The 144,179-nt window shown below is 31.1% G+C and overlaps 4 protein-coding genes across 4 annotated transcripts in view; 1 reads left to right on the forward strand and 3 right to left on the reverse strand.

The window, feature by feature from the left end:
- Positions 1-579: 579 nt before the first annotated feature.
- LOC129949368 (maltase A3-like) lies at positions 580-5,744 on the reverse strand. The gene is made up of 6 exons (XM_056060773.1): positions 5,140-5,744; positions 2,948-3,408; positions 2,636-2,889; positions 2,373-2,571; positions 1,033-1,484; positions 580-974 (listed from the first exon to the last, which is right to left on the reverse strand). Exons 1-6 carry the CDS (start codon positions 5,369-5,371, stop codon positions 710-712), a joined length of 1,863 nt encoding a protein of 620 aa, XP_055916748.1. The 5' UTR covers positions 5,372-5,744; the 3' UTR covers positions 580-709.
- Positions 5,745-12,836: 7,092 nt separating this feature from the next.
- LOC129949367 (metabotropic glutamate receptor 2) lies at positions 12,837-73,520 on the reverse strand. The gene is made up of 17 exons (XM_056060772.1): positions 72,216-73,520; positions 56,597-56,739; positions 53,591-53,761; positions 50,593-50,737; positions 42,835-42,977; positions 41,199-41,307; positions 40,961-41,132; positions 40,766-40,872; positions 35,546-35,695; positions 30,571-30,704; positions 30,291-30,481; positions 29,992-30,126; positions 28,531-28,693; positions 23,108-23,321; positions 22,813-22,964; positions 18,336-18,516; positions 12,837-17,406 (listed from the first exon to the last, which is right to left on the reverse strand). The coding sequence occupies exons 1-17, from the start codon at positions 73,369-73,371 to the stop codon at positions 17,009-17,011; spliced, it is 3,864 nt and encodes a 1,287-aa protein (XP_055916747.1). The 5' UTR covers positions 73,372-73,520; the 3' UTR covers positions 12,837-17,008.
- A 54,277-nt stretch (positions 73,521-127,797) lies between these two features.
- Positions 127,798-130,554, forward strand: LOC129950624 (GATA zinc finger domain-containing protein 14-like; the record flags this gene model as incomplete). The annotated part of the gene is made up of 2 exons (XM_056062553.1): positions 127,798-129,228; positions 130,081-130,554. Coding segments are annotated over 2 exons (1,905 nt in total), but the record flags the coding sequence as incomplete, so codon positions are not given.
- An 8,099-nt stretch (positions 130,555-138,653) lies between these two features.
- Positions 138,654-144,179, reverse strand: part of LOC129950625 (uncharacterized) — a 19,869-nt gene continuing 14,343 nt past the window's right edge. Inside the window, exon 2 of the mRNA XM_056062554.1 lies at positions 138,654-138,698. Coding sequence (XP_055918529.1) covers positions 138,654-138,698 — 45 coding nt within the window. The remainder of the gene's footprint in view (positions 138,699-144,179) is intronic.

Raw genomic sequence — 144,179 nt, forward strand, 5'->3', positions numbered from 1 at the left:
CTTTTCAATTCTCAGTTGTTGGATTCTTCACATCATTAACTTGTTTCGACATTTTCAAATTTTCATTGCTTTATGACGACGTCCAAAAATGTATATGTATATATATTTGTGTAATGAATACTTGTGAAAAAATGACAGCTTGAAGAGTGACAGCTGCCCAAATAAAGAGCTATTTAAATTGAAACTTCTTATCACGAACTGCAAGCGTTACTTTTGTTGTACTGGCTTGTACATCATTGCAATGCACGCTTAGTCGAAAAATATTGCTGCATCCAGTGGAAATGTTGCTGATGATCCTACACAGAATGACATAAACGATTTACTCCGAGATTATGCGTTTTGGAACCTTTAATTTATTTTGCGGGCTTACATAAAGTGTGAAAAAGGGGTTAAAAATATGTACCTATAAGTTAAAGTAAAAAAAAGGGTGCTAAATATTTCGCGATCACTTATTACACTTTTCAATAGCAAGTTTCAATAAGAGCTAACTTTCCTTAATTTTTTGGATTTCTACCGATGGGCAATGCGGTTGCCACGATATGATCCATCTTTTTTAAGAAATACAAAAAGTTTGCCAAATGAGTTCAAAACAAATATTTATTTATAAAACATTATCATTAAATATAAAGTAAGTGTTACTGTAGACCAGAGCAAACATATATTAATCTGATGGCCTGAAATTCTATCCCCGTTTTTTTAATCTGTTCTTTTATTTGTTACTTAATAACTCATAAATAAAATAATTATCTGGAGATTCTAATTTATTGGTTGTTCTTAATAAAACACCTTCTTTTGGCAGTAAAATTATTTCATCAGTAAATGTTTTATCCCCTTTTTTGCGAAAAGAGTTTTGATTTACTACGACATATTCAAGATAATTAGATAAATTATCAAAGATTGCATTCAAATTAATAGTTTCCACATCATCCATTATGTTTAGCAACGCAATATAAGTGTACTCATTGATGAGTGATCTGAAAATAATATTGATTTGTTGAAACTTAGTTAAGATGTAATATAAACGGAATTCACCTTTTAATTGCTAAAACGTTATCGCTTATCGCTTTGATCTCAACCTGTCCATTAGTAAAAACTTTTTCTGAACGTAAAGCCTGTAATTCTTTGTAAACATTCAAGTGGCTGTATGGAATTTCGTGCTGCCGTTTAACATTTACAAGGGGATATAGATCAGAAACTGGTAACCATGTCTTATTGCCACTTGAGAATCCAGCATTTTTATCACTATTCCATTGGAAAGGAGTTCGACATGGATCTCGAGACATTTTTTCATAAACAGAGGGATTTGAATTACACGCTTGAGGGTCGACAGTGTCCTTCCAAGAGATCCATACATCAGTCATGCCTATTTCTTCACCCTGATATGTTATACTGCAACCGGGCAGACATTTTATCAGCATATTTAACATGTCTATTCGATCTGCGCCCATTCGCGATCCAACGCGGTTTTTATCATGATTTCCAAGCTAATATAATGAAATAAAATAAAACTGATATAGTAATGTAAATTTATACTAGGTAGGTACAGTTCAGATTACGCAAGAACGTTTAGATTCGCCAAAAGATGCTTATTTTCAAGAGTTGTTATTACAGTTCCTTGTCATATTGTATGACATAAGAAAAAACAATAAAATTTAAACAGATTCAAAAATTAAAATTGTTGGTGTTCTACAATTCTCAATTTGTTTTTAAATTTTAATTTAAATCTTAATGTTTAAAGCTTTCACTAAACACTAAACTTCAAATTTCGAGTGTGAAGGCTAGATTATGAGGTTTATTCTTTAATAAATTATATTATTTTATATTGTGTCTGTCTGTACATAAATCACCAAATAAAAGAAAAAACTCTTAATGATGGGCAAATATGATGAGTCTCGTAATTACCTTTACACAAAAAATCATATCATAATATTGCTTTGTTGCGACGTGAAATATAGACAACAAATAAACTGAATTTAATTTTCTTGGATTGTTTTTACCTGACATCCTAGGCCCCCAAATTTGAGGGTCTGACAAATCGAAGTTCCATCTCAGACTGAGATCTTAACAAGAGTTCTTACGATGCAGAACTTGATAAAAAACGGAGTTAGAACTCAATTGAGTTCTAATATTTCAACAAACCTAGTTTTAGAGAAAACTTTGTCAAGAAATTGGCCGTTAGAGTAACCTTTTTCGAAAAAATGGGCACAATTTGGAATCCTTTTACTAGAGCTACTACTTTAAAAAAAACCTCAAGGAAAAGAGTAAGGTAGTTAACAAATTGACTAAACTATATCCGGCACTATATGAGGATTGAAAAACCACTACAACCACATTTCAACTCTGCAATTGAAATAGGTATTTTATTCACTTACTACCCAATTTGGTGTTCGACCATTTGGCATTTTGTTCATCCAAGTGTTAATTACTTCTGCATAGTCATAAGCATTCGATTCATTTGTGAGAGAGCTTATTATCAAGAAATTAAATGGAATTTGTGCACCATCTGCCGTGGCGTTGCCATAATATTCCATTACTATTTCAACAGCAGACCAGCTTTCAATCATAAGAATTCTGGAAAACGCAGAAAAAATGTTCATTATTTTTAAGACAGCGAAAAACTTCCTTAAGTATAAACCTTTCTTCGCCACCATTTTCAGCTCTGTAGTCATCGAGTACTTTGCGCCATTCATAAACTAACTGAACGGTTTCTGGTTGATTTGTTGTGTATATATGATCAACATACCCGTAGTCATCAGGATCGGTAACCCAGTCATTACGAGGTTCATCAGGGTAATTTCCATCAGCATCAGCAGCAATTTCAAAAACATGAGGTACAGCATCGACTCGAAACCCTGAAACCCCTTTTTTTAACCAAAATCGCAGCACTTCCTTTTGTATGAAATAAAGATTCTTAATTTTCGTGAACAAATACAAAATTTCAACTTACATTCATGTATCTTTTAACTTTTGGATTACGGTAGTTTAAATCAGGTTGCTTGTCTACGAACTGATGCAAGTAATATTCTGAACGTTTTTCATTCCATTTCCATGCGCTGCCACGAAAAACACTTACCCAATTTGTGGGTGGTTGGCGGACACCATCAACAATTCTACCTGGATGCCATATATAAAAGTCTTTAAATTCAGGATCACGATCAATTGACTTTTTGAACCATTCACATTCGTCACTTGAGTGATTTGGTACAAAATCCAAAATTATTTTCACACCAAGTTCTTTAGATTCTTTAATAAGTGCATCAAAGTCATCCATGGAACCAAATATTGGGTCAATTGCAGTAAAATTTGCAACATCATATCCAAAGTCAGCCATTGGTGATTTGAAAATAGGCGAAAGCCATGTTGCAGTAATTCCGATTTCCTTCAAGTAGGGTAGTTTTTCTCGTATTCCTAAAAGAACGAAATTTTTTGTATGGGTTTGGTTGTTGGATCATAAGTTCTTGATTTAATATATAATGTTTGTTTGATTGGGCTTTAATGATCAATATTCTTGATGCAATTAATAAAAAACTAATTCATCTTCTGTTACCCGACGTTTTGCTGGCTATTTTTCAGCTTCTTCAAAATAGTATTATCAAAATTGTGAAATTACGGTTGTCGTATTGACTAATGCGGTAGTCAAACACAAACAGTAAGGAAGTAGGGGCCCATTTCACCTGTTTAAGCAGGAAGGGCAATTTAAAAAAATACCTAAAAAAGGAAATTAACCTTCTTGTCTCAATTAAACCTACTAGGCTTTTGGCGCACATTAATTTGCTACAAATATTTGTTCCCCAAATCTTATTTTTTAAATTTTTACATTTTTTGTCAAAATGGATTTGATAGGTAAAATTACCAAGAGCGAATTGTTCGGTTATGACATTTTATTGTTTAAATTACATTTTCGCAATAAACACAAATATTGACTTTTGATTTCTCAAGTCTCCAGTTACAGAGCCTTGTTTGAAGTGTTTCAAGTTAATGTATGATTAATAAAGACGATGCATGCTTGGAGAAAAAAAATTACATATTTTTTACTTATTATTTATTCAAATTTCTCTACTGTACGTGTAAAATTAAATCGATTTAAACTTTTAAATTCGTTTGTTACATTAGAATAAATTTGGGCAAATTATCCGACAATTTGGATCCAATTGAATACAATTTTCGATCGAAACCTCAACTTAAAGTCAATAGTCTGTAACTTTTGAACGGTAAATGCTACAAAAAAGTTTTTAATTAGACCTTAAGGATTACTTGTCAACGTTTTGTTCTATGAGCACCTCAGGTAATAACTTTAAAACTATTGATTCTATCAGATCGCAATATGAACTCCTTTCTGTTAATTGCATAGGAATTTTGCCACTCATTTGAAAAATATTAATGTTTGTCAGATTTGGTCGCAATTAAAAAAAAGGGTTTGTTTTGTTTTCTGTTAAATGTTACAAAATATTCGAAAGCAAAAGTTATTAAAATATCTTCCTTTTAAAAATAAATTAATTGTATTTCAAATTACCAGCAACTTATAAAAACATGATCATTTAAAAACCTTTAATTTATAATTGTTAACTTCAAAAAATCTAGAATCACATAAAGTATAGACAAATTATGCCATCCTGAAAGCAACTGTAGTGATAAAATTTTAAAATATGTTGAGACTATAAACTCATATTTACACATGCCATATTATTTTAGCATTCAACAATGTTGAAATAGATGAATGAAAATACCAATTGACATTTTAGAGTTAAAATGACAAAAATTGATTTTTTAGAGAAAAAAAAATCATATCTTGAAAAAATAATCCTGAAATGAAAAATGTATGTTTTGTGATAGGCAAATGCAAAAGCTTAGTTATTACCTGGAGGTCACGCAAAATTATCATATTTGTTACTCTTAATAATAATACATACGTATATCAGCAGCTCACCTTCAATCAATCCATTCATACAATTCTAAACTCAGGTGCTAAGTGATTTGGCCGGCCCGGCGGCCGGCCGCCGGCGTAGCACATCATCAACTTGTACAAGATGAATTGCTTTCAAAAACAATTTGTTTTCGAAAACAAATATTTGTTTTAAACTTTATTATATGAATTACTAACTATTCTATATACCACAGATAAACTATGTTTGAAGTTACCATTTAAATCACCAACGCCGTCGCCATCGCTATCCTTGAATGACCTTGGATAAATTTGATAAAATGATGCTGTTTTCCACCAGTCGTTCGAATCATTTGGTTGGCTTGTTTTTTCCTCTCTGATAAATTTATATTCGTAGTATGTTGTTGAATGAGAATGTGGAAAAACACCAGCAGAAGCAAATGCTATTAGAAAAACTATTTTTATATAAACACTCTCGAACATCATCATGATCTTTTAAACCGATATTTTCTTAATGAAACGTCCATTAATTCTCTACAAAACTGTATGCCATTGATTTATTATTAATGCAAAAGCAAAAACTATTTTAAAGCATTTAAACATAAACAAAACCTTATTTCTTCTGGAATGTCCACCGAAATCAAGTAATTACGAATTTCTCAATTTGACTTGATAAATCGACTTTACTTTTAAGAATGAAAAAAGAAAATTGTTTGGTCCACAAATAAAATTATTATCTTTTTTGTTGTAGTTATTTCACTTGCATATAAATAGGTTTGAAAGCAAAATCAATTTGTTTGGAGAGCGTCAAACTGATTGAAGTAGCGAAAACGAAATCAAAGCACAGAATGCTTGCAGATGAAACTTTTCTCACTGCTGAATCATTTAATAATCTGTTTTTATTTTGTTGGTGACAGACTATCAGAGCGCTAATCTGTAGAGAAATACTCTTGGATAAAGGAACCTTATTGGTGACATATTAATAAAAATGTATGGTGTTGTATAAAGAAATATTTCGGTGAGTGGTGATGGTGGGCAAGGGTGCACAGCACATATACCAGTTTAGTATCAAATTAAAAATGACATTAGACTTGCAACACGAATCAAATAAAGGTCATTTGAAATCCGAGATATTGAGCTCAAATTAAGTTATTGAGCAAGAATATGATACACCTTATTGACCACAAACAGTAGAAAAATAAAATGAAAACAAAAAAATTTACTTCTACATTATATTATTTGTATTGAAATCGAATGTATTTAGAACAACTGTGGTCCATTATCAGCAATACACTTATTTGGTAAAGAAAAACAAATACAAAATAAAAGGAATTGAAGCAATTTAAATATATTCAAACTTAAACAAAGGCTACATAATACATATTTCTATCATCACCATCATATGCATTATTGCTGAAACACATTCTTTTTTTGTCAAGAATGTAAAAAAAGGAAACTACTTTATGAAGGCAAGGAATTAGTGATAATTAATAAATAGCGATAAAGATCAAAGATTCAGTATTTTGACCACTTACTGGAAAAGAGATAAATAAGGTTATTGACATTTCTAAATGAAATGTTCTGAGTCTCTAAGACAGAATACTAAAATACAAAATGAAAAATAAAATGTTCATGTTCGTGGACAAGATGTTGCCGAAGGTCTTGATGTTGTTGTCACTCACAAATGGCTTCATGTTTCAAAATTTGATGCTTCTACATCTGCGGAATGTTTATCAAGATATGTTGCTGGGAAAATAGTTGTCGATGTATCCTCCATAAAATGCTTAAAACTTTTTAAAAAAGATGCTATGAGTTTGAAATTTATAAACTTTAAAGTTGGAATTCTAGCTAATAACTTTAAGTTAGTATTGATTGGTTCAAATTGCCCGAAGAATAATGTCGTCAGGGATTTCATTCCTAGAGACGGACCAAAAACGAAGAACTTGTGAAAATTCCAGGACAGTGGGAAGTAGATCAGGGGCAAGGACTGAATGCATTAATTTAAACAACAATGAATTTTCAATGTATTACCAAAACATGGGCGGAATAAGAGGAAAACTCAAAGACCTCTCTGCTCTTGTTGATTCGTCCGAATATGATATTTTTGCGTTTGTGGAAACATGGTTATTTAACGAAATAAGTAACGAGGAGATATTGGATGCATCGGAATTTTCATTATTTCGTCGAGATCGTCATGATTTTAGATGTAGACCGCTCTTCGGAGACCGCTGGTGGCATATTTTATTTATCCAAACAGTTCATCTCCAGAGGAGAATATCATTAAACATATATGTATTTTTATTGAAGGAGATTCTGGAAGTAAATTGTTGATTTGTTTGTGTTATATTCCCCCTAATTCTCCATCATCTTTATATTATTCTCATTTATTAAATATTGAAATCATTATTTCTAATTTTTCTGAGAGTAATATTAATACATCTACTTATGTAATTGGAGATTTTTATTTGAAATTAAGTCGCAACTCTTTATATAGAATGCTAGACCTTGTCTTCATTAATGAGGATAATGCATCCATTGTTACATCCCTTTGTTTTCAAATTCCATCCACCATGTTGCCCTGTCAATTTGTATCAAAACTATTTGCTATAATAATTTTAATGCTTTATAACTTTTAAATATAAATTTAATTTAATTAATTTAAATAATTTGAATGAAAGGTTTCGTAATTTAAATTGGCAATTAAACTCTAACCGTAGCTTAAAAAGTAATTTTAAATTATTTTTAGATATTTTTGGAAGAGAATTGGCTTCTTCTGTTCTGCGATCTCTAACTAGAATGAACTCGCATCCTCCGTGGTCTAATGTAAGGTTGCGTAAGTTAAGTAAGGAATGCTTAAAGTAATGCTTTTAAAAAGTATCAATTATCTAAAAACCCAAATATATTTCATTATATATTCTCGCCTTAGGAAAAAGTATGTATTCCTGTTTTGCTATAGTAGTTATTGATTTAAGGCACTGCTTTGAAACTTTGGGCTCACCGCTTCAATTTATCTATAATCAATCTCTTTCTTGTGGTGTTTTCTTATATGAGTGAAACATTTCCACTATCAATCGTATTTTTAAGTCTGGTGATAATAGGATAATAAACTATCGTCCAATAAGCAAACTAGCTATTGTTCCAAAAATTTTAGATACTCGTAAACTTGTAAAAGTAAAATTATTAAAAATCATATTTCTAATTCATAACTTGGATTCTTCAGTGGCCGATCAACCTCCACAAATTTGGCTTGCTTTTCTAAGAAATGTGTTTAACTAAAAAAGCGATGAAAAATGGATGTGGTGTATACGAATTTTGTAAAATCTTTCAGTAGAGTAAATCACCTAATTTAAATTAAAAATACAACTATATCTTATATGAAAAATTAACATGAAAAAGCTTCTCAGTAAAAGTAAAAAGTATATATTTTCATTGAAGAACATCAGTTCTTGAGTGTGCACACAAAGTCTGAGAAGAACAACAGAAACTTGCATATTTTAATGTTTAAAAAAATCTAAATTGTCCTACTAAAAATATGAACGAGAAAGTTCGTATAGGTGTTAGTTAATCTTCAGCGAAAAAAGTACTGAATGGATCTTATTGAAACTTTTCAAGAATAAAGCTTCTACATCAGAATTACACATAGGTTATACTTCATTAAGATATTATGTACATTTCCCAAAATAAACAATAAGTATCAAGTAAGGAGGAACTGTAGTACCCGTGGTATAATAGTTAGTTCGTTGGACTAGGAAGACATAGAAGGCCTGCAGTTCCTGTTACTCCTTTACAGTCCCTGGCAATTTTATAAGACGCACTTTATATTTTATGCAAAATCTTAAGTGCCGGCTAATTTAATCAGGTTTTCTAATATTGTAAAGCATTTAAATAATTTTGTATGCAGAATATAAACTAGTCATATTTCCTAGAAATAAAGCAACAGATTTAAAGACTTTTTTTTAAATTAATATTTTCAGTTTCTTTCTTGTTATTTTTGTAATTTTTTCTATTGCTTTAATAGGAGCCTCAATTCTGCGCGGCATACTGTCAATCCTTGATCTGACTGTCTCCTGCATTTGTGAATTACTCTTTCAATAAGTGGTCGCATCTTTAGCTACTTCCCTTTTCATCACCTCAATTGTGTTCATATTATGGGTATTTCCCGGCCAGTTCAATATAAGGATGTTTTTTCCCACAAATAAGTTTTTATAACCTGGGCTGTGTGGCATGGAGCTCCATCTTGCATACAAATGTAACCATACATCCATTCTTGAACGTTAAAAACATTGCGTATAATCTAATAATTATAAAAATTCTGCAGTGCGTCTAATAGTTATTATAATAAAGCCAGGGACTGTAGGTATAGTTCTACATGGCTTGCTCATGCGTTTCTAAATTTTAAAACCAGCATGTTTATGCTGAATGGCAAAATTATAAAGGATCAAACAGATCAAATTTTTTAATATATCCCCGTTTCCAATGTCTTACATCTGAAAGACAATTTTTTATAGCTGCAATCCGCCTTTGGAATTCACTCACACCTCATCTGCGAGAAATAAACAACGCGCGTCGATTTCAAAATAGAGATTTCTTTATTATTCAAAGCAACTTACTTCTAATTTTTCTCCTCTTTTCTCCTCTATCTTTTCTGTCACTATTAACCTCTTTTCCCCTTTTTTTCATCCTAACTCATAAATTCCCGTTCTATTTTTCTTGTTTGTATTCTTTTTTTTTTGAATTCATTAAAATTATATTTAGATATTTAAAAATCATCAAAGTTAAATTTTGCTCTTTTTTTTAAATAATTAAACTTGAACAATGTACATAATAGATATAAACTTTCACGAATTTATAAGATTAATCTTACCGTGTTAGCATATACATCATGAAATAAATAAAATAAATAAAAAATAAAATATATTGCAATAGCTAGGTACTTATTATTCTGTAAATAAATCATCAGAAATACATAAATGGTTTCAATTTTAGATACTTCAAATTATATATACAACAAAGGTATCTCAAGTATCTTTGGTTTGTTTTGTTTAAATTTAATTGTTCCAATGTTTGGTGCAAAATATCTCGATACGATTATCTTTATTAATGGCTTAAAGTTGAAATGCGGAGTCTAGTCCGGAATTTTGTCCGAGTCTTTTTATATCTTTATTGGGCTACCCGACTTTGCAAAATATTCGAATTGGAATCAAACAAAAAAAGAATAATGGATATTTTCATCAACACCTAGGGGACTGTTAAGGCAATTAGTTCGGTTACATCATCCTCTAGTAAAACAGAGAACTCTTTTTTATTTCGAAGGTAAGGGAAATGAAGAACTATCTAACATAAACGGGGAATTTTCATGGCTCGTCTTAGTGATAACAAAAGAAGATTCGAAAAAGATTTATTTTATATACATAAACTTGAGGACTACAGATACTGTTCTGTGGAATATAATAGAGAACATATTATGTAAAGGTGTATTTAAAGCTTAACAATCTATTGTGTTAGCAATATCCACATTTTGTATGATTCGATTTTGACGACAAGGTAATTATAATTTAAAAAAATATCGAAAAACTATTAAGGAGCCGAAGCTTTGTAATTAATATATTAATTGTCTCAAAATAAAAAGCAAATTATTAAAATTTCAAAAAGTATTTAAATAATTTAAATCTTGTCATTGTTTTAAAAAGTTAAAGTATTGAAACGTTAATTCTTAAAAGATATTTCACTAGAATTCCGTTCAAAAATAGAAAAATATCTTCCAATTGGTTTTAATACCATACATTTTAATTTATTGAGCATTTTAATGTATATAATGAGCAAAATAAAAGCTTGACCAATAAACTAGTTTACTACTTAAGCTCTTTAAAGAAACATCTCAATGTTTTTAAATTCTGTAAAATTTGTAAGAATTATATTTATCTCCATAGGCGCAACGAAAAAGATAATTTTTGACTTGTTAGTTTAATACTTACGCTTCTTAAAGAAATAACTCAAGGTTTTTTGAGTTTTTTAAAAATGATAATTTTTGAATTACCTACAGTGCTCCCCTCCAAAAAATAAAGCTAATTAAATCAAAACCATATTCTTTTGGCAATGACCTAAAGGTCCTTAAAATTAGGAACTTTAAAAATAGGTAGTACGTACGTTAAAAAAAACACCTATGGCACTCCCACCAAAATAATTTCTTGTCCGAAATCACTCGAACCAATTTGATTCAAGAATTAATTCAAAATTGTTAAAAAATAAAGATCTAAAGCACATATGGAAATCAATGGTGGAACAATTTTTCCGGGGCTCTTCTTAATTGTTACAGAGATTGGTTACCTAGAATTGATTTAAAGTATGAAAAGTGTTCAAAAAATGTTTCCGAATTTTGATCATAGGGTTCCAAAAATTGGGAACATTGTTAGAAAGAACTATAAACAATATCGGGATATAAAACCTGTCTTTTTGGGTATTAAAAAAAACTTGGAACAGCGGGGAACAAACCGGGAACAACACTCAAAATCTTCAACATCCAGTTTAACCTTCATATTGTTGGTTGATTCGATTCGAATACAGTAAACTTGGATAAGAGGTTCTCGCTTAAGTGTCTCGAACCTCCAAAGTTACCTGTAGCAGCAAAATTCCAATGATTTTACCTTCAGCTAATTTACCTTTACAGTAAGATGCCTTTTATTTTGTCAATAAAAAACACAAAACACATACGAAAAAGTGCCTTTCAAAACGTTTAATTTAACATCATGCTTTTATGAACATTTAACTGTACTGTATAAGCTTTACCAGTTTTCTTTCCCATCCTTAATCCTTCGCCTTCTAACTAGAAAGTGTCATGAGGCATCAATAAATAAAAGACATTTGTAATTCCTTTTTATTTGTTATTATTTATTTTATTTTTAACATTTACAGAAACATTCTTTGGGCTTGAATGAAATTGGTATCATTTTAATTTGCATTATTATTATATTATTATTATTATTATTATTATTATTATTATTATTATTATTATTATTATTATTATTATTATTATTATTATTATTATTATTATTATTATTATTATTATTATTATTATTATTATTATTATTATTATTATTATTATTATTATTATTATTATTATTATTATTATTATTATTATTATTATTATTATTATTATTATTATTATTATTATTATTATTATTATTATTATTATTATTATTATTATTATTATTATTATTATTATTATTATTATTATTATTATTATTATTATTATTATTATTATTATTATTATTATTATTATTATTATTATTATTATTATTATTATAATTATTATTATTATTATTACTATTATTATTATTATTATTATTATTATTATTATTATTATTATTATTATTATTATTATTATTATTATTATTATTATTATTATTATTATTATTATTATTATTATTATTATTATTATTATTATTATTATTATTATTATTATTATTATTATTATTATTATTATTATTATTATTATTATTATTATTATTATTATTATTATTATTATTATTATTATTATTATTATTATTATTATTATTATTATTATTATTATTATTATTATTATCATTTTTATTATTATTATTATTATTATTATTATTATTATTATTATTATTATTATTATTATTATTATTATTATTATTATTATTATTATTATTATTATTATTATTATTATTATTATTATTATTATTATTATTATTATCATTTTTATTATTATTATTATTATTATTATTATTATTATTATTATTATTATTATTATTATTATTATTATTATTATTATTATTATTATTATTATTATTATTATTATTATTATTATTATTATTATTATTATTATTATTATTATTATTATTATTATTATTATTATTATTATTATTATTATTATTATTATTATTATTATTATTATTATTATTATTATTATTATTATTATTATTATTATTATGTTTATTATTATAAACTACAGTTTACATTTAAGTAATGATATATTAGACACGATAATCACGAATTTGAGTCATATGTATCTGTGCTAAGTTTGCGTTCAGTGTCATAGCAACTTAGTTGCTTTTATAATTTGTACTTTTATTAAAAACAACCTTACAACATAAAATTAATATTCGATTAATAAAGAAGACTTGTTTGCAATGCAGTTAATAATATTCTCAAATTTAAGTGCATTGTATTCTATTTTCTTTTGTTTACATAAAATGAGTTTTTCTTAATTAGTAATTAATTAGATTTAGTACATATTTATAACAAACACAAAATAAAACAGTTATTTTTTAGATATAGGTTTTTCGGAATTTTCATTTGTGGGTTCTGGGCTCTGGGAACACAAAATGAACACCTTCCAAATTTAATCACCATTTGTTAATCAACACAAATCACAAATGTTCGTGTTGAGAATAATAATTGAAGTTACAGAAGGGATATCCACAAAACGAATGTTAAAAAAAAATTCATAAAACTAAGGCTTGTAGAATACTAATTGCGAACCCAATTTTAATCAATTTATCCCTTTTGAAACTTTATTATTAGACGTATTTGATTTTGAAACTTATATTTAAACTCAAAACACTGTTGAAGTTTCGACAATGTAATTGCATTTATTTAGTAACTAACTAATCTTAGTTTCTATTTTCTTATTTTTAGATTAACCCAGTAAAAATTGATTTAAATGGCTAGTAAAGTTTGTTACATTATTAAATTGTATTAAACTATTCGAAAAAATCAAGGAATATCACATTTTATTCTTTTAATACATATAAGCATTTTGTAAACTATCATATATAGCCAATTTTTGTATGTATAGATAATATATATAAGCTAAGAACATCTATGCCACAAGCATTATCTATAAGTCATATTTTTTAATTATTTTAACATTGAAAATTTAAAGCTCTGCAGGCTAACGCATTTATTTATTATAAATTATTAAAATTAACAACATTAGAAAATAAATTGTAAAATTTTACTAATCTGATTACTGCAATTAAAATTGAAGTACATATGAATGAAGTTGCATTGAACTAGATCACTTTTGAAGTCGAACTGATTATTTGGTTAGAATTTTGTTCTGGGAAACTGTTAAACAATACTATTAATAACGATCGAAGTAAAGCAAACACAATGTAAAAAAAATTAAACCTTTTTCCACCTTAATATCTCGAATAAGTGTGCAAGTAAGGCCACATATTCCTCTTTAATGTTGGTGATGGAATACCAACATTTCATCGGTCCTTTCGCGGTGCACAGATTAATAATTCCTCTATATGTCATTATAGACGCTCCGCAACTATTGCCAAAGACTATGTATGTATATCTAAATTAAAAGTCTCATCGTCTCCGGAGCCTTTATATTTATACTTCTATATGGAGACCGAATGCGTATAGAAAGCGTCTAAACACACTGAAAGAACTCTTACAAAAGTACTTAAACAAGCTCACTAATAAATTGGGTAAAAGCCTGTATTACGTATTGGTCATAAATTGTGGCAGCAAACCGCGTCTACCTGAAATAATGAGTCATTTTTATTATGCAAAGCGAATCACTTTTATGCGGAATCTAACACAAACTTCATGGGTGAAGAGGAGGTGGAGGAGGAGAAATAGTTCCTCACTTTCAAATCTGTTCTAACGGCCACACAGTGTCTAATAATTTCAGTGATGTGAGAAATCTCGTCATTTATTGTCTCGAAATTATCTTTTCGAGTAGTGAAGATCCTTTATCGATGTGATATCACAACAGAACCAGCTGTTGGTCTAAGTTTGTTGGCTTTTTCAGACAGCAGATACTTTAACCTTCTCATAAGTATCTTAAGGTAAATGTAAAGCAATGGAAGCTATTGCAAATAATTTGTCTATTATTTGACAGTCACAATTATGTGTTAGCTCCAAACGATGATATAGACATCTGTTGACTTGATTGAATAAGTTTTCAATAGATGAAGCTGTGTAAAACTTCCAAACGTTTCATATAAGCTACAATTTAATAGAATAACCCCTATGAATCCAACGGGATTATGCAAGATTTAAACGGCAGTGATAAACTTTTTGGTGGTGCTCTCTTACTTTCGTCAAGTGATTTACAGAAGACCTTACCGGATATACATCGCTCTACTTCCGCGGATAAAATGGCGAAATGTTGAAACGCTTCGATTGGCCATAAGCTTGCGCGTACTATTGTAAAATGATCCGTCACAACAAATATTTTCTGAACAATTACTAGATATCGGGAACGATAATATAGAACTGCAACCAAATACGCAATGCATTAAACTGCCACACAATTTCTGCAATGTTTTTCAGGAAAAAACATCAATTGATTCAGATTATTACTTCAATTACAACTGGACTATTTTGGCATCCAAAAATGTGGATGTTGACGAAATTAACTTTCAGATACAACAGTTGTTACCGGGCTATCTTTTAAATCAATCGATACTATTGTTAATGAAAATGATTGATAAATGATTTTAAAAAAAAATCAGTCAAGGTGGGCATGTTTTTTTTTACAAATGTCATGTATGTTAAAAATGATGGCGGTGCCCATGTCTGATGTTCTTCTACCTTTATATTTTTTAATTCCTTAATAAAAGCTAACATTTCTTGTGTTGTTTTCACATATGAACGCAAATCAGCGAAAAATGTTGCAATGCTGGAAAAAGTTTTAAATATTGCCTCTTATACTCAGAGAATTGCAAAATAATTTGAATCGAATTTTTCATGCAGAAAAAACATTTTAGATACATTTGATAATTAAGTTAAGGGGATTTACATGCATAACTCTCTAAATAATGTTGGGGACTATTTTAGACAGCAATATATCTGTTATTACATTTTGTTTTTCAAATTTTATTTCGTAGTTTTGACAAATTAATCATTATTACTTAAATGGCATTTGACACTTAAAGTCCGAAAGCAATTTAGAAGCAATATGAAAATAATAATACAAAATTAAAAGTAATCATTGGTAAAAACAAATCATTTTATAAAAAAAATAAAAATTAATAAATCAGATGACGCGACAGTCCTTAAAGGTCTAGTGACTTAAAACTCTCAACTATTACTTTGTACGAGTCATGTCAGGGAACAAAATTTTTAGGTGGCACAGGAAAGGATTGAAAATAAGACCTTTCACATGACAGTCTACGCACTTAATACCAATCCACGGGTATCGATTGTTTGTTTGAATAATTAAAAAAATGGATTTGATTTTTAAAAGCACATCATTTCTAAGTAAGAAAGTCGTGAAATCTTCATGGAACATGATTTAAAAGTAATCTGAGATATTAAGCCTTAAGTCGGCGTCAAAATGTCTGCAGTTCATAGAGCAAAGACGTGGTTTTATTAAATTAAATTGTTTAACACATGACCCTGTACATTCCTATTTTGTGCAATGACGTTATTAATTACGGCCGCAGATATTTAAATGTAGGGTTGTTATAATGATCGGTCCCTGCGGATTTGATCCACTGCTTTTTGGTGCCAAAATAGCATATTGTAGTTTTTTTTTCAAAACTGAATTAGGTAATCTATAATAATGTTTGCAACTACATACTTATGTATCGAGAACGCTTTTCGCTTAAAAATAAGAAAACATATTTTTTAAACTTGTGCTCACAAAGCAGTTCCGAAATTACAAAGAAAGCCATTTGGCTAAGAAATAATAAATAGGCCTACCAGAAACTTAATTAGCATGTAACGGTACAAAATTAATATCAATTATAATTTTTACAATATTTAAACTTTTGGAAGAATATATGTATTTACATTTTTACAATTGCTTTTTCTTCTTTATAGCTTTGGATACCTTTCACTTATGTTATGTACATATGGTGATGGTATTCAGCTTAACATATGTTATTTGTTCACATTTTTCATATAAAAACAACGTTCTAGTGTAAATTGTCTTAAAGTCCTCTAACTCATTAAAAATATGTTACATGTTACATTTTGTTCCTCTATCTTGTTTACTTAACAACATAACTAAAGTTTCTATACGGGAATTGCATGCCGCTTGGCGTTCTCAGAACAACCGTTGTCGTCAGCTTTATTTAGCTCACAATCTTGTTTTCCTTCCGCTTCTGCATTGCTAGTTCTGTTGATATCGCCTTGCTATAAGCTTGTTGCTATTACATTATTTTCACTAATTGTTGTTGTTGCTGATATCGTGTGAGTTGGGTTTGTTTGGTCTTTTGACGCATGGTTTTGATTCACTTTTGACTCTACACCATCTTCAATGGGTGAAGACTTTATAGGTTGATTTTGATTGCAACGGTTGTTGCCGTTACCGTTACTGTTAGTGTTACTTTTTATTTTATTATTATTTATCACCTCGTGTTCTATGTAGTTATTGCGATTTAACAGAACTTCATTCAGGTTTGGCACAATTTGATCAACAAAAGGAATATTTTGGTAGGTGTTCGTCAATGTTGCGTTTGTAAATATGTTTGATAGAGCGATAGTTTGTGTTGCCATTTCGCAGAGTTTCACAGATGTTAGTTTAGTTTCGTCTGAAAATATTAATATCAGAATATGTATATTAAAGTTGTGATAATTTTTAAATGTTTGATTAAATAAATTAGGTGGCGCTACAGTACGTCGAGAACTAGGGCCTAGGGCTTACAACTCTCAACCATTCCTGTGTTCGAGTAATGCTGTGAGGAATAGAGGGGACCTACAGTTTTAAGCCGAATCCGAACGGCTAATTTGAGAAAGTACTTTTCATTATAAAATTACTCTTGGAGGATTTGTCAATTCCTCGCAAGAAGCAGTACCATTGAAAGAAAACTTAAGATGGCACAGAAGAATCGAACCCAAGACATCTGGCATGATAGTCTTACACACTTGCCATCACGCCATCCACGGGTACTGATAATTTTTAAAAATGTCATTCGGTTCGGTTTTATGGTTTTTGCAATTTTTGTTGTACTTATGCTATAAAATTGAAATTAATTGAAGCGGACGTATTTATTATTTATTAACCTTTATTTATTTTATTGCATTTTTCAAGTTAATAATGCCATCAAATAGTTCGACTTCCAGTATTTTGAAAGGAAGGTTTTAAAATATAGAAACTATGTACCTTAAAGTGACGTAACGCATTTATTAAGAAAAAGTTTGATGTTTGAGATGCCCTATCAACAACGACCTGTTGGTATGTTAAAGGAAAAAACATATTTCAGTAAAAAAACTTTTGGATCGAATTAAAATAAAACATTCGGAAACCTAATAAGTATACATAAACATTAAAGAGCTTAAGAAACAAAATTAAAAAAAGCGTAATTAAACTTGTTAACTAAAGAAGATATAAACGCAACATAAGATTGAACTACAGTAAGGTATTGTGATATTTTTCTATGCACCATAAGATCTTGTTTGCGAAATTTGTTAGACTTGTTAAAAATTTGTATTCGTAGGTATTTTGTTTTTGTAATCTTACCTATAGTTGTGGGTGTTATATGTTTTTGAATATTTTCCTCTTGGGCACATGTTGCAGCTGTTACTACAGCAGCTGCCATCATTGAAGAAGGACCTGTTCCAGTACCACGATGCATTCCATACCGTGGGGTCATCATGCTTTGACGCACATTTCGTTCTGGTCGGACAAGTATAATATACAACTGAAAAAGAAGACAATTTATATAGATTAATGTAATTTCATTTTATTAAAAAAGTTCTGTAAATAGGAACGTAATGAAGTCCGGAGTATGCATCAATATTCCAATATCTTAATTTTTTGCAAAATAATCTAGTAGAAAATTAATTTGGAGCAATTTAAGTAAGTCATTTTTGTAGGTTGTTATTTCTTTGCAAACAAATCTGTCAAATGGATCTCTTTTCCGTATAAGAGATCAGACATTTTTGTGAAGGTAATGTTATTATTTGGTCGTAAAAAATTGCTGTGATAAATATTGTGTCAGTTTTTTTAATTTAAAAAATCGTTGATTAAATTGATTCGATACTTATATTGTATCGTAGATATTTGGGATCAATCAATTTGTTCACTTATTTTTAAACTACTAGTATTTCTTTTATAAATTTCATTAGAAGTCCTTCTTGTATCTTTTGATGTTATTTATTGTAAAAGAAAGGTTGTATCTTTGGATATAGCCGAGGAAACAAAATATTCCGAACCTTTGAACGTACGTGCTTACACACACATACAAAATCTTTGATTTACATCCTAGGAACTGTCAAGAAATGACAAAATTTTCAAAAGAATGAATTGGAACGATTACCATAATTTCGTATAGAAATGTGAACAATTTGTTATACCTACATTTCTTTTTTTACTTTTTGAATTTTTTTTAATTCATATTGCATTTTAATGGGGACGTGATCTCTATTAGCTTTGTGACATTGGTTGGCGAAAAAAGATTACAACAAAAACATTAATCTAGAAAAAGGATTAAAGATGTATACAAGAAACCTAAGTTATAAGTCTACCACAAAAGTAATAAAATAAAATATCAAAATACGACAAGTTCTAAACTGAAAAGTTTCTTTATGAAATTTCTATAAAATTTTCATAAAGATTTTTTTGAAAATAACTTTTAAATGGTTGAGAAGGGGTCGCATTTTTAAGGAATTCCATCTTTATCAGGAGCCTTGTTGATTTTTGCTTTGTTTCTTATATTTGGTCAGCGATTAAAGGATCCGCAGTGAAAGTTGTAAAGCTGCAATTGATATAGGGAAGAAGCTTAAAGTGAGTGGCAATGGTTTCTATAGAAATAACCGCACCTATTTTATAGTTAGTTCCGTTAATTTCTTTCGCAATTTCCCAGAAGTCTTTTGGGTTTTTTGTTAGTCCTAGTTCAGCTGTTTTTTTATTATCATAAGCATATTTTGGTTCATACATAACATTTTATAACTTGCGTTCACTTCCAGATACCATCAGCTTCTTAATTAAAGATCTTTTGATGACGGCAGTGCTTTCAGAAGTGCAAACGATTTTTTCCAAGCTTTGTAGCAGTCATAGTCAAACCATTTTTGCTTAAATTTTAAGTTGGGTGAAAGTAATTTGTTATGCGTTGAATTTTGTATGTATTCAGCCAACTTACTAGTGAGAACTTCCAGCAGTTCTGATGAAGCGTTACTGTTTAAAAGAAACTCATCCAATGAATGTTGGTATAGGGTAGATGATTCATTTTTCCAGCAAAGTCGAGGTAATAGATTCAGATGGGTTTCTGTCGTTTGTGAAGTGTTCGCGATTTCTACTTTAATAGGCATATGATCAGAATACTGCTTGCACTGAACTTTAAAGTGTTTAAGCCGGTCAATTCAGTCATTATTGGCAGTGCAAAGATCGATGACAGATTTGCCTTGTCTTCCATTGAACGTGTAATGTCCATCCATACCACCTTGTGTGCAACCATTAAGTATTTATAGGTCATATAATTGTAATAGTTGTAACGTATCGAGTCCATTCTTGTTACATGTATATGACACATATTGACTTTTGTCTGTTTATTTCTATATAAAATCACTGGGTTGGTCATGTTATTTGTTGTTGTAATTTTAAAATTCCCAGTTCTTGCATTGAAATCTCTAATCAATACTACACCTTCTGCTGGTTAGTGATTGCAAAATATCATACAATTTTTCAAAGTCATTGCTCCACTTGTTACAATTAATATAGTACGTGATTTACTAGAGTTTAAAATGAATTTATTTTTTCACAAGGTTACATCGAAGCCCTTTTTTAATAATAGTGATAACGGTTTCTAAGTGATTACTAGCTTAAACTAGATGGATTTACTTACCAAGTTTTAGAATACTAAAAAGCAGATAACACATAATTATCCGTCCTTATAAAAAAATTGCTTTGATAATCGAAAAATAAATTCATGGTAAAACTAAGTAAATTTAGAAATAGTTGAATTTTTAGAACTCATTAGTTTAGGCGGTAGACTTATTACTAAGGTTTTTTGTATACACCAAAACTTAGCTCTTTTTTCAATTTGTTGGTGATTTCGCTGCGTTTTGTAAAGTAATATTTGCCTGATGAACAATTTAAAATTAAAAATAAAACTTTTTTTCGATATACTAATGCTCTACTAATTACTTAATTTAGTTTTCACTTTCCTTAACTCATAAAGGATTCCATAGCTGAATTGTAAAGTTTCCTCTTTGGCTTTTTTGTTATCATCTACATCCCACACAATCTTTTAAATTATTCCTATAGACAAAACTTAGACTTACATCTATATTTCTGCAAAGCATAAGAGTCACACCAATTTGTATAACAATGGTTCTCTCTTATCCTGTCATAATAGAATAATCTTCTTGGTTTTTCCCAAATCTCCAATCAAATGCTAACCACAATTTCTTGATTTTTTCCCTTCTTCCACAACATCAGCTAACTCTGTGAGAAATTTCTGTGATATCGGGAAGTGTTTTTATATTTTTTTTTTATTTTATTTTCTTCATTCAGTCAATTTAGGTTTTTTTGGGATTTTGCGCTTTTTAAAGTGCTGCATCTCGGAATCTCTTTTGTCTTCGGAACTGAAATTTGGTAAGACGCATATGATTGATAGTAAGATAGGGATTATTAACCGATTGAGATTGTTCCTGCAAATATGTATAGTAGTGCTAGTACTTGATCGGACACTTCCCTGCCCTTTGATCATATAGGATTCAAAAAGAATTCTGTAGATATTGAAAAACAGGAACAAAAACCAGAAAAAATAATACAATAAAGTTCAGCAGATACTATAACAAGTGATGTTCGCCGAGTGTTAACCCATTGGGTAGGTAATTAAAAATAGGTGTACAGTTAAACCGAAACAAGTGTTACCTTAAATGACTGTTTTGAAAGGCTCATGTGCTTATTGACACTTATCTCTATATTTGACACTTGTCAGTATTTTTAAATGAAAAATAAAAATAAAAATTGTTATTAAATCTTAACCAGTATCGTCAATAAACAAAGATTCATATTTTGATAACTTTTATTTAAGTAGCAAACTAATATCAACAAGTATTTCTAAAAAAAATAAAATCATAAACTGTAACGAAATCAATTTATTTTAAATTATTTTAAAAATATTTAAAACTGGGTTTATATTAGTTAAATGTAGTCTTAATGTATGTACAGCATCAAATATATATATATTTTTTAAATTTATATTTATTTATTTTAATACTCAAGAACAAATTTATCAACAGTCTAATTTCTGGTTTCCAATCATAAAAAAGGAAAAAACGCAGGAAAAAAAATGGTGTCATACCAATATAGTTTGTATTCCTTTAAAAAATATTTAAAGCAGAATGTTTCTTAAAATACATTTTATATCCCATGTCTTAATTGTGTACAGCAAGACAATTATTGAAACGTTACATAACCCTTGTGTTTACCCGAAAATGATATATTCAAGATACTTCCCCATCACTAATAAAAACACACAAAATTAACATACCAGAATCGTACCACGACAAAAGAGGAAGTAGCGTCCCGGCATTGACTTTGAAAGGTAGTTTTGAACTCAACAGTTCAACACGCAATATTCATTGATTTTTTAAAGGAGTGATAGGCGGGAATTTGTTACGAGGGATTTGGATATGCTGGGTTCCAGTTTGCAGGGTTTTGTTACGCGGCAACTTCTCATGTGGAACCTCCCAGCCAACTCGAATAAAATAATTCAAAACAAAATGTTTGTTTGCGTGTCAAATAATTTAAAGCCAAAAGCTCTATTGCTTTACATTCTTGTATAATCCCAAGAACTTCAGATAACTTGACTTTAATTTCCTAGCATTTACTTAAAGAAAACGTCAACAGAATCAAAAATCCTTAAAAATGATTGGAATTTATTTTAATTTCCGACCTTTTGCCAAGGGTGGCATCAAAAAGCAAAACAAAAATTTGTTAAAAAAAATGATTTATTACCTACTTTTCTATTTATATCATAGGAACTTACCTTTGGTGTAAATAAACACGCAATAGTCACACTCGCTGACAAACTTATCGTGACTGACATCGATGTTATCCTCAGGGGGACGTGATTTGCTGTTCCAAAATACAAAGGTACAAATGCTAACCAAATGACACATGTCGTATACATCGTGAAGCCTGAAAAGGAATCATATACATACATCATCAGCAGTCATTCGGTTTAATATAATATATTTATAAAGAAGACGAGGAAATCACTGTCATTGAATCACTAATGGAAACCAGCTAAGACGCAAATTACTAGTAGGTACTATACTTACCAATATGTTTAGATTCGTTAAAGGCTTCTGGTATTTTTCTAGTTAGCACTGCATAAACAGTGCAAATGACAATTAGAATAATTGGATAGAAGAATGCTATCATGTAAGAAGCATCTATATACGAATCACAGACGAGAAGATTGTCCTCTCTTGTCGGGTAATGGTACATAGCGTGCGATGGTGCAATTATCATCCAAACTCCATTTATTAGAATCTGTAAATACGAAAAAGGAATCCTAGTATTTTAAGGAGATATTTAAGCTCAAAATATGAAAATTCTTATTGCATATTAAATTGTTTTAAGTTTGGTTTTTTCGCCCAAAACCATTTAGCCGAAATTTAAAATGTCAGACAAAACAATTTTATTAAAATTTTGATGTTGTACGATTAAGGCAAAATTACGGAAATTTCAAATAAAAAAGAGTTCGGTTTTACTGCCCAATAAAATAAAGACAAAATATTAAAAATGTGATAACAGCAAAAAATGGTTCTATCGTCCAAAAACTTTGTCCGAATAAAACACCACTAAGCAAAAAATAAATTTCAAATTGCCCAAAGCATTTTTAGAGTTACGTACAGCTTAAATGGCCAACTGTCATATCGCCCAAAAAATGTCATGTGTTTCATTATTTGGACATCCTGACAATATTTTGTTATTTTGGGCACTACGACATTTTGTGTTTTAAATTCTATCGGCGAAAAAAAAGTCAGATAACCCAATAACTGGGAACATCAAGATAGCGTTACTTGTATGTTTGGCATTATTTCACGTTCAGAAAGCTAAATAAGGCGAAATTTTAAAGTGAAATAAAGAGAAATAGTTTTCTCAACTTAAGGATTTGGCGTTTGTGTGAATGCAAAGTTGGTTTAAATCCAGATTCTTCAAATGTAAAATATACTTCGCATAGATTCAGCTTCGCACCTGCGCCCAAGTAGAGGGGTTACAGGGGGTGGCTTGACGCCCATACATACCCCACTGTTTATATGAGTCTTACAGACCAAACACCGACAAATTTTTGGGCTTTATGACATATCTAAATTTGGGTATTAATCTTGAGCTTTGAGACGTTTTCTTAGCGAAATTCCTATTTTTAACTTTTTGGGCTTTGTGAACAATTTTGGGCAACTTTGGACTATTATAATCTAGGCGAAAAGTTCAACGTCGAGGTTAACGTGAAACATCTATTGAATTGCGAAAAGACTTATTAAAGTAATACAAATACTTTTTCGTTAAATCTCAATGAAATGAGAAACGAATAATGTTCCAAAATTTCAATTAAAAACTAACAGAATTTTGCAATTCAGAAGAACTAATAAAAATATGAAATATGAAGGATTGGGTGGATGCCATGGTTAAGAAAGTTTTCCATACCACTGTCTTTACTGATGGGTCAAAGATGGAGTGTGGGGTTGAATCGGGAATCTTTGCCGGTTCCTTAAATGTCTTTTCGTCTTTTAATCTACTTGACTTTACCTGTGTATTTCAATCTAAATTATTAACAATCAGAGAAGTATGCAAAATACTAAAATCAAACTAAAAATAAAATAGAAACAAGGCTATCTTCACTGACAGCCAGGCGGCCCTAATGGCTATCAGTTCAGGATGAAGTATGCAGGCTCAATATCAACCTTCGTGTCACCCTTATTTGGGTTACGGCAAAATGAACAGGCTGATAAGCTGGCTCGGCAATAATCGGCCTTTTATTGCGAAATAGGTCAATATTCCATTTGGAGCTATGAAGTGCGAAATGTCCGCAATTTTTCCAACCGGAGGTGGAACAGACTTACGGACTGTAATATAAATTCACGGAGATATGACCTACCTGAGTACAACAAAAACCGTAATTAGAGTCACTGGCCGATAGAAGAGAATGCATATGTCAAGCATCAGTGATGTACTTAACAGCTAACAATTTTAGAAAGCATTTTTAAGACAAGAATATATTAGAGGATTTGTCAATACCTTGCAAGAAGTAGTGGGCGCTTTAAGCTGCCTTGAAGTCTATAAAAAAAGGATTAGGCACCTACATTTTTCACACGATTAAGGTACGCCTTAGGAATATTTTCCGCGAATATCTCGACATAAAAAAGTTGACATTTCAATTATAGATTTTTTTTGTACACTTCAGAATTTTCAGAAAGTAGTTAACTTATAGCAAACGATCAGAGGCTCAACATAAGTGCATGTGTTAGTTGTGAGTAAGAAAATAATTCAATTATAGCCTAACACACACACAAACTACAAAACATAAATAACATTTGATAAGAACTAATACGGAACAAACAACAAAATTAAGACGTTTACGATAGTGCAGCACTGATTCTAGGCAATGATCATAATCCTACCTTATGTAGATTTAAAACTATCGATGAACAATTAAAGTTATATAAAATGCTTATTCGACTTAAGGCTTCATTCTTCCAACAGTTAGTTCTATGGAACTCAATGTGTATAACATCAAACGCAGGTGATGAGTTCCGCCTCGGTAATTCAAATGTACACAAGATAGCAAATAAGGTGCATCAATTTCACCATTAATGGGTTGATGAAGAAATAATAAGTCATTATTAACACGCATTTGAAGAAGCTGAATAGGATGCTCATAGTGAGGCGGATCATAAAGAACATCCCAAGGAAGACCCTTTAGGGTAAAGCGAATACAATAATGTTAAATTGATGCTATACGCTTTCTATGAATTTCGTTATATAGGGATTCCATACCTGCGAAGCATATCCAAGATGAAGACGAACAAGGCAATTGTATAAAGAAAGAGTAACATAGGGATCATTGAACGCGTTTTATAAAACCAAGCATAGAACTTGCCTTATTGACAATAAAATTAATGTGATGTGTACATTCGAAATTGGAACAGAAATGAACACCTTAATCTTTAAATGTGGAGACGCGACAGAGTTTTTGCTGTGATATACAATAATCAAATACATTATACTGATTCGTTTTTTAGTAAAAGTAAACGTGTAGAGTCTTACAAAGTTAAAGGCAAGACTATTTTTCCCTAGCCAAAATGTGAAACTATCAATGTCGGCTTGTAAAAGAATACGATCATGGGTGGACGTTCTTTATGTCGTCAGCAAATATGAGAACTTGACTAGAGCGTAGACATGACGACTCGTCGTTAATAAACAGAATGAACTGAAAAGTGCCAAGATGGCTTCCCTGGGGAACACCAGATTGAGCAACGAAAATTTCTGAATGACAATTTCTAAATTTCCCCTCATAGGATCTGTTTTGAAGGTATGATTTGATCTAAGAAAGATGGTGGAAAACCAAGAGCCTTAAGTTTAAATAAAATAATTCCGTGGCTAAGTTGGTCGAAAGGCTTTAGAAAAGTCAGTCTATACACAGTCAACTTCATAACCTTGCGCCAAAGCGTTTGAATATATGTTTGCGAATGTGAAGAGGTTGATCTTTTTTTTCATAAAACTATGTTGCTGTTCGCAAGTGAGATTTTTACTCAAAACTGCTACACTTTCACAAACAACTTGTTCAAATACTTTAGAAATGCAAGAATGCTTTGCAATGGGCCTGTTGTTGCTTATATCCGACTTGTTACCTTTCTTGAAAATTGGTGTTAGAAATGACTTCTTCCATATGCTGGGGAATTTGCCTGTTTTTAGAGAAAGTTTGAATAAGAACGTAAGGGGTTCAACTAAAGCATTACTACACTTTTTTTAGTACTATCGGGGGAATACCATCAGGACCGGCCGAGAAGTTATCATTTAACACAGATAAAAAAGATCAAGGACCGTACTCTGTAGCACATGTATGTGACTACCTACATCTAGTTTGCGAAAAGGAGTGAAGATTATGAAAATATACTTCATCAACTTCTTCAGGGCTATGAACAAAGAACTCACGGAAATTTGTTGCGGAAGCGTTACAGATATCAACAGCTTTATTTAACGAAAGGTTCTTGTAAGTGAAGCTATCTGGAAAGCCATTTGGTTTTTTCTTTAAGTTCAAAAGTTTCCAAATTTGTTTAGGATTCTCTTTCAAAGAGGTGCCCATATCAGTAACATTAATAGCATATACAAATTTGAAAGAGACTTAAATTCGTTAAAGAGTTTAACATAAAAGGAGAAATTGATTGGAGTAAGAGATTTGAGGTAAATGCATTTCTTTCGTTTACCAAGGTTGGCTTAAGTTTGTATTTCTTGATTTCTTTTTAAAATGAATATTTCTTAAACAAATATTAAGGATCTTATGCAAATTTAAAACTGCTTCATCAATATTAGAAAATACTAACGTTTCATCAATTCCAGAAATAGTTAAACATTCAGACAACAACTGGAAATTAGATGAAATCAAAAATTAATAAGAAATTAAAGGAAATTATTGTGTTCAGGAATGTGATTAATTAATTTAAGAAAAATGTCCAAGTGAGTGATATTAATCAATATTAGTAATTCCTGATATATATTCTAGAACAATAGTGTTATTTGCGTCACAAGAAAATACTAAATAGCGAATCCGATTTTTTGAGTTCTTAATACAGCTTGTTTGCTGTTAGAAGAATTTTATCGAGAGAAGATCGTTCCAATTGGGATGAAGAGGAAAAGGTTTCAAGGCAGAATAAACATCTAATTCTTGGCTGAAAATTTCTGTGGCGGAAAAACTTGAATTAAGCCAAGTTTCTGTTAAAATGAATACGTCGTGTGGGAATTCTTTTTTCTGACTTTGTTACTGGGTCCAGACGAGATATAAAAATAATGTTTGGTTTCAAGCCAGCTTTGATAGGGATGGAATTGTTTGTTCCATTAACGGAGTGGCTATTGGAACCCGAATTTGACTAAAAAATTGGAGGTATATTGGGGGTTCCGGTGGGATCTGTTAGTATTGGGATGATGTTGAAATTAGTCCGTTTCGTTTTATTTTAAATAATATATCACTTATTAAACACCATTGATTTTGATTAAAATACTATTGGAATACAATTATATAACACAGTTAGTAAATAGAGGCAAAAAAACAACACTTGTTCAGCTTAATTTAACACTATTACAAATATTTGAAAATGATTAATAGTGGGCAAATAAAAAAAGATAGATCCTATAGAAAACACAGCTTATGATTATAACCAGTGCAACCACTTTTCGAAGTTCCTAAAATGACATTTTGGTTTACTAAAAAAATATTAACTTTAAAGGGCACTAATGAGAATTATCAATGTGGATTGTATCATAACCTCTTTTTGTTTTCAAGCTTTTGACATTTTAAAAAGTTTTTCTATTTAACATTATTATTTTTTCAATAATTAAGTTTGAAATTAAATTTAAAGGAATTAATCAATAAAATAGCGAAATATTGTAAAATTACAAATAATTAACTATTCATTTTTGGTTGCCACAGTTTCATACAGTAGCTATTAATTTTAGTGTTTTGAATCTTAATTTCACTTACCTGAATAAAAATAAGAATTGAGCAAATGACCAATTGCGATTTGGGACTTATAAAAGATGGTCTCTTTGCCGACTGTTTTCCAGCTTTGAATATCCTTGCAATGCGATTCGTTTTAGTAAGAAGTGCTGCATAAACAACAGTGAAGCAGAACCCAACACTAAACCTATTTTAAAAAAATGTACTTTTATAAATAGCGAATTATTAATAATAACCTCATTATAATATAATAAGGCCAGAATAGGTAAACTCCAAGCAGCACTTATACAGAAAAACTCATAACAAAACATTGACTCTTTCACGACTGTCAAGTTAGCACAACAATTTTCGAAATTATACATTCAATATTGGGAAACGTTTATGGTTATGACTATCAGATTAGCTCAACGAAAATTAATGCACAAAAACTATAATATACCTTATTAATCAACTGCACCTAACCCCCTCCTTAATTACTCGAAATAAAGTTTTATTTTAAAGTAGTGTTTTCAAAAATTAGAACGTCATTTCATTTCTGAAAAAAAACTCAATTTTTCACAATTTTTAGTGGAACATCCTTAGAGCGGTTTTTTAAAAATTAATATCTTATGTATACAATTTTTCAATTTGAGTTTAAAAAACTTTTTTGGTATGCAGTTGCTTAGAGCTCATATACTTTTTGCAGTGCAATTTCGTGCAGGAAAAAAATATTAAAATCAGTTTAAAATTAGTTCTTGAAGAAACTTAAAAACAAAATAACGTTTTTATGGGGTACCCTTCATGAACAATAAAAAAATATTTGTTTTATATTGAAAGAAGCTAAATTAAAACAAACATTTGTGGAAAAATTAAAAAAAATAAGAAAATTTTGATTTTTGACCAATAAGTTTGTTATTTTTAGTCTTAAAGAAATGAAAAAAATGCGAATCGGCTCAGAACCTTAATTTTGAAATATGTAGTGAATTGGCCAATGCTGTAGGGGCCAAGCAATTTTCTCGTTGGTTTGTTGTATTTTGTCTATAACCGTTATGGTATGATGGGTTGGGTACAATAATCCATTTTTAATCCCTTCAATTTTCTTAAAATCCCGATCCACTTTGCCACTACTGTGGGTTACTACCCACATACCTGCAGACACGGAGTCTGCTTTAATTGAAAGCTCAGGCCCCTCAGGTTAGTTTCCACTTAACTTGAAAGCTGTTTATAATTTTATTCGGTTGGCAGACCAAGATGATTTTTTAAAAATGTCAAGTTTTATTTTCGTTTTGATCTATACTTTCATACACAATATATATTTCCTACTTAAATTAATTAAATAGGTACGGTGTTATAGAATAATTTATTGATATTATGGTTTTGAAATATAAAATGCTTCATAATTATTGAGTCATTATTTTTAATTATTTCTAACCAAATTAATAAAACCAATCATTTCATGCAAAACATTACATTCAGATTTCATCAAAATCAAGTTGAAGAGCATACCTCTGTATAGCACAAACTATATTTGTTGGTTTAAGGACTAACGCAAACGTTACCGCATAGCACATAAGTATCCCAGCTAATAAGATGTAACTAAGCTCACGTCCGGATGCTCTTACGATTGGCGTATCATTGTGGCTTTATATGTTAACAAAAACAATCAAGCAGAAAAAGAACACACAAATTGGAAAGAAAATGTTATCATAAATGGTCTGGGAATAGATTAATTTTTGGTATAATAGGATAGAAATGGAATTAATACGTATATGTAGCAATGTTTTATGTTTTCTATAAAAACTTACCGCACAAAGACTCCCCCAACAAATAATGTCACTAAAATGCCAGTGGCACTAAATACCATCGCCCCAATAGCCCAAGCCGATTCTGGACGTAAATAAACTTCTGGCAAGTCACGGCAGTACTCTTTTGTCATATCCGGTAGTGTTCCCAAGGAGCAAGTCAAACACTGAGTCTCATCAATGGGATGCCGGATCTAAAACAGAAGGAAATTGGCATTGTTTTTTTGTGGGCGAATTATTTTTTCCGTAGATTCTGTGGCAACTTTATTGAAAGACAACTTACTTGGTATGTCGAACAATTGAAGCAATGCCAACAACAACTTTCACCTTCGACGTATTTTTTAGCCTGTCCTCGTTCGCAAGGGAGACTGCACACCGACTCTGGAGGTTTTGGATCCAATAATTTAAACTGGACTTCTGTAAATAATATTTCAAAATAGATATTTTATAGGAAAACCTTAAAAAAGTTAAATGCACAACTTCAATTATATATCATATAAAAACATGGTTTTGTACTGCTAAACAAATACAGCCATTTTCAAAAATATATCAAACTAAGAAAATTACTCTTAAGTCCCCATTCCCCATGGAAACAAAGGCAATCTTAAGTGTGTTTGTTTAAGAGATACAGAACTTTGAAATGGAATAAAACAAAAATGAATTTTTAATTTGACCTACAATTTACTTTATTCGAAAGATAATCTTCTTGCATTAAATATGGTTTATGGCATATTATATGACCGCCATTGCTGGCTGGAAAGTAGTCTTATCTGGAGGTCCAATTTTCGATGACTTTTTCAACAATTGTGTCGTAAATCGGCAATAACACTGCGAATGTGTCCCTTCAAGTGGTTAATCGTTACGGCTTATCGGCGTAGACTAGCGACTTCTCATATCCCCACATAAAATAGTCAAACTTTTTTAAATCGCACGTTCACGAGTCCGTAACGTGCAGTCATCAAATCTTCAATTGCGGCAATCTTGATTTGGACCATTCACTGAAACAACAATTAGCCAGGTGACCCTGTGGCTTTAATTTTTGAAATTCCAAAAAAAACTTAAAATAAATCACTTGACAACTAACAAAATGGCAGCTAATTAAAACAATGTTGCTGCTAACGAACTTGAAGGTGTATGTCAAAATACTTAAAAATACTGTCTGATTTGGATACAATTCTTTATTTCAAAATATTGTTAATAGGCTGAAAAATGCAAATAGTTTTATAATCTAAAGGAGGGCGTACTTTTTTATTTTATCAAACCGATATCTCCTTACAGCATTTTAAACTACAGTTGTTTTTAAACACAATAGTGCAAAATTTTAAACAATCTATGTTTAAAAATGTACTAATATGAAATTTGCTAAATACTTAGCTGTTTACTAGGAGAAACTAAAATTTTAAACCTTTCTTTTCTTTTTGCTAAATAGTAAATTGCTTTTTGGCTTTTATTGAAAAACTAGCATAAAAACATGTCTAAAAAGTGACAGTTCGTGAAAGTAAGCAAAACCAACACGCTTAAACGGACCTATTAAATCAAATTTTCAACTTTTGACTGGAGCAATTCATTTCTTACTCTTAGAAGAATATTTGTACAAATGGCGTATCGATTGAGCGAATTACTAAAAGTTAAAGTAGCCATCCCGTGATTTTAACTTTAGCAAATTATTAAAAGATAGTAAGATGTTATAACCGTTTACAATTAGGTTAATTATATTTTAAGTTTAATACATTTCTAAACATGGCCTCAACGTCTTAATAAATTATTTAAAATTTTGGCGCCAATATGGTCTTATGCATGAGATATCATACATTTGTGCTATTCAAGACATTTTGAATAATAGCATGTGTCTTTCTCATATTTTGTAGATTGTTTTTTCTTCTTTTAGATAGAGGACTTTAAATAACCGAATCTTGTGAAGCAATTTCTTAAGACACGGTGTTTTGTTAATGCTGCATTTTAAAATACAGTATTTTTAATTTACAGTATTTTCAAATATAGATTTTTGGTATATTAACCATCTCCCATTGCTAACTTAAAGATATTTTCCTTAAAAAAAACATCAATTACTACGAGCTGTTTAGTGCAAAACCTTTATTATATACCTATATATGTATATAAGCACAAGTTTTCGGTATGTAATTTTTTTTTAATTTCATTTTAAAATTTTACGTACTTGAAGGTACACATTAAGACCGAAATGATGAGCGTATAATATTTCTAAACTGAGGAAAACAGCAATTCGCAAGAGTAGTAATTATCTCTTTCTTTTCGGCGGTAGTGCGTTTTCTATGTTTGTAAAGTATATCCTACGTTTACAAAGTCCTTATTACTGTCCATAACTTTTGATGTTTTCAACAAACGTTTAGTTTTAAATGTAGTCTCTGAACGACAGCATATAGGTACTTGGTGTTACTCCTCCATGATGTACACGAAAGCACTACTAAAATAGTGCTTTGATCTTCTTTTAATGTCAATATTGCCTGCTGTGTGTTTAGTGTTGACGTAGGAGTTTAAAGAAGATACTGAAAAGTCGCATGATATAGCATTTTCTTGTATAATACCTACTCGTACCTTTTTTGAAATTAAATGATGTATCGTTAAGGTCTATCACCAGGGATACGTATACTAGGTTAGTTTGTTCCTATAGATGCAGTCGAACGAGGCTTTGAAATTGACGAAAAGGATGTAGGAAACGATGTTCTTTCAAAACTAAAAACAACACCGATATGGATCTATTGCTTGCAAAAAACACAAACCTTTGCCTTTTACAACAAGGGGATTGATAACTTTTTGGTTGAAGAAATCGCTCTTTCTTCAGAATCGAGTAAGCACCAAACCATATTAGTGCTTGACGCGAGTTCGTTCGCTGTACAAAATTTGGGGTGATTTCTGATCAAATTTGCCAACTGCATAGTTGATTAAGAATCTGGAGTTGAAACGAGAGTTGAAATTTATTTGTATTCATTGATTCGTATTTTAATTTCGCCATTAAAAATCAGATAATATATATTCCGAGCATATTGTTGAAAATAAAGCAAAAACTGTCTTTTCCATAATGTTTGTGTTACTAGTGTCTAAAAAGTCAAGGGGTTATATTTTATCAATTCGGGGATAACAAGAGATTTTATATAATTTCTGATTAAAATATGCCCACAGACTTATTGAATTGAAGGTTTAGTAAGAGAGTAACAAAGAACCCATATGTAAGTGATCCTATAGTCATCGTTATCATTGTTGGCATTTGGCAATCAAAATTTTGTTTTAAATACACAACTTCGTATTATATATTGTTGACTATTACAACTTCATAATAATTTCCAAAACGTTCGTGACATTTTACTCCGTCTTAGAATTTTGTTTATAAAAATTTAAAGCTGATCAACTCTAGAGTTGGGAAATCGCATCCTTGAGTAAATAAAACAAAATTACGAGATGTAAATAAGAACCCTATATAGCCATGTTTTTCATTACTTCTCAATTTGGAGGAAACTCCCAAGTTGGTTATTCTAGAGTTGACATCAAAAAGTTAAATTTTGTGTTCACTGTTTAAAAACTCAAGAGAAATTATGTGTGTTTCAATATTAAGTTTTAGATTAAAGTTACGCTTGTTCGTTTAGATTAAAAATATATAAAAAGTTAATAAGTCATGTCTGAATAAAAAGTTGCTAAAAGCAGCATGGAAGTTATTGTCACACAGTTCAAGAGCACTTCACCTGGCCAGGTCTATCAAAAAAAAAACTTCCTAGTCAACGGACGGCAGGTGGATCCACGGGTGGCGGTCTTGGAGGTATGAATAAAGTCTTAGACATTAAATTACTTGTCCAACCTCCGAACTTATTCTATGAGCATTTTTTAAAGCATTTTAAACATTTTGTCTACTTCTATTATTAAATTTTCAATTACATTCCTTACTCCATACTAATATGGTCTCCTTCTATTAATAAATAATAGGTATACATATACATGGTATCTTACAATGGTTAGCACAATTTTCATTAAAAAGTTTTTAATTTTGCCCCCTAGCAAAAACGTATCGTATACGTATATAATTTAATATAATTATATATACATACATAGAATTTAAATTGATTAATGTTTGTATCCAAACAAACTTTTTTCGCTTTGCAGTAGTGATGAATACTTGTTCAGATGAAATTTAACTATTGCTGAATCATGAAGGTCCAAGATTCAAATTTATTGAAGATAACAAAACTGTTTGGTTCGTGTTCCTTGATATTGAATTTTTTCTAAAAAAAATACGTTTCTAAGGCAATGAAGTGGAACAAAATATTCTGCCTGATAAGAATTAGCTTATGAGCGCTTTGTTAATTTTTACATAGCGGAACCTTCATAATTGTCAACAAAATCACATAAAATGTGTTTCCCAACCCAGTGAGAATGAGCGTTATTATTGTTTGTTTTTGATTCAAGGATATAGCCTTGCTATTGGTTCAAGCATAATAGCATAACATTTTTAGGGACTACTTGTCACTTCTTACTACGATGTACTCAGTGTCTGTATTCATAGACTTGAAGAATTGTATGTCTTTTTTTATTGGACTTACACATAAGAAACTGATGTATATTGAAGTTTATAACCATTCGTAGTGTTCTATTTCAAAATATTTTTATTGATGTTCTGATTTTGGGAAACATTCCGTCCATTTCGCTCACCATCATGTCCTTTCCTTACTCTTAAATCAGATTGAGAAGTGAAAAACCGTAAGGTTTAGATTCAACTCAAGTCCTTTGGCTTGACAGTACCACCGTTTTATAAACAGAGTAATCGATATTATTGCAAGTAATGTAAATATTTTCTATTAACAGGGGGTCATTTCGCGACCCTTTCTTATACAAACTACGTTTAAGTTCTTTAAATCTTCTTTTGACACCCGCAAGTTGCAATGGCAACTTATCGATTCGCCATTCATAATAATGAATTCTTAAGTATCGAGATCGTAATTCTTACGTTTTTAACTCAAGCTTCGTCTCGTCAGCGCTACTTTATAAACTGTTTAAAATTTGTAATCGAATCAGTAGTTTGTTAAGTTTATCATACAAATTTTACATTTCAAGAAGCAAAGCCTGAAAAAAAATATAACGAAATTGTGTAGATCCGTTGGCATACAAAATTTAACTGTTCGTTAACAAAATTGTTAACCCAACCAAATGGAAAACTTATCTAATGCTTAGATCTTTCAATATATATGTAGGCATTAACTATTTAATTTGCATAATTTAATGTTGTATATTACCTGACATATTCAATCGCAGTTCGCCTTCATAATATTCGCCCACCTTTACCCAACCGTATTGACCAACGGCAGATTGTTTAAAGTGTATAATATTATACCGGGCTGGACCATCACCATTTTCATCGAATCTAAATTCATCTCCACTCAAACCTGAAAATGAATAATTTTAAACTGACATATTAATTAAAATTAGATATAGATACATGTATTCATCCAGAAATATACCCATTCAAGATAATTAATTCATAATTATTATTATAAGTCGAATTTTGTAAGCTATATTGTATTATTTTAGACATTTGAACCATTTATGCAAAAATTAGTGGTTTGTTAGAGATAGACAATAATTTGAACAGATAATGGATCTAAAAAAACGAAAGGTTTAAAAATATTAAATGAACTGAGCAGCATCGTTCTGACAGTTCACTTACACGCTACAAAACAGTTATTATGTATATACCTTTTTATCATTATTTGAAGTACATATACAAAATGATTTATTTAAGGACAATTAGAGCACTTTCAATTGGTGTATTGCTTTATTTGAACTTCGAAGTTCACCTTTATAAATATATCAACATCTTGGTTTCCCAAATATTTAAATATTCGCTTTGAGTTTCTTTATTGGAACTCCAAGTTTATTTCAGTCGGAGCACAGGACGAGAAAACAATGAACAAATTCAATTAAAAAATCTATGTCGATTCGGACATGCATCGGCAAAGGAACGTTTTAAACAAAATGCGAAAATAGTATGTACAGTACCTAAATGCATTTGCATTTGTAGAGCTCAAATTGATCAACGGAAAAGTTGAAAATCGAAAGTTTTACTGGCGCTAACTTTGATTAAATACAATATTATCAAGTTGAGCATGAAAATTCAGGGGACGTATTTTGTTTCGATTAAAACATTGGGCCTCAATTTCAGTGCGATACTTCAAAAAGTGTTAAAATAAGTTGTTTACAAATTAAGAGGTTAGAGTAGTCTCGGATGAAATTTAAAATAGATAAAGGGTCCTATAGTCGCTAGTGAAAAAGCGATAGAAGCTTTTAGGAGTCCTCCTTAGTTCATATAATGTTATATAAAATGCTTATTATTATTAATCTAATTTTACAAGAATGTAAAATTATTTTTCTTTATTTTTTAAACACTTCAGAATTTTCAGAAAGTAGTTAGCTTATACCAAGCGTCAAACTACGATCAAAGGCTCATCATAAGTCCATGTGTTAGTTGTTAGTAAGAAAATAATTCAATTAAAGCCTAACACACGCACAAATTACATAACATAAATAAAATTTGAAAAGAACTATTACAGAACAAAAAATTAATTAAAGACGTTTACGATAGCGCAGCACTGGTTCTAAACATTGATTTTAATCCTACCTTATTTAGGCTTAAAACTTTCGATGAACAATTAATGTTATATAAAATGCTTATTCGCCTTAAAGCTTAATTCTTCAAATAGTTAGTTCTATGTAACTCAATATGTATAAAATCAAATTTACGCAGGTGATGAGTTCCACCTCGTTAGTTCAAATGTACATAAGATGGCAATTAAGGTGCAGCAATTTCAACTTTAATGAGTTGATGAAGAAATATTAAGTCATTATTAACACGCCTTTGATGGAGAGATTGCATTTAAAGAAGCTGAATTGAATGTTTATGGGGAGGCAGATCATAAGGATCATCCCAAGGAAGACCCTTTGGGGCAAAGCGAATAAAATTATATTGAATTGATTCAATACGTTTTCTATGAATTTCGTAATAGGGAGTTCATACCTGCGAAGCATATTCAAGATGAGGACGAACATGACAATTGTATAAAGAAAGAGTAAAATAGGGATTATTGAACTCCTTTGCTCAACGTTTCATAAAACCAATAGTAATGTGACTTGTAAATTCTAAGTTGGAACAGAAATGAACACCTAAATCCTTAAATGGGAAGACGCGACAGAGTTTTTGCTGTGATATACAATAATCAAATACACTACCGATTCGTTTTGTAATAAAAATTATCATCAAACCTATTTTTCCCACACCAAAATGGTGGCTTGTAAAAGAATACGATCATGGATGGTCGTTATTGTTTTAAAAATCTTTATGTCGTCAGCAAATATGAAAACTTGAGCGTAGACATGAAGATACATCGTTTATAGACAGTATGAACAGAAAAGGGTCAAGATGGCTTCCCTGGGGAACACTGGATTGAGCAACGAAAATTTCTGAATCACAATTTCTAAATTTTACCTCATATGATCTGTTTTCAAGGTATAATTTGTAAAACCAAGAGCCTTAAGTATAAATAAAATAACTCCGTGGCTAAGTTGGTTTTAGTGTCAGTCAACTTCATTACTTTGTTCTAAAGCATTTGAACATATGCTTGAGAATGTGACGAGATTTGTAACGGTTGATCTTTTTTTCACAAAACCATGTTCCTGATCGCAAATAAGATTCTAGCTAAAAAATTCTACACTTATACAAAAAACTTGTTCAAACTTCTTCATCTTCTAATTAAGGACCGATTGCACTAACGTCCCTCCTTTGAAAGGTCATGGAAACGCTGATTTATTATCAGCTCAAGAAATATCTTGAAGATCGAAATTTTCTTAATGACCGGCAGTACGGCTTTCGAAGCAATAGGTCCACTGGTGATCTCATGATTCATCTCACCAAACAGTGGAGCAAATCTATACATCCCTTTAGAGAAAGTAAGATTATTGCACTTGATATTTCAAAAGCATTTGATAGGGTTTGGCATAAGGCTCTCTTATGCAAAATGCGTGCTTTCGGTTTTCATGAATCCTTGCTTCATTGGATTAATAATTATTTTTCGGATCGTTCAAAACAAGTAGTATTGGATGAATTTAAGTCTTAAAACCACAAAATAAATGCTGGTGTGCCCCAGGGCTCTGTTCTATCTCCAACACTCTTTGTCATATTTATGAATGATCTCCTGTCTGCAACTTCAAATCCAAAACATTGTTTCGCTGACGAAAGTACTCGTAGCTTTTCATATTCCTTTTCAGACTTACATAACTCTTCTTCGGATGTGGAACTGCAACGACAAAATATGACAAGTTGATTAAATTCCGCCCTAAACAGCATTGTTCAATGGGGATTAAAAAACCGCGTATAATTAAATGCTTCGAAAATGCAATGCTGTCTTGTATCGTTTAAGCGAGATATAACCCCATTGCCATTATCCATGGATGGCACTTGCATCAATGAACTGAACACCTCGATATTCTCGGTATGTGTGTCATCAACCACCTTTTGTGGAATGATCACATATGCGATGTCGATGTTATCTACAAGACTTATATACGTCCAGAGCTTGAGTATAACTCCCATCTCTGGGCTGGTGCTCCTGCAACTTACTTAAGCCTCTTGGCTAGTATTGAACGTAGAGCATTTAAATTGATAGATGATAATATCATCATAAGTTCATTTACTTCGCTCGAACATCGTCGTAAGGTCTCTTGCCTGACCCTTTTTTGCCGTTATTTTAACGGCTTATGCTCTAGTGAAATAGCCGTGAAATATTCATCCCCTTAAACAGCTCAACCGTAATACTCGCTCTTCTAGGAATGCTCATCAGTATACCTCCAAGCCCAACTTCGGCCGTACTGTCAAATACAGAGATTCGTTCTTTAGCCGTACTACGCGAATGTGAAATACCTTACCACACTCTGTCTTTCTTAGTCATTGCAATATTCATGAACCAATGTGCACAGACATCTCCTTTAAAACTCTCTCTTCTTTTCCTAGTGCTCACACTGTGTGCCTCTGCATATTACTAGGAAATTTGCCAGTTTTTAGAGAAAGTTTGATTATAAACGTAAGGAGTTCTACTTTACACTCTTTTAATACAATCGGGGAAATGCCATCGGGACCGGCTGAGAAGTCATCATTCAACAGGGATAAAAGATCAAAAGGAAAATATACTTCATCAACTTCTTCAGGGCTACTGATATTGGTTCAATATTTCCATTCATTGCAATGTTTAGACTTGCCAAGCAAATACGCATCAGTGTCTCTCTTTTTGAAACTCATTTTATAATCGAATTTGTTCGCACTGTGTTTTAAACTTATAACGGTATAATAAATAAAAAGGCCTTTGGTACAATGCCTTGCACCTTCCTGCGAGAAATTGGCAATTCCCCCAAGAATAATTATGCTCATAAAAAGTTCTTTCTCAAATTAGCATTCGGCATAAAAAACTGTAATTCCCCTCCATTCCTGACATTTGATGCCCACGGAGATGGTTGAAAGTTCTAAGTCACTATTAGCTGGTTCTCTAAAAGCTGGTGAGCGATAACCCGATAAATTCGAGTCATCAAAGCCTTACCAAATTATCAACGCTTCCACTTCAAATTCTTCACAAATTTACCCATTTGTGTCGTAATTGGTTAATGACTATAACTAAATGTGTGAAAAGTGTCTACGTACTTATATAGGAAGTTATAATTAATTTTAACTCGTTGTTTCATTGTTAATAATCGTAAATGGCAAATATCAAGCTAATATAATAACAACTGAATTTTAAAGGTATTTATAAAACAAACTATAATCAAGATAGCATCAAAATATTAACATAACTGTGGAAAAGACTTGTCATTATTTATAAAGTATGACAAAGTTTAACGAACTTCTGAACTTCTGTTTTCATAACTATATTGTATAAATTGGACAAAAGTTGCCATTATTGGAATTAATTATGATGAATTTTAGTGATTTTAAAATATAATGTTTTTATGTGTGTCTCTATCATTCTAAAATCTGGCAAAAATAAAATTTAATCGTCTTTGTAAACTTACGTCATTTAAAATTAAGTATGGACCATACCACCTGGCGCAAAATCCACAGTAATTAGTTACATTTTTTTGACAATAATTGTCATTGTAAAATGAATTGATTTTTTGACGGAAATTGAGGTAAACACAAGCCTACTTTCCAGATTTGTTCAATAACTTTAAATCCCATTGTTCAATCAGAAAAACAGATAGACAAACTTAAAGATATGGTTTTGACAATATGAACTCAATCACCATCATAATCATTATGTGAATATTAGCAATGTTTGCAACTCTTGTAATAATAACCTCGCAGCGGTTAAGCAGTGCAAAGAATAACTTAATTCATTGCACTTGATTTGCAGACATTTTTTATTAATTTTCCATTTGATTGAAATTTATTAAGTACTATACCTATACATACATACCCGTAAAATTTACATTCCGAAGATATTTCAGCAAATCTGCACCCTTGGTTGGTTTCATTGCATCACATAGCGAAGGGAGTCCCCCACAGAGATCATTATGCATAGCCCTGTAACAATTATTAGGATAATTAATTCACTATAAGGGCTAATAAGGTTTAATAGTTAATGAATAAGTAGATTAAAATAATTCCTTACCTTAGAGCATATGCAAACGCCATAACAGCATCGCTTACGAATTGCAATTGATCCTCAAAGTCAGTATTACTGCGAGTGAGTTTCTCTTTACCATTGCATGTGCGATTGTAATTGTTGTATGGGGTACTAACGCTCTTTGGGTAGCGGCATTGAAAATGATCTTCCCAAAATTCTTTTATATAAAACAAAATAAACTTCAACAATTGGACTTCAAATACTGATTTATTATTTTTCCTACCAATAAACCAAGGATTTCTTTCATTGTTTTCAACAGTTAAATTAAGGAAGTATTCTTCGAAACCTTTGACTGGGTTAGCTTGTGGTTGAACAGATAGAGTTCCCTCAACCTAAGATGATAATAGTTAGATATTTATTTTTGTTACTTACAGAAAAATTCAAAGAAAAACAACACAATGCCATATCATCATGATCTTTCAGTTGTGTCTAACCTTTTATACTAGTCACTTTTGATCCGTTTGCTTAGTTACTACTTCAAATATTCTTTATTTCTTGATAATCAATTTAATTACTCTGGAAGCTATTTAAATATTGGAAATTTAAACATTTCAACTTCGGAAATTAATCAAGTCTTATCTGAAATTAATGGTGACATACGACTTGACTTGGATGGAATCGTTCCTATTATCCTACAGTGGTGTGGTAGAGGATCAGTTTCTTTGAAAATAATTTTTAATCGTTTTTTTTAAGTGGTGAGTTTTTAAATACATGAAAACGTTCTTTAATTACAACAATTTATAGATCAGGCAATACGCAAGGAAGTTTCTAACAATAGCCCTTTTGTAAGATAACTACAATTCTTAAAGTTTTTGAAAAAATAATGTATGTAAGATTAACTCCAATTTTCAACAGTTTTATTTCTCCTTGCCAATATGGTTTTGTTCCTATTAGATCTACTTGTATAATTACCTTAATTCTGTCTGTAATTCTGTCTAATAATGTATTAAATGGACTTAAGAAAAGGTATTAATTTGATGTTTTGCACACGGATGCCTTTAAACCTTAAGCATTTGATTGGGTTAATCATAATTTATTACTTATAAAGCTTCAAAAACTGGGGATCCACTCTAACGTTTAAAACTAGATAGATGCATATTTAAAGGATCGTATTCAATATATTCGTATTATTAACATTTCTTCTTCACATATGACCGCTACCTCGAGAGTGCCTCAAGGCCGTCTCGGTCCTTCTTTTTGGTAATATATATCAATGACATTACCAAAGTATTTTTAAATTGAAAGTGTCCCACTCATGTATGCGGATGCTTTAGAAATCTTTCGTTCTTTAATTTAAAAATAACTTTCTTTCAATGATTGCGTCATTTATAAAGCTTTTGGATCTGAAAACTTCAACACTAACTTTATCTTAAACCCAAGATTTAGTGTTCACACAATTCCACATAAGATTAGACTAAATTAATTTCAGTGATCAATTATAGAGTAAAATCAAAAGGAATTTGATTTTCGTTAATCTAAATTTATGAAATACTGTTCTTTTTTACAAACACAAGTCGAATATAAAATACTTATTTTTTCATATGACCAACTGTTTTGTTAATGTTTGATTTCGAAGCTAAAAATCCCTTCAGGACCTTTCAATATATAGATTTTTTAAAACATTAATTATGTGGCATTTCTTTACAATGTTCAAAGTATTAATTGAAATATTTTTTTTTTTAAATCTGCATCCAATATTTAGGAAATCAATGCAAATTGATTTGTTAAACAAGTGTATGCTTAGGAGAAGAGCGAGTTAAACTTCTTATAGAGCTATTTCAGTAAAATATATTGGGATAAAGTGATTAAATAGACACATCTGTACAGTATTATTTAAGCCGTGGGTTGGTTGAACTTACTTCGGGTTCATTGCCATCTGATACGAGATTTCTGGCACTCCATCCATCCGAGCCGATCCATGAAAAGGCTCCAGTTGCATTATTTCTACGAACAGCGCGCATAACCTCACGTACTTCTTGATCTGATCCAAAAATAATAGCACCTGAAAAAATAAAAAAAAACATATACAGTTTTCAGTTGTGGACCCATGTTATAACAATAGTGTGTATGTACAGGGTGATTGGTGTAGGGTGCACCAAAAGGCTAGAGCTAGAGAGACAACTATTGTATCGGAAGGAGGGCGTTTATTTTTCCGCGTTTTAAGTTTTAATAAGCTGTGAGAGTGAATAGTTTTTGAAATATGTACTCATTTTAATCTTGAAAATATTTTTTTTTTTCAAAATTGATACAATAAAATAGGGATTTCCGTGAAATTGTTTCAAAATTCCACAAACAAAAGCAAACAAATTCGTTTCTTTAATATTATAATAAAGATAATGAGAAAGATCAATCAAAACTAATTTATAAATTAATAATTTATTACCACATGCAAATAGTTATCTTCACGTTATCACAGAAGAAAAGCAATACAAATAAATAATTAGGCTATAACTGCCGACCTACTAGTACATCTCACTGTGAGATGCTACCAGACCAAAGAAACATTTTTGAAACAGTTCAGAAACGCTCTCGAGGAGCGCCAAAAGTGTAAAGAATTGACTAAAATTTTTTCCTATTGATTAGAATGTGAGGCGTGAAAAAACATTTTGTGGAATCCACTTGATGAAATTTGTAAAATGATATTTTTTCTGAAATTTCTTGAAATATAAATTGCAAAAAAGATGAGGTAGAACAAAATTCATGATCAAAAAACATGACAATATCAGAGCCTTTTCTTACAAGTCCATTTTTACGAACAAAACAGGATACATAAATGGGAAACAAAGAACCATTTCCGAAATGCTTCACAAAGCGTCCACAACAAAGAAACAAATCAAAAATATTTCAAGAACTTTTCTGAAATATTGTTTGATTTCTCTACAAAGTGCTCGCCAAAGTAAGTGACGTAAATACTCAATAGAACATTTTTGAAAAAAAATGACGAGTTATATTTTTGCAGAAAATTACTGTACAGTTCCGTTTACCTAAAATTTACTATCGGAAATACTTTTGGTTTGGACTAAAAATAACGGATCGACTCACGCTGCTGTAATGTAACAAACTTAAGATTGTGATACGATAACGAAAACTCTGATTGGTTTGAAAGAACAACAGATGTGCCTAAGGGTTGCATTCCTATCAAACTACTTTTTGCGCTACTTTTGCACTTTTTAAAACTGTAGTGGCAGTGTGCGTTTCCAACCAACAGTTAAAATTTAAAAAAATGTAATAAATAAATCCCGTATCCATACTTTGTTAGCTTTGCGCGGAGTGTCTCTAAGGAAAAGTGCTATTTTATAGCTTTTGTTAGTTTGCTGGCCCATTCCAATTTTGCCCAAACGAAACTTGGGTAGGTGATATTGATGCCTTTGTATATTGGAGGGATTACAGTAGTATTACCTTTGGAGGCCGAAGGGAGATTTGGCTGATGGAAAATCCGAGGAAGTTATAGCTCGCATGTTTGGTTCCTACGCAATTATCTTTTAATTGCGAAGAAATAGATGTAATAAACGTTACAGATACAGGAGATTTCAATTGAATAGATATTCCGTCTTTCTTACAGGATGCCGATTTATTTTCTTTGGAAAGTTGGCCTAAGTTAAAACAAGATTCTTACAGCTCATTATGGATGAAGTTCATCTAGTTGCCAGCATCTTTAAAATGTGCAAGCGGTTGATGTAAGCCAACAATCACAATTTTAAAAGAACCTTGAAATTGATACCCGAGTTTAGACCAAAGAAAATTCTAAATGTCTAATACACTAACTAAAGGTTTCACTTTGGGAATGAATTTGAATTTGAATTGAATTTTATTTGTGACTTAAGGGATATAAACGTTCACTATAACTGATATTAGACACGGAGTGGGCATTTCCTACCCTGGGTGCCACGGCATCCTGTTTTTTGTATCAAGGTATTTTATTAAATAATAGTACGTTTACATTTTTATTATTTATTTTATTGACTTTTATTGTAATTTAAATAGAATATCAGAAAATTTTATTAAAACTTCTTTTCAACACATTTAGTACACATTTTAATTTGAGGGCCTCCATATATATTATCAATCAAATAAGGTACAGGTCGATGCAGCACCTTGAATAGGGTTTAAGGGTTAAACAGAAGGAGAGGTACAGCGAATTTGGAGAAGAAACAATTATTTTTAAGCTCGAGAACGTTGTGTAAACCTTCAATAAATCTAAACAAATCGTCCATCTCGCTAAATTGGCTAATAATGTTTTTGTGGAATTGTTTATTGTCCTCTTAAAATGTTTTTATCAAATGACTTTGGCACTGGATGCCCAGAAAAATAAAAAAAAAAATTATTCGAAATCGGTTAAATGGTTATTTAAATAAGTAAGTGCTCTTTTTGGCTAACCGATACAAATTGTATGGTAATATTTACCGTGCAAGCCTATTTTAATTAAGAGATGGAAGCGAGAGTTCTTATTATTTAATCCTGACCCCTGACGCGGGATATACATATACATACTTTGTTAAGTAAAAGGGTCAATAGCGAAATTTTTTCTTTATTACGATTTTTTTTTTTTTTTAACATAGAATTTTTAGGATTATAAATTATTTATATCAAAATTAAACTTGGAACTCTTATGCTATATATCAAACAATTCAAACTGAGCGATCAGGTGCACGTAAGAATACGGAGCTTTTGAGGCTTCAGGTTTTCAGAGCTTAAGTGGAAATCATCAACATACACTTCATAAAAAGTGTTATTATTTTGATTAGTACTATACGTCTTTATGTTTTGTTGTTTTGATTAATTTTCTAAAGTTGTAAATCCTTAATTTGGTTTAGGAAACTGATCTTGATTAAGTTATAAATCATTTATTCAAAACGAAAGTCTCTGCAGGACAGGGTGGAACTGGCAAAAACATTCCTTATTTCGCTAATTGCTATAATATGATCAAATAATGGTATCGCATTGCATCTTCTGGCATTTCGAGAACTTTATTGGATGGAGGCAGAACAGGTCATTCAGTATTTAAACTGCCACTAATATTCAAGATAACTCAGACGCGGTGTTCAATATAAAAATACAATCATCCATGGCCACAGTGCTGATACGTTGTAAAATTATCATGAATGCATATGAAAGTGATGAATGCACTTTGGCACACAAATATTTGCTTGAGGCGTTGAACAGGATATTGAAAGATATAAAAAACAACGAAATGCTATTTGCCGGCACTCCTTTTAGCTTATTTCAAGCACTTCCCTTTATTCCGCGTTCAACGTTCGCTGATGAGATCAATGCTTGCTTAATTTCCACTATGGCGTAATGTTGAAAAAGTACAATTGGGAGTAAATATGCGTTTTCAAATGCTTCAAGATCTATCCGCTGAAACATTCTCGAACAACTGTTAGATATAGGCGACGGAAAAGTTACTACAGATGAAAATGGTTCACAATCTTTCATCCGACCGACCTTTTGAACACCTTCTGTTTCTAATTATATTGTTATTTGCAATGACTATCAATAAGTCTCAAGGCTTTCTGATATCTGTCAATTACTTAGATTTGATCACTTCATGTTCTACACGGACAAATTGTACGTTGCGTGCTCTCAAGTGGGCAAAGTATTCAGTTTGTTTGTATTGGCGACAGATGGGATCTGTTGCATTAAAGGATTGATATTTTTTTTGTAGTATAGCCATAATTAGCGATATGTATATAATTTTAAGGAATTAATTTAAATAACTTTAAAAAAAAAGGTTGGTGATTTGTTATTTTAATTTTTTGTCACCGTTTACAGTGCTCTAGATCTCGCCTCTTCTATACCACATCCTTACACACTTACAATAAGTTATTTACATATTTCTATCAAGATATTCTCTAGAAATTATTTACAATGGCAAGACAACGTTTGTCGGGAAAGCTAGTACTGAAATAAATATTAGAGTCGGTGTGATCATACACTTGCATCTCATCCTATTTAAATACACAACAATAGATGAAGTTAATAGATGAATTTCGGGGACCTTTCGAAACGCTTCTGAGGCTTAACCGCTCCGCCGATTTCATGAATTAATTTATTATGACCCTAGACCCTACTTTTCCCAGCCTATAAGAACTAAAATTAAACATAACACCAATTTTTCATGATAGGAAATGAACTGCAATTCATTACATTAGAAATGTTTTATATATCTCTTGTTTATTAAAAAAATATTTATGAACTGCAGATTTAATTTTTGAGTTTTTTTTTTGAAGTTTGAAGTAGACAAAAGATAATGAAGCATCACCTGGAAATGAAAACTAGTGATTTAATTTCGTAGAATTGGTTTAGCTGTGCATTTTAGAAATATAATAGAACCAGGTTGAGTTTGTTTCTAATGGAATCAAGTCTTCCAATTATATTCTACTGCACAAAATAACTATTTTTATATTTTTTTTGTGGTCATTCGTATACACCTTCCAGTACCAAATAAATATTAATTTACAATTTAGAATAATATTACTATGTGTACTTTTCATATAATTAAAACCAGTTGGAAAGATCCATAACTTTTTGATTCAGACGATTCTCTTTTGTATACTTCGAAATAAACTAAGTTTTACGAAACTTGTTATTATGTTTTTTTGCTTTTTTAATAAAGCGCTCTCCTGCGGTAAAATGTTTAAATGTTAACAACTTAGATATTCATACAAAAGACCTGCATTCTTAGTTAGAATTCATATTCGCAGTAAATTAGAAATATATACTACAACTTCTACATATATAGGGTGTCCTTAAAAGAAAATGCAACAACTGAGCTACTCTTAAACCAAAAACTTTGGGGTAATTTTTTGTTTCCGCTTCCTTTAAAAGTTGTAACGGAATGCGGCAGTTCAATTTTTGAAATCATTTCCTTAATTTGTTCTTACTCTGCCAAATCTCAAGCAAAAAATTATTGTTTTAATACTTGATAACAGTTTTTTTATGTTCATAAAAAAAATGGCATAGAAGTACTAACAAAAACCTTAAAAATCAAAACAACTAGTTTGATAATAAATAACTTGAAAATCATAATCCGCATTCAAAAATCGCATAAAATTCAACAAAGTGACTTAAGATTTAAAAAAGGATTCCCAAAATCACAAGAAACCATTATAACTGTAAAAGAAAACAGAAACCAGAAGATTAACTTACAGGATCTTGTGCTTAAAATAACGTATTTCAAGAACTTTGGGACACCCTGTATAATACGTATACATGCGCGTATACCTATGTACAATTAATTATGTCGGAATTTTACCTTTCTTTTGTCATTTTCCTACAAGGGATAGTTGCTTACATGAACTTGATACTTTTGTAAGTATGCAAATTTAACCCTACTCTAGACAACTCAGTGTTCCCACTTTATTTCAAGGTAATTATAATTACATGCATGTACTTATGCTTCACTTAAAAGTTTTGTATATGCACTTCACTTCTTCATTTTTTTAAATTAATAATTGAAAAATTAAATAATGTTAACTTATTATTAGTGCTAAACTATGTTTTTATGTAGGTATATGAAATGTGCATAGGTTTATTCTTATAGGCCTTCCACTGCAAAAACAAACATTCGGCACAATTAGTAGAATAAATGATAGAAAAGGTTTATCGCTACGCTTCTGAAAAAGAATGATTCCATAGAGATTCAAGATAGGGCCCAGAAATAAATTTGCAATTTTATAAACGAAAAAAAAAGTGAAAAAATACTCTCTTAAATTGTCATATACACTTCGTTTTTTTCTCAAAGTGGGAACGCTGCTTTGACATCCTGCAAGGAAAAGCACAAAGAGAAATGTAGGTTTTTCATTGTATTTTGTTTAAATTTTCTATTCATTGTTAGAAAACCACAATGTCGAAAATGCGCTGCAGTATGTTCGTATCTACGAGTATTTTGAATTGAATTCGAGTCTTCCGAGTATCCATAAACCAGAGAATCTTAAGGTGCATGTACTGCGTGCATGCGGTGTACCTATTGCGGTTAACTTAAAAAAGATAAACTGAAATTATAAAGGAAGTAGATCCTTGTACTGACCAAAACAAGAGTGCCGCAAGGGACTTGATAAAGTAAAGCTATACATGTATGATTGTTGGTATCCGAAAATAGTTTATGTGAAACACGTTTACAGCAATACTGAACAATTTAATTTAATTAACAGAATCGCTTTTTCTATTTGTGTACATTTCCTTCGTGCTCTGGTTATACAAATCGGAAGATAACAGAGTGTATAGTACAATATACATTGAAAGGGGCTGAAATTCGTGTTTAGTTTCATTCAATTGTTTTTCTTTCTTTTGTTTTAAAAATAAATTCTTAAAAAACATTATAATAACATACAAATGAAATGGTAAAATGCTTAATACCGATGCAATTTTCTAGACTCTTCTCAGGTCGGACAGGTATTTTAATATTCTGTAGTATCGTTGCTTCGAATAGTTTATTTTTTATCATTAAATTGTTTATTTTATATTGAAATCAAAGTTAAGTTTTTATTTGTTTAACATCACTTTAAAGATTTGATATTTGTGGGGACAAACAAGTGTGCTTGAATATAACATATTTTAATTCTCACCGATAGCTCCCGCCAATTTAAAAAAAAAAACTCCGAAAATTATACAATAAAACATGGAAGTTTATGCTACTACACTACTAAAATGGTTTAAGGCCTCGAAAATTTTATTTTAAGTTACCGATATTGCACGAAATAGATGATGCCTTAGAAAGAGTTTTAAGAAGTAGAGCAGATGGAAGCTTTAATTTTCAACGCCAAAGAATTTGCTAAAGCAGCCAAAGATTGGTCAATACGGGAAATAAACTTACTTTTCTCCTGAAGTAGAAATAAATTTAAGTTCAAGGAATATCAAATTTTCATATTATATTTTGGCTCAATGCTCACAACATTTCCAGATGAAAGTGAAAGAAATAAAATTCAAGACGGGATGGCACGAACTTGTTCTGTTTGCAAATAATATTTTTATTTAAAAATTAAACAAATTTATCAATAAATGATATTTTCTTCAAAAATTTAAATGACATTCAACTACTCAAAAAAACTTTGATTTATAAGAAAAGAATGCTTCACATTCTTAGACAGCTTTTTAAAAAATTAATTGTAATTATGTATACACATATTATTTCAGTTTTAGTTAAAATTTTGTTTGTATGCAGTAAGTATTACATTGAAACTTATTCAGTAGTTCTTGAAAAAGTTTAAAAACAAAATAACAGTGCAATGCGGGGGGGGGGTTGTCTGGAGCACTAGGGACAGTTTAATAATCTATCTATCGGTTCGTTTTTAGAAAATTCGAATTTTCGATTTTTGACCAATCCGACAATGGTAAATAATATTCTCTATTCAACAGGAAAAATTCTTAAATTTGCGATCTGCGTTTTCATAAAAAGTTCAATTCCAGAGAAAAACTAAATTTACCCCTGCAAAATAAGTCCCATAAAATACACTTGAAACAACGTGTACTTGGTTAAAAATTTAACTCACATCAACTCTAAAAAATTAAATTAAAATTGAGTAATTGCTAACTGCTTTCATTTAAGGTAGAGCTTATACTATTCGACGGCCATCATGTTCGCTTAGACGTTTTTTCCTATATGTCTTATAACTTACCTCTTGCTCTGGGCTTTGTAAGCAGTTTCAAAACAATATTGTCATATGCAAACTCTTTAGCGACTCCTGAATCTTTGACCAGCTTTTCCTTTATTGCAATACAGATGTTGTGAAGGGAAAGTAAATCTTCAAGTTCTTCGAAAGCCTGCAATACAAGGAAAATATGTTGTTAAGAATAATAAAAAATATGATTAAAGTTTGAGTTTGAAATGTTGGACATTCTAAGCTTGCATTGAATGTTATTCTTTAAAAATTTGATCTATTTCTTTATCTTATTCCAAATGCGTTAGAATTATGCAGAAGAATAAACTTGATATATAGATATTTACCTACGATATGTTCCTTATTTTTGTTATAACCAAAAGTTGAAAAATTGAATACTTTGTTGAGTAAACTGAATAGGTAACAAAATTTATATTGTTATTAGATTAGAATAAAACAAGTATGTTGACAAAAATTCTTACGAATTTGTTGACAAAGCAAAAAATGTTAAATTACAAAGAAATGATAAATTGGTCTCGTTTGATGTTATTTCATTATTTACTAACACCCCAGTACAATTGGCTATTAATATTATTAAAAAGAAATGGGATACGATTAGCAGACATACCAAAATCAGCCAAACTAAATATGTTGAAATCATGGATTTTTGCTTAAAAGACAACATTTATTTGCAGTTTAAGGACATTATCTACAAACAAATTTTTGGAATGCCAATGGGTAACCCTCTTTCGCCCACTATTGCTGATTTGGTAATGGACCATTTACTTGACGAATGCTTAACTGGATGTAATGCAAAGCCAAATTTTATATTGAAATATGTTGATGACATATTTGCGGTTATGGACAAATATAAAGTCGCAGACTCATTATTGATCCTGAACGGATTCCACTCCAAACTACAGTTCACTGTTGAAAACGAAAATAACAGTTCTATATCGTTTCTTGATGTCAAAATCCACCGTATGGACACTCAATTGTCGTTCGATTGGCTTCAAAAACCAACAGCATCAGGACGTCTGATCAACTTCCGGTCCAACCAAGCCAAACACATAATCTTCAACACAGCTTCCAATTTCATTAACAAAGTTTTCACGTTAAGTGACGAAAGATTCCACCATTTAAATACCATCAAAGTGACCAACATTTAAAGCGACAACGGTTTCCCGCCAGCAATTATTCGTGGCTTAATTTTACAACAACAATGCATACGCACTAAACAACAAAGTGAGGACAACAACAAAGGATACTTCAAAAGCATTGTTTACGTTCAAAAACTGGCTGAGAGTTTTAAGCAAGTTGTCACCAAAAACATCCAAAATGTCCGCTTGGCTTTCAAATCTAACCAGACAATAAGACACCTTTTCACCAAACTAAAGACCAAAATAGACAGAGATAAACGCACTGACGTCATTTATAAAATAAACTGCAAAGGTAAACCTGACGAAACATGTAACCTTTGCTACATCGGAACCACCAAACAATTCTTGCGCCAAAGATTGTCCAACCACAAATCTGACATCAAAAACAATAACCTGGTTAAAACCGCATTGGCGGCCCATTCAATAGACAAAGGTCATTCTCCGGATTTCGATGGTGTTAAAGTTTTTCAAACATACCTCTAAGCGATATACGCTCGAAACGCTCCACATCCTGAACAACAAAAACAATATGAATCGCAAGCAAGACACACAGAGTATATCATCTGTATACTGCTCACTTGTTTCCTCATAAAAGTTTTCTCTTTGTTTTTTGTAGTTATAGACTGAACTTCTTAATTAGAAGTGTTTTTTTACACTGTTTTAAAATTTATTTGTTAAATTGTAAGTTTTTTATTATTCTTGTTGTCCACAATATTGTACTATGTGTTTTATATTTCATGTGTAATAAAGTTCCCCTGAGGAAGGCAGCAACCCCTGCCGAAACGTCGGGAAAAGCTAATGTAACAACTTTGTTTCATTGCAACGATCAAAGTGACCAAAAAAGCCGAAGGAAAACCTAATTTTTCCAATACACATAAGTAAAACAAGTTTCTGTTAAGTTTGGTGGTTGGTAGTTAACCCATTACTTTTAATCGTTTTATAATCTTGTTCCGGTATGCATTTTACAGCCTTTTGATATAGATCTTTCAACCAAGATTCCTTTATTCCCAGCTGCAGTAATTTTTAATGTAAACACCTCAACCTTAACTGTTATATAATACATGACAGCTGTCAATATTATAACACCACCTTTACATTTGTGATGAACTTTAAAACACCTTTTTTCTCAAATCGTGAAAATAGAAGGTTGACCCATCAGGCCCACTGAAATTAAATTGTTTTACCGTTTATAAAAAACCACGTAATATTATTCTTTTTTAAAATTAAATAAAATCCATTAAGACTTCGGCGATTTTTATCACCTTCACGTCCGGTTAGGTCTTGGTGTCTAATAAAGCCGATTTTATATTTTAAAAACTGCTAAGGCATGTACATCTACCCATTGGTTTCTAAATTTTAGAACTTGAAACAATGAAATTGTTGATTTAAACTAATTAACTACTTGGATGCAGCCATAAACAACGATTTAATTGTCGTTGTACCTTTGCAGCTGGCTCACAAAAAAACTTCTTTCTTACAGGTTGGAGAAAACAAGACTCTCAGTTTTATTTGAATATTTTTGTTTGAAATTATTTTCTTAAGATCTTGGGAGTAGTTAGCATCGACAGATGTTACAAGAACCCTCAATATTAAGATAACAAGTAAAAAGCACTTCCAAAAATATTTGTGCGTATTCAGTTAAAGCGGAGTGTATATGATTTAAAACTATTTATGTTACTTGGTTATAATTTAAGACATTACTAACATTTTGTTGCTTTTGTATAATAATTGTTGTTTTTTTAATCTTATATATTTTGTACTGCTGATGCTGGTATACAAAATGTGCTTTAGTGCAAATGTAAATATGTATGTTCACATTTATAAGTGTATAGATATAGTAATTATTGTTAGCTCACCTTTATTCCATAGTTGCTTTCTTCATAAATAATAGACACATAACTCCAACCCATTCGTTTTACGATTTCAACCATAGCCTTAACTTGGTAATGATCCGATGGTATTGTTCTTGAAAAATACTCAAAACGTTGCTTGTTGCTCAATTCCGGGCTTGTAGAGAAAAATGAAACCTAGAATAAAAGAAGAAGTTTAAATTTCGAAAAAATGGTAACTAGTTTTGATTTGTCTATATTTTCTTCTAGGATAATGTATACTAATATTAAATAAATGTAAACGAAAAGCTTATAGAGTTATATTAATTATTGTTATTGAGTCCACTGCAATGGTATACATGTATAAAAATAATGACAAAATGATATGTTGTGAACACGTTGTGAAAATTGTAGGGATGCATATAAAACTATATATATATAGAAAACAAGAACTTCCATTTAATTTACATATTCTTGTACATGTACATGTTAATGGCACTTCAAAATCAAATACTTTCCATTATTAATCGGAGCACCCCTTATATTCCTATTTCTACATTTTCGTTAACAGGCAAAAATTAAATTGTAATCAGATCACGTTTTCATATAGTATGGCCAAACCATGAAGATTCGAAGACTAAAAGGGCATTTTTGAATATTACTATACTATTAGAAAGAACAATTACTAAGTAGAAAGTACTTGACAGAAAATACATAATATCCAGTAAATGCCTTTCAATCGATTGGTAATAGCTAAATAGAGTTTAATGGCACAAGACAATTAATTATTTTGCTAGTAATAGTATATGTATATTTCTTTCCTATAGATGCTTTCCAATTTTACCTTAACTACATTTTCTCCATAATGATGCAATTCAAACTACTTTATTGTCAAAAGAAGAAAAACTTATTCCATTCTGTTAGAAATTGCAATATAAACCTCAATTAAAAAGAAAAGTAAAGTTTATTTTAATATCAAGAAAGAGTAACCTTCTTTTCATCCTTCTTAATAATTTAAAACAAAGTTTTCGTTTTGGAAGAAAAATTGCTGTCATTTTATTTGCGACTTTCGAGTATTTAATAAAATGGACATTAGACGATGGTAGAGATGTAGAAATAAGTGGGCCGGGCCATTTCATCTGTCGGCCTTGTTTTGGTAATATAACATTGAGTTGTTTGAGTGAAAACTTCAAAAGTAAAGTTTAACTGCCTGGAAACAATATTCAACTGGAAGTGCATGCTGCTACTAAAAGTGTTGTAACTAACAGCTTGAATATTTTTTTCATTTGTATCCTCTATTATAACCACAAAATCACAAAAACACTCAAAAGCACAGCCGGACACCATACTTCTGTATCAATTTGGAAATGCCAGAATTGCTTCACGAAAAGATTCAAACTTGGTGAATCTTTGCAGCACCAGCTGCAGTTGCATTGCGTTGTTTGTGTTCGTAACATTGAATGTGTGTCTTCAATATTTCGATGGCTACTCGGGTTGCAGCTACGTCTCCGATGTGTTCAGATTCACGTTAGGCTTTCTTTTAATTTTGTTAAACCTACAAATAGCACACATTTATTGACCAACTCTCGAAATTTGTCTTAAAGACGATCAAATAGATTTTTATAAAATGTTTCTTTGTTTGTGTTCTTAACTTTAATCTTTCAATATAAAACATATATTTTTGTGTTTCCCCCAAATTTTGTTTAAAATTTTCTCAGTATCCAATGAACCGAAACAAAGATTTTTTTCCCGAACAAGTACCTAACTATTATAGTTCTTCTTTTTAAATTCAAACGTTCAAACAATCACTAAGGAATAACATAGATTTAATACATTAAGATTATATGAGAAACTAAGTGGTTTATACATTTTTGCAGACAAACTAATTTTCTAGGTATGTTTTTAAATGTTATAATAGATTAGATTAGATTAAATTCTTTATTTCGATAATAAAATTACATTAATTTAAAGCTAAGAATATAAGGACATGGCATTGTTGCCGTCTGCCTGATAGGCATTTTAGTTTAAAAAAAATTTAACATTATTTTCAAATATAACAGATGAATAATTTATTAACTTGAATATTTATAAAAAAAAAAGATAAATAAATCGATCTAGAATGATTTTATAATCTTTAAAAATATGTATCAACTTGACATGATTTGAAACAAAACAAATATGAGTTTAAATAGCTCTATTTTTTCGTTTTTATATTCTCAGAGATTCGATTTTTCCGTGACACAAAATCTTTAAATTAAACTTTCCCGTTTTTAAAAAGAATTTCAGTAGATGAAAACAAGTTCAATTTTGCCCTGAATTGAAACACAAAAGATATTAAATTCTCAATCGCCATAGCTGGATACATGACCGCTCAAAAGCTACACTTCTATAAGTTAAAGCATGTTGCAAAATTTTAACAGATTCGTTCAACTACTCAGCCCGTTAAGAATGTTTCAAAATGTTTAAAAGTCCTTACAGAGCACTAAGTTTCTTTGAGTAGTTTGAAGATATTCAGTGTTTTTTAAGAACAAATCTTTTTATTTTCCTTATTAAAATGTAAGTACTGGTTTTTAAAAAAATCGACGTTAGTAGATCTGAATAGTTTTATAAAACGAAATGTTTTTTCACGTAGTTTCACGTAGTCTTTGTCAAACCATATTTTTGCAGCGTTAAACTTTTTGTTATTACTGAGTGCGAATGGTGCTGACATTTTGTGATCCTCATTACACAATCTGCGACTTAGTCGGCTTCTCCCATAGATTGTAGTGATGGGAAGGTTAAAACAATGTGTATTCAACCGAGATTAATAAAGATGTTATTATATAATCACAACATATTTATGTTATTTTCCATTAGCACTAAAAAGTTTTTTTATTTTTGACAATTATTTGGTGTTTAAGGTCAATTTTGCACTTATTTTTGTTGCTAACAGAATATAACTTTCATACAAAATAATAAAGCAGAAATGTTTAATAAGTTTTGAGAATTGATTTTGAGTTGAAAACGTAATAGAAACACACAAATAAAGCTCACCTGAGGTATTCGAAATAATCGAAGTAAATTTGCAACTTGTATTGATGTCACTGAAGATGCTGCACCAACAACTCCTGATATAACCTTTCGCACTTGAGTTTTATTGCAATGATATTCAGCATCATCAATATTGCTTATAGAACCTGAAAAGATTAAAAAAAAAATAAAATCAGTTCTTTATTATATACTAACTTATCTTTATTAAAGAAGCCAATCCACGAATTTTCATTCAACAGATTGTAAAACACATTTGACATATTTACACAAAAATTAAATTGATATTCTCCTTTTAATGATCAAAACTTCAAGTTGTTATAAACATTTAGAATCATTGAAATTATTTCAATATATCAAAAGACAAACCTATAAGAATTTTGATTTAAAATTACTGATAAATAAATACGTAAACTAACTTAAAGTAAGCTTCTCACAAATGTTATTATTCTTAACGTCCCATAGGAAATTATTGTATTTGTCAATTTAAAATTTTATCTCGACATTTCTCGACGTTTCAAGGTCCCTAGAATAGCAATAAAAGATTTTCAGAAAGATGTCTGTGTGTATCTTTCCTCGTCGGTTATATCTTAAGAACCAGTAAAGATATCGACTTTAAATAAATTTGGCTTAAACAAAATATATGACGAACCAATAAGGCTATGAATTCATATACATTTTTTTGTATGTTTTTTACGTCTGGTAAAATTTTGATTAAAATCGAATTTACAGTTTTTTTTATAAAAATAGTACCTAAACAAAAAACATCACTAAAAGTTATTAAAAATTGATTTTCGACAAAGACCGATTTAACATATTTTATACAAAAAATAAAAACGTAACGCAATCAAACTATTTCATCATATGCAAAATGTTGTTTATAATTTTAAGTAATCTTTTAAAAGAATTTAACTGACAACTTTTTAGGAAAACACACAAAAACCTTCAAAAAACTGATACAAATGGGTTTCGACTCAAGTATAAGTAACAAAGAAAGATATTGACTTTAAATTATTTATCTCGCACAAAATTTTTTTATGAATATTTTGTTAAAGTTTTAGGTCAGACAAATCTACAGACGGAATAGCAAGGCATTAGTGTGTGTCGCATCCCAGCCTCTTTTTTTCAATTGACAAACAGAGCTAATGGCAGAGTCAGTTCAGAATTATCTAGTCTTAATGCAGCCTTGTTGATATTTATATTATTATCTTTCCTCTGGATTTGAGTTTCGGGTTTAGAAGAAAGACACTGACCTAATCTGATATATGTGTGTAATTTAATTAAGAATAATAAATAATAATTGGTGGAATAAAGGACTATTCAGGCTCATTAAATTAACTATAAAAATTGGTTGTAATTTAATAATAAATAAAATAAAGGTTTGTTCCAATTTTTGTAGATTTAGTCAGCGCTTCTACCCTTTAGATATACTGCTATACGAACTGATGAACAGCAGTAGAACTTAATATGACACTTTTCGTTGCAATGTTATAACTCAACAATGGCTTTACCGATTTGGCTTATTTTGGTCTTGAATTATTCGTGGAAGTCCGGAGATGGTTTGTACGTAGAGAAAATTAAAAATAATCTTGAAAAAGTGTAAAACCAACATCTTTCTATACACCCATAAATAAACAATTTGTACTAATACTTAAAAGCCGATTTGAACCTTTGGCAAAACAATCGAAGAAAGTAACGTTAGTTTTGTCAAACAAATTTAATTTAATCATAAGGTCATTTCATTTTATAAGCAATAATTATTGCTTTGTTGTGTTTAAATTTTCCAAAATATTGTTGAGTTGTTGAGTGAAGGTAAAATGCCACGAGCAAGACGACCAAACATGGGCCGGCGAACGCGTGATGCAAATCAAGTGGCATTATTTAGACTATTTCAGACAACAGATGAACACGCACAAGCTAATGCATCGCAGCGTAAACGTACTGCAAAAAATAGATCTGTTTGACCCTGTACCTGTACCTAATCTTGCACGGCGATCACGAATACGTCGTGCTGTTTTAGATGAAATGCTGCGTGCTGCTTTTAATTACAATAGTCAGATTGATTATAGTATGTTAACGAGACATTGCAATGATTTACGTAATATGTCCACATTGTGATGCGGCTAACTTTCTAGGTGAAAAGCCCGGCATGTGTTGTGCTAATGGTAAAGTGAGATTGCCAACATACAACTCCACCCGAACCATTGTATTCATTTATTTTTATATTCAACAATACAATTCGGCATTTCAAATGACTTCTTTTGGTGCTACTAAAATTATTGGAGATAATTTTATGCCGACTTTAAAGGTAAATACCTCAACAGAATTGTCCCATGTTTATATCAATCTGAATCATAAAGTCTTAATAATTCTGATAATGTATATGACACAATCATGCACGCTATTTCCAATAATGCAGGTGGATTATATTTCTTGGATGCACCTGGTGGTAAGGGCAAAACTTTCGTTGTATCATTTATTTAAACGACTATTGGATCAGAACAGAAAATTGCATTGGCCCTTGCATCATCGGGAATTGCTGCTACATTATTAGAAGGTGGTCGGACCGCACACTCTGCATTAAAATTGCCACTGAATGTATACAGGTGATTGAAACTCCAACTTGCAATATTTCGAGAAATTCTACTATACCAAAAGTTCTGCGATTAACGTCAATTATTTTGTTGGATAATTGCACAATGGCGAATAAAAAATATATACTTAAATTGACAGTGAACATTAATATGCCTATTTACCTACATAATGATGCAATTGCCCATGAGTTTTCAAAACAATTGTTAGAAATTAATTATGGCAAAATACAAATCGACATTACCAACGGATTGATTACTTTACCGAACAATTTTTGTTATACAATTGCGCAATCTGGTAAATGAGTTGATTGAATGTGTTCTTCCGAATATTCTTCAAAATTACATAAATCATAATTGGTTAAGAGAACGCTCCATTTTAGCGCCGAAGAACATTCATATCAATGCCATTAATTTTCAAATTCAAGCGAAACTGCCAGGTGTAGTCACGACTTATAAATTAATTGACAGTGTTATGAATCAAGATGAGGCAATGAACTATCCATTGGAATTTTAAATTCACTGGAACCGGCTGGTACACCACCGCATTCCTTCAATCTGAAAATTGGTTCTTTGATTATATTATTGCGAAATATTAATCCGCCAAAACTTTGTAATGGCACCAGATTAAAAGCTACAATCTTAACTGATAAATCAAAAGGAGAAGTGTGTTTGATAACGCGTATCCCTTTGATTCCAATTGATATGCCATTTGAATTCAAAAGATTGCAATATCTTGTGCGTTTATCAATTGCGATGTCTATAAATAAGGCCCAGGGAAAACACTTCATGTTTGTGGTGTCAATTTGGAGGAATCATGTTTTTCACATGGCCAACTTTATGTTGCCATTTCCAGAGTTGGTACTGTTTATTTTTTCATACTGAAAAATGGAAAAACAAAAAATATTGTTTATCCAACTGATTTAGACTAACCCATAGTAAGAGTAGGTAAACTATTCTTTTTTATTTTTTAGTTTTTACTCTTTGTTGATATATGTATACAACATAAACAATATATCATTTGGGCCAATAGGGCTTTTAAATAGCTAGCAATTTAAAAAAAATTCTGTTTGAATAAATGAACTTGATAGTCAATTTTTTTACTATTCCTTATACTTAGCGAAGCACGTACAGGGTCGCTAGTATATATATATAAATATTAAATGTAATACAAATAACACATCATTAGTCAGGTCCATTTATGCATAATAAACAAATTATTTTTTGAAATGAAAAGACTTTTATAAATTTTATTTAAAAATTATAATATTATTTAAAAAAAACAATAAACCAGAAAGTAGATTGTGCTTTTTATCTGATTCAACAATATCTAAACTACTTTTTAGCCTATTGGCTTATTTGCTAAAAAAATATTTTAAAGCATTAAAGTGGTATTGCTTCATCTGTTTTTACCAAAATATGCTAGCGAAATTTTTCTTTAGCGAATATGGTTAAACATTTTGCTCTGCTAATTCAATTTAATTAAGGGCGTTTTTTATTTTATTAAATTTTATTTTATTTTGACAATAGCTTTTTAACTGCTTAAAGATAAAAGATTAACAATATTATGATTGCATTGCAAAAATGTTCAATATTTATGTTAGACAATTTTAATACGGATAATCTTTTAGCCGAGCTTCAATTAATTTAAAATAGCTGAATTGTTAAAAAAGGATGAGGTTAAGTTTGTTAACTGGCTTTCAAATCATCCAGAACTATTAAGTGTTGACAGTGCACAAAAACCTATAAAATTCAATGAATCAAGACTCCACAAAAACTCTCAAGATTTTTGAACGGTAAACAAAGGATAAATCTTTTTTCAGTTTTGAAGATAATTTTCATGATCTGAGATTAAATTTTTTTTTCAGTTTTTGATCGTATCTTATACGTACACGTACTTTTACTAAAGTACAAATCTAATTAAGCTTGATCAGTCATTTCTTTTTCGAGATAAAAATACTGAAATAGTTTTTGAAAATCTATTGACAATTTGATGATTGCAATTGAGCCTTGCGGAATTTTACTAAGAGCTAAGTTTATATAAACGCAATTTTGTAATGATAGAAATTAGTATATAGGTTATCAAAACGGCACGAACAACGTAGAATCCGTAAGCGTGTTTCGGATAATGTTTTTGCGTTTATGAACGAATTTTTCAGTTTAAAAAACATGCACTTTTCTGCATTTGGAGGAAAAGAACTACTGTGTTCTGAACAAGTGAAAGAATAACTAATTCAAGCATCTATACTGGACATACACAATCCTATAATGGTATAAGATTTGGAACTATTCTCATTCAAAGAAATAAAATGTACTAGTGGATAGAACAAACTTGCTCCTGTACCTGTCACAAAGAGTCTGTTTGAAATTACTAAAAATAGTATCTACAGTTTAACATTTAAAACCATACTTGCAAAATAAGCTTGTCATCAAAAATTTAATTCTAAAAAAAAACATTGAGAAACCTAAGAGTGTTTTCATTTAAATTAATTTCTTATACTTACAAATTTTGTTAAACAAATATGTTTGTATGCATTTATATAGAATATATTACGACTCTCAAACATTCATGTGTGCGAGTAATGTTGTCAGGAATGGAGGGGACCTACAATCATAAGCCGAATCCAAACGGCGCACTTTTATGGGGTCCATTGTTTTTTTTTTGATTAAAAAAAAAAACAACCTTGGGCTAAGTGGTAGATAGTCCCACTTTTTTCAACTTCTTTATAATCGTAATGTCGTAATTGATTAAAATCCCAAATCAAAATTTCTTATTATACCTGACATTATATTTTTCTCGAAAAGAACGACTAATCAAGTGAACAAATTTCACAGTTTTAAACTAGTTTAGTTTCCCTAATTTGACCAACACCTAGTCCTCCGGAATGGCTTGGTACATTACCCCGTTGGTTATATATTTTCCACTTTTATTTAACGACTGGTGTCCAAAAATGTATGATATTTAAAGGTCTAAGAGCGTTACACTAACAATCAAAGTTAATACAGCCATTCCAATTCTGTCTTATATTTTCTCTTCTTTTTCTGTTGAATTATGACTGCTTAACCGGTCCCGACAGTATTAAAAGAGTGTAGAAATAATTTATCTGAATCATTTACATCCACATTCAAACCTCTTAATTTCCGGGTACATAGAAAAAGTCACTCCTTAATATTCAAGAGATGTAAGAAACGTGACAATAAGTTAAACATAACAAACTACAAGCCCATTTTAAAACTTTCTAGTATTCTTAAACTCTTTGAACAAGTTGTTTGTAAAAGTGTAGTATTTTTTGTAGAAATTTAATTTGCGAACAGAAACGCGGGTTTGTAAGAAAGAGATCAACTACTACAATTTTTCTTATATTATCAAACAAGTGTTTAAACATTCTTTAGAACAAGGTTATGAAGTTGATTGTGTATACAGTTAGACACTGTCTTTTCTTAAGAAGTTGGCCAACTTGAAAATTTATCCTGCCGAATAAAATTTAGAAATTGTCTTTCAGAAACTTTTGTTGATCAATGTGATGTTTTCCATGGAGGCTATCTTAGCCCTTTTTAATTCTTCTTGCAGTTATTTGTTCGTGGGACTGTCATGCCAGAGGCAATTTTTCAAATTTGCCATTCGGATTCGGCCTAAAACTGTAGGTCCCCTTCATACCTGACAACAGTACTTGAACACAGGAATGGTTGAGAGCTGTAAGTCACTAGGCCCTAGTTCTCAACGGACTGTTGCGCCACCCAATTTATTTATGTTGTTATTAACGACGTAATGCCATTTTTTCGCTCAAGTGAGATTATTTTTTGCCGAAGACATGAAGATTTTTAAACAAATATAGTCCAACCATGATTGTAATGTTTAACAGGCTGATACTGATTGTTTTACATTTTGGTGAAAACAAAATAGCCTTTCCATTAACCCTTCAAAATGAAGACGATAACTTTTACAAAAAAAAAAACAGTTTATTTTATTAATGTATTTATATACTTTTTAAGATAAAGACGTTAATTTCTGTTCTAACTTATTTAGGCAAGTTCTATGCACTGTCTTAGAAACCGCAAAAGAATTCAATGATCCCTATGTTACTGTTTCTTTGCGGCGAATCAATTAATTTAATTTGATTTTACCTTAAGCTTGACCTTGGAAGGATCCCTGTGATCTGCCTTTTTTTCAAAACCGTATTCAAAATCTTCCATGTTAATTTCTTCACCAAAGCTGTGTAAATAATGACTTAATATTTCTTCACCAACTCATTAGTAAATGGTGAAATTGAAGCACGTTATTTATTATCTTGTATTCATTTAAATTATCGAGGAGCATCTCATTAACATATAATTTTTTATATATTGACTTTCATAGAACTCACAATATGGAGAATGAAATTCTAAAACGAATGAGCTTGCATATAAACTCAATTCTTCATCGACGGAATGAAATCTAAATGAAATGGGATTTAAATCTTCAGAACCAATGCTCCATTATCGCAAACGTGCTTTGTTATATGTTTATTTATTGTAATTATTTGTCTGAATTGCAATTATATTATTTTTGTTATTAATAACAAACACATACACTTATGACGAGCTTCCGATGTTTAACTCTTTCTAGAATTTCTTAGGTCTTAACAAAGAGTAACGCATTCATCGAAAAAATAAGATGATTCTTTTCAGCTTCCTTTTTTATTTAAGTTATTTTTTTGTATTATTATTTTATACAATATTAATCTTAATTAGTCGAACTTTTGATTTAAGGGCTTTCGAAGGCAACCATCTGTGAGTGAGAAAGGATCATATCAACGCACATTATAAATATAGTTTGGTTTAGGTACCTATAGTATATGCGGTATCAACATCCTTCTTTTACTATTTTCAATGTATAGCTACTATGTATGCTCGTTATATCTAATCTCCATAATTCCATTATTTATGAGAGAAGGATTCATTACAAAATACAATTTTCCGAACCACTGAATCCATTGGGTGCTCTCTCGGCACCAATCGATTTTCGCACGCATTAAGACTAAGAGTAGGTAGTATGGTGACTTGCTTAAGTGGCGGGTTCTTGGTTAAAAGGAAGTTAGGTACCACAAATTGACGTGCAGCAGTAAAAATCTTCTCTTAATTTAGTTCTGCTTTCTATGAGATAACAACAGATTCAATAATCCTTACGTAATTTAGTACTCCACGTTTCTTGTACCCTGTATGAAATATCCTCCACGTTTGGTTGCTATGTTTTGTCAACTTGTAACTATATCAATATATTTTTTCCCATAAAATGAACGGCAGTTCCCAAAGGCAATATATTAAACGGCAAACTTTAAGAACTTTCTGCTATTTGCTGGTAGCATTTTTATTTAAAAAAAATAGTTTTCAGTGGGTACCGCCCCCTCAAAACTGTATCACTCTAAAACTTTCCGACTTTATTTTTTCTTCTTACAAAACAAAATGCCATAATATATAAAATGGATGTAGGGATCACTTACCCCTGGCAAAAACGTTTCCTTTTATTTTAAAATTAGTTTCTATTTTATATTTCAAAAGATAAAGACCCGTATACATACATTTGTATGTAGGTAGTAGGTACGGCTCATGTAGTTAGGTAGGTAAGGCAGTTAAATGACAATACGGTTTTATGTTATAAGCTACTTTTATCGTGTGAAACAAAAAAATATTTCATGTCCTTCAGACTTCTTTTGAACAGGGGTATTTTTTTCTTAGCCTTTGGGAGCTTACAAGAAAAAGGCATTAAGAAAGGGAAAATTTTCTTCCGTTTCTCTTAAAAGTCCAGACTTATAAGAAATCGTGGCCTCGAAGTGTATTAGATTTTGTAATGCGGTAAGCAGCATCCTCAAACTTGTTTTGAATGATTAAAACTATAAAGACAATACGAGGCTATATTTAAATGCAAATAACATACAATACTGTAATAAAAAGCTTTATATAAAGCGATATTACATAGAACCCACCTTTTTAAAAAAATCTTAATTGTATAATTAATAACACTGGTCAACAAGCTAATATATGTAGGTGGCAATCAAAATATATTTTTTTGTTCAGACGTTTTTGATTGTTTTAGTTCCAAATTTGAAAACCAATCGTTTATTTCAGGTAATCTTAAGTTCTTGGAATATATTTAAAAAAAAAATTAAAAAAATAATTTCGAAAATGATATTATTGAGTTCGAGCATCGGACTTCGGATTCAGATTCAGTACTTAAAATTTACTCACAAACGAATAATAATTCAAGAACATAAAGGAATCACATTCAAGGTTTTTGAAAATTTACAATACAGTTAAATGAAGACCCATATGTTTTCATTACTAATTAGAAATTACGAAAACTAAGTGAGATACTAAAATGATTTTAAATATATCTAGAAGTCAAAGATTTGTACGTTTTGTTTTAATTCGCGTTAAAAACAGTTCTTGGTTGTCTTAAGAATGTTTTGAACCTGACGTAGTAAAGAACAAAATATTCTGTCGTTCAGTGCATGATTGAGACTTTGTGTAATAAATACATAAATGTACTTTATGGCTTTTTGATGAGTCTACTATATCTAATCAAAACCACCATTCTTTTACACAGTACAGTAATAAATAAAGATGCATTTATTCTAAGAAATGAACCGCGAACTCTTTTCCTGCACGGCGCTAGATTGTAGACTTCCTTATATCCATATTGACTGAAGTTATTGTCTTTTGAGACACAAAAAGGATGAAGAGATGAATATTCTTTGCCGAGGGTAAATTATAATTTTAAAATATTAGACTAGGTATAAATGGTATAGCAGACTTTTTTGTCCAAAGTTAAATTCTTTTTTCTTACTTTCCTTGACATCAAAGGTACACCAACATCTCTGAACGTAGAGAGTTCGCGTGGAGAGTTAAATCATTTAATGCTGACTCTGGAACCTAGTGGAACACTTAATCCTAACTAGTCTGGATCCGAAGGGTTTCAGAGTGATTAGGTTTTAGGAAAGCATCTCAGACGAAGCTAAGTACCTGGGTCTTATTTTAGACAGAAAATTAAATTGGAAACACCATATACAAAAAGCTACTGTAGCTCTTTTTTACTGCAAAAAAGCTATTGGTATTAAATCGGGCAACAACCCCGAATCACGCATTGGTTATACACTTCGGTAATTAGACCGACTTCGATTTAGGTGTGGCAGTATGGGTGATTAATAAAAAAAAATAAGAACGACAGTATAAATAGAGCCCATCGTACAGGTTGCCTATGTATAGATGGATGAAAAACAATTGAAGGGCTTGGTGGTGTGTACTTTGAACGACTTAAAATAAGTCTCTCATTCCGCCTTTCCAATCATTTTAGCGTGTTCCAGTTGGAACTTTTGACGGATATCAACATCTGATATCTGTTTTTTCTCAGATAGTCTAGCCGCTATCTCTGGACTCTGTCTCTACAAATTCTATAACAGCCTATAAGCTGTCGATCATTTCTAAATGAGATTGCACAACAGTTTAACATTCACCTTTGCTGGTTGCCGGGCCATAGAGACATTTCAGGCAACTGTAAGGCCGATCAACTCGCCAGGAATGGTACAGTACAACCATTCTACCACGTTTGGCAAATGATGGCAATTAAATTGTTACTAATGCAGAACGCTACGAAGAAGGTAAACAGCAGGTGGAATAACATCACAACGTGTCAGGTCAGAAGAAACATCTACACTAAATTTAAAGCGCCCAAGGTACTTTCTATCTCTAAGCATGTAGCACATAAGCTCGATAATTGGCGTCACAACCGGGCACTGCCTAATAAGAAAGCACGCCACGTGGCTATAGGCGTATTCTCAAATGACTTTTGCAGAATCTGTATGTATATGCCTTGCTCGCAACAATTACGATCCCAAACATATTAACATAATCAGCCTCTCACGTCTCTTGAACTTTGAACACAGCCTCAAGATTCATTTGGTATCATTAAACTGCCGTAAGTGCGTCCTACTCCATCACGTACAACCACTTTCATTTAATCTAAGTTTTTAAGTTTAAGAATTAATGCAATTAAAGATCAACTATAAGATTTTTTCTTATGAGAAGTACTTAAAAGACTTAAATAGTTAAAAGACAAAGGAACAAAAGGAATACAAAATTAAATAAACGTTTAACATCGTCACAAAATCTAATTTCTACATGCTTATAAATGTCAACTAAGTACGTAATTCAATTAGTTATATTTCAAAAGCGGATTAAACTACTTTTATCTTTAAGTCGAATGTGCTTCTTCTTTTGCACAATAAGAACCCTTTAACATCGCCCTTTTTAACTTAAAAAAAGGTAAGCTTTCTATTAAATAAACATTTACTATAAATCATTCTCCACTCATGGTCATCACTTTATCTCATCTTTTTCACACAATCTGTCACATTAATGAATATGTTTTCAACACACACAGGGTGTTACGGACCAGTTTGAAAATATGTTTAAGAGTGCATACATTTTGTTTTAACTTCCCATAAGAAGTTATTGTAATGGATGCGATTTGTCAAATTGAAAATTTTGACATTTCTCGACGTTTCAAGGTCCCTAGAGTCGAAATAAAAGATTTTTAGAAAGATGTCTGTGCGTGCGTGTGTACGTACATTCGTACGTCCAAACGTTCGCGACGTTTTTTTCGTCGTCCATAGCTCAAGAACCAGAAGAGATATCGACTTCAAATAAATTTTGTTATAAAGATAATAAGGCAGAAAGATGCAGAAAGGGCTCTCAAGAAAATTGCGTGCGTGGTTTTTTTACTGTAGCAGTTTGAAAAAAGGTGAAAATTTTGCTTAACCCTAAATATCTTACCAACCAAAAACGCTAGAGACTTGAATTAAATCTTATATGATATATTGTAACGTGATATCCAAGAAGTATATTTTTTGAAAAAAATACATTTAACGGTTTTTTTATAAATCAAAAAAACTGAAAAAATAAATTTGTTACCTCCAAAATTTTACGACTAAAATATAATTTCATCTCCAAAACAATTATGTACAACGAAGAATAATGCATTTGACATCTGATCAAATTTTGAGAAAAATCGAATTGACGGTTTTTTATAAAAAATAGAAATCTAAAAAAAGTGACAATTTTTCTTGAAAAAATAACAACTTAAAAAAAAAATTAACAAAAGTTGGTAAAAAATGATTTTCGACTCAAATATCTTTTCAAAATTTTGAAATATTGGCTTCAAACTCATTTTATATTTTATAAGAAATATTGTTTTCAACATTCGATAAAATTTTGAAGAAACTGAATTGACAGTTTTTTTTACAAAAAATAAAACCCTAAAAAAACAATACTAAAACTTAGTAAAAATTTACTTTCGACTCAAATAGCTTTTCAAAAATTAAAAATATTGGCTTCAAACTTATTTTAATTCGCAGAAAATATTGTTTTCGATATTCAGTAATTTTTATATAAAAATCCAACAGTCCGTTTTTTATAAAAAATAAAATCTACAAAAAATAGTACGCAAATTTGGTGAAAATTAATACGAGTACATATAGACAAACTTTTAAGCAAGACAAATCGACAGACAGGATGGGAAGTTATCAGTGTGGTTCGCATCCCATCGACTTTTCTTATAATAAGTACACACTTAATTGGATCTAACTACCCTTATTATGGAGACACAGTGTGAGCACTAGGAAAGGGAGAGGGAGGTTGAAAGGAGGTGTTGGTGCACAGAGTGTGGTAAGGAATTCCACATTCGCGTAGTACGGCTAAGGAACGAATCTCTGTACTTGACGGTACGACCGAAATTGAGCTCGAGGGTATGCTGATGAGCATTCCTAGAAGCGCTGTTGAACTGTTTAAGGGGAGGAATGCAGCTGCCTATATCACGAGAGCATAAACCGTTAAAATAACGGTAAAAGAGGTCGAGACAGGAAACCTTACGACGATGCTCGGGCGGCGTAAATGATCCTACGGTGGTATTATCACCAATCAATCTAAATGTTTTACGTTAAATACTGTCCAAGAGGTTTAAGTTAGTTGCAGGAGCACTAGCCCAGATATGGGAGTTATACTCAATCTTTGTATGGGACGTATATAAGTCTTGTAAATAACAGCCAGAACAGAGGGGGAGAAAAACTTCTTGCATCGTCTTAGAAAACCCAAACATCTTGCCGCATTTTTTGACGACGATGTATTGGATTAGAAGTTGCAGACAGGAGATCATTAATAAAAATGAAAAAGTGTTGGAGATAAAACAGAGCCCAGGGGCACACCAGCATTTATTTTGTGGTTTTCAGACCTGAATCCATCCAATACTACTTGTATTCAACGATCCGAAAGGTAATTACTGATCTAATGAAGCAAGGATTCGTGAAAACCGAAAGCACGCATTTTCGATAAGAGAGCCTGATGCCAAACCCTATCAAATGCTTTTGAAATATTAAGTGCAATAATCTTACTTTCTCCAAAACGATGTTAATATTTGCTCCACTGTTTGGTGAGATGAACCATGAGATCACCAGTGGACCTATTGCTACGAAAGCCATATTGTCGGTCATTAAGAGGTTTTCGATCTTCGAGATATTTCTTGAGCTTTTAATTAATTAGCGTTTATATGACCTTGGAAAGAAGGGATGTTAGTGCAATCGGTCGGTAATTAGACAGTGAATAAGATTCGCCTTTTTTGGGAATAGGCTGGATAAATGCGGTTTTCCATCCGCTCGGAACGAGACCTCAGGAGTAGGACAGATGAAGAAGCATACGCAGTGGTTTTGCCAGCGTTGAAGAACACCTCTTTAGACCAATAGCGGGGATACCATCCAGACCAGCGGATTTATGAATGATGAGAATTTTAAGAACCCTTGCCACAGTACGAGTGCGAAAAAAAATTGGTCCCATAGAATCACTAACTCGCTCTAGTACAAGCGGAGTTATAACACTAAATAAATAAATTAATTAAATGGCGTAAAAGCCCGTTGAGAACAACGACCAAGTGACTTTTACAACTCGCAACCACTTCTGTGTGGGTAATGTTTTCAGGAATGTAGTAGACCTACAGTTTTAAGCCAAATCCGAACGGCTACTTTTCATGATAAGAATTACTTTTGGAGGATGTATCACTTCCTCGCAAGATGCAGCACACGTAAACAAAACATTAAATGGCACAGAGAGGGACTAAAGACCTCTGGCATGAAAGTCTTACGCACTTACCATCACGCCACGGGTACTACATTAAGGGTGTATTGGTACTCCAAGAAAAAGAAAAATCATTCTTTTCGTAATGCTGAATTAAACTTTTCTGTTTGGTTGTTATTAAATGAAAGTCGATGAGAAGTTTGCGAACAAATCATATAATTTATAGTAGTAGGTACTTGGAAAACCTTAAACAGGTAATATTAGCAAAGAAAGTATTTTTTTTATTAAAGCTCCAAATTTAAAGGATATAATGAAAAAGTTTCTATCACTAAAATTAGAAAAAAGCTTACTGAGTCAGGCGATTTCCTTCTTAGAATATATCCAAAAACCACACCCTAAAATAATTCTAACCAGAGACACACTGTATATTTTATTTGCATAAAAGGAATAGAAAGACATATTTATTTTTATGAAAACCTTTCAGATTAAAGAAAATATATATCTGACCACAAATAAGGCAAGTGAAAGATTTAACATATTACACACGTCGCATCCATTGAACATTTCTGTAAGTAGTGTCGTTTATTTGCTCTAATAAGACATCTTGTTAAGTTGATATCTACATATTATAGAATTAGGAACTAGAATGGGAAATGTGTTTTATTTATTGTGTGTGTGTTTCTGCCATCCTTATTAAAGTATTATGCTGAATTAACGAAACGTATTTTGATACGTATATTTGTATCCTAAGGTTGAATTATTAACAACAATAAACCGAATATTGTAATTATTTCATATACAACATGAAAAAAACTTGTTTTTCCCTAAACGGCTGATAGTTGTATAGGCAAACTCACACAGACAATATCTCAAGACTCATTTTTTGTGTTTCTCCTCCATAACAATTTTGTCATCAAAATTTCAAGGTATGAATACTTTTTCTGTAGGCTTTAGTTTTACTTATCTGTTAAATAAATGATTATGACCAATATGCTAAGCTATACAATTGTAATAAACATTTTGTTTACTTATTAATGATGTAATTAATCTTTTTACGTATAGAATTCATGCGACATAGACAATATTAAGTATTGTTGAAATTATCTTAGTTTATATGGAACTAATTTTTAAACTTCTTAAAGAAATGTTGTTATAGAGATATTGTATACATAAAATTTATTTTGTATAAGTTCTTCTGGTTATTATAGGTATTCTTATTTTATTACATCAGGTTTCAAATGTTTGTTTCTTTGATTGTTACGAGTATTTTATGTCAAATGGTTAATATATTTGAGGATCTTCTTTCGATAAGACTTTCTCCTCGTTGTCTTCTTTTGATTGGACAGTAACAAATGACGCCAATAAAATGTATCAAAACAAAATGAGAAATATAAGTATGCAATGGTCGTAAACGGAGTCCGTTATTTTATGTTTGGGTGAATTTATCAACTCGTCTCATTTTGTACCTATATAGGGATTTTAGAGCAGGGAAAATCATTGTTGTTGTTGTTCAAAAGTAATTATGTTATGTTTTCCTTACAAACTCTTACACAAACTTTAAATGTCTTGCAAAACTATTCATCAGCGATATATTTTAAAACTCAGGAAATTAATTGTAAAAATCGGGTATTCTCCGACAGTATGTTGATTCAATTGGGGTGGTTTTGCCCGATCCAAATTTTCAAACTATAAATTTACATTTGACAAAACTCTAAGTTTTCATGTGAATAGATACTATATTTAGTATAAGTTCAATACAAATTTTTTAAAATATTATGATTTTTTTTTAGAAAAACAAAACTATTATGGTGTTGAAGGCACCTATGACTTAATGTTGACTTTTATGTAATTTGGATGTATAAGGACACATCTCTGCAGATTTTCAAAACATACTATATATATTGATAACTATTTTCAAAATAAAAAAAACAACTTACCTTTAATAAAATCCACTGCCATCTCTAAACCATATGAGTCCTTATCACAATCGTCTAAGATGTGGGCGCCTAATGTTATGTTAGGCAATAACTTTATCTCATTGATTCGATCAATTGTGTAAAGCATCGCCTCCAACGCCTGAATCCCACCTTGTGGCATTATTGGTCCACATATTATGGTATCTTCACGAGAGTGCACCATCATCAGACCACCAAGTATTAAACTGCCTTCAACTATAGCTTCCCGTTTCACAGGCCAATGACGAGTGCTAAAATGCTGTTCTGGAAGTTCAATTTCATTTTCCGGTAAGGACCTGAATAGCTTTTTGTTATGTTTAATTTTTGTCAGTTCGTGCTCGTCATCCGCATTATGTTCTTGAATGGATAGTGGAACATCAAAAACGTAATCTGGTATCGAGGTAAAAGTACGAACGTACGAACTAAGGTGTTCGTCAGGACTATCTTCTACTTTGGCAGGATACATACGATCGATTGCATCGTATTCGAAATTAATTTCTCTTTGTTGGTGAGAGAAATGATAGTGTTGAAGAGCCATCAAGTCTTCATTATGATGACGAAAACTCTTACTAGGATCGTGGAAATGCTGTTGGGGATGGAGTTTATCTCCTCCGTTATTGTAGCTGAAAATTGTGGAGGCCGCTGTCACAGTTCCTGCTTCGTTGCTAAAATTAACATCAATGTGCTCAACATCTCCGTCCGCCTTTAGATATGCATGATTGTCCATCGAATAGCCATGAGCTAAGCTTCTGCTTGGATTATGATGATGTCGTTGCTGGTGTGAGTGGTAGTGATGTCTTTTCCTTCGATGATGACGCTGCTGATGACCTTTGTAATCATTACTACTCCCACTGCTATCGTCGTTCTTATTATTATTATTTGTAAATTTGGAATGAAAATTATAATTTAATCTTTTCCTCAATCTTGGACTGTCGGGACTTTCGCTTTCGGTTATGATATGTTTTGTTACAATTTGCTGCGATCTCATCATGTTACGTACCCAGTAGTCTGTTGGATTTAATGTTTTAGTTCTTGATGTTGAAGAATTGAAGTTACCATTTACGATACTTAAGCAAAGTAAATTAAAGAGTAGTATGGAGGTTCGTAGAGCAAATTTTGGTAATGATATCATCTTCATGAGATACAAAGCAGATATGTAAGAGTTATAGCTTCTTTTAATGTTTTAAAACACTTTATCACATATTTCTGTTTTACAAGTTCGTTTGGTAGTTTTTAAAATTCTATAAACTTTAAACACTGATTATTGTTGAGTTATAATTTTTTTTTATTTACTACTAAAACATTTTTATTTAAATTTATGAATACACACATTTGTCAATATTTTTCTTGATTCAAAAAATGTAATTTTATCTTTATTAATGTTGTGTTTTTTAATTTTTTAAATATGGTCATCTTCACATTTAATAAAAATGTATTTGTTTTTAATTTTTTTGTATACATTCAAACAAAATTAGCTTTCTACTGCTTTAACCTTTATTACATAAAGTACTATTTTCAAGTGAATCATAAATTCATTAGCTTTTAAATGATTGATGAACCAGGCGGATCATATAAGCCATAGCTTATACAGTATAGTTCTTTAAGCAACGATTCTGTCTACAGAATTTGAAACCTCTTGAGTAAATTATTTGTAATATAATTTATTTTCATAAGGTTAATTTTAAAAGAAAGATTAAATATTTAGTTTCTTAAGAAAAATCTTGAATTAGAGATCGCCTATTTGATTTTCAGTTGCCACTATATTCCTAAAACTTGTCTTCAATTCTCTATTATTTTTTGAATTCACATAAAGAGTGTAAGCCTTTCTTAAAGTGTTTTTTTTTTCAAAATTGTTTATCTTTTAATTTAATACAAACAAACATTAAGAATAGATTACAGAAATCTACTTTTTGCAATCAATATAGTTTGGATGCTCTAGAATTGCAATTCAAACGTGAATTTTAAGAATATAAATGCTGCAAAAACAGCAAAAGTGATACTTTCGATAATGACTAATTGAAATACCAAAATGTACGTTTCGTATGCATTTTAATACAATATAAAATCTTTGAAACTCTCAAGAACTGAAATAAGATGAGGTTCTACAATATTTTTTTGTGAGTGCCACATTATAGTTTTTTGCGAACTTATTTACTTAATTTAATTTTTTGAATGGACTTAATGCACCTATTTCCTTAAATTCAAGAACCAAACTTTTTTCTCCCATTTTTAAGTTCTGTTGATTCCTATTTTATCAAAACATTTTCAAAGGGTTCACGGAAATTTTCTTCAAATTTGTCTTAAAGTATTAGCTTCACTTTACGAGTAAGTAGACTGAAAATGATATTAATAAAAGATTCGTGGAAATTGCGCCAGAATTAAATAGGCCAAAAAAATGCACACAATTTTTCAAACTTTTTCAGCTTTCTCTTTCTCGTTTTCTGGTTTATTGCATCTGCATTTTTGAAGCTTTTCAATCGGTACCTAAAAACTAGTCTTTATGTCTTTTGTGTGAGCCTTTTATTTTCGTAAAAAATCTGCACGATTTGCAAATGTTGTTCAAAAGTAAATCTATTTATTATAATATAGAAAACTAAATTGAGACCTGTCAAAGAGGCCAACTCCGAAATAAAGTTGCTAGATTGAGAGTCACACTTCTAAAAATAAAACCCGTATATACTCGTAAGTACGGAACAAGCTGCTCCTTTTTATTTAAGAGTAAAGCTTTGCGCATTTATTAACTTCCCATAGGAAATTATTGTAATGGGTCCGATTTGTCAAATTGAAAATTTTGACATTTCTCGACGTTTCAAGGTCCCTAGAGTCGAAATAAAAGATTTTTAGAAAGATGTCTGTGCGTGCGATTTATGATTTTCTTATACGAAAATCAGTTTTTAAAAAATCTTTTCGATCTTAAACACGTCTATTTATGATTTTCTTATACGAAAATCAGTTTTTAAAAAATCTTTTTGATCTTAAACACGTCTTCTCTTTATTAACGTCGGGAATCAACTCCCTTCTTTTCTTTATTATTTTAATTATTTTCATTTCATATTCTTCATTTCATATTCATAATGTGCTTATGTGCTTATCAGCAAAATAACCCAGACAAACAAAAGTATTATATTACACTCTGCTCCGTGAAGGAATGTGCAGATTGTTGCAGTTTAAATGCATTTGAATTAAATGTATCCGCTAACCGAATATCTAGGTTTGATGGGAGAGAATGTGTCATATATGTAACTTGCGTGTGTACGTACGTTTGTACGTCCGTACGTCCGCGACGTTTTTTTCGTCCTCCATAGCTCAAGAACTAGAAGAGATATCGACTTCAAATAAATTTTGTTATACAGACAATAAGGCAGAAAGATGCAGAAAGGGCTCTCAACAAAATTGCGTGAGTGGGTTTTTTACCATAGCAGTTTGAAAAAAAGGTGAAAATTTTGGTTAACCCTAAATATCTTACGAACCAAATACGCTAGAGACTTGAATTAAATTTTATATAATATATTGTAACGTGATATCAAACAGGTATATTTTTTGAAAAAAATCAATAGAACGGTTTTTTTATAAATCAATAAAACTGAAAAAAAAATTTGTCACCTCTAAAATTGTACGACTGAAATATGATTTCATCTCCAAAACAATTTTGTGCAACAAAAATAATGTTTTTGACATCTGATAAAATTTTGAGAAAAATCGAATCGACAGTTTTAAGGTGTTAACAAAAGGTGGTAAAAATTGATTTTCGACTGAAATATCTTTTAAAAACTTTGAGATAATAGCTTGTAATTAATTTTTTCTTATAAGAAATATTGTTTTTAACATTAGGACAAGTTTTGAGTAAAATCGAAGTGACAGTTTTTCTACAAAAAATAAAAACCTAAAAAAAAAATGTATAAAAGTTGGTAAAAATTGATTTTCGACTCAAATATCTCTTCAAAAATTTTAAATATTGGCTTCAAACTCATTTTATCTTATAAAAAATATTGTTTTCAACATTTGGTAACATTTTTAAAAATTCGAATTCATAGTTTTTTTTACAAAATATAAAACTCTAAAAAAAACAATACTAAAACTTGGTAAAAATTTACTTTCGACTCAAATAGCTTTTCAAAAATTAAAAATATTGGCTTCAAATTTATTTTGTTTGTTTTTGAAAGCATTAGTTTATTTATTTTAAGTTATTACATGTTACCTGGGAAATAACCCTTGAGTTCTAAAGCAGGTAAACGTGACATATTTAATTTTTTTAAATACTTATTATAACAACCTTTTTCAGCCCCATCACGAATAAAAGTCATCACACTTAAACAAAAGAACATAAAACAACTAGCTCACGTATACCTATACAATTCTAACCATTAACGTAAACAAAAATATTCATAAAAACACCTTAATCTTCGAGATTGTTCAAAAATAAATCCTTTATGAAGATTTTGTTTGTTATCTGGTTTCCGGTGACATGATGACAACAACGACAATGCGGCAACGTTGGTGGAGGGCGCAGCGGGCGGTAATGGTGGGACAAACGAGAAAATACATTGTGAAGGGAAAGTGTGAATACTTAACTTATCCCTGCCTACTATATTATAGGATAAGACTTCATGCTTGAAGTTTTTTTTCTTAAGATAAGCTGACTTGCTATAAAAAAGTTTTTGCGGTTGAATGCTAACGATAAAATATCTGATATACATATTATGTAGATGTCCTTGATTTTTCTGTGGTACCACAGAACGGTATCAGATATTGGGGTACTTGAGTTTTAATGTATTTATTATTTACACAAATTTATGGAAGCAATGGTTTAAATTTTATTTTTTGTGGCTTTGGATTTATGGGGTAATTTTTCTTCTTAGTTTATAAGAAATTGCATTTGTGTAAATATTCTTATAGGCTTGTTCATTGATTTAAATAATAAATAAAAGTTGAAGTACAAAAATTAAATTTATTCTTGGCCTAGGAAAATCAAGTAAACTGTATACTATATTCAATTTAAGAAAAACAGACTACCATATTTATAAAAAAAGAAGTTAAGGCGAAAAATTGTACCACGTAACACTTTGCAATCAAAATCAAAGTGATGTATACAACTTGTGTGTTTTGACAAGAAAACACAAACAATATTTCGACATATCGAAACTCTTAATTCACACGGTGATTAAGAGAATTTAGTGCGAGCTTAAAGGATGATTACACTTACTAAGCTTCTAAAATGAAGGTCACCAACAAAAGAAATTTATAGGTTGGAAGCTAACTTCAGTCAAGTAAAAAGAAATTTTAATCTCATCAAAATGCAAAGTATACTGAAACGCCTATCAACAATAGCAACATTGCTTGCTTTGAAGACAAACTTTTTTTTTTGGAAACTTATGGATGTCAAAATAGTCAAAATATAATAGGACGCAAAAGTTTTAAAAGGATACTGCTTTGGAAGACAACGTCGCTTACAACGCTTTCCTTGGGGATGGCAAAAATGATTAAATTTTATAAGTTAAATGTTTTTGTTGATGGTAATTTGTGTTTGGAGGAAAATTTATTAATGTATCATGTTTTTTTTTATATATATAATAATAATATACGTTATATTATACACATACATGTATTTATTTTATGATGCTATTGACTGAGTTGTTAAGCTACCTATTTTCAATGGATTTTGGCAGCCTATGACTTGATAAGTATATGGACATAAAACAATATCATTAAAAGTATGTTTTTTTTTTGAAAAAGACTTTTTTAATACTTTAGTGTTTTTTCACGTCATAATCCGAGATTAAATATCATTCATCAGATTCTCAACTATTTATTAGTGCATGATTAATCAAGGCCTACAAACAATTCTTAAAGTTGCTTAACGGTTAATATCCATTGTTCAACTAATAATTAATGAAGTAAATGTGGCAAAATAGACAAACACTTTAAGACGGCACATCAAGGACAGATTATTGGCGTCATGACCACCACCACAGCTCCCTTCTTAGAACCATAAAGTTCAGAAACTTAAATAATTGTACAAACAAACCCATTGTTTATTTTACTGATCTTCTAAAAATAAACTACATTAATGAATAGATCTCTTAAGGATATTTTTAAAATTCCAAACATGGGAAAATAATACAACTTTTAAGTTATTTAAAAAAAACTTTTTCTGAAAGTCAACACAAAACAAAGAAAGTTAACAACAACTTTACAAATAAAATGCATGATCTCCTTTTCTTTTTTTGTTAACTCTTTGTGCGCTTTATTGTATGTTTAATTTAAGGGCACACACTTTGAAATTACACTTCATGCGACTAGCCTTTTTTAGAATTAAAAAGATATATTTTTAATTGAATCCTTGCCTCACAAAATCTTGCGTAACGAAATTCCACCGTTTCGATAATTTTGTTTTCGGTGTTCTAGACACTCTTCTTCTACCTGAGCGTCGAACTTGTCGAGTTGTAGAAGCTGGGTAAGGTCAATGATTCTTGGGAATTATTTCTCCAGAAGAGCCCTGAAACCAAAGGTCACTCGACCCTCCCCTTCCCAATCCTCACTGCCTTCTACGTCGGCCTTGTGCTATTATGCTGGCTGATGGCTCCTTATTCCCTGACTTTATAGTGCATTACTATCTGTCAATACCTTGTTTCCTTCCTGGGACGCTTATGGCTTAATTGCTGTTCGTCTGTCCTTTTCCAAAACATATTCATATTCAATTTAAGAAAAACAGACTGGGCTAGATCTAAGGTGTTATACCACCCGTGCCTATGATCAGATAGGCTGAGGGCCCAATTTCTAAAAATAGCTCATTTGTTAACGGAGTATCCGGATACCAGGCGACTTCCGAATCAGCTAGCATTATCTGTGTAAGCCTTATCTGCACAGATGGATTCCCCTTTACTTCGCCTATTCGTAGTAATGTAATGAATAAATTAAAACAAAAACAAAACTTAAAGCAAAAAAAAAGTCAAACCGATACCGGTACTCCAACTACCTCGGGCGGCAGTTCGGCGGCAACGTTGGCTGTCGTTGCACCTGTGCCAAACATCGGAGAAGGGATTGTGCCCAGTCACTGCCCATCTTCGTGTGCGGTACGGTAGTATCTACACTGGGCGGCAGTTCGGCGGCAACATCGGCTGTCTTTACTCCTGTGCCAAACAACGGAGAAGGGCTTGTGCCAAGTCACTGCTCACCTTCTAGTGCAATACAGGATGTATCACTGACGAAAACGCTTTCTCAGGTCGGTAGTGGAAAGTTCGTGAATAATGATCTTTTCACTACCAAAGAGAGTAAACCTTTCCAGAATGCTCCAAGGAGCTCTTATAAATAACGGCGCTATGCGATGAGGATTCTAAAATCCCCTGGTTCAACATTGGGGGATGGAAGGAATCCCATCCTTAGCAAGAGGCAGGAGTGGGCTAAATTCATTCTAGATAAAACTAGTCGCTACGACTCTTACGTGGTACAACTTGTTGTTGTTGTTTGTTTGTTTATTGACCAATTATACAATAAATTATACAATTATTACATTTTTTGCTATCGCCCAGTTTACAGAGTTATGGTTAGAACTACCTTACTTCTGAAAAATATTATAAATAACGCACAATTTATTGAATTTTAAAGATATAGTTTAGTTTGAGGAGGAAAGGTCATGAAAACCTCCTATTTAAGAGTTATATATAAAAAAAAAAGTATGTACTGTGATCAGTTTCACTAAAGATAAGGTAAAAATATTTATATTTATGTGTATATATTTATATATATATTTTTTTTTTTAATTAGAATTAATATCACAGAATTTATAGGTACTAAAGAGAAAAAGAAGTAAAATAAATTACTTAAATTGACAGATGAATGAATAATTAAATAAATAAGTAAGTGAATAAATAAATAATTGAATAAGTTGCTAATAAATAATAAATTCGTTAGTTAATAATAAATAAGTGAATTAATAAATAAGAACAATAAATTGACAAATAATAAATTTATAAATAAATAAGTAAATAAATAATTACATAAATAAATCAATAATTACATAAATGAATAATAAATAAACAAACAAATACGTAAATAAATAATAAAACATAAATATGCAATAATGAATAAGATAATAAATAAATTAAAAAAAAAAATAATACAATTTGTACATAATATTAATAAACAACAATGGTAGAAGCTAGGAATTAATTAAACTTGTAATAAGAACATTATCTGAAATTTGACATCGAAAATCATAATTTTCTTTTAGCTTTAAAATTCTGTCAGAAACATAATCGACATCGGTAAGATTATGCAATTCGCTAGTTGAAAAATGCCATGGAAGTTTGAGCATTAACTTCAAAACTTTATTTTGAGCGATTTGTAATTTTTTTATATGCGTTTTTGCACACTGTCCCCAAACTGGACTCCCGTATAGCATAATTGATTGAAAAATTACTTTAAAGATTATCAACTTATTGTCATTGTTCAAAAGAGATTTTCTGTTAATTAGCGGATACAAAATTTTTATTGTTTTATTAACTTTTAATATTGTTTTTTGTACATGTTCATTGAAAGTAAGTCTTTTGTCCAAGTGTATTCCCAAGTATTTTACCGAGGTTCCCCAAATTATATTCGTATTGTTTAACATCAGATTATTGCTGGGAAGAAAACTGGACTTCCTTTTTCTTGAAAAAAAGATTGCCTGTGTCTTTGAAGCATTAATTTGAATTTTCCATTTGGTATAGTAGCTGTCTAAAATGTTCAAAGCTGATTGTAGATTAGTTTCAATACAGAAACTAAGTACATCAGATGAAAAAATGGCAGTATCATCGGCATATATAGCCGATTCACAATTGGGCATCTGAGGAAAGTCAGCAGTATATATGTTATAGAGGAGAGGGCCTAAAACAGATCCTTGTGGAACTCCTGCTGGCACACATAGCTTTTGAGATAAATCACCACTTACATAAACGGCGAAATATCTATCTGTCAAAAAACTTTGTACTATTTTAATAAGGTATAATGGGAAATTAAATGTTATCATTTTATAGATCAGACCATTATGCCAAACACTATCAAAAGCTTTTTCCACGTCTAAGAGAACTAGGCCAGTTGATTTTTGAAAATTGAAATTAGAACGAACATGCTTAGTTATTCGATTTACTTGCTGAACAGTGCTATGCTGTTCACGAAAGCCAAATTGTTGAGGTGGATAAATATTATTATCATAAATAAAATCATTTAATTTGAATTTGATAAGTCTTTCAAATACTTTGCTTGTGCAACTTAAGAGACTTATAGGCCTATAACTCTTTGGGTCATTTGATTGTTTCCCGGGTTTTAAAACTGGTACAACTTTAGCCACTTTCCAGCATATAGGGAAGTATTGAAACTTAATGCAGCAATTGAATATAAATACAAGATATTCAAAACCACTCCTTGGTAATTCTTTAAGAAAAATGTTTTTTGTTCCATCGAATCCTACAGATTTTCTTATTTGAAGTTTTCGAATAATGGGGATCAAATCATCCATACCAACGTAAAAGTTGTCAGGTACGTCAAGAATTAATGAATTAAAATTGGTTATAGAATTTTGCACAGTATTTTCAAATTGAGGAGATCCTACTCTGTTGAAAACACTGTGATTATCATAAAAAGTATTTGCAAGGGCATTTGCCTTATCGGTATTAGTAATACATATATTATGATTGTTTTGAAATGCAGGAACAAAACTATTTTTCTTCTTTAAGGCTTTAGCTATGTTCCAGAATGGTCTACTATTTTTATCTAAAGATTGGAGTTTTAAATTCCATTCAGAGTTTCGGAACATAAAAATTTCAGTTTTTATTGTATTATTAAGTAGCTTAACTTCAATGTTTAATCTTGGAATACGATTACGCTGCCACTGTCGTCTAAGACGGTTCCTTAGCTTAATAGTATTTAAAATATGTTGTGGTAGCTTTTTTTTTCTGATCAGATGGAGATTTCTTAGGAACGGATAAATTTATGCTTTCAGAAATAGTAGTATTAAAGACATTGATACAACTATCTATTTGTTCAGTGGATTCTATAGTGTCTAAATTTGTATCGCTATGTCTTAAACGATTTTTTATTTGGTTCCGATACCTCGACCAGTTTGCTTTACCTAGGTCATAAAAAATACGTGTGTTTGTGCTGGTGGATTCTAATACCCCACACTTAACAGGTAAATGGTCAGAGCTCAAGTCGTTGCAAACGATAGGTTGCGAAAATAGGGTTGACGTATTTGTTAAATAAAAGTCTATAGTTGACGGACTTTTTCTTCTGTCAGATGGATAATAAGTGGGACTATTTGGAAACATAATTTCAATCCCATGAGTAGCATTAATGTTTTCTAATATGTTACCCCATGTATTTGCTCTTACACATCCCCATTTCCTGTGTCTGCAATTAAAGTCACCCCCAATTAAGTATGGACCGTTAATATTAATCATTTTTAAGATGTCCGACTTAAAGTGTTCGCCCCGCAACGAATTCCTTGAGCGACCCGGGAAATATACCGAAAAAAAAGAAATCTTTCTATTATTTGAAAAATGTACATCAACGCCAATATTTTCAATGTATTTGGTATTGATTACTGGTAAAAGTGTATGTTTAAGTGTTTTTCTCACAACGATGGCAACACCGCCACCAGTTCTATCAACTCTATCTACTCTATAACAATTGTATTCAGAGTTAGAAAGAGTTGCATTATTAGAGAGCCAAGTTTCAGAGACCAAACCGATATCAATTTTATTTCTGCTTAAGAAAGAGAAAAATTCAATACTTTTGCTACGAATGCCTAGTGCATTCCAACATATAACACTTAACGAATGATTACTTGTCATTTTTATTATATAAGTACTTAATCGCTAACTGGGCGATAACATTAAATTGTTCTGCTTTTGTTGAGCAGTGGCTAAGTTGAGTTGTCATCTCTACGGTTAGAGATTGGATCTCTTCCATTGAAAATAGAGTATCATCAGTAGTTGTTGCTCGCCCACTAAGCTGGTTTGACCACTTTTGATTTGGGCAAGGGGGAGATGGGTATGAAGGGGCTGCGGCCGATTGTGTATGTATGCTAGTATTCCTCAGGTTATTAGTTTGGACTCTTTTCGGTAAAGGTTTAAGAGGTGGGAAATTCTCCATTGATTTGACAAATGACGTAGCTGGACGCATAGGTTGGGTATGATTTTGAATGGGAATCTGCCACTTACCGTGTGATATTTTCTCTTTAATTTTCAAAAAGTTTTGCCTGCTCTTGCAATTAGGATCAGTCGATTTGTGACACTCTTTACAGTTCGCACATTGGATTTTATCAGAAACGTTGCATTCACTGGTTTTGTGGTGACCGGAACAGTTTGCGCAAAATGTTTTAACGTGGCAGTTCTTTTCCCCGTGTCCAAACATTTGACAGTTGTGGCACTGGGTAATATTTACTCTACGTCGACGTTGATAGTCCCATTTAACTTGGGTACGATAAATGGATTTTATATTTTTTTTTAAGTCACTAAGCCGTACCGAACCTTGTTCCAAATACACAATGTATAATGTTTCGATGTATTTTTCATATCGTTTGGACACTAATTTTATATCTCTGCACTTAAGACCGAGTTTAATTAGTTCAGATTTAAGTTCATCTATTGGTAAGGTATCAAGACCAAAAAGAATTACTTTAAATGATCTTTCGGTAGAGATATCATGAGAAAAAAATTGACAATTAGCTGATTTTAAGGCATCGCATGCGTTTTTGTGAGATTCAATACTTTCACACTGAATTTTTATCCCAATGGACATTTTTTTGATTGTATAATCAGATATTTTGATTGTTTTCATAAGATTATGAATAAATTCACTGGGTTTTTGCAACACTTTAATTGGAGGAATTCGCTCCTTCTTAATTGTTTTGGGTTCCACAATCACTTCACTATCCATTTCATCATCGCCGAGACATTGTAAAGGTGTCCAGAAATTTTTTCTGGAATCTTCAACACTATTCGCCATGGCTAAGTTAGTGATTTTACGCACTTTGTTCGAAGACAAAATGTCTTCAATTGAAGAAGAACGATTTCTTTTTAGAATTTTGTAGGTTTAATGAAACAGTAGAATTAAACACGTCATGCATAGATGACAGATCTTTCGCTACGACTCCACGTCAAAGCGACAAAGGTCTTTAGAGGAGTCCATTCGTGTCCCTAAAAAGCCCAAAGTGCAGAACACCAGCACTCCCAACATGGCTAGAGTACCTCTCACTAAAAAAGATCATAGTCGGGGTCATTGATAGGAGCAATATTGATGACACGATTACGTCTGACCGTTGGCAGATATTGAAACTGGGGCTCTCGGCTGGTTTTCTCAAAGTCATGAGAGAGCATCCGGGTTCACCACCTGTAACAAGCGATGGGGGTTGGCTCCGCGTTTATAAAAAAGATGAGGTAGACGCTTCATGCCAGCCTCTACAACCATCTTCGAAGGCTGTGTCGCAAGACGTAGGGGGTCCCAGTGCTGCTTTCACCTTCAAATCCTTGGATGTGGATGATGATGTACCTGGGCCCTCTTCTGTCGCAGTACAGTCTTCGTCCGAAGCTGTGTCGCAAGACGTGGGGGGTCACCATGCTATCATCACCCTTCCATCCTTGGATGTGGATGAGAATGTGGCGGGGCCCTTTTCTGTCGCAGCACAGTCTTTTTCTGAAAACGTCAAAAGTTTATCCCTAATGGAGACCCATGATTCAAACGACAAAGATCTTCCCAGTGAGGAAGAAGATGAACTCCACCACTGTTAAATCCAGCTCATCCAGATCAGACGAAGAGGAACAATATTGATGATTCCTCTTCGTCTGATCTGGATGAGCTGGATTTAACAGTGGTGGAGGTTGATTTGCTGCAAATACTACAGATTAATCTTCGTCTGATCTGGATGAGTTGGATTTAACAGTGGTGGAGGTTGATTTGCTGCAAATACTACAGATTAATCTCCAACACTCTAAACCGGCTTCGGCCTGCCTTCTTCTCCGCCTGACAAAAACTTTAGAAGATGTCGTTCTCTTCCAAGAGCCCTGGATTGTGATATCCCTGGTTCGAGGATTGAGAACTCCTGTCTACTACGTGCTATATGTAACAGGAAAAGGTAACCCAAGGTCCTCCATACTAGTAAAACGTAACCTAAATGTATCTTTACAGTGATAAAGACGTCACCACAGCCAGTATGGTAATAGACAACCATACCTACTGGCTGGTATCAGCGTATTTGGGCCACGACCACCAGGGCCCACTGCTTGGTACCATTCTCAAGAAGACGGTCGCTGAATCAACAAGACATTGGTACCCATATAATTAACAGAGGGGAGTCTCTTTTTGATTATGTTCTAACAAGTAATCTGGTAGTAAGTAATGTAAGTGGTGAACCAACCTTCGTCACGAAAAATCGACAAGAAGTTTAAGATTGGACTCTTGTCTCGTTAAATCTCTCAAATAAAATATTTAATTGGAGAGTATCAAAGGAGAACTCGTTCTTCGATCATAGATACATCCAATTCACACTTATTGAAGAGACCGCAAATCCGGAATTATAGGAAAACAGATTGGCCAAAACATAGGGCGACTCTGAAAAATCTGATTAAACCAGAACTTTCTGATCCGCCCTTGTGCGCTCTTTAACTCAATCAAAATATCGATGAGCTGACAGCAGCCCTCAAAATATATATGGAAACTGCCTGCCCCCATAGTGGAGGGCTGCTGAACTAGAAATACTCAGGAAAGGTTGAAGAAGGCTTTTCAATGGAGCAAAAAAGACTAGACCTCCCCAAGATTGGGACTCCTATAAAGAATCCCTCAAAAAGTATAAACTAGAATTAAAAATAGCCAAAAGATCCTCATGGAGATCCTTCTGTAACTCCATAGAAGAATCCGCGGAGGCATCAAGGATAAGGAAGATTCTTTCGACAAATCCAACAATGCCTAGTTGTCTTAAAAACTTAGATGGAACAGGGACTAAAACTTGCGAAGAAAAAGAAACGCTAAACCTGCTACTAGACACCCACTGCCCAGATAGCTTCAAATCCGTTAATATAACAAACCGTCCTGCGTCGGGTATTAACTTAACTTTTCCTCAAGGTCTGGTTACAAAAGAAAAATTGACATGGGCTCTGAATAGTTTCAAACCTTATAAATCTCCAGGTCCAGATCAAATCGTACCAGCTGAGCTACAACTTACCATTGAAATAACTTTGCCCATAATTGAGATGATCTTCAAAAGTTTTATAAATTTGGTCTATATACTTCAGCGATAGAGAGATGTAAAGGTAGTTTTCATTCCCAAGGCGGGCAAATGCTTGCATGTCAACCCTAAAGACCTTAGACCTATTAGCCTATCATCATTCATTTTCAAAACTCTGGAACGATAGATTGATATCCATATACATAATAGCATTGATAAGATACTATCAATGCCTCAATGCATGCTTACTGCAAAGGGAAATCGGTAGAAACAGCCTTGCACACTTCGGTTAGAACTATCGAATACTCCCTAGAGCAAAAGAAATATACTATGGTGGTCTTCCTGGATATTGAGTGCGTTTTCAACAACGTTGACACATCCGCTATCACTTCTGCTATGGCGACCCTAAACGTCGGAAACTCAATCTATATGAGTTGATTAATCTAATGCTAAAAAGCAGGATCATCAACTCAAAGTTGCGGGATTTTTGCAAAAAAACTAATATCCCTTAAGAGGGAAGGCTACAGAGTGGTTGTGCATGCCGATGATGTTGCTATCACCGTCACAGGGGAACATCCTAATACACTGAGAGACCTCCTCCAAAATGCACTCAATATGCTCACTAGATGGGCTGATCACTGCGGACTTAGTATTAATCTTTAAAAAACAGACCTCGTCCTTTTCACATGGAAATACAAGATCCCAGTAATTGTACCTCCTTCAATAAAAGGTGTACCACTAATTTTTACCAATGAAGCCAAATATCTTGGTCTGATATTGGACAAAAAATTAAGTTGGAAACCTAATATTCTGAAAAGAGTAAAAAAAGCTACAGCAGCTCTTTTCCTTTGCAAGAAAGCCATAGAAAGCAAATGTAGTTTTCAACCTCGCATAACCTACTGGCTATACACATCGGTCATCCGACCAATTTATATGTACGGGGTTGCAGTATGGTGGACTGCACTGGAGAAAGTCACATACTACGACAAACTTAACAGAGTCCAACGCATTGCATGTCTCTGCATAATCGGGGCATTGAGAACCACACCCTCAGCAGCGTTAGACACTCTCCTCCATCTGACACCCCACGACATTTTCAGCAAACAATTGGGAGTGAGTACAGCGATAAGACTCAACGCCTCATTTCAATGGACCAACAACAATGTTGGGCACTCCATCATTTTCAACCTCATTGGTTCTATTTCAAAGTGCATAGACTACACTATGCCAAAACTCTAATTTGGAAAAAAACTTCCAGGTATCCATTCCATCCAGAGATGAATACGAAGACAAAAAACTCTTGGATGACAAAAGTATTCATTTTTATACAGATGGATCCAAGACAAATCAGGGAGTTGATAGTTCTGTGTACTCAGAAAAGCTTAATCTAAGCATCTCATTCCGCCTCCCTAATCATTGTTGCGTCTTCCAAGCGGAAATTTTAGCGATCAAGGAGGTTCTCTCCTGGCTTAGAGAAAACGTGATATCAACTTCTGATATCCGCATCTTCTCTGACAGTCAGGCTGCTATTAAATCTCTTGGCGGTGTCTCAACCAAATCTCGGACGGTCCTCGATTGTCGCTCGTCTCTTATGGAGATGGTTTATCAATTTAAAATTCACCTATGTTGGGTGCCGGGCTACAGAGACATCAGAGGAAGTTGTAGAGCCGATGAACTCGCTAAAAATGAAACAGTCATACCTATTTCACCTGAAAGGGAGAAGATAGGAATACCGATAGGTATATGTAAACTTCTGCAAAAAAGAAACAGCTTATACGATAACAAACTCTAGGTGGCACAATTTACCACAATTTACATGCTCAGCCACAGAACTCATATGGCCTTCACTGGACCTAAAGACTACTTATCTCAAAGCAGACTTCAGGTGTCCTTACGGGACACTGTCTTTAGGCAGACACGCAATACAACTTGGTGTAGCCTCAAATGACTTCTGCAGGAGCTGTATGGACGAAGAAGAAGATGAAACAATCTCTCACCTTCTATGCACTATGCAAACCTAACCTCTAGACACTCTTGTTGTTAACTTGTTATTAACTTTCCATAGGAAGTTATTGTAATCGGTCCGATTTGTCGAATTGAATTATTATAGTTATGCTGAAAAATGCAAAAAGGACTCAAAAAAAGTATTAGAAAAAAGCCTTTTCTGTACTTTTATCTGTATAATAAAATAAGTCGATATCTCTTCTGGTTCTTGAGCTATGGACGACGAAAAAAACGTTGCGATTGTACGTACACACGCACGCACAGGCATCTTTCTAAAAAACTTTTATTTCGACTCTTGGGTAGACCTTGAAACGTCGAGAAATGTCAGAACTTTCAATTCGACAAATCGGACCCATTACAATAACTTATTATGGGAAGTTAAAAAAACAACTAAACATCATTTTGCATTATGGATACACAATTGTAAATCATTGGATTAAGGTTTTTTGTTTCTTTTTTTCTTTTTTCTAGTTGATTTAAAAAATCTCAAAGAGTTGAAATAAACCAAATTGTGCATCTATTATTTACTCCAAAGTGCTAACTGACTTTCAAAGACGAATTTAGTGTTTAGTTGCAAAAAAGTGTAAAACCAGATACAACAGTGAATCCATATGTTATTTATGTTGGGACTGAAATAAAAAGAAGTTTATTCTACCATATTACAAAGTGAAGATTGTAATTCTTGATAAAATATTCATACAACAATTAAAATTGTCTCTTGTAATAAATATGCGTTTAACGTTCTGAAGATCCTTGTGTTTGGCCGTTGAAAACGAGGCTAAAAATTGGATACGCATTAAATTGCATTATTAAGGGCAAGTCTCATCTTTTGCAGCATTCCACGTGTAAGACAATATTTTTAAGCGGTTAACAAAAATTCGACCTTATGGTAAGTGTGTGAGAAAAATTGGCTTTTAAGATTAATATCCCGACAGCATTACAAACCGCGTAGAATAAAATTCAACTTTCTGTAATCGGTATGTGTGTTAGATCCTATGAAATTATCACATATTAAACTACCAAAATACTGCTATGCGGTTAGTATTTCACCGACATGGTGCAAGAAATTTTGTACCCCTTCGATCCGGCTGTAATTTACAAAGATTGGCGATAGAACTGCTACAGACACTATTACTAATAATATTTTGTTCGCGCTAATTTCAACTAATTATTTAATTAATTGTGTGCAAATTAAAGAAATAAATTTGTATTCAACCCTTGATGCTATCATAATGTATATTTACTGCTACACCACCCTTATCCTATTTAGTTCATTATCAAAATGAACTTTTCAAACTTTTATGTTCAACCCAGGATTGTACGCTGCACATCCTTTAGATTTCTTTTGATACTAAAGTGCCTTGCAAGAAGTCATTACATTAATTTGTCATGTCCTCGTAAGCCACCATCTTACAAAAAAAACTTACACAAAAAGTTTATTTTCGTAATCAATCATGAGTACGGATTACAAATGAGTTGTTTGAATACAAAACTTCTTCTTCAAAAATGAATTTTCACTAGCTCTAGTTTGTATATAAAAAACTTGCAATCAATGGGGCAAAGCCAAAAAAAATTAAAAAATATTTATGAGGGTTGGGTTTTTAATGATACTGAGTCTCAAGTGTTTTCTCACTTTTCAAACGAACAAATTGACATTTCCGTCAACGTATTTTAGTGCCCATAAATGAGATATATAATATTATGATTACGTACATAATATGATTGAAAAGCTTAACCCTTCTAAATATATAATATGTTTGTTTGCACGCGAATGTGTTATCTATGGAGTTGGACAACAAAGATTGAAATTACAGCAACTATTATTTGCACTTAGTATGTTCCATTGAATTGGTAATGAGTATACATATATGTATAATAATATTACGTTTCGACTGAAATCACTTGTTTGGTACTAACTTATAAGTACGCTTACTTCAGGTAAATGTCTTCAACTAAATATTTTCAATATCATAGCGTTTTTCAGAACAAAGTAACCATATTTTTTGTTTATTTTGTCGTATAGTTTGCTAGAACTTTGTCTGGAAGCCAATTTCTTGCCGAAGTTCTTAAAACTCAATTAATTAATATTCGGTTGGTTTTTTAAACTTCGTTCGGAAAATATTTAAAACCCGAGCATTTCTTTAGGGTTTTCGGAACTTTATATCTCATTTGAATGAAACTACGTTCTAAAGTGTTTTTGGAATTTTTTGTCTTAATTCTTTATTTATCTTTGGAACTTAATTTTAACAATATTTTGAATTTGAGCATTTGTGCACATCTAATCATATCTATAGAACTCGTTTTAAAATCATTTTTGAGTTCTAGGAATTGTATATCTCAGTTGATTGAAACTGAGTTTGAACGTGTCTTCTTCTATTTTAGTAGCACCCCGTACCTAGCTTTGACGAAAATTTTGGAATTTGACAAAAGAATAAAAAAAAATGTCAGCTGTCGTTTGAGCGAACATTTATTTTAAGATTTAGTTTTAATATGCTCTCTTTATTTCGTAATATATATTGTGCTCTCGTGTTTTAATGGATTTCGTCTTAGATTTTTGAAATTATTGTTTTTTTTTTTGCATAAATATATGCACTTGTACATTTATTCGCGTTGCACTGAACATGTTTACTTGAATAAAGATCGAAAGAAATTGGTTTTGATTTGATTTTGTTCAGTGTGTTCAGTTTCTTGAAAACTAAAACCATTTATTCAGATATTAAAGTCATGCAATCTCTAGAATATTATATTTATGATGCAAGCAATTTAAATGATAAAATCAATTACATATTATATTGAAAAGTTTCACGAAATCATGTGTTCATCCAGGTGAAAAATGCAACTGAAATAAAAAGACAACAACAATTTTGCTTTTAAGTTTTTCAAATATTTCTTCAGATGCACATAATAACAACAAGGGAGTCTTGAATTTGTAAGACAGATTTATTTTTACGTTCATGTAGTCATGTTGCAAATGGGAAACTCGTAGTAATTATAAACGTTGAAATGTTTAATATCCTTTCATACTTAGATGTGATTCTTTATACTATATAAAAAATAAAACTAAGAACTCTGATGATGTGAGTAATTTAAACACATACATCTAATATATACAATTTTCCTGTCACAGTGTTAATTGCCATACTCTTTCGAAACGGCTTAACCAATTTCAATTAAATTTTCACATATATATTTGGTAGGTCTGGGAATAGGTTTGTATCTATTTTTATTTTCCGCTATATGGATTGACTGCATCAACATCATACACAGTGCAACGATCTTCTTTAGAAATGACAGTGATTATTGCTCGCAATGTCCCACTAAACTATGAATAAAGAACAAAGAACCATTTATGACCAAATCATGCCCGCAGTTTCGGCAGGACGAGGTGGATTTTTTGTTTGCATGCACAAGGTGAAACTGGTAAAGCATTCCATATTTCGCTAATTCTTCCTCAACTACGATCAAATAATGGTATCGCATTGGCTGTTGCATCTTCTGGCATTGCGGCTATTTAATTGGATGCAAGCAAAACAGCTCATTCAGTATAATGCCACTAAATATTTAAAACAACCCACACGCAATGTGCAATATAAAAAAAAACAGTCATCCATGGACACAGTGCTGAAACAGTTTAAAGTTATCATCTGGGATGAATGCACTATGGCACATAAACATCTGCTTGAGGCATTGAACAGGACATAGAAAGATATACAAAACAACGACACACTGTTTGGAGGCACTGTGTTACTCCTTTTAGGTTCGTTATTCCGCATTGAACGTACGCTGATGAGATCAACGCGTGCTTAAAGTCATAGCCACTGTGGCGTTATGCTGAAAAAGTACAACTGCAAGTAAATATGCGTTTTCGAATGCTTCAAGATACATCCGCTTTCAAAACAACTGTTAGATATAGGCGACCGAAAAGTTACTACAGATGCAAAGGGTTGCATAAAATTACCGGTCGATTTCTGCACGATTATTGATTCACAAGATGTTCTCATTGACCAGATTTTTCTCGATGTACACAGACAATATATAAATCATGAGTTGCTGGCAGAAAGCGCAATTTTATCAGCACTGTTTATATTGGCGAAAAATGGGATCACAAAAAATATTGTACACTCTGTTGCATTGATTGAAATTGTTTGTTGGGTGTAGTATTGTCATAATTAGCGATATGTATAGGTTAGGTTAGTGGCTGTCTAAGATGGAAACGGATACACTTTAATGGCCCATTGTTATACCACATGAATCTTGAGGCTTCCTCCTAAGCTCAATGGAACCAGTCTGAGTCCCTTACGAAACGCGAGAGACTGATTATGATTATTATTATGTTTAGATCGTTAAAGAGCAATTCTCCTAGGTTATTTTTGCATTTTTGAACCAGAGCATAGCATGTACAGGAAGATGGAAAATTGTTTCCTTCTCTTCCTCGTCCATACAGCTTCTGCAAATTTCATTTGAGAATACGCCTAGGCGTTTGGCGTGCTTTCCTATTAGACAGTGTCCGGTAATGACACCTATTATTGAGCTTATCTGCTTAGAGATAGCAACCACCTTGAAGCGGTATATATATAATTTTAAAGAATTGATTACAAAATTTGTTTGGTGATTTCTTATTTCAATATTTTTTCACCGTTTACAGTGCTCTATTTCTTTCCCACTTATGTACCACATACTTACACATTTACAATAACTAAATTATGTATTTCTAGCAAAATTTTCTCTTGAAATTATTTATAGGTATGACAAAACAACTTTAGTTGGGTCAGCTAGTATGTTTGTAAAAGAGACAATTATTCTTCTAGACCTATTGATTACTTCAACTTCTTCAATATATGTATGTATTTAAATCTTCTTTAAAAACAATTTAGTTTTTGAAGATAATTTTCTCAGTTACCATTAATAATTTTATTTATTCGGTAGAGTCTACTTTCGAAACATATTTGTATGCACTTATCAGTAAAAATCATACATTTTGAAAACCGGAAAATAAAAAGTCAACACACAAACATATTTATTTTATATGTTCAGTAAAAATAAGAAATTGTCATTCGAAAATTTCATCTGAACCAAATCTGAGCGAAATTCATAACGAAAAATATCTGAAAAATATTTACGTTATTCAGGAATTTTGTATATTCATAAAAATTATCTATGACCATATTATAATGTGTGGAATAAAATTGAAGCGAACAAAGTTGACAAAATTGTATGAAAAACTTTAGAAGATAAGGATTATTGTTAAATCCATTCTATTTCGAAAAATTAACATTTTGTTTCTAAATGCGCGACACAAAAACTTTCTCCCTCCTTTTAAAAGATATTATACTTCTGATAACTAAGTATACCTTATTTCTTAAAGGTAGGTACTAGAGAATACGTTTTTATTATCCCTTTCAATGTTCATCGAATAGAGAACTAATAAAATTTACACACACATTTTTTTCAGTGATGATTGCACTCTCCAAAGTGTGAACATTTTGTGATAAGCCAAATGGGTATTACGTACAGGCTGAGGAGTTCCTGTGTTGAGATAAATAAATGAAATGTTATTTTATTTAACGACTTCAAGGAATCAACCAAACCAAAGGATGTTTGATATAAGGTTAAAGAAAGCATTTATTTTAGATCAAATTTTCCGCATTTTTCCTTTCTTCTATGAAGTTTGTAGTTGACTTTATAAATAACATATACAATAAAGATACTAAGGTTAATCTTTCTAACGTACTCAAAGCACACACCTTTGTGTGGGAACATTATTGGCTTTTTATTGGTACAATAAACCCAAACGACAAAATTGATAATAATATATACGAGTACGTATAAGGGGAGGCTCGTCCGTCTTCGGTTACGAAAGAATATCAGTATATAATACGGCAACGTTGTAACCATGGTTGCCAGTTGCCAATTTGGTCATTTGAAACCAAATATGTACATTATTTTTTCTTTCATACATCATATTTTTAAATAAGTTAAATGGTAACGTTAAGTTTTTAGTTTTTCTTTAATTTGGTTATTTTTAACGAAATGAAAAAACAAATACATTTCGGCAAAATATTAAACGATTTAGTAAAATGGTAAAGACAATCTACCATTTTAAAAGTTTTAACTCACTTACTATCTCTTAACAATTCGCTAAAGTTAAACATTAAGGAATTGGCCAAATCCATATGACATCTGTATAATTATTCTTATAGGAGCAGTGGATAAAATGGTCCAGACAGTAGTTGGGAATTCCAATTAGGTCCGTTTAAGCGTGTTTGCTTTGTTTATTTTCAAGGAATGTCACTTTTTATACATGTTTAGATGCTCGTTTTTTAATGGAAGGCAATTATGAATTAATAATTAACAAAACAAAAAGAAAGTTTTAAGGTTTTGGATTCCCTAAGTAGATTGCTAAAAATTTATCAAATTGCTAACTAAAAATTGTAAACGCCTTAACAATAGGTTGTTTAAAATTTTGCGCCAATAATGATGTAAATGTTAAATTTTTCAAATTGTTGATTAATTAAAGTTATGCTACTATTAGACGGTCAACGTGTACGGTAAAATCTTTGACGCAGAAATGGCGTCAAACTCTGTGACAGTGTATTGTGTGATATGATGGTATTGGGACATGGAGACTCGTTTTTGGGACGATCAGTCATTGCAATGACTCTGGTGGGAGTCCTGGGTCATTCGTGTTATAGTCAACGTTTAAGGCGTTATTTATAATTATTTGTGTTTATTTCGAAAATATTTCTTTAGAGTTCCTTTAGTTTCACAGTGGCTTTTTGTGGTTTCTAATTCTTTCTGTTTTTTACGTTACAATTATTACGAGATATTTTGTTTATCTTTTTCATTAAGTTAATTTATGATTGTTTGTAAGATTGTGTTTTTCGTAACAAATAAAATGATGGATTTTAGTATTCCATATGCAGTACGTTTAAACCAAACCCTTATTTAATTGCACGCAGTGCAATTAAGAACGAAATTGTACTTGGCGGCTATTTTGTTATTTAGTTGTTTATATGCCAAATCATCATTCTAAGTTACATGATTGAACAGTACGTTTAAATGATAAAACTTTATTATCAAAATGAGTGTTCGTTAACGTACCCGTTGCGCACATTGGCCTATTTTACGGTAGAAGTGGTGCCTATCTTAGTCGACTCTTCAACGTTTGGTGGCCAAATTTCAGACGACCGGTTCAGTAAACAATCAGCCAACACAAGTACGTTCAGAACCCGAGGTGGTCTATTCCTCACCGTGCACAAGAACTCAGCGTTATGGCAGACTTCAACTTGGCGAATTTGGCGTCGGGACTTGGGCCTATAACCGTACAAGATTCATGACCATAGACAACGCAGTTTGTTCACTTACTTGGCTTCGAATTGTTTGGAAGAGGACCCCAATTTTTGGTCGAAAAATCATCTTTAGTGTTGAGGAGCATTTTTGGATGAATGGCTGTGTTAACAAGTAAAATTGACGGTTATGGGACGTCACCAACCCACACGAATTTCACCATGTTATAATGCAGCCACAAAAAGTTACAATTTGTTGTGAATTTTGAGCAGGCGGCGGCGGAATTGGTGGGAACTTTTTTAAAAACGACGATAGTTAGACCGTCAACAGTGAGCGCTACATAATGATGATAACTAATTTCTTATAGCCCAAAATGAACCAAATTAAACTACATGGATCTAGACGGAGTGTGGTTCCACCTAAAAGGCACTTCGTGTCACACAGCAAACGCCACGACATCTATACACACAACATCTACCAGCCCTTATTGCAAAACCATATACAGATTCAGTTTGTAAAGAAAAACAAGCCTATCCTTATTTTTAAAAATATGCACCGTTCGCTGCGCGCCATACGTCGTCGTCGTCCCTAACAATTGAGAAATGCTTGTTTGTTGGTGCTGTTTTTCTTGTTTGCATTTGTTAGTCGATGTTGTTAATATAATATGGTACAGGTAAGTTTTTGACAGAGCCCGGACTGCATAGGGGATAAATTATTATTTATTCTTGAAGTTCGACAGAATGTGATGATGAAATCAATAAAGTTTTAACTAATAACGATACATTTTATGGCAAATGTCCAATCTGAGATGTTTACATTTTTCTATTCGTCTGATCGCAGATAAAATTTATTGGTGAATCAGTGACGTTTGTAGTATTATAAGAAATTGAGTACCTATCAAAATGAGATTTAATATTTCAATTGATAAAATCGATGTATGTATCTGTAAATTGAAGTAGACCCTGGTTTTAATCTGGCATTTCTGATTTTGGTGAAATATTGGCCTAGTTAATAAATAATCCAGGTTTTCATTGGCATTTTCGCACTTTTTTCATTTATTATTTTTTTTTCACTAAAGGAGAATATTTTTGAAAACAATTATGTTCTAAATCTGGTAGATCCAATTTGTTTGCCACATACATATGTGTTTATGAAGTTGCAGTTGGTCTTATAAATAGTCCGAGCTTCTCACATCGTGGTCTGAACACAACATCTTAAATAATTATTTTCTTTCAGATAACCCTGATTGGCTAGTTTCTTCACCACTCTACATATACTTTATATGATTTCAAGCTAACTGAAATTTCTTCATTTTGGCACTATACAATGATTATTGGAAATAGCCTTGCCAAGTTTTAGTCGTAATGAGTATCAATATATATATATATAAAGTCTGACTTTTTGGCTATTATATTTTTGGCAACACTGTCAAACATCTTCAGTTTGGCCTATTATTTAACCATGATTCGTCTTACAAATGAACAACGTTTGCAAATTTTTGAATTTTATTATCAAAATGCGTGCTCTGTTAAGAAAGTTAATAGTGCGCTTCTTCCCTTTTATGGTCAGTTTAGACGAAGCTCAATGGTTCAATGGGTACGTTAATAAGCAGAACTGTCGATTTTGGAGTGAATATCGGCCAAAAGCATTGCAAGAGTCACCAATGCATCCAGAAAAAATAGTTTGGTGCGATTTTTGGGCTGGTGGCACCATTGTACCGTACTTCTTCAAAGATGATGCGAATCGTAACGTAAGTGTGAATGGCGAGCGCTATCGTGAGATGATATCCAACTTTTTTTTGCCCGAAATGCAAGAGTTTGACTTGCATGACATATGGTTTCAACAAGACGGTGCCACATGCCACATGCCATTTTTGTGGGACTTCAATTGACGCATTGGAAGACAACATTGAAACATTTATTCCTGAGATACCGGCCAAAAAGTTAGAAAGAGTATGCCCAAATTTGACTGAGTGGATGGACCATTTAAGGTGCAGTGAAGGTCAACATTTGCCTGAAATAATTTTCAAATATTAAATTATGTATATGGACAGTCCTATCGATTCAAATAAAGATTTCAAGCTTTGTTCCGAATTGTATGTGTTTTTTTTTAATGAAAAACTTTCCTATAGCTTTTAAAAAATCACCCTATAGAATTTCAATTGATAAAAAGCTGATACAGACATTTGATTGTAAAGTGCAATATTATTTAAGTCAATAACAAGGAACACATCCACTGTCATAACACTTACAACACTGGGAATAAATTAAATAATTTCACCAAAAAATAAGTCTTATACCTCTATACATTTGTCTTTTCAGTTTGAGCACTCAAAGACATGCTACATTCTAAAATAATGTTTGTTTACCATATAAGGCAGCTGGACATTGTGGAGCTCTGTTCCAAACGCCAGACGTTTCCTTCGTTCGCACCACTATTTGCACTTCAATAACAGACTGAAAGCAAACAGTTTAGACAGTCTGAATTTTCCAACTTCCGGTTGGCTGTGGTTTCTTATGAGTTTTTTTTTTTCATTTTAATTTATTTATGAGATAGCAACATAAATAAAGTATCACTCTGTGTGCAAAACTTCCTAAAGTGTACTTTTGTTAATTTTTAAAGCAAAATAAAAAGAATTTGTTAATATATTCTCTAATATTGAACGTCTTTAAACTGAATTAAAAAACATCAACAAAATTTAAGATATTAACTATAAATACCATCATTGGAGAAAAATCGGTTGCGTAAAAAACAATGATACTTGCTCTTGTTCGAAGCTCGAAGTTTACACCTGCAATGCTTTCGGAAACAAACCTAATTTCAACCCATGATTATCCACTGTAATGCAATTTGATTCGAAGAGAAGGTAATAAAAATATATTTTTTAGTAAAATAACTATCAAAAGAATCTTAAAACAGAGGTATGAGTCTGTTTGTCTGTATGTTGACTCGTCTCCATCTTCGGTATACTTTTTTATCGTCCTCTATATCTCAAAAAAGAGCAGAGATATGGACTCAAGTCCATTTTTTGTAAACCCATTTTATGATTTTAATAACAGCATTTAAAAAAAAAGTAACAAATATTTCATTATTTTTTGTATTGTACATATATAATGTCAATTTATGCAACATTAAAGAAAATTTAATATTTAATTAAATACAAAATAAAAGGTTATTTTATGAATTAGAAAAAAATTAGAAAAAACTGATATTATTCTGATATTACTTCCAATCTAAATCTATATTTAAAATGTCACGTTTTTGATATGATATGAAATTAAAAAAAAATCCAAGAAACATTAATTTTCGACGCAAATATCTTGAGAACAAGTTTAAATTTATTTAATTTTATAGAACATGTTGGTGTTATTTTTTATAAATTTTCTTAGAAGAATTTAATTGAATTTAAAAAAATAAAATGAATATAAAAAAATAAAAAGAGGATGCCACCTACATCGATAACTTCGAATCCCGACTGTCGTTTTGTCTTGCTTAAAAGTTTTTAGGTTTTCGAGTTTTGTTAAAAAAGTTGTCATTTGAATTAATATAAGGAAATTAAAAATGACCAACGGTATTTTGTATTTTATGAAATAAATTCAAAATCTAGATTATTTTGTTAATGAGTTTTTAGTCAAAAACAATTTTTTTCAAATTTTAGTAGCATTTCTTAATTGTTTTTATTTCTAAGTTTTAGTACCCAATGTTTTTTAGGTTTTTTTTTGTAAAAAAGTAAAAACCACTATCAATTAAATTTTAATCAAACTTTTACCAAATGTTGAAAACAATATATCTTATAAGGCAAAATTATTTAGATTCCAAATCTTAAATTTTTAAAAAGATATTTGACACGAAAATCAATTTTTACCAACTCTTAGTAATGTTTTTTTTAGGTTTTTATTATTTGTAGAAAAGCTGTCAATTCAATTTGTATCAAAATTTTACTAATTGTCAAAAACAATATTTTTTTTGTAAAATAAAGTTACATTGCAGCCAATATCCCAAATTTTTTAAAAGATATTTGAGTCGAAAATAAATGTTTACCAACTTTTATTAATTTTAGTTTAGGTTTATTATCTACCAGATGTCAAAGACGTTATTTCTCTTTTTATATCATCACATATATTTTAACGTAGTTTAAAATTTAATTCAAGTCTCTAGCGTTATTGGTTCGTGAGATATTTTTGTTAAACAAACATTTTCAGCTTTTTTTTAAATTGCTATGGTAAAATCAACTAAATTTGCAATTTTTTGAGAGTCCTATCTTCATTTTTCTTCATTATTACCTGTATAATAAAACTTATTTGAGATCGATATCTCTGCTGGTTCTTGAGCTATGAATGAAGAAAAAACGTACATACAGACATCTCTCTAAAATCTTTTATTACGACTCTAGGGGCCTTGAAATTCAACAAATCGGACCGTTTATAATAACTTCCTATGGGAAGTCAAAAATCTTCAATTATTACTACCAAATCGGTTTAAAGTCTCGAATTTTTCAGCAGAATAAATCTAAAAAAGTGTAAGTAACCGTCTCTTCTTTTCTCGAATTGTACTTTTTAAAACTTATTTTATTTTATACGCCAAAAGCAATGTAGAAATATACATAGGACAGTTAGCCCTCCTCTTTTACAAATGTATGATTAAAATAAAAACCACTTTGATAAGACACCTCTTAAAACAAATTTAAGAAAAGTTCGTTTTGTTGGATTCATTAGAACTGACTAATATCTGTAAAATAAATATTTTTCACAGTGTATTGCATTCCAAATTATTATTATTTTAAGTATTCGGTCCGATTTGAGAAATTGAAAATGTTGACGTTTTAAGGTTCCTTGAATCTAAATCAATGGTTTTGGGAACGATGTCTATGCGCGCGTGTGTATGTTCCAGGAGATTCTGACGTCAAATAGATTATATTGTTTAAATAATATCATAAAAATGCGCAAAATGGACTTTCAAGTTCAGTTCGTTTTTGTATGAATTAATAGCAATTTACAAAAAAAAATAATCTCAAAATCTAGTTAAAGTATTTATTTCATACATACACCGCCAGGATAAACAAATTGGTATGATCTTAAATACAAAAGCAGTTGTTTTAGAAACCATAGAAAATTGATTATACTCATATTTGTCTCTTCGAAAATACAAAAATAGTATTACCCTCAAAATAATTAAATGCAGGAAGGAATATAGTTTTTGACATCTGCTGTTATTTAAAAAAAATTAAAACTTACGAAAAATTGTACTCAATTTTGATTTTCGGCTTGATTACTCTTTCAACAAATGAAAATGTTTACAATAAAGCCTTGCTAAACGTATCGAATATCTCAACAAAAACAGCTTTAACTCCAATTACTGACTTAATAATTTGAACAGTTCCATAAATGGTTTATTGCAAGCAAATATTTTAAAAGGTACCAAAAAAACAAGTATAAGTGTGAGACTAACCGTCATGTCTTGGGTTTAATACCTGCCTGTGCCATCTAAAGGGAACCACCTCTTGCATAAAAAGTACTTTTTCAAATAAGCTTTTCGGATTAGGACCCCACCCTAGGTCACTAGGCCCTGTTTGTAAAAGAACTGTTCCGCCACCTAATTTAATTAAAATTTACATAGTCGTACTCGTAGGTGCAATGCATTCATTAAATAACAATCATAAGCTAAGTTGTTCCAAAACCATATTCTTTTTGTATTTCTTTAAAGCTGAGTGCTCGTTTGATGCTTATTGGTTTCTTTTATTTGTCAAGAAATAGAAACAAGCAAAGCCAAGTTCCTTATAATACATAAAAGAAATTACTTACATGAATAATACTCTGAATAAAGAAGACGTTCGTCGGTACAAAATACCTAACCTAACCATGTCAGGAGCATTTGAATGAAAGCGAAAGGTAAGAAAACTTCTTCTTTCTAGATTTTGTCTTTGCATAATTATAAATAGTACAATTTATGTGTTCCATGATGATGATGTTTCCATTTATAATGTCTTTTTGCATAAAATTTGCTATTGCAATTGAATTGCCAATAACTGCTGTTATTGTCGAAAGCTTTTAAAGACTATTCAAATTTTAATTTCGTTTAAAAGAAATCATGAAAGACCACTTTGTGTGTTTTTTCAATGAAATACTTAAGTGATTGATAAATAAGTGATATTTAAAAGAAACTGAATAAAACATAATTTCTAAAAAAAAATAAAAGCTGTAATTTTGTTTAAAAGTTTTAATATTTCTTGAAAATTCCACTTAGGACTTTCATATTCTGAACGATTTAATTCAAAGATGGTGGTTTCTTATGCAATGAATAAAATCCAAGTATAACGAAACACTTTTTTGAGCCAGTTAAAATTCAGCCGGTAAAAATATTAACTGACTTAACGAAATGTCCTTCATATGCAAACGAAATACATTTATATATTAAATATTTAACTAAAAGTTTGTAGAAATCATTGAAATTAACTTATACATAGAAACTTAATTGTTGAAATCTGAGTAGTAATAATTGTTAGTTTACGAAACATTTCGTTCCGCTCATGAACATTCTTAAAGATAAACGTAATCTAGATTTTTAAGATTGATTTATACTCAGTTTGGTTTGTTATTTCATAATGAAGAGACATACTTCTGAACAACTTCACAATGTAGTAGGAAATTGAAGCTAAAGGCTGGAATTTATTAGAGCCAGCCACGGCAGCCACTTTTCAGAAATATTTTTTTTTAAAATAATTTAAAAAACTTATGTTTATAACAAAACTCAAAAAATCAAACTCATTACATTATTCATTATTTCGAACTGTAGAACTGAAGAATACTACGGAATGTGCTATAAGGGTAGGCAAAAAAATATAGCCTTTATTGCTTGTTAGAAACATTTTAAAAGTTTTCTTCAATTAAGTTATATTGGACCAAAATCGATTATGTTGGAATTAAAAATGTATGAAAAGTTTTTCAGTTTTCAAACCATAAAACTTTCACTTAACTATGTTTTTCTTTTCTGCCTCTTCTCTTACAAATGCAGTTCACAGTATCTTACCACATGCAACACATTATAGCAATCTGGCGTTTTAATGAAAACTTATTTTTAGGTTTCTGAAATTAACGCTGATAGAAACCAGGATCAAAAATTGTTGTTGTATTATGTGTTAAAAGATAAACAATAGGGCTAATTTTCGATACAAAATGACAAAATCTATTCTTTGAAAATAAAAATTATATTTTTTAAATATTACATCGATTGAGTTTTCGTTGCTAGTCTCTAAAATTTAAAAATGCTACTTTGTAATAATTCTCAGGCCTTTCATTAGATAGTTCATGGTTGAACGCCGCCAGCGTAGACATAGAACTTTTTGATCAAGTGTTCTTAAATTTATAAAAGTATGAAATTTGTAACCCGTTTGCTAAAAAATTTTAGCAGACTTTCATTGACACTCCTGTATGAGCATTTCTGGTCAGGATGGAATTCCTTCAATTGTCTTATAAATCTCTAAGCTCAGGTAAATTCCCAACCATATGGAAAAAAGGCATTTATTTACAACAGTCTTCAATAATGCTAATAAGTCTTGGGTTCGATCCCTTAATGTGCCACCTAAAGTTTTTATTCCGGGTACTTCCTCTTGCGAGAAATTGACTAATTCTCCTAGAGTAATTCTTGTCATGAAAAAGTGCTTTCTCAAATAAGTCGTTCAGATTCGGCATATAAACTGTACGTCCCCTCCATCGCTGCAATTACTCGCACACTAAAATGGTTAAGAGTTGTAAGTCACTAGGCCCTGGTTCTCTACGGACTGTTGCGCCACCTAATTTATTTATTAGTAATTATAGAAAAAACTCTAATCTGTCATGTATATTGTATTTTTATATGTTTAGGTTTTTTTTTGTCAAAAAACCGTCAATTTGATTTTTCTCAAAACTTTACTGAATGTTGACAACAATATTTTAAGAAGAAAAAAGTAGTTTCAAGCCAATATCTCAAAGTTTTGAAAAGATATTTAAGTCGAAAATCAATTTTTACCAACTTTCATTATTTTTTTTTGTTTAGGTTTTTTCTCGAATGTTGAAAACAATATTTCTTGTAAGTCAAAATTAGCTGCAAGCCATAATCTTAAAATTTTGAAAAGATATTTCAGTCGAAAATCAATTTTTTCCAACTTTTGTTAAATTTTCTTTTAAGTTTTTTTTTTGTCCAAAAACTGTCAATTCGATTTTTCTCAAAATTTTTGGGAATGTTGAAAACAATATTTCTTAGAAGTAAAAATTAAAAATTAAATTAAGCCATAATCTTAAATTTTTGAAAACATGTTTGAGTCAAAAATCAATTATTACCAACTTTGAGTAATGTTTTTTTTTTAGATTTGTATTTTTTTTATAAAAAAAAATGTCAATTCAATTTTTCTCAAAATTTTACCAGATTTAAGAAACGTTATTCTTCGTTGCACAAAATTGTTTTGAAGATGAAATCATTTTTTATTCGTAAAATTTTCGAGGTGACAAATATTTGCATCTTTCTGCCTTACTATCTGTATAACAACATTTATTTGGAGTCGATATCTCTTCTGGTTCTTGAGCTATGAACAATGAAAAAAACGTCGCAGCATACGGACGAACGAACATACATACACACGCGCGCACAGACATATTTCTAAAAATCTTTTACTTTGACTCTAGGGACCTTGAAACGTCGAGAAATGTCAAAATTTTCAATTTGATAAATCGGACCCTTTACAATAACTTTCTATGGGAAGTTGAAAAGGGGCTGGGATGCGACCCACACTGATAACTTCCCAGCCCGTCTGTCTGGTTTTCGTGTTTTGTTAAAAAATTATATTTTATTTATTGTTGAAAATATATTTGAGTGCAAAGTACATTATAACCAAGTTTTAGTTTTTTTGTAAAAAAATGTCAATTTTTGGTCAATTTCTCTCAAAATTTTACCTAATATTTAAAACATAATTTCATTTAAGGTAAAGTTAATTTGAGTTCATAACAGTAAATTTTTGAAAAGATATTTGAGTCGAAAATCTATTTTTCCCAACTTTTAGTAATTTTTTTTTCAATTCCAAAGCACACAGACTACACCATCCCCCAAATGCAATTCGAAAGAAATTCTATATTTCTATACCTCCCAGATCTTTTTGGCAGGAAAAGACATTCTTGGCGGATGAGTTAATCCAATTTTACACAGATTGGTCAAAAACAAAAGAAGGGGTTGGTGGAGGTGTGTACTCTGAACGACTGAAATTAAGTTTCTCATTCCGCCTTCCCAATCATTGTAGCGTGTTCCAGGCGGAACTTTTGGCGATAAAGGAAGTCTTGTCCTGGCTTAAAAAAAACGTGATATCAACACCTGATATCCGTATTTTCTCAGATAGCCAGACCGCTATCAAATATCTGGACTCTGTCTCTACAAACTTCATAACTGTCGATCATCTCTGATGAAGATGGCACAACAGTTTAATATTCACCTTTGCTCTGTGCCGGGCCATAGAGACATTCCAGGTAACTTTGAAGCAGATAACATCGCCAGGAACGGTACATTACAACCCATTCTACCACGTTTGGCAAGTACTGGCATACCAATCGCTACTTGTAAACTGTTGCAAGTGCAAGACGCTGTGAGGAGGGCAGGCACCAGGTGGAACAACACCACCACGTGTCAAGTCACGAAAAACATCTGGCCAACACTGGATTTAAAACTTTCAAGGTGCTTGCTCTCTCTAAACAGATCGCATATAAGGTCGATAATAGGTGTCATTACCGGACACTGTCTAATAGGAAAGCACTTCACGAGACTAGGCATATTCTCAAATGACTTTTGCAGAAGCTGTATGGACGAGGAAGAGGAAGAAACAGTTCTTCATCTTCTCTGCACATGCCCTGCTCTGGCTGGAAAACGTAAGATTTACCTAGGAGAATTCTGCTTTAACGATCTAAACGCTCTAAATCATATGAGTATAATCAGCCTCTCACGTTTCGTAAGGCACTTAAACAGGCTTCATTGAGCTTAGCAGGAAGCCTCAAGATTCATGTGGGCCATTAAACTGGCCTAAGTTTGTCCGTTTCCATCTTGGACAGCCGTGTTAACCTAACCTAACCTAGTAATGTTTATTTTAGGTTTTTAGTTTTTGTAAAAATGTTTGAATGAACTATATTTGTTACAAGACATAATTGATCTGCAGCCAATATCTGAAAGTTTTAAAAGATATTTAAGTGGAAAATGAATTTTTACCAACTTTTAGTAATGTGTTTTTTTTAGGTTTTTATTTTTATAAATAATTTTTTTAAAAAATGTCAAAACGTTATTCTTCATTGTATACACTTCGTAAAATATTCGAGGCGACAATTATTTTTTTTCAGTATTGTTTTTAAATTTATAAAAATATTATTTTTATTTTAGGAATATTTTCAGTAAAACTTTTTAAGGAACATAAAATGTATATATATATATATATATATATACATTTTATATATATATATATATATATATAAAACAAAATATCAATGCTTAAAGTGATAACAATTGAATTGTATCTTGTTACTTTGACACACAAAAAAACAAAAACAATAATGCCTCAAGTTATTTTCAATAACACATCTCAAAAATACTTGATTTACATACATCCATACATATATTCGATACATCTAAGTATCTTATTCTTTTTATTCCATAAACTTGAGGATATTCAAAACATTCGCTTAATAGCAAAGCAATAGGAGTGAAGAATTCGCGATATGATTAAATTTCCTGGGGGCAAATGAATAATATCGATGAAATAAAACTGACGACTCTTGTTTTTGTGAAACTTTTTTTCCAGAAAATGTTCAAACCTTGACAATAATCTTAAAATATAGGAGGACATATTGAAGGATGATTGAAAAGACGAAAAATGAAGCAAGTGAATCAGAAAAAGGTATACAAAAGGAACAGCACTTCTTTGAATAATATTGAAAACGATAGTGTATACATACATACATATACTACGTCGTTCAAGATTGAAATACAATTTTATTTGAATTTTTAATATTGCGGCGATGACGCCAGCGAACGGTGTCTTAAAGAAACTTTATTGATATAGCTTTATTTGTAAATGATTTTACAATTCCTTGGGTGTTTTTAGATTTAAGTTTTTATTTGTTTTTTTTTTTTTAAGAAAGAAAAAAAAATATCACATGTATTTACGCTGCCACGATGGTGTTCAGGGCAGGAGAGGAAGACATCAGAGGAGAAAACGTAAATAAAAACAAATCTAAAAGTATTTTTAGATACCATATCCATCTTTTACTATAGCATCAGTTTGGGAGATAAATAGTTACAGTTTTGATTAATAGATTTTCTTACAACAAAAAGCAATAGATACATTTTAGAAACTTCTATAATTTTCAAACGCCAAGTTCGTGTTTTTGGCTTTATTTGCTTTTTTTGTCAGTACCTCGAAACAAAATATGATATTGTAATATTTTTACTAGGATCGTTAGTATTAAGTAACATTTTAGTATTTATTTTTCAACTATGAAACGAAACAATAAATTTCAATTATGTTTAATAGCCCATTGTGATATCACATAACATTTGAGGCTTTCTTCTAAGCTCAATGAAACCAGTTTGAGTCCCTTACGAAATGTGAGAGGCTTATTATACGAATTGGATTAAGATCGTTATAGAAGAATTCTCTCAGGTAATTTTTGCGTTTTTGAGTTAGTGCAGGACATGTATAGAGAAGGTGAAAAACTGTTTCCTCCTTTTCCTCGTCCGTGCCGTTTCTGCAAAAGTCATTTGCGAACGCGCCTAGCCGCGTGGCGTGATTAGATCTGCTTAGAAATATCAAGAATAAACCACTAAGATAAAGCTTTGAGGCTAATAAAAGAGTTTGCAGCTTTTTGTTTGCAAAGTATATCAAGAGATGTTATACATTAGGCAAGGTGAACGTTATATTTTTTTTACTTTTGTCGCGGCTTATATTTTTTTCATAACAATCTACCATGACATAAGTATATAACCGGTCTCTGATTTGGGGTTGTAGGCCTCATTTATTACGATTATATTTTTTGCAAGAAAAGATAGCTAGTAGCTGCTTGACTCTTTCTTGTACATCACGTTTCCAATTTAGTTTCTTGTCTAAAATAAACCCAAATACTTTGCCTCATCTAAGAACTTTAATTGGATTCCTTTAATATAGAAACAGTTTACACAAGGAATTTGGTATTCGGTTTTGTGAAGGTTAACACCCAGTCCATACCGATCAGCCCAAAGTATAAGCTTGTCTAAGTCATTTAGTCATTTTGTAAGAAAGAAGAAGAATCGCCCAATTTTGAGTTAATTATTCTGCTAGATAGCATTACATAAATTTACTCTCTTGACCCACAAGCTACTCCACCGATCCTAATGTTCTATTTGGAATTAAAGAGACAAGAGAGAGAGAGAGACAGTTATTGCCCAATTAAAAATAAAATTCATTGACGAAAAAAGTAGATATATTTTGAGTTTTAGTTTTTTTTTCAAAAATTAAAAACACAAAAAAGCGTTGAAACAAATAACTAAAAAAAAAACTTCCTCATAATTGAAAATAAATAACCACTAGGAATCCAAAAACTTCGATTGTTTATTTATTCCATTGGAAATATTGCTGCAACACGAAATTAAAGCTTAAAATTATTTTGAAACAATTTGGAAAAGATAAAACCACCACAAAGTTTTTAGCATCGATGTTAATTAAAAAACTGGGGTTTACTATGCTATGCTAATAGACATTAAGCTCCTCGTTGCGTAGCAAACTATAATACATTTTATAAAGCATTTTGCTCATATAGTTCTTTCGGAAACATTTTATAAACCTCAAGTAAACCATAACTATGTCTTTATTCGAGCTTTGTTAATAAAATAAACAAAACCCATAAAACCTAAAGTTCATTCTCTTATGCAAGGTACATTTTAAGTCCACTGCACAAATAATTTTTACAAATAGTAACATCGATTGTACAGAAAGGACCTTTATATATACCTATATATATACATATTAAGTGAGTGGTTTTTAACTACAGAAATTCAAAATAAAATCCACGACTAGGTCGCACGGACTTGATCTTGTAGCGAAAGAGTGTTTAATAATAGCACTATTCAATATTGCAAGATTTAAAAATATAAGTGTAAAATAAACTCATCTTCAAAAATTAAATGTTATTTAATTCAATACCTTAACAACTTAACAATTTTTTGTTGAATATCGTTGAAGTGGTTTTTCAGAAGGTAGTTTTGAGAAATATTTTTGGTATGCAGTTATTTATTTCTTATACAAATACGATTTACGTTTTAATTCCATTTCGACCTGTTTTTGAGATATAGAATTTTGAAAATAACTGGCCATGAGTCTCCTATCGGTCTCACTTTTATCTCATTAGTTGTTTCATCGGTTCCATCGTCTCGTTTCGCCTGTGTCTATATTTGTATGATTTAAATAATCCAAGGGTACTAAATTGTAATTTAATTCCAATACTAGAAAGTCTTTTGAATAACGATAGTACAATTGGTAAGTTTACTCTTGGGTCGTACTGTAAAGTGCAGACAGAGGCGTGTTTAGACTTTTGGGGGCCCTGGGCCTAATAGGATTTGGGGGCCGAAAAAAGTAGGTATAATATATTTTTTTTTATTCTTTAGGTTAAGAAAATCATTTTAAAAATGAATTTGTGTATTATATATAGATAAATATGTTTACTTTTCAAAAAAGACTAAAAAAAGCGTATTTTTTATACTTTTTTAATTTTTTTTTATTTACCTTCAATAGTTGAACATTTTTGTTATAGTTGATTTTTGATGATTTTAATTGTTTTTTTGGTTGATTTCTTATACATATTTTTTTTAAATTTTATGTAAGTTTATTTTTTTATATTATTGTTTTGATTTGGTTTCTTTGTTACATATATATGTACATTTAAGTATACAATAAACTATTATCAAAGGCATACTTTTCTGACTTTTTCAGTTGGGAAATCATGAATTAAGTCATCAAATTTAATTTCCTGCAGTAATTCATTTTTAATTGATTAAATTGGAAAGCTGTGTAGTTATAGTTATATATTTTGGACCACTCGAAAGAAATTTGTTGCCTCCTGCACACAACCAGTCGCATTTGTGCATGTGTGTGACTTAGTAGGCCTTACTAATATAAGAGAATGTGCTGAACAAGGTACAAAGGTAGCACCTTCGCTACCTATATTCTGGCAAACCAGAATATATTTCCGACATAATAGACGTATTATCATAGCTTTGTCCTCTACAATCCTCTATTGAAATTGATTTGATTGTCTGTCAAAATTTTCCAGAGTCAATACCAAGTTATGTACCGTTATTTTTTTACGAAAGTCATCATACTAAAACAATGGGATGCTCAAAACATTGTTCTGACGAAAACACCGTTGATTTCGAAACTAAGATATAAAGCTTATAATTTCGATTGATGGAAGGACAAATATTGAACAACTAAATCCTAGAAACACCATAAAGGCGGTAAAACATGGTGGCGGTTATATAAACATTTGGAGGTGTTTTTCTTATAATGGACTTGTCCCTATGTTTTCTACCTCCAAAGAAAGTAAAACATTTTTTTAAGGATTTGAAAAATAGAATATCGTGCAGGAAGATCACAAATACGGAGGCCCTTAGCCCTATGGAGAGAAATCCAAAAACAATGGCACGCAACACCTGAGGAAACATTCTAAAAACTAATTGAAACAATTCTTAAGAAGAAAAGCCAACCCACCAAGTACTTATACGTTTTGAGGTTACCCATTTACTCATTTTTCTTCAAAATTTGAATTTTAACTGATTTTTACATTTATCCATTTTTTAAAAATTTTATTGAACAGAAATTTTGTATGTATGTTTTCGATTATATATTTGTTTTTTTTTTTTTTATTTATTTTCACATTAACAATTGTAAATAATATTAACTTACAATATACATGCAATAATTTTAATATTTTTTTTTAATAAAGACTTTTGTGATAAAATTGTAGCAACAGAATTTCACTTTTATTATTTTGGCCACCACTGTGTATATGTATGTATCTGAGTTATTAAGAATTATATAAGCAACCTATATATTTAAGTATACGAATATAAAAAAAACTAAATTAAGCTCATATCAAAGACATGTGCAATGTGCATAGCACCTCCCCTTTTATCTAGGCAGCAGTGAAGAAACTCCTAGAATGAAATCAATTGTGGTGTCTACAGTTCCAGTTAAGTTTAACTTAGTGAATACCACATAGGGCTTCTATGAAATATTCGAACCTCAGGAGCGATTATGCCTGGTCCTCCAGATTAGAATTCGGATGTCAAAGTGTTCTGCACACTGCTATTCCCCATAATTACACAGCTTTGATTAGTATAACGTCACAAAAAAAATTGGGATCTAAGTCCCTAGCAATATAAAATCAAACCTACGCCACTCAAAGTATCCTATTACTGAGCAATAGATTTTTTTATAATAATTAGATCATATTAAGTATAACTCATTTCAAAATGAATACGAGTACAGGAAAAGGCTAGCTATCCATAATTTATGGAAGCCAACGTAAATATTGGAGTGCTATTTTCCTTACAAACTTAAATGTAAATAAGTTTTGTCAACTACCATTCCACAAAATTTTAAATCAAAAAACTCTTAAATTAATTGAAATTCACCTGCCCCTTGAATAAGTGGAAAAAGTCTTTCAATAATCTTTGATATCATGATTTTCTCAGACCTAGAGACCTTTTCTGAAACCATTACTTAAAAAAAAAACTAACGGAGGAAATTCCAAACTTTAGACAGTTGTTTTTTACCACGCCTTACAAAAAGTCATAAATTACAAAGCTTCTAGTTCAAATGTGTTCAAGAGATCTGAATTAATAGCGTGAGGGTGGTGGTGTTAACTTTTGAAAAGTTTGTTTCGTAATTGAAACCAAATTTTTTTCTGCCATAGTCAGTCAAGCAGTACTTCATAAACCAGGTATTTTCAACATTAATGTGAGTATATCTTCATAACAAAGCATACTTTTGGAACAATCTTAACTTAGTAAAGTTGCTTCTGAATAAAGTTTTTTTCGTCAACATGACTTCCAACATTGCATACTTACACTACGGATTAAAAATGTAATTGTCTTAATTAAAGCGTTAAGTAATAATAACACGTGCAGGACATGAATAATGTGTTAGTTAAAGTTGATGTGCATATTTTCAAGAATGTATATGTACAATGTACATCCATAAAAATAGTTGGTATCATATTTTTGTTATACAATCTTGATATGATTTACATCAAAAAATGAGTTGAAACAGTGTTGGCATGGGTATCACTGAAAACATTTTTATAATGTAGCTCTAATTATATTATGGGTAGTTATGTTTGACTTGTAAAACTAATTTAGCAGTGGAACGATGTAATATATTTGTGGGTCTAGCCAATTAGACATTTTTGTATATCTTACCGATGATTTCTTAGGCTTTTAATAGCTACATGCATATCGATATCATAATTGACATTGCAGAAAAGGTATCAATTAAGTAACCTACATAATTTTCTGTTTATTTATATTTTAGTTTGCACGGATGTTTCATACTTAAAAGAATACAAATTGTTTGAAAAATGTATACTGGCAACCCTAATTAAATTATCATTTTCTTTTATGCTTAACATTCATCTTTATAAAAGTTCAGTTCAATAAATCCATACTTACGATTAACACGGCTTCTGCTTTAACTTTTATTTGCTCTGCTTAACAAAGGTTATGGGCCCAGTCCATGCATGCCGTTTTTACAGTATAAAATATTGCAACTCGAATTTGTTTAATTTTCAAGTTAAATAGCAAACATTTTAATAAAATAATTTGTTCAATATTTTAAGAAGTACGTTTTGTCGGAAAATTAATTTAATTGAAAAAGAAACAAAATGTCTGGATCGCTGATGCAAATCGATAAGCTCGGCGGTGATAATTTTATATCTTGGTCTGTCCAGATGAGGAGTTTGCTGATAACCCAAGATTATTGGAGCGTAGTCGAAAAACCAATGGCCGAAGGTCTGTCTGTTGCTGATAAAGCAAAATGGAAAAGGACTGATGCTAAGGCTTTGGCGATGATCACGTTGTGTCTAAAAACTTCGGAGTTGATACACATAAAAGGATGTAAGACATCTAAGGATGCTTGGGAAAAATTAAATATAACATACAATGGTAATGGTCCAGCGCGAACGGTAAAGTTAATTAAACAGTTGGTACGATTCCAATTTAAAATAGCGCAAAAATTCTCCGATCAACTTAATGAGTTTTGTTCCATAATAGATGCCTTAAATGAAATTGAGATTCACATTCCTAACGATCTCTTGAGCATTTTATTACTGTGTAGTTTGCCAGTTGAAATGGAGAGCTTCGTTGTTGCTATAGAAAGCCGTGATGATATGCCTTCGGTGAGTCAACTTAAGATGAAGATCATGGAGGAGGAATATCGTCGCGGGGATAAAAACGAATCCAATGAAAAGGTGTTTGCAGTCAAGCAAAAGAGCAAAAATTCTAAATTTGGACATCAAACGGCGGAAAGCAGCGTAAAACGAGGAAGAAAAAATGTCAAATGCTATGGTTGTGGCATGCGAGGGCATGTTAAATCTGAATGCCGAAATAAAAGCCAAACGCATGCAGTTGTTCTTAGTGCACATTTTCAGAGAAAGAATGAAAGTATCAATCAGTGGGTTCTTGATAGCGGTGCATCTTCACATATGTGCTCTGAAAAACAGTTTTTTACGTCACTGCACAAACATGCACAAAAAGTTTTTCTGGCATCAGGTGATAACGTAGAAGCAAGTGGAATTGGTGACGTGACTTTGGTATCAGATTTCTCTAACATTACATTGACCAATGTATTATATGTACCTGAGCTAAATTCCAATATTTTATCCGAGAGCAAAATAATAAGAAATGGAAATGGTGTACAATTTACCGATGATAAAGCTTGTGTTAAAACTAAAGAAAATAATCTTATTTTTAAAGCTTACTTGCAGGACGGAATATACCTTGCAAAGGTGAAGGCTGAAAAACAAATGGTTTTAACTGCATCCCAGGAAGATGCTTCAATAACCTGGCATAAGCGGTTCGGGCACCTCAATATGAGCGATCTGTATAAGTTATCCCAAAGGGATATGGTTCAGGGTATGAGCGTTTGTAAGACAAATGACTTTGCATGTGTCACGTGTGGATTATGTAAAATATCTACTAAACCATTCAATAATTATAATGCATTATTTACTTCCAGTGTTCTTGAGGTGATACTTACAGACATATGTGGTCCCATGAGGATTCCATCTCAAAGTGGATCAGTCTACTTTATCACCTTCATCGATGATTTTTCGAGATTCACCACCACGTTATTCCTGAAGCGAAAGTCCGATGCTCTTAAAGTTTTCAAGGAGTTCGTGGCAAGCTCCGAGAACCAAACTGGTAAAATGGTAAAATGTGTACGCAGTGATAATGGTCGGGAGTATACCAGTGCCGAGTTTGACAATTTTTTGAAAGCGAAAGGAATAATCCATCAAAAGTCTGGATCCTATACACCGCAGCAAAATGGTGTTGCTGAAAGGATGAACAGAACCCTTGTTGAGATGTCACGATGTATGTTAGAGGAATCCAAGATGCCACAGTACTTATGGTCAGAGGCTATAAATACGGCCACTTATATAAGAAATCGTTCACCGACTAAAGCATTGAAAGACAGAACCCCATATGAATGTTGGTTTGGGAAAAAACCATCTGTGCATCATATGAGAACGTTTGGATGTAATGTCATTGCATTAGATAAAAAGCCCGGTAAGTCCAAACTGCAACCCAAAGGGAAAATGTTATCGTTTGTAGGTTATGCCAATCACACGAAGTGATATAGGCTGTACGATAAGCATCAAAAATCAATAGTTATATCTAGGGATGTAATATTCTTTGAAAATAAATTTTCTGAAATTGATCGTGATGCTGAAGCCGATAACTTACCGAAAATAGACTTCTTTTATTCCAATTGTGAAAATATAGCCAAGAATGTGATTCCTGAAAATGTTGCTAGGGATGGTGCTGCAGATGACGACGCTGCCGATGATAGTGCTGCTGCTGATGATGTCGGTGCTGATATTGTTGTTGATGCTGGTGATGGTGCTTTCGTGGATGGTGTTGCTGCCGAGAACGTTGATGTGCGAGACGTTGTTGAAGGAGAATACAGTGTTATATGTGAAGAAGAACCAATTGCAAAGGTGGTTAACAAGAAGTCGAGGGGAGGAAGACCGAGAATTTTGCGAACAGGAAAACCCGGAAGGCCTAAAAAAGTCTCAGCGACGTCAAGCTCTCGAGAAGTTGTGAATAAACTCATTTCAGTGGTTCCTGATCCCGTAACTGTTCGAGAAGCTTTACAAGATGAAAATGCAGCGAAATGGAAGGAAGCCATGAGAGAAGAATATAACTCTTTGGTCGCAAACAAAACGTGGGATCTTGTCTGTAAGCCTAGCAACAAAAATATCATCGGATGTAAATGGGTATTCGCAACGAAGCGAAATGCAAATGGAGATGTTGAAAAATATAAGGCGCGCTTGGTAGCCCAAGGTTGTTTTCAGAAACGCAATGAAGATTTTTTTGAAACATACGCACCAGTTGTTCGACATCCGACAATACGACTAATTTTGGCATTAGCTGTGCAGAATAAACTTCTAATTAACCACATTGATATTGCTGCTGCTTACCTCAATGTACAATTGGAAGAGGAGGTGTTTATGCGACAGCCAGATGGTTTTGTGGATCAGACTCATCCAGAAAAAGTGTGCAAACTTAAAAAGTCTTTGTACGGACTCAAGCAAGCCGGGAGAGACTGGAATACTAAAATTAACGAGGTATTATTAGCCGTGGGTTTTGTTAGATGCAAGACAGACACTTGTGTCTATGTTCTGCGAAATAAAAATGAATTAAATATAATCGGATTATACGTCGATGATTTGATAGTAGCGTGTTCATCAGAAGTTACAATGAAAAATATTATTGAAAAATTGAATATGCACGTAGAAGCTGTTAATCGTGGACCAATCGAATTTTATCTGGGACTGAAAATTGGAAGAAATGGTCTAAGAGCAAATATAGCCATTCATCAGAAAAGATATGTCAAAGATTTGTTGACTCACTGGGGAATGGAAAACTGCAAACCTGCACCCACGCCTCTTCCATGTGGAACTGTGTTATAAAAGTGTACGAAGGCAGATTGTAATGTGACAATAACCAAGAAGTATCAATCACTTATGGGTGCACTTAATTACTTGGCCACTATATCTAGGCCTGATATCACTCATGTTGTTTCGAAGCTATCACAGTTTAGTTCACACCCTCATCAGGAACATTTTGTGGCAGCTAAACATATTCTTCGTTATTTACGAAACGACTCAGAGGTTTGTTTAACTTATACTAATAATAATGTTTTGGTTTGTTATACAGATGCTGACTGGGGTTCCGATGTTACTGATCGAAAGTCATACAGTGGGTACGTTGTTTACTTTGCTGGTGGTCCAGTCGCCTGGGAATCCAAAAAACAAAACGTTATTGCATTAAGTATAATGGAAGCGGAGTACATCGCTATGTGCCAAGGTACGAAAGAAGTCATATTTCAGCGAAGCTTGCTCCAAGAAATGGGATTTACATCGCAAACAGATGAACCAACTACAATATACTGCGACAACCAGGGAGCTACTTTCTTTGCTACAAATGCGGTTACACATAAACGCCAGTAAACACATTGATATAAAATATCACTATTTAAAAGATAAATGTTCACGTAATGAAATATTAATTAATTATATTCCAACGAATGATAACGTAGCTGATATTTTTACTAAATGATTAAATAAGATAAAACACATGAATTTTAAAATGAAATTGTTTAAGAACTAATTTGAATTTTGGTTGAGATGGAGTTTGTTAGAAAAATGTATACTGGCAACCCTAATTAAATTATCATTTTCTTTTATGCTTAACATTCATCTTTATAAAAGTTCAGTTCAATTAATCCATACTTACGATTAACACGGCTTCTCCTTTAACTTTTATTTGCTCTGCTTAACACAAATTAATTACACTTTATAAATATAGCTAAGTAAATATGTCCAATACAATTAAACTTTTTAAAGCCAAGAACAAAAATTAATTAAAAAGAAAATTCTTCGCAGTATCACCGACGAATAAAAAACAATAAATAAATCATCTTTTTACATTCAATAGAAAGCATTTATTTAATAAATGAGACACCAATGCGCTCTAAGGAATACCAAAAGTTACACACCTGGCACCAACCTGTCTACGTAATTTTGTTTCTGTAATTTAGGAGCCACACAAATCTTTTAAATTAAATACGGAAGCGGGTCGAAATGCTGTATTTTAAAATATTGTATTGTCAAAATTCTGTATGATACTGTGTTTTAATGCCGTATAGCTGATGTTCTGTATTTCCAAATTTCTTTATGAACAAAATATTATGATCAAAATACTGTATCTTATAATAGGTACTGTATCTCAGAATTATTCATATCAAAATGCTGTATCTGTAACTAAGAACGAAATCATGTTTGGATGATTCGGTTAGAAAAAAATAAAACAAAAAACAGAATAATTCGAATTATTTATATGTAGAATGTATGTACATATATTATTTATTGAAAAACGAAACTGATGTGAAACCAAAACACATTAATAAATCATAAACAAATACAGTATAACTTTTTAGTTTCATTCAAACACAAGAAAAAGCAAAAGAACAATAAAAGGAATGTTTTTACTTGACTTTAGATAAAAACAATTTTGAATACAAAAAGCGCTGCACATGTTTGTATGGTCGAACAGACGCACATAGGTCAAGAAAAAATTGAATCGGTAATTTTTTATCACACAAATTAAAAAAAAAATGAAAATCTTGGTTGATCCATAATATCTCACGAACAAATAACCAATATACCACTAGGATTTAAATTGAACTTTAATGTGAAGTGATACCAAACTAATATTATTAAAAAAAAAAAAAAAAAACAATTCAAAAAACGTTGTTCTATAAATACAAAAAAATTGCCACCTAGAATATTTTAGGAACAAAAAATTATAACTACCATCTCCAAACCAATTTTAAGTAACGGAGAATGAAGTTTTTGCAAAAAATAAAAACCTAAGGAAAACATTACTAAAAGTTGGTATTAAATTGATTTCCGACTTAAACTTTGTAGAAATTGAATTTCGACTCAAATATGTTTTTTGGACTCTAAGATATTGGCTTCAAATTAATTTAATCCCAAAGAGAAAAATTGTTTTCAACATTTGTTAAGTTTCGAGAAAAATCGAACCGACAGTTTTTTTTTCCAAAAAATGAAAAGTTAAAAAAACATTATTAAAACCTGGTAAAAATTGATTTTTAATTTTTTCACAAACTTCGATATTGTCCGTTTTTTCATAGAAATTAAAATCTACAAACAATAAAGGGCAAAATTGGTAACAATTATTGTTCGATTCTTGATATCTCGTGAATAAAGGTAGTTTTTCATTTTCTGCTAAATTTGAAATTATCTTAGTAAAGTCCAAACTGTATTTATTTATAAAAGCAATACCAACTTTCAAGAAATGCTACTAAAAATTTCGTTAGCAACAATAGATTTTCTTTGATGCTTTACATTCTTCTTTATAAAAGTTCAGTTCAATAAATCTATACTTACGATTAACACGGCTTCTTGACTTTTATTTACTATGCTTAAAAAAGGTTATGGGCCCAGTCCATGCCGTTTTTACAGTATAAAATATTGCAACTCGAATTTGTTTAATTTTTAAGCTAAATAGCAAACATTTTTATAAAATAATTTGGTCAATATTTTAAGAAGTATGTACGTTTTGTCGGAAAATTAATTTAATTGAAAAAGAAACAAAATGTCTGGATCGCTGATGCAAATCGATAAGCTGGTGATAATTTTATATCTTGGTCTGTCAAGATTATTTAAGGGTAGTCGAAAACCCAATGGCTGAAGGTCTGTCTGTTGCTGATAAAGCAAAATGGGAAAAGACTGATGATAAGACTTTGACGATGATCACGTTGTGTCTAGAACCTTCGTAGTTGATACACATAAAAGGATGTAAGACATCTAAGAATGCTTGGGGAAAATTAAATGTAACATACAATGGTAATGGTCCAGTGCGAAAGGTTAAGGTTAATAAACAGTTGGTTCGATTTCAATTTAAAATGGCACAAAAATTCTCCGATCAACTTAATGAGTTTTGTTCCATAATATATGCCTTAAATGAAATTGAGATTCGCATTCCTAACGATCTCTTGAGCATTTTATTATTGTGTAGTTTGACAGATGAAATGGAGAGCTTCGTTGTTGCTATAGAAAGCGATGATGACCTGCCTTCAGCGATTCAACTAAAGATGAAGATCATGGAGGAGGAATATCGTCGCGGGGATAAAAACGAGTCCAATGAAAAGGTGTTTGCAGTCAAGCAAAAAAAATCCTAAATTTTGAAAAAAAAAAAAACGTCGGAAAGCAGCGTAAAACGAGGAAGAAGAAGTGTCAAATACTATGGTTGTGGCATGAGAGGGCATGTTAAATCTTAATGTGGAAATAAAAGCTCTAGCCAAACGCATGCAGTTGTTCTCAGTGCACATTTTCAGAGAAAGAATGAAAGTTTCAATCAGTGGATTCTTGATAGCGGTGCATCATCGCATATGTGCTCTGAATGACAGTTTTTTACGTCACTGCACAAACAAGCTCAAAAAGTGATCAGGTGATAACCTAGAAGAAAGTGGATTTGGTGACGTGACTTTGGTATCAGATTTCTCTAACATTACATTGACCAATGTATTATATGTACCCGAGCTTAATTCCAATATTTTATCCGAGAGAAAAATAATAAGAAATGGAAATGGTGTACAATTTACCGATGATAAAGCTTGTGTTAAAACTAAAAAAAATAATCTTATTTTTAAAGCTTAATTGCAGGTCGGAATATACCTTAAGGTGAAGGATGAAAAACAAATAGTTTTAACTGCATCCCAGGAAGCTGCTTCAATAACCTGGCATAAGCGATCTGTATAATTTATCCCAAAGGGATATGGTTCGGGGTATAAGCGTTTGTGAAGCAAATGACTTTACATGTGTTAAATGTGGATTATGTAAAATATGTACTAAACCATTCAATAATTATAATGCATTATTTACTTCCAGAGTTCTTGAGGTGATACACACAGACATATGTGGTCCCATGAGGATTTCATCTATAAGTATTGTAGTATTTGAGGTGGTTTACAAGAAGTCGAATTGAGAAAGACCTATAATTTTGCGAACAGGAAAACCTGGAAGACCTAAAAAAGTCTCAGTGTCGTCAAGCTCTCGAGAAGTTGTGAATAAACTTATTTCAGTGGTTCTTGATCCTGTAAGTGTTCGAGAAGCCTGAAAATGCAGCGAAATGGAAAGAAGCCATGCAAGAAGAATTTAACTCTTTGGTCCACAGCAACAAAACTATCATCGGATGTAAATGAAAAATATAAGGCGCACTTGGTAGCTCAAGGTTGTTTTCAGAAACGCAATGAAGATTTTTTCGAAACATACGCACCAGTTGTTCGAAATCCGACAATACGGTTAATTTTGGCATTAGCTGTGCAGAATAAACTTCTAATTATACACATTGATATTGCTGCTTACCTCAATGGACAATTAGAAGAGGAGGTGTTTATGCGACAGCCAGATATTTTTGTGGACCAGGCTCATCCAGAAAAAGTGTGCAAACTAAAAAAGTCTTTGTAGGGACTCAAGCAAACCAGGAGAGACTGGAATACTAAAATTAATGAGGTATTATTAACCGTGGGTTTTGTTAGATGCAAGACCGACAATTGTGTCTGTTCATCATTATTTGGCCACTATATCTAGGCCTGATATCACTCATGTTGTTTCGAAGCTATCACAGTTTAGTTCACATCCTCATCAGGAACATTTAGCGGCAGCTTAACACATTCTTCGTTATTTACGAAACGACATAGAGGTTTGTTTAACTTATTCTAATAACAATGTTTTGGTTTGTTATACAGATGCTGACTGGGGTTCCGATGTAACTGATCGAAAGTCATACAGTGGGTACGTTGTTTACTTTGCTGGTGGTCCAGTCGCCTGGGAATCCAAAAAACAAAACGTTATTGCACTAAGTGCAATGGAAGCAGAGTACATCGTTATGTGCCAAGGAACAAAAGAAGTCATATTTCAGCGAAGTTTGCTCCAAGAAATGGGATTTACGTCGCAAACAGATGAACCAACAACAATATACTGCGACAACCAGGGAGAAAAATGCGGTTACACAGAAATGCAGTAAACACATTGCTATAAAATATCACTGTTTAAAAAATAAATGTTCACGTAGTGAAATATCAATTAATTATATTCCAACAAGTGATAACGTAGCTGATATTTGTACTAAATGTTTAAATAAGGTAAAACACAAGAATTTTAAAATGAAATTGTTTAAGAACTAATTTGAATTTTGGTTGAGATGGGGCTTGTTAGAAAACTGTATACTGGCAACCCTAATTAAATTATCATTTTCTTTGATGCTTTATATTCTTCTTTATAAAAGTTTAGTTCAATAAATATATACTTACGATTAACACGGCTTCTGGTTTGACTTTTATTTGCTGTGATTAACAGATATTGACTTCAAATTTTGTATCTCACACACAATATCATTATGAATATTTTGTTAAAGTTTTAAATAATACAAGTCGAGAAACATGATGGAAATTATCAGTGTGGGTCGCATTTCAACCTCTTTTTTGAATAACTAGAAGAAAATCGGCCTTAATGTACTTTAAGAATGCATTGTGCAAGGTCAAGAGTATGGACTAGTAGAAGTAAGGCGAACATGTCTTTCATTAAGCTATCCGTTAAGGTAGGTAGGACTCAACATCAAACTACATTCATATATAAATTGGTGAATGTTAAGTAAATTGGAGGAAGCGCCCTCACTACAGTTTGTAAAGTTAAGGAAACGACCCTCTCATCTTAAGAAGGTCCTCCAAAAATAATATGTTTCCTACAGAACGTTCTTCAAATTCTAGTTGCACTAGGTAGGTATTTGCCACTGGGCTATAAGACTCTTCAATACATATTCCAATTCGTCCTGATATGATTTCATACACTTTCTGCAGAATAATTTTTATTCATACAGCAAAGATATTTTCGAAGAATGTTGACATACTTAATATTCTGTACTTGCTCTTATACATTTAACTTTTAGAGTAGCCGTTGAAACAAGCATATAACCTGTCTATATCTGTGTTTGCAGTCGTGCATTTAATTTATTTGTGTTCTAATTGCCTCTAGGAAAAATTCTTTTCGTTCCCCGAGTGAAAATCATAAGTCCTTAAATAATTTAAGCTTTCTTCATTACCGAAAAACCTAATTAAATTTACACCACAATAATTCTTTGATGAATCTGTGCAATTGACTTTTCGGTTTGTTGACTTATATTCTTGAAGGGGTAAAAATTAAAAATATACATACTTGATTGTGTTCAAAGGCAGGCATTTTTTATAAATTTAATTAAAAATTCAAACTGAATAATACATTAATGCTGGATTTCAAATAAAAATTGCTTCAAAACACGTTTTATACAAACGACAGCATATAAGGTTGTGCCGTGTATTTAATGCAAACAATTTTTCAAATATAGTTAGAGGATTTGTTTTTTTAGGCAAATCACAATCTGTAATCAGCTTTGCGTTCTTTAAAAAAAAATCATCCAAAAATGTAAATTTATTTAATTTGTGCTGCTTTGTTTTTCGAAGAACATTAAGATTTGTTCTTGGGCGTTTTTTTAATGAAAGAAAAATAAGTTGAAAAACTTATAACTTATTCAAATAGTAATATACATTTTAAAATATATATATAAATTACGTGTCACGATGTTTGCCCGCGATGGACTCCTAAATTACTTAACCGATTTTTATCAAATTTGTACACCTTGTGCAGTTTGATCCAACTTGAAAGATAAGATAGCTTACATCTCCAGGCGTTATGTCACCTCTCCTGTGGAACACAGTGATTAACGAACTGCTAATATCCCTTGAGAGGGAAGGCTACAGAGTGATTGCGTATGCCGATGATGTTGCTATCGCCGTCGCAGGAGAACACCCAAATACACTGAGAGACCTCCTCCAAAACTCACCAATATGCTCACTAGATGGGCTGATCACTGCGGACTTAGTATTAGGCCTGAAAAACAGACCACGTCGTTTTTACACGAAAATACAAGATCCCAGTAATTGTACCTCCTTCAATAAAAGGTGTACTACTAATTTTTACCAATGAAGCCAAATATCTTGGTTCTTTCATGCCATAGAAATATTGTTGTTAATGTTTTGTAATATTTAAATGCAATGATTTCCTATAAAAAAATATATATTCATATAACTTCTTTAAGTTTTAAATCGCATATCTATCTATTCTTTCAATAGTTCCTTCAAATAATAAAATTAACTTGTTACAAAAAACGTTTATAGCTTCTACCAACACCAATGGGAATTTATTAGTGTTAAATGCATTACAGCCTCTTTTTGAATAAACTTTTTGATTTGAATAGAAAAAATGTCATTTTTCCTATAAACATTGCTTTTGCCTAAGCGAAAATATAAAAGCAAAATCAACCGAATATGTCTAGCAGCTTCACTTAGAAGTTTAAATATGTAATTAACCATTTGATTTAGCTACCTTCAATTTCTGCAGCACGAAATCTAATTTTTAAAGGCTAATAATAATATCTACGAAATTATTTTAACTTAATTTCTTATCGAACCTGTATCGATATTTCTTGTTATTGAAAAATCACAATAAAGGCGCTTCTTATTACATATAATTTCTCATTAAAAAGTTCATGTCCCATATACTTAGGCGTACGTATAAGTAAACAAATATGTATATAAACACATATGTACATATTATAAAAATCAAGGCAGAAAAAACAACAAACATACCTTAAAGTTATCGACCAATAAGCCTACTTAGTAGTTTTAGCAAAATACTAGACAAAATTATTAAAATAAACTTCTTGATTTTCTCGAGTCTTCCAATGCTGTGCCAAACCAATAGTTTAGATTTAGTACGACACATCAAGTTGAAAAGGCTTTTGATAACATATGGCATGATGGTCTACTTCATAAACTGAAATTATTAGGTTGTCCTTTATATATAATAAAACTTACTAAAAAAACTAACAAGTTAATTTAAATAAAATACAGTCTTCCGTTAAAATTATAACATCGGGGGTACCTCAAGGGTCAGTATTAGGTCCATTATTATCATTAAGTATGTTGCTAGTTTTCCAGTAATATGGAACTGTAAAATAGCAATGTTTGCCGATGATACCGCCATTTACAGTTCAAGTAAAATTGGGTATGAACATGGCAATGCAACATGCTCTAAATAAAATTCATGATTATGTCATAACATGGAAAGTTATTCTAAATGCTGAAAAAACACAGGCAATCTTTTTCACCAAAAAAAGAAAAGACTGTGTTTTACCACTTTATCAGCTAAAGATAAAAAACTGTGATATCCCGTGGGTTGATTCTGTCAAATATCTTGGTGTATATTTAGACAAGACAAAAACTTTTCGGGACCATATAACAAATACCTTTATTGAAATAAGTATCACCACTAAAATGCTATACCCACTTATATGTAGGACATCACCGCTGAGTAAGTGCAATAAGATAATTATACATACATGCCCAGAATGGGGAACTTGTGCAAAAACGCACTTAAAAAATTACAAGTTTCTCAGAACAAAACATTAAAAATGATGGCAAATTTACCTTGGCATTTTTCCACCCAACTTTTACACCATCAAACTGGAGTTCATCTAGTTGCAAGACAAATTTAAGCTCATAACCAAAGATTTTATCTAAGATGTAGTGATTCAAATAATATGTTAATACAAAATTTAGTAAGTCAGTAATATCAATGTTTGTAAAATCGAAATAATAATTATTTATTTATCTATGTACTTATTCTTTTATTTATTTGTTTTATTTGTTTATTTATTCATTGTTTTTTTTTTCAATTACTTATTTATTGTTTTATTTATTTATTTACTTATTAAATTAACTTGGCAGTTCCTTTAGTTTATAAGTTTAATGAAGTGATTTTTTTTTATTATTATTATTATAAAATATATCGAATGAGGGTTTTTTTATCATAGCTTTCCTTCAAATGTAGTTTTTCTTAACTTTCATAACATTTTTCATTTGTAAGATATAATTCAAATATCAAATCTCTGTGCAAGCTGCGTATTACACAAATTTTTGTAAAGCCTTATCTATACAAAAATAAAGTATCTATCTATCTATCTATCACCTTTGTTACGTGACCCCGATATGTTCATTTTTTTCTGTTTTCGTAGTCTTTTTCTAGGTATTAACCCCATTTATGAGGACCTTAATTTAACGATCAATTAACAATCTTTGATAATATTCGTTTTAAAATTATTTTCTTTGTATTGATATTAAATTCCCGAATCCTGAATCAAACCGATATTTTGTTTTGAATAATTCACGTAGTTTAATCAAATAAACCTTTCAAAATGTTTATACCAATATCCGGTTATAATGTAATTCATTCATAACATTTTGTTTTATTTTATTTTCCCTAGTTTACTTTCGAATTCAAGCGTACCCAAAAATTGAGGGACATTGTTGGCATTTACATTACCATATTAGTAGATTATATTTTCCATTGAGAAGGCTAATTAAATACCTCTTGGTATGTATATAATTTGATTTTCTTTATTGAAGGTAGATTTACCTTTTGTTTAGAATAGGTTCCTGTAGATACCTTTTACATTAAATTGATAAAATTCAAATATTTTTTTTTCCGTTTGCGTGGATGCGAACATCATGTTAATGTTTGGCATATCGGTATGTAGCTTATTTTCATTATAATGTTTTTTTTTATGAATTACATTAAATATATAATTATGAAAATATCGGTGGTGTATTAAAAACAGATTTAAACGACATTATTTAATTTCTGTAGATTCGGTCCCTAAAGGATTCCACGTTTATCCATTGCAGTGATGTATGCAACTGACAGCTTCATTAAATACACAATACCCACTCACTTTAACGTTAAATTATTTATTATAATTGAAGCAACGAAAATGTTGTATGAATGTAAGCAACATACACAAATTTAAGCATTATTTAATCAACGAAAAAAAGAATGGTAAAATATTTGCAACCAATTTTATATTCGCCTATCTACCTTGTGATTGATTACTTTATTTGGTATGGGTATGATATGTTTTATAAATACTTATGTATATGTTCTCTACAGCTTATACCTTGATGTAAGGTTGCAAAATATTGAGATATTAAATTAATTTTTAAATATCAATTGTAGGTGGGAATGTATACAATATACATATGTACGTAAATAGTATATGAAATTTAGATTAAAAAATTGCATTACTTCGAAAAATTATGGCAAAATTGATCTTTAGTGGAGAGCTTTACTTGTACATCCGGAGCTGTTTCATCAAAAACAAAAATTACAAGCACTTTTTTGTATTTTGCAATTTATAAACATACATTTGTAGAGCATTTGTTTTTGCCTAGTACAAGTAACTATTTCAAAAATATGTAAAAACAATTGCAGAGCTTTTGAAAACACCAATTTTCCCAAACTAAGGGTTACCGTCATTTTTAACAAAAAAATATTTGTTACTATTATGTTCAATACTTTCCGGAAAAAAAAACTCTTTTTTACCACAGATTTATAAAGACTAGATGTACAATTTCTACACAAGTTGTAATAGGCCAAACTTAATTTTTTAGTCAAAATGTAGATTGGAAGGCGTGTGCTCTTACTATAGCACTTCAAATACTTAGCATTATATTATAAATAATGTTTATAACATTTTTCCATATCCCACCTACTCACCATATATTATAAATACGAGTATGTACATAAATGTTATGTTATCTATATATATTTTCTTTTATTTAATATTCATGATACTGGGCTCATTATGAAGATTATTAAGAGCACGACAAACACGGTTAACTCTCAAAACTATTTGAGATACAACAAAAAAGGTGTAGAATACATATGTACATACAAACATCACCATCATACAATGAATAAATAAATAAATTGGGTAGCGCAACAGTCCGTTGTGAACCAGGGCCTAGTGACATACAACTCTCAACCATTCCTGTGAGAGTTCTGTTGTCAGGAATAGAAGGGACCTCCAATTTTAGGTCGAATCCGAACGGCTAATATGAGAAAGCACTTTTTCATGACAAGAATGACTCTTGAAGGATTTGAAGGATCATACTATGAAAGCCAACATTAAAATAATTTAGAGAACTGTTATACGATGGTATAGTTATACTAATGAAAATATTGTGCAATGTTTGCGTATTCTTACACTTTTAAAGAAATGCCGGATGATGGTGTTTATTTAAATATAATGTTTGATGAATATTGGGTGTTGGATTTAAAATTCAGTCATGATGATCATATACAAAAATATGATGTTAATAACTTCTTGTCCTGCTTACAACACAGATAGTAACAAAACCAATAAATTCCCAACAAACTTGCAAAGTAATGTAAAAGAATTAAATCTACGCTTTTAAATTTGACTGGCTTTACTGAAAAATAAAAAAATCGTGAAAAGGTATTGGTGTTTTGTAGTAATAAGTAAATTCTTACAATGTTTGTTCAACAACAAAAAGTTGAAATAAATGATGATATTTTTGTTGTTAAGGTTAATTTGAAAAAAATATTTAACTAATTTGTACAGAAGTACCTATCTTCATATGCATATATGCGTGAATATATATTGTATACATCATATTTAATGTAAAGCGGTGATTGAAAATTTGCGGACAGCAATTGGTATTTCAAAAGCTTAATATTTAACGTTAAATAATAAAACACTTACTCCTTAAACACGTATAATAATAATAATAATAATAATAATAATAATAATAATAATAATAATAATAATAATAATAATAATAATAATAATAATAATAATAATAATAATAATAATAATAATAATAATAATAATAATAATAATAATAATAATAATAATAATAATAATAATAATAATAATAATAATAATAATAATAATAATAATAATAATAATAATAATAATAATAATAATAATAATAATAATAATAATAATAATAATAATAATAATAATAATAATAATAATAATAATAATAATAATAATAATAATAATAATAATAATAATAATAATAATAATAATAATAATAATAATAATAATAATAATAATAATAATAATAATAATAATAATAATAATAATAATAATAATAATAATAATAATAATAATAATAATAATAATAATAATAATAATAATAATAATAATAATAATAATAATAATAATAATAATAATAATAATAATAATAATAATAATAATAATAATAATAATAATAATAATAATAATAATAATAATAATAATAATAATAATAATAATAATAATAATAATAATAATAATAATAATAATAATAATAATAATAATAATAATAATAATAATAATAATAATAATAATAATAATAATAATAATAATAATAATAATAATAATAATAATAATAATAATAATAATAATAATAATAATAATAATAATAATAATAATAATAATAATAATAATAATAATAATAATAATAATAATAATAATAATAATAATAATAATAATAATAATAATAATAATAATAATAATAATAATAATAATAATAATAATAATAATAATAATAATAATAATAATAATAATAATAATAATAATAATAATAATAATAATAATAATAATAATAATAATAATAATAATAATAATAATAATAATAATAATAATAATAATAATAATAATAATAATAATAATAATAATAATAATAATAATAATAATAATAATAATAATAATAATAATAATAATAATAATAATAATAATAATAATAATAATAATAATAATAATAATAATAATAATAATAATAATAATAATAATAATAATAATAATAATAATAATAATAATAATAATAATAATAATAATAATAATAATAATAATAATAATAATAATAATAATAATAATAATAATAATAATAATAATAATAATAATAATAATAATAATAATAATAATAATAATAATAATAATAATAATAATAATAATAATAATAATAATAATAATAATAATAATAATAATAATAATAATAATAATAATAATAATAATAATAATAATAATAATAATAATAATAATAATAATAATAATAATAATAATAATAATAATAATAATAATAATAATAATAATAATAATAATAATAATAATAATAATAATAATAATAATAATAATAATAATAATAATAATAATAATAATAATAATAATAATAATAATAATAATAATAATAATAATAATAATAATAATAATAATAATAATAATAATAATAATAATAATAATAATAATAATAATAATAATAATAATAATAATAATAATAATAATAATAATAATAATAATAATAATAATAATAATAATAATAATAATAATAATAATAATAATAATAATAATAATAATAATAATAATAATAATAATAATAATAATAATAATAATAATAATAATAATAATAATAATAATAATAATAATAATAATAATAATAATAATAATAATAATAATAATAATAATAATAATAATAATAATAATAATAATAATAATAATAATAATAATAATAATAATAATAATAATAATAATAATAATAATAATAATAATAATAATAATAATAATAATAATAATAATAATAATAATAATAATAATAATAATAATAATAATAATAATAATAATAATAATAATAATAATAATAATAATAATAATAATAATAATAATAATAATAATAATAATAATAATAATAATAATAATAATAATAATAATAATAATAATAATAATAATAATAATAATAATAATAATAATAATAATAATAATAATAATAATAATAATAATAATAATAATAATAATAATAATAATAATAATAATAATAATAATAATAATAATAATAATAATAATAATAATAATAATAATAATAATAATAATAATAATAATAATAATAATAATAATAATAATAATAATAATAATAATAATAATAATAATAATAATAATAATAATAATAATAATAATAATAATAATAATAATAATAATAATAATAATAATAATAATAATAATAATAATAATAATAATAATAATAATAATAATAATAATAATAATAATAATAATAATAATAATAATAATAATAATAATAATAATAATAATAATAATAATAATAATAATAATAATAATAATAATAATAATAATAATAATAATAATAATAATAATAATAATAATAATAATAATAATAATAATAATAATAATAATAATAATAATAATAATAATAATAATAATAATAATAATAATAATAATAATAATAATAATAATAATAATAATAATAATAATAATAATAATAATAATAATAATAATAATAATAATAATAATAATAATAATAATAATAATAATAATAATAATAATAATAATAATAATAATAATAATAATAATAATAATAATAATAATAATAATAATAATAATAATAATAATAATAATAATAATAATAATAATAATAATAATAATAATAATAATAATAATAATAATAATAATAATAATAATAATAATAATAATAATAATAATAATAATAATAATAATAATAATAATAATAATAATAATAATAATAATAATAATAATAATAATAATAATAATAATAATAATAATAATAATAATAATAATAATAATAATAATAATAATAATAATAATAATAATAATAATAATAATAATAATAATAATAACATTAATAATAATTAAATCTTTACCAAGTTTTAGTATTGTTCTTTTTATTAGGTTTTTATTTTTTTGTAAAGCACTGTCAATTAGATTGGTTTCGAAACTTTACTAGTTTAAAGCCAATATCTCAATGTTTTGAAAAGATATTTGAGTCGAATACAATTTTAACCAACTTTTATTTTGTTTGTAAAAAAACTGTTAATTTGATTTTTCTCAAATATTGACCGAATGTTGAAAACAATATTTCTTATAAGACAAAATAAGTTTGAAGCCATAATCTCAAGTTTTTGAAAAGATATTTTTTAGTTTTTACCAACTTTGAGTAATGTTTTATTTTAAAATTTTATTTTTTTATGAAAAAAATTATTTGATTTTTTTAAAATGTAACCAGACGTTGAAAACGTTATTCTTCTTCGCAAAATTGTTTTAGAGATAAAATAATTTTGTATTCGTTAAATTTTCGGGGTGTTAAATATTTATTTTCAGTTTTTTGATTTATAAAAAAAACATTTGATTGGATTTTTTTCCAAAAATATACTGATTTGGTATTACGTTACAATATATATTATAAAATTTAATTCAATTCTCTATCGTCATTGATTCGTTAGATTTAAGGGTTAGCCAAAATTTGCACCTTTTTTTTAAAATGCTATGGTAAAAAAAAACAACCACGCATTTCTGCATTATTATCTGTATAACAATATTTATTTGAAGTCGATATCTCTTCTGGTTCTTGAGCTATGGACAACGAAAAAATGCCGCGAACGTAAGACGTACGAACATTCATACACATACACGCACATACATCTTTCTAAAAATCTTTTATTTTCGGCTCTAGAGACCTTGAAACGTCAAGAAATGTCAAAATTTTTAATTTGACAAATCAAACCCAGTACAATAACTTCATATGGGAAGTAAATAATAATGAAAAAAAGTTATTAAAAACAAGAAAAAAAAAACAAAGTTACGAGAAAAATTACGAAATTCAAGAAATGCCCAGTAAAATACTTAAAAGTATTCCATTACCCAGTGTAGCAATTACTTGAAAACTGGTACTGGCGATTCTAAAGTAATCTAAAGTATCCGGTACTTGCAAATCTACAGCTCTGTTTGTGGCTCCTAGTATTACAGTAAATTTCACTTTCAGTAAAGTTTTGGGAAAGATCAAATTGACAGTTTTCTTACACAATATATAAAAACCTAAAACTCATAACTAAAACTTGGTAAAAATGGGGTTTTTCATACAAATTAAAATCCACAACAAAAATTACGCTAGATTGGTAACAACTGACAAAAAATCAAGTTAGATCAAACTATTTCATCATATGCAAAATATTGTTGGTCAGTTTTAGTTAATTTTTTAAGAAAAATTCAACTGACAATTTTTTTAGCAAAACAAGAAAACCTACAAAACCAAAAAAAAACTGATAAGAAATGGTCCATGCATCAGAAGAACAAAGAAAAATATTGACTTCAAATAATTTTTCGGCTTAAATTTTTGACAATTTTGGTCAATTGCATATCCTTGAGGTCACTTTATATTCAATTTTAAAACTAAGTAGCTGCTAGCAAGTCCAACAATAGGCCATAATATAGATTTTGTAAACCCATTCAAGTTCCCCAATCGTCTGCACGTGAGATTTTTGCTTACGTGTAAGCAAGTGTACCTCTTTTCTGTCTTCGTGTTTTTGGATTTCCCACAATGATTAATAAGACGTCGAGAAAAAAAGACTCAAGCTCTGACAAAGATAAACTTTTTCTAATGCTAGATCCTGAATCAAAAAACCAAAATAAGAACTGAAATAGAAAATCAAAATTCGTAGAGAATTAACAAAACGAGTACTTTAACCTGCTTTACTTTCCCATTTTGTAAGTGACGGAAGATTCTTAGAGAAATAATATGACAAGTAATGCAACAATACCAATTTTAAGTATTTAACGTAATAGTAATAGTTAAAGAACGAATCGTTTTAGTGAAGCTCCTATTGCTGATCTAGTCTACCTATAAAACACTATAAATATGAAGCCATTTTCCGATGTATTAGTCAAACGACACTTACACTAAAATTGTATAACTGACAGTCTTCCTGTTTTTCGCTTCACGCACACCTATTCTATGTAGTACCCGTAGCATGATGGTTAGTGCGTTGGACGAGCGAAAAATTCAAGACGGTCCTTCTGAAGGGCATAAGTTCCTGCACGGAACCGGAGGAGCTCTTAGCTGAGCTCCGCCAAAAAGCCAGTGACGATCTCGATTTTATCGGGGTCAAGCCTTTTACTACGGTGAAGTCAAGACGAGGGGGTTATAGGCTGCCAATGTTCCTCGTAACATTATCGCCCCAAAGCAGTTTGAATAGTGTCGAGAGAATCGTATCTCTCGACAATCAAGCTGTACGCTGGGAGACATTAAAAAGGCACGACGACATTCTACAATGTACGAAGTGCCAGAGGTTTGGCCATGCCAATGCCAACTGCAATATGCAGTTGCGTTGTGTGAGGTGCGGAGAAACCCACAAAGAAGGAGAGTGCAAGCTGGGGAATGAGCGGGTTGAGGATTTGACCCTGCTCAAGTGTGTCCTTTGTGGAAACCAAGGGCACCCGGCTAACTATAGGGGTTGCCCTAAGGTCCAACAAATGAAACAGAAACAGGCCAGTCAAAAAGCCGAAAAAAGTCGACAGGCTCCAACACAAAAATTCGTAGATCCCAAATTTTCCTACGCCCAAATGGTGTCAGGGAATGGGAACACGAGACAGGCTCCACCAACAGTTGCCCCAAAGGCCCCTGTGCCTAAGGCACCAGAGGTGCAGCCTGACATTGTAGCCTTGTTGTTGAGCATTCAAGGTCAACTAACAGGACTGCAAAGTCAGATAAAGGAGCAAGGCAAAAGGGTAGATCATCTCTACTCTTTGTTGCCTGGCCTGGCGCAATTTAGATCATAATGGGCGCGCTGCCGGAGACGCGCCTTAAAGTCCTAGCTGTGAATGTAAATTCACTGATTAGGATTGAACGAAGAGCCAATATGTTCCAATTGTTGAAAGACTACAGTCCCGATGTGTTTATGGCTAGCGAAACTAAGCTAAACCACAAACACAAATTGACTCATAAAAATTACAATATCGTAAGAAGAGACCGGCCCGACTCCACTCAAGGGGGCGGTGTCGCTCTCTTTATACGAAAAGGCATATACAACAATGAATTGCGAAAGCTCAAGACGCTAGAAGTTTGCGTTGTATGCATCTCTCTCTCTCAAGGGAAGCGGATGTATATGATTGCGGCTTATGCGGCTGGGGCTCCGCAGGTCACTTGCTTTGCATCAGAACTCGAGATTGTTTTTAGGGAACTTAAACTGAGCTTGGAAGAAAACTATTTCATCTTGGCCGGTGATTTGAACGCAAAACATGAAGATTGGGGAAATCAACATAGTAATCCCAGAGGTAATCATCTGTTTAATTTGATGAATCTTTACAGCGTTGAGTATGGCGTCGACCTGCTGGCTACTGAAAGGCCATCGTATCCAAGAAGCGGCTCCTTTCTGGACCTTTTGCTGTACGACACCAGACTGACAGTTACAGACAAAGTGGGTAATCACCCGCGAAACTGCTTACAGACAGTCGAGTACGACAGTGATCACTGCGGACTGGCTGCTGTAATGCAGATTCCAAACGAACGCGTGGAGTTGGAGGAATACGTTCCAACGCATTCTTACAATTACAGTAAGATGCGGTGGCCTCGTTTCACCAATGCCCTAGCGAGAGAACTTCGTTCGAGTGACATAGCCCCACCAAACAACAGAAACCTGACAAATACAGAAATTGACCAACACTTACAACAGATGGACGAAACAATAAAACGAACGATGGAACGGACAATCCCAAAGTACAAAGAACGGGACCAAATGGACGCTTACAGAAACGCGACAATTGACACACTACGTAGGCACAAAAGTGGCTTACTGACAAGACTCAAAAACTTGCACAGACGACTTACAGACCCACGCGACTTGGAGGTTAGGACACTGAAGTCGTCAATAAAAAATGTCAATCTGTTGATTAAGGAGAACTACAGGCTATCAATTAACAAGTACTGGGACCGCAAGATCCGGTCAGTTAATTCGAGTGACCCTGGTATGTTCCCCAAAATCAATAAGATATTCAGGAAAAAAAACGACAATGACCTTCCGTGTCTTAAACTCCAAAGAACCGAAGAGAACAGAGACGTACTCAGGACAGCTCAAATAGATCCAGAAGAAGCCATCTTTGACGATGACTTTTATATAATTGAAGATCCGAAGGAAAAAGTGGAGGCGGTGGGAGCTGCTTTCCAGCAAGTGTACAAGGTGAATGTTAGCATTCGCCCCAACCACGACCTGGAAAACAGAGCCCTACTTAATCACTTTTACCTTCGAAATGATATGACACAATGGCGATCTGAGAACCGCGGTTTCATGCGGTTCAATGACGATTCCTTGGCAAATGCCATAATCGCCGAGCAAACGGGACCAAGTCCCTTGTTAGTGACGAAGGTTGAGCTTCAGCTCATCTTTAACTCAATAAAAAACAAAAAGTCAGCAGGTGTCGATGGTATATCCAACGTTGTACTAAGACATTTACCGATGGAAGCAATTGACATATACACCACGCTCTTCAATAATGCACTGAATAATGCATATTATCCAGTGCATTGGAAGACCGCTGTGGTTCATCCTCTCCCGAAAAAGGGAAAGGACAACTCCAACCCATCAAATCTTCGGTCGATAAGTCTTCTTCCGAGCATCAGCAAAGTTTTCGAAAAGATCATTAATAGGGCTCTGACTAAGTGGGCTGCGGACAACAAAATAATTCCGGATAAACAGTTCGGGTTCAAGGCGGGTCATGACACAATTCATGCTGCGTCTAAACTCGTTTCTGATATCCAATGGAATAAATCAAAACAACAATGCACAGGTGCTGTTCTGGTTGATTTGGAAAAGGCCTTTGACACCGTATGGTTAGAGGGTCTTTACCTAAAACTGAGCAGACTTGGCATAAGCAAGCCATTGTTGTATATACTTTATGATATGCTTAACGGTAGAAAGTTTGTTGTCAAAAGTGGCAATGTAACTTCTACCTCAACATTCTCAATTAAAAATGGTCTTCAACAGGGAGCGGTGAATTCGCCGATTCTCTTCAGCATTTACACCAGCGATCTGATAGGTAGCCTTACAAAGGCAATTGCGTACGCCGACGATCTAATTGCGTACAGAACGGCCCGAAAGGTTGAGGTTATTAGAATTCTCTTGCAGCGTGATTTCGACAAGATTCAGCGATATTGCGACGACTGGAAACTGAAAATAAATGTCCAGAAGTCAGAGACAATTCTGTTCCGAACTCCGTTGGCTAGGGCCACGAGGGATACGTGCAAGAATTGGCGCAAGATGGTCATCGTTGATCTTCATGGGCAGCCATTAGCGAGCAAAAGTGTAGTGAAGTACCTCGGTATCTGGTTAGATCAGTATTTATATTTCGACAGACATATAAATGCTGCTCTGACCAGGGCCAGAGGAGCCTTCGCTCTGACGAAACGGCTGTTTTTTAGCAGTCGGCTTGACCCCAGAGTGAAGGTAATTTGCTACATGGCCCTCATACGGCCAATGATCGTTTATGGTTGTCCTGTGTGGTTCAACGTTGCACCTTCCCAGATGGAAAGGTTTCGGGTGTTCGAGCGGCAGTGTTTACGATGCTGTACCGGCTTATATCGAACAGCCGAATCTTCTTATGTGCATTATTATTCAAACGAGGTCCTATACAACGGGGCTCGAATCAACAGAATTGACAATTTCGTGATAAAACTCGTTCGAGGTCACATTGCAAGAGCTATGTCTTCGACCAACAATTTAATTTTCGGGGCGTTTTATCCGAACGACGAGTATTTTGAGAGTGCACGCTTGAGCGGCTTCATTCCCCCAGAGGCATTCCTCTTTTTAGATAGATGCGGTCTGATACAGAATAGATTGGCAGTTCCGTTAATCTACCACATCAGACGAAGCACCGTGGATAGGCGACTCCTGTACAATCGGGACGTCATGGCACAAGGCGGAGCAGAGCTCCTTCGGTTCAGTAGGGCTGTGTCCGAACGGGACCGAACTGATAGGGTGAAGCAGGAGAACCAGTTTTGGTGGCTTCAATCGGCACTTGATATTGGGTAGTCGGGATGGGGCTTTAAGCCTTGGCCGGCTTACATACTTGATTTATAGTTTTAGGGTTTAGTTTTAAGTAGAATAGGCATGGTGGCACGAAAAAAAAAAAATAAAAAAAAAAAAACAAAAAACAAGAAATTAAAAAAAAAAATTAAAAAAACATTAAAAAAAATAAATAAAAATACAAAAAAAAAAAAAAAAAAAGACAACGAAATATGAAAAACAAAAATGGTAGATAGTTAGATTTGCTGCTGTGGTTGTTCTAGTTTTAAGTAGTTTATAGGTAGAATAGGTAGTTTAAGTTAGTTTTAAGTTTTATTTAAGGACCTTATTTTAAGTAGTTTGTAAGTAAAAATAAATAAAAAAGGTTATTGATATTAGTTTTTTCAAAATTTTCTAATCAAAACAAAACAAATAAAATTTAAATGGAAGTAAAATAGATCTTAAGGCCGAAAGGCATTAGTAATTAGTGTTATAGTTTAGCTTAGAGTGTCCGTATGGGACCATTAAGTTAGTTGTAAGTTATGGATAATTTAGGCTAGTTTTATGAATTTTTGTCTAGCTTTAAGATAGGTTTAAGATTGAATTAAATAAAAATGAATTTGAAAAAAAAAAAAAAAAAAAAGTGCGTTGGACTGTCATGCAAGGGGTCTTGGGTTCAATCCCTACCTGTGCCACCTTAATTTAAAAAAAAAAAAATTATTTTCGCGGGTACTGCCTCTTGCGAGGAATTGACAAATCCTTCAAGAGTAATTCTTGTCATGAAAAAGTGCTTTCTCAAAACTAGCCGTTCGGATTCGGCCTAAAATTGTAGGTCCCTTCCATTCCTGACAACAGTACTCGCACACAGGAATGGTTGAGAGTCGTAAGTCACTAGGCCCTGGTTCACAACGGACTGTTGCGCCACCCCATTTGATTTTTTTTTGATTTGCACACCAATTCTTCTAACTGTTTTTAAATATAAGGTAAGTGTTGCTATTTGCAGAAAATGTTTTCCCACCCTATATTTAAACTTCTAATATATGATATTACACCTAACGGCGGTGGCGGGCGTGCTGTTGACCTATGACCATGATCGTGCATTAACCCACATGCGCCGTTATGATTTGCTTTGCTAGCAAATCATGATCGGGCATGTGTTGGCCCAAGGTGTTAACTGTGGTATAAACAGTTAGGTTTTTAAAAATTATTGACGAAATATTTTAAGAAGAAGTTTAAAAGAAATTAAGGCTGACTGAACATTAGATCAAGTTTCCACCAAATGCGAAAACTGCTCAGTTACTAAGGTTTTTGCGCTGAACATTCAGAAGTACCAAAGAATTTGTCCAGGCTGAAGGTGTTGTGGGTTACACTGCTAAGCTGCACGCATAAATTCAGATTCTGGAAATTGAAACTTATTAAGCTACGATGTGAGATAGTGTTGTTGAAAGATAATGTAGTCATCTCTTTGTAACATAAAGTATACTCTATTGTTTTGTGTCATAAAGTATTCTTAGAGAAATTGATCCATATGAATCACCTTGGGATTGGGATCATGTCATAACTGAGTAATCGATTTATTCTTGTATTATGTTCAAAAAAAGAGCGTTTTAGTCAGTTTAAAGTTAATTTTGACAAGTGTTTTGTGCTGGGAATATTGGAATATTAAATATTTATTTATGTTATATTTATACGTTATATATTAAAAAAAAACTAAATATGTATATGTGATATACATATGTTAACGTATTTATAACATTAGTAGCATATGCATTCATATTAACGAGAGTGACACGTGCACAACATGCTCCATACATGAGAGTAAAGCAATATGTGAAGTAAAAGGGAAATTAATTACTTGTCAGATACACCTGCAACGGGAAAATCTATAAAAACTTTCTGAAAAGGATTTAAATTACAAATTAATGGTTACAAAGAAGAATGTTTGCATGAAGTTGAATCCTTTTGAAAAGATGTTCTTAAATCAATTTTATAATAATATTCAAAACAGTTAGGTAAATAGTAAATCAAACAAGGACGTCTCAGCCAATCGCACCTTATCTGTTTCGTTTCTTGCGATCTGGATACCTTTATTTACATATATATATAGGAAAAGTGTATTTTGTTTTTTCTTCGTATGAATTAGGTTGACAGGGAAGATTGTAGATATTAATGTATGGAAACATTAGAAACCCGTATTTTCCACATATTTCATTCAAATGTATGAGTTGTATCATATCTTCTATCGAAAACTTTTCAAAAATTGGAAGAGTAAAAATAGTCTTCATCCGTGCCCGTCTGTCAATTTTCTAAGACTTACAAAATATAAAAAATAATACAAATTGTCTACAACTATTTCTTTTAAATTTTTTGTTGTTTTTGTAAGTATTCGCGTTTGATTTCAATATCATTTTTCCCACATTATTAGTCGAAAAAGAACGTTTGTATTTCTTATAAAAAAAGTGATTATATTTTTCTAAGAATATTATCTTTCGTTAAAAACAAAATTTTGCATAGAATGAAATAATTTTGAAATCAATACCTTCATATTTGAATCGAATCGAAAATCACTCTTTAACAATTTTGAATATATTCTTAATTTTATATGTATAATAAGTTACTGTTAGATTTTTCTAAAAATTTTAATAAATGTCTGAAGTAATATTTTTTGATTTGAGTGAATATCTTTTTTTTGGCCATATATTTGAGTCAAAAATCAATGTTTACTATTTTGTGGTAGTGTTTTTTAGGTTTTTTTTGTATAACCATCATTACCTGGATTTTTCTCGAAATTTAAACAGAAAACAAGTACATTATTTTTTGTTACATAAAGCTATTTTGGAGAGAATATCATTTTTTGTTCGAAAAGTGTTTGAGATGACAAATATTTTTCATATTTCGATTAATTATTTTGTAAAATTATTATTGTTTAATAGCACGACACATTATATAACAAAATATTATTATATTATTATATATTAGTGAAAAAAAAAGTTATTTGAAGCCGATATCTGTACTGTATTTTGAGATGTGGCCGACGATCCATTATATCGGTATTCCAAAAATCTAAGTCTAGGAACATTAAAATTATGATAAATGTCAAAAAATCGGATCGATCACAATAGTTGAGCAAAGGGCAGAAGCTGGAAAAGATTCATCTCAGAATGTGAAGTCCAGTTTTCAGTGGGCATCAAAATAAGTTTGGGTAAGTACAACGGACAATTTTGGAGACGCTACAATCTAGAATTGAACGTTATCTACCTTGAAGCTGATATTGTAGCAAAAATTTAGCTCGGTACGCTTCGATAGGCTGGATACCTAGCTCGTATGAGCGAAGAGCGACCAGATTGTAAAGTCAACTGTAGTACATTCTATGGTTGGCTACAGCGTGTTAGGATAGAAGTAAAATTGTTCTAATATTAAGTTTCTACATTATGTAGTTGTATGTTAATTACATCAGCTAATATGAGATCTGCCGGACCAGCTGACAGCTATTGGTAATAAATGGGGCTACAACTCCGAATTACGCACCGGTTATATACATCGGTAATCAAACCGATTATAATGTACGGTGTTGCAGTATGGTAGATTGCTTTAGAAAAAGCTATAAGCCGCGACAAACTAAATGAAGTATAACGTTCACCTTGACTAAGTATAAGCTGATCGCTTTGCACGACCCTATCTGCGGCACTCTATACCCTACTCTACCTCTAGTGGTGTACTCTTGATATAATTAGCAAACAAATAGCGGCAAACTCTACTATTCGCCTCAGAGCTTCGTCGCAGTGCATTAAACGACATTGGGCACTCCGTAATTCGTTGGTATTTAGAATCAATTCCAAAGCAAACAAACTAAGCCATCCCCCACCTGCAATTTGACAGAAATTTCCACATTTCCATACCTTCGAAATCTTTCTGGAATGATAGGGCATTCCACTTTTATACAGATGGATCAAAAAAAGAAAGAAAGGGTTTGTAGAGGTGTGTACTTGAAACGACTAAAATTAATTCTCTCACTCCCCCAATTATTGTAGCAGGTTCCAGGCGGCACTTGCCTGGATAGAAAGGCAGATGGACTCGCCATAAACGGTACGATACAACCCTTTCTACCAAGTTTGGCTAATGCTGGCATACCAATCACAAACACCAGGTGGAGCAACATCGCCACGTGTTAGGTCACAAAAAACATCTGGCCCACAATATATTTAAACCGATCAAGGTTCCTACTATTTCTTAGCAGATCGCATATAACCTCGATTACAGATGTCCTAATCGGACACTGTTTAATAGGAAAGCACGCCACGCGTCCAGGCGTATTCTTAAATGACTTTTGCAGAAACTGCATGGACGAGGAAGAGGTTGAAACAGTTCACCTTCTCTGTACATGCCCTGAACTAACTCAAAAACACAAGAATAACCTGAGAGAATTCTTCTTAACGATCTTACCGTTCTAAAACATATAAGTATAATCAGCCCCTGACGTTTCGTAATTGACTCAAACTCATTTAATTGAGCTAAGAAGAAAAATTCAAATGCCATATGATATCACAAATATTTCATCACGGACAGCCACTTTAAACTTACCTAACAATGTGTCAAAATATTATTTTTCGTTCACTTCCTGATACCGAAATATCAATAAACTGTGTTTTTTCTTTATAAACCTAGATTATCTGAAGGACATATTAAATGAAAATTTAGTGGCGCAACAGGCCGTTGGGAACCAAGGCCTAGAGACTTACAACTCTCAACCATTCCTGTGTGCGAGTAGGTACTGTCCGTCGAAAGCGGGCAGTCCTCGCGAAAATTATTTTTTTTTAAAATTAAGGTGGCACAGGCAGGGATTGAACCCAAGACCCCTTGCATGACAGTCCAACGCACTTTTTTTTCATTTTTATTAGTTCTTTCAAAGCCTATCTTAAGGCTAGACAAAAATTCATAAAGCTAGCCTAATTATCCATAACTTACAACTAACTTAATGTACCCATACGGACACTCTAAGTCAAACTATAACACTAACTACTAATGCCTTTCGGCCCTAAGATCTTTTTTACTTCAATTTAAATTTCATTTATTTTTGTATTTATTAGAAAATTTTCAATCAAGATCCTTTTTTATTTTACTTAAAAACTACTTAAAATAAGGTCCTTAATATAAAACTTAAAACTAACGTAAACTACCTATTCTACAGTCCAACGCACTAACCATCATGCCACTGAACGACATATACATATGGGAAAAATAGCATAAGACTTTAAATATGTAACTGAGAAAAAATATGCCTGGTATAACTATTTTAATTGATATACATAATTTAATTGATAACGTACCAGTTAATACTCGAACGTTATCAATGAAATGTGAAGTATTTTTTGTTTGAAACCCTTAGCAATAGTTTCTCAAATCAATATATCAAGTTACAATACGTTTTTTGTCAAACGTCCCTCCTCTTCAAATTTAATAATGTTTGACTTTGTATGATTTTTAGAATTAAAAAAAAAAAACTGGAAGTAATTACTAGAATGTTTTTGTGTTTTAGTCGAAGATATCTGAAAGGAAAGGACGCAAAGAGGTGTTGACAAACTAATTATTTTATTTGTTTTACTTTTTTGCAATCAGCATATCATAGTAGTACATATGTTTTTATTTTAACAATTCTGAAAAATAAATGTGGGATATGTCAAAGTTGTAAGAAATAGCTTATATTGAATTTTCTGTTAATAACATTATGGTTTGTTTGACTTATTTATTCTTATTTTCTAATAGCAAAAAAATAAATTAACGTCATAATTAATACAAAAAATATAAAAACTTTAATAAGGTACTACAATATTTACTTATTCATTTAATTTATCTGAGTACCAGCTTTAACGACTTCGTTATTATTATTTCGACTTTATTTTATTTATTTCCAAAAGAAAAAAGTGATTGAGTAATTAATACTAACAAATTTCACAGATTTAAATATTATTTAATAATTCACAAATTCGAAATAAATAATAATTTATTTATTTCTAAATACAGTTTTCTTGAATGGTTTGTTTAAATTATTTACAACATTTGAAAAATCTATTCAAGTTCTAGAAAAAATAAAGTAAAACATTTAAATTATTTTTTTTCTTTTGACCTTATCATTATTTGGTTTCCGTTTTTTCGATCCATTAATGAGTTTGCGAAATAACGGCCACCCCAATGCTTGAACCAATTACTGACCAAGACCATCAAATTAAAAGTTAATTACTTTCCTTTTACTCATATTCTCTTGCGATTGAAAGAAAAACATTTGAATTTGTAGTCAAACACAAGGACATGACGATAATGCTATTTTTTCCTTAATAGCATGTCCACAACAAACGACTTCTTTAATTTGCAGCCTTTTGCCATTTTATTTACGCTTTGTGATTTCTGCATGCCAACATGAGAATTATTTGAAAATGCATATTTGAATGCTTTTAAAAACCATTTTTCGTCCTCGCTTGTATTGTGTTTAAAATAGTTATGATTCATAAGAAAACTCTGAAAGAAAGACTGAAAAAATACGTTGCTGTTTTGTTTGTGTACCAAGGTAATTATAATTCACTTTGGCATTTTTGTGTGGGAAAATTGATTTGAAAGCTTGTTTGATAGGGGTATGGTCCCATCCTCATCTGAAGAAAGGACAAAAATAAAATAGAATGAAAAGGGATGGATATTACAACAAAACAGTTGAATGATGAGAGGATTGGTGTTGTTTATTGCTCTGAAGGAAATTTGAAGTGAACATTTCTGTAACTTATTTAAATTTAATACTATAAGCATGATTGGCATAGACGAGGATAGTGTAAATGACAAGAAAAAAACAAGAAAAATAAGAGCATTTACATATATTCTGCATGAAAATTTATTTGATACTTAAGGGATTTGATTTGATACTTGAGGGAATTCTTGGAAGAAAAATAACAATAATAAATATTAGACGTTATAACTATAAGAAAATCACCAGTGGAAAGAACGAATGACTCAAGAATTTTAAAATCAATAAACTCTTTGTAATAATTGCTTTTCTTATAAAATGTAGCCCTCCGATTGCCAATTGTCAAATTACATTGTAACATGTATATTATTTTTTATAGATATAAAGTTTTATAATAGTTATAAATAATTGATTTTAAATTATTTTAATGCATAGCTTTTTAAGTTCTGTGATTTAAGTAAGCAATCTACTGAAATGTTTCAAGCAACTTTGTGTAATATAAAAAGGGTTAAACTGTTGCAAATTGTATGCATTGGAAAGGCAGCATTGCTAAGGAGGTAAGAATACTTTCATGAGGTGCATTCTAAAAAGCATATTTCAGTTCGCCCATTAAATACCGATGCCATTACAAATCGAAACATTAAAAA

The sequence above is a fragment of the Eupeodes corollae genome, chromosome 3 (genome assembly GCF_945859685.1).
Source record: "Eupeodes corollae chromosome 3, idEupCoro1.1, whole genome shotgun sequence".
NCBI classification, from domain to species: Eukaryota; Metazoa; Arthropoda; class Insecta; order Diptera; family Syrphidae; genus Eupeodes; species Eupeodes corollae.

What these genes read in the sequence shown, in the direction of transcription:
- LOC129949368 (XM_056060773.1), bottom strand. Translation starts at nt 5,371, where the DNA reads ATGATGATGTTCGAGAGTGTTTATATAAAAATAGTTTTTCTAATAGCA. An exon ending in AAGTTAAAAGATACATGAAT is followed by an intron (nt 2,890 to 2,947) that starts GTAAGTTGAAAT and finishes TTCATACAAAAG; the next exon opens with GAAGTGCTGCGATTTTGGTT. An exon ending in GAAAATGGTGGCGAAGAAAG is followed by an intron (nt 2,572 to 2,635) that starts GTTTATACTTAA and finishes TGCGTTTTCCAG; the next exon opens with AATTCTTATGATTGAAAGCT.
- LOC129949367 (XM_056060772.1), bottom strand. Translation starts at nt 73,371, where the DNA reads ATGAAGATGATATCATTACCAAAATTTGCTCTACGAACCTCCATACTA. An exon ending in ACTGCGATTGAATATGTCAG is followed by an intron (nt 30,705 to 35,545) that starts GTAATATACAAC and finishes TATTATTTACAG; the next exon opens with AAGTCCAGTTTAAATTATTG. An exon ending in CGTGTTTATTTACACCAAAG is followed by an intron (nt 18,517 to 22,812) that starts GTAAGTTCCTAT and finishes CTTCTTTTTCAG; the next exon opens with TTGTATATTATACTTGTCCG.